Source organism: Strigops habroptila, chromosome 8, assembly GCF_004027225.2.
Source record: "Strigops habroptila isolate Jane chromosome 8, bStrHab1.2.pri, whole genome shotgun sequence".
Lineage (NCBI taxonomy): Eukaryota > Metazoa > Chordata > Aves > Psittaciformes > Psittacidae > Strigops > Strigops habroptila.
In genome coordinates, this window is record NC_044284.2 from 37307328 (window position 1) to 37439625 (window position 132298).

At 46.8% G+C, this 132298-nt stretch overlaps 2 protein-coding genes across 5 annotated transcripts; both read right to left on the reverse strand.

Moving 5' to 3' along the window:
* Positions 1-1701: 1701 nt before the first annotated feature.
* P3H2 (prolyl 3-hydroxylase 2) lies at positions 1702-74805 on the reverse strand. 4 transcript variants are annotated; one of them, XM_030495734.1, is made up of 15 exons: positions 73818-74805; positions 17788-17934; positions 16728-16917; positions 13831-13962; positions 12534-12676; positions 11080-11169; positions 10568-10608; positions 9991-10085; positions 7199-7326; positions 6510-6605; positions 6272-6422; positions 5623-5740; positions 5023-5098; positions 3989-4129; positions 1702-2913 (listed from the first exon to the last, which is right to left on the reverse strand). In XM_030495734.1, exons 1-15 carry the CDS (start codon positions 74268-74270, stop codon positions 2821-2823), a joined length of 2094 nt encoding a protein of 697 aa, XP_030351594.1. In that variant the 5' UTR covers positions 74271-74805; the 3' UTR covers positions 1702-2820. The 4 variants fall into 4 exon arrangements, 1 of the variants encoding a protein (XP_030351594.1); XR_003992811.1 differs by having other exon boundaries at positions 2766-2913; positions 5623-5966; XR_003992809.1 differs by having other exon boundaries at positions 2774-2913; positions 3989-4373.
* A 40595-nt stretch (positions 74806-115400) lies between these two features.
* CLDN1 (claudin 1) lies at positions 115401-127517 on the reverse strand. The gene is made up of 5 exons (XM_030495294.1): positions 127145-127517; positions 126689-126915; positions 118452-118616; positions 117908-117992; positions 115401-117414 (listed from the first exon to the last, which is right to left on the reverse strand). Exons 2-5 carry the CDS (start codon positions 126909-126911, stop codon positions 117252-117254), a joined length of 636 nt encoding a protein of 211 aa, XP_030351154.1. The 5' UTR covers positions 126912-126915; positions 127145-127517; the 3' UTR covers positions 115401-117251.
* Between the last annotated feature and the right edge of the window lie 4781 nt (positions 127518-132298).

The window sequence follows — 132298 nt, forward strand, 5'->3', positions numbered from 1 at the left end:
TGGGCTCCTCCAGCCCCCAGCAACCCCTATCAGCAGCCTTGTGCAAGGGATGACCAAACTTGGCTTGGGCCCACATGAATGTCAAAACAAAAACAAAGCTCCTTGCTAGTAAAGATCCCCTGGCATTGAGTAACACTGTGCAGGGCTTTGCTTCCAGAGCAAGGGCTGCACACAAGCACACGCGTGCACACACACAGAACCACTTCAGTTGTTGCTTTAATTACTTTTTAATTCTATTCTGTTTCCTTTATGAGTTGTTTTCTTTTTTTTTTCTCACTGACTGTCATAACTCAACCCTGCTAATCCCACTCTGCATGTATTATTAGTATTAGGAGGGGTACAACAAAGTTAACAAGGAACTGAGATACGGTTCAAGCATCTCCATCTCCTATTGCCAGTGATACAACTGGGGCATACATAGCAAAATGGCCAACACCCAATTAGGTTGTGACTCCCTTCAGCGGCCAAGCCTTGGCTAGAGGAGCTCGAAGCTGGCCTAGGAGCCATGAAGCTTGCTCTGAAATGCACATCAGCTTTATTTTTAGTGGTGTGACTTCAGGCACTGCCTCCATGGGGAGCTGCTTCACGTTGGGACTTTGGGAAGCAACAATTACCAGACTGGCAGGGCAAGAGAGGAATAACCAACATGAACCAATGTAGCAGGAAGCAAAAATGTTAGTGCACCAGGTTGTCCCTGGGGCGTATTTGACCAAGGAGGAGTGTATATATTCAGTATTATTGTCAGCTTGCTTTCTTTTTCCAGGGATGTGGATGCCCTGCAGGCAGTCAGGATATGACCCTGACAGATCTGGCAGATACCAGGCCCCTACATCAAATATAAGAGTTAAAATACATTTCTCAGCGGTCAAGCCACCTTGGTGGCAACCCATCCCATTCAGATACAAAAGAGACCCAAGAGCCTAGATTATATTTTGGTGCATGTCCCAGAGAGCTCTGCAACTTGCTTTTGTGAGGCTACAGTGTGCCAGTAAAATTGGCAACCACCTCTGCTGTTGCAGCAAAAACACAAATCCACTTCTGAGCTAGACTTTGCCAGAGCAGAGAGCTGTAAAAACAAACAAACAGGAAAACTGCCTTTGACTCTCTGCATTCCTGTTTCCTGGCTTCAGCCTGGCATGGACCACCATCAGGTCTCGGTGGCAGAGCCGTGCAGTGAGTGGCATGGCCCAGGCAGCCCAGAATTTTTCCCCTTCTTAGGCATACAGGGGTCATGTTTGCAATTGAGTCCTGAAATGTTGCATCCTTCTGGGGCTTATTTCCTTCTTGGCCACCAGTTTAAGCACCTTGTCTGGTGCAAGGCACCGTTCTCTACCAAAGCTGTTGTTTCACCAGAAGCCAGCTGGCATCCCATTTCGATCCCCAGCCTACTCCACACCCCAGCAGCACACAGGGGCTGCAACACCCTCCTCCTGCTCTCCAAATTACCTGAAGCATGCCAATGGTACCTAAGTTAATAGGTAACTGGATACAGATCAAAGGAGATCGACAGGCAGCCAAGTGCACACACACGACTTTGTTTAATCCTTTCCAGGGCCCCCCCCCATTCCTATTCCAGAAGGGGGGACCTGCTTTAGTGCCTGGGCCAGGAAACCTCAAAGGGAGAGACATCATCATGAGATAAACCACATACACCCTGGTCTCTCCTTCTAATATTTGGCTAAAGAAAGACAAAGACAGGCCCAGACATCATGTTTAGTTTATTTCCTCTGGATTTAGACACAGCTCTGGCTAACCACCACAGCAGCAAAACAACTACGACAGGCATCCCCTCTCGGCAGAGGACCAGCTGCTGGGATCCCTGCAGCCTCCGGGCAGGGGCTGCACCCTGCTGTTTGGAGGGGCAGCTCTGCAGGATGCACTTGGGCAGACAAAGGTTGTAAGGGGATGGATGGCAGCACAAACTCACACTGAATGTGCAGCATGTAGGAATCGAACCTTGGATGCAATAGCATGGTGCAGGTGGAGGTACAATGTAATGTGTTTCAGCTCTCCAGCTGTCCTCTGCTTCTTCCCCCCAGCCTTCCTCTGGCTGTCTTGAAAAGGGGAGTTTCTTTCATGCATCCCAGGCTATTAGCAAGAGAAGGGAGTGAACACAAGCAACAGACCCTATTCCACCAGAGTCAGCTGCAAGTCAAACCCCTTCATGCTTGTGCACAGCTCATGCCCCTGCCCAAGAGATGCTTTCTGGAAGCTCTGCTCAGAATTAATACCAAACACCAGCTTTGCATGGCTACAGAGAGATATGCATTTTGCTAGGACTTAGGTTTTCCTTTGGTTTTTTTCCCTAAAAAGAGTATTTCAAATGGTGAAGGGCTCCAAGATGGAAAGGATAGCCATAATTAACTTGTGCTCCAGTTTCCCCTGTAGCAGCACTGCCCAGATCTTCAGCCAGCACTTAGCAGGGGCAGGAAGGCTAGTCCGTTAGCACACCTGAGACATTTCTCTAGCAGAAGCTAAAGAGAAGCAGCTATTTCTGATTGAGGAAGGAAAAAACAAACAAACAAACAAACAAACAAAAAAAAAGAGGTTCTCCAAAGGGATACAGTGGGGCTGAATAAATCCTGAGAAATGCTAGAGAAGAACAGGGAACGCTGGAGGCAGTCAGCCCCAGCAGGAGATGCTGGCACAGGAATGAGGGGTCCCAGCAGGAGCTGTGCTAAACACAGAAGAGGCACTCCTGAAACTCCACAATCATATTAACCTGTTAATTTATACAGCGTCTCTGTACAAAAATAGAAAGGTTCTAATAAGATTAACAATATTAAATAAATATTTAATAGAAAAAGTCTTTGGCCTAGTTCATAGCTCATCCTTTGGGTTGATGTTCATTTCACTAGGTCCTAGATGCTCCTGGTCCAACATCGCAATCACTTCATCTGCCTGGATTCGCTCCTGCGAGAGAGGAATAAACCACAGCAGCAATGTTTCAGTGCCTGCTCTCAGCTTATTCAGCACTGCTCAGCCTGCTGAGAGGACCCACAGCAAGCAGTTCATCCAAGGACCAGCTGTGTAGTTGAGAGGGCAGGGGGCAGCCTGGGACTTGAGCTGGGGATTTGCTGGGCAAAATTAATCAGATCACTTTGCACCTCAATATCCAATCCCCTTCTCCCTCCAGAGGCTGCAGTGGCTGAGGGAAGAGCTGATATACTGCAGTTCCCTTATCACACTTCACTGGCAGCCATTGCCACAGTGTACCCTCCTCCTGTCCACTCTGCTTGAGTGGATTTCCAGCTCCCTGGGCAAGGCTGATCTCAGTATACATGCACAAGGCATAGAGGAATTTCAGCTTGCGCCAAAAAGTAGAGAGACAGTAAAGTGCATGTCTGACAATAAGGTTCTCTCGAAACCTCACAGCCCACCTGCATCACAAGGCAAAGGCACAAGGGTTTTGCTCTCTCCCTGCATTTAGTTTTGCTTCGTCTTTATCTTCTATTTTTATACACCAGAATTGCTATCAAAGAGAGACAGGGGCTGGTACAGCAGGCTTTTAAACCAGAATCTGGAGGTTGCCTGGCGCAAGGCGTCACAGCCCAGATCTTCCAAGGCATGTGGGTGCCCAGAGCCATGGAATTCAGGCTGCCTAACTGCCCTTGAAGACCTAGCAGCAGCCGTCACTCTGGCCTCTGAGCTGTGGATGGGTGTGGAAGACTTCCCCGTTCATCAAGTTATTGCCACTAGGTGTCAGAAACTGCCAGCCCAGCCCTACACAGAGCCCTCCTGCACTCCACTCAGCACGCCAGCCCAGCCCTGCACCCCACGGACTCAGGGTGATGGGTGCCCAAGAGCACGGCCAGCAAGGAAAACCATTCGGGTCCTGGGCCACCAGCTCATGTCCCCATAGTGCAGTGGATGGGAATGCTGCTGCAGGGGGTGTGATGAGCTGGGACTAGAGGCTGAAGATAGCCCCGGTTCCTTTGGGATGCTGGGTACCCCCCAACTCCCCTTACATCATGATGGAGGGACTCACCAACTCCCTGTAAAGTGGGTCCAAGGTGAACCATAGAGCCACAGCACACCGCTGGCCTTTGGTAACTGCCTTCACCCCATGGGGGTTCTCACCACCTGATGAGAAGCTGATCATTCGCCCACACTTGGGCTTGATGGAGGCCTGTGGGAAAACAAGCAATACTGGGGTGGCAAGGAGCAGCATAGCTGCACACTCTGGCCATGTCTGGGCTTGCAGTGGTCCAGGGTCTGAGACCTTACTGGGCATCTCTTTGCATCACCCCAGGACTCAGTGGGTTGCTGGTGGGGTAAATAGGGAGGTGTGAGGCTTGGTCCTACTGCACAGACATCATGCAGAAAGGAGATGATAGTAGCATGGAGTCCTTGCAAAGCCTGCAGGTGACCACCTACAGCAAAATAGAACCATGGCATAAGTCCAGGGAGGTTCAGGCTAACCGTGGCAAGGGCAGTGAAACACCACTTTTTTCCCTCTGCTGAATCCAGAAGAATTAACCTGCAGGACCTCAGGGGCAGAAGTGCACCCAAATCAACTCTTAGGCGTAGGGAGATGCAATCTACCCTCCAGCATCTACTGGATTCCAGATCCACAGCATCGTGCCCAGACCCTCTATCTAACCATGGAGCGGGGTGCCTCCTACACAGAAGTGGGAGCTCATGCCTGAGCCCTATCCTCCTCAGGAACTGATGTCCACCACCGTGAACCCCTCTGGAGCAAGAGACCAGGGCCAGTCACTGCGTATGTATGAAGGCATCACTTCATGTTTGGCCACGAGCTGGGGTGGGAGCTCAGCAGTCCTCTGGGCAGGGACAACCATCAGCCACCCCTGTGCCTGTGCAGGGGTGGTGCAAGCCCCTGATCTGCAGGTTTCCTGCTCGGGCAGCCTCTGGGAAGGCAAGAGAAGGTCTGTGTACCTCTGCTAGCAGGATTCTGTATAGACTCTTTGCCAGGTAGGAGCCACAGGCTGCCCAGGAAAGCCCAGAGCTCTCCAGCTTGGACTACCAAGGAACAGCATTTGGCCCACAGCACTGACTTACCGTCACAGTTTTGGCATCCATCTCGGTGAAAATGAACTCGCCTCCTTCGAAATCTGCATTCATGTACAGGAGGGCACTGGGGAAGGAAGTGGGGGACCCCTGTGAGGGGAGCAGCAGGGAGGGCTCAAGACTGACCCCCATCTCTGGGGCAGATCCCACATTGCTCCACCAAGTCATGTGGGAGGGGCTGCCAAAGAGGTGGAGGTCCCACTGTGGAGCTGGTTGGGGCTACCCAGGCTACCTCCATTTTGGAGCCATAGCTGAGAAGCATCAGATCTCACCCTGGCTAGGGAACAATTCCCACAATATCCCCTAGGTCCCACCAGCTCCCACCCTCCCTTTTTGCACCAAAAACAACTGACAGAGACATAGTCCTATGAGCCACAGCTGAGATCTCCCAACCCTAAAATATCACACAGCTGTTACAGTTAAACTCTGGCTTGAAGCTTACCCATGATGCTTGCTGCCACCAGAAACCACCTGCTGGATCTTACTTCCGCCATGGCTGGGATGTACCAGCTTTATGTCTGTGAAGCAAGATGCCCTACCTTGGGGAAGGTCCCTGGGTGCCCTTGGGAGCAGCTCCCCATTCCTTCCTACCTGTAGTCCCGAAAGGTGTAGGCAGGAGGCTCTTTCCAACACTCATTGGCCTCAGGGTCCAAGAGACAGTTGTCAGCATGGATGGGGTGGCTCAGGTCATTCCTCCTCTCCTGCTGGCCTAGGCAGGTCCATGTGGAGGAAGGGGGAAGGAGAAGGGGTGGATGAAATGGAAATGTCATGCTCTGTGGGGTCTGTCATGAGGTGGGAGCCTGCCCCAACCCCACTCTGGGTGGTGTTCACAAGTGAGAAGAGGAGAGGAAAGGCTGGAGAGAAAAAGCAGCATCTGAGGACTCAGATCTGCACAGCTCTGCTTGTTCCTTACTGCAGGGAAATGAGATTGAGAGCTGGGGGTCGGGTGGAGGGGAGAAGGGATGATGAGAGGAGGCAAGAGAAGAGGGAGGAGAAAAGAGGAAGAGTTGGAGATATGAAAAACAAGAGACATCCCAGAAATGAGCTGCTTTGGGACAGCAGTGCCCACCCTTTGCTGCTACAGGGACAGTGACTTTGCCCAACCCTCAGCCACGAGTTTAAGCACCACGCAAAACAGAGCTACTCTCAGGGTTGGGCCCCCACTTGTAAACCCCTGTAGAGAGCTGACCCCCGCCAGTCCCCCCAGCCCTGCCCCGCCGCTAGTACCCCGAGCCCTCACCAGAGAGAGCAGTGCGGCACACCAGGTGGGTGTAGGAGAAGTAGAGCGTGGAGTTGAGCATGAAGTAGGACTCGACAATCCTGCGAGCCTTCTCGCTGATGTCGTAGAAGAGCCGGGCACTCTTCAGTGGCACGCGGCCCTCGTAGCCATACTGGGCAAGGAGAAAGAGTGAGAGAGGGTCAACACCATGCACTGGCTGGGAGGGAAGGCATGGGAGAGCAGGAGGAGGGAGCTGTACCTTGAGGGCTTTGAGGACGGTGGCTCCTTCAAATCTCTCGTTTGGGGTGTGGGGGGAGGTTTTGCCCCTGTAACCATCTCCAGCCAACATGATCCCCTGAAAGACATGACCACGGGTGAGGGGTGAACTGGTTCCCCAGAAGAGGAGGAGCTGAAATGGAAGCATCTGGCACCCTCTTCCCCAAATACCCAAGGCTGCATTCATCAGGACAGGATGAGTTAGGTGGTAAGGCACTGCAGTTATCCATGAACATGGTCCATTCTGAGATGCTGGAAAACCCACCTCCCTACTAGGGATGTTCAGGCACCCTCAGTCCCTTCCCAGGCTCAGCTAATGATGAATGAGAAGGGTCAACCAGGTTTGTGGATGGGCATCCTTTGGGGTTGTATATCACATGGGTCAGAGAGCTATTTCTGCACAGGGTCTGTCTTGCAGTGTATTTCTAAGAATGGCACAAAGATGGAGAAGTGGCTCCCATGCACTCACATGGGTGTGTTACGGGGACAAGCACCTGACTGCTCTCCACAGGCACCCTGGCATCAGTTGCAACACTAAAAAGTGAGGCGTGAACTTGGATCCTTTCAGTGGCTGATCACACATTCAGCTCTCACAAGTCAGATGCTGGGGAGAGCATCAGACGGTCAGCCCAGGTGACAGTCATATCCCCCCTATGGACATCGCCTACTCACACTGGCCACCCTGTGAAGTTCTCGGCACTGCTCCTCTGAGATCACATTATCCAGTAGTACTCGCTGGGTACCATTCAGCTGCTGCGAGTTGTAGACAAACTTCACATCGCTATATAGAAGTGGACCCCCTGATGGAAAGAGAGACACAAAGCGACTCTCCTGAACATGCCCTGGCCTCGTTGACATCTTGTACTGTGGCTGAGGGCCAGCTGAAGTCACCTGGGTGTGCTGCCAGGGAAAGAAATTCACAGCAGAGAGCAGAGTCTGGCCTCACATCAGCAACAGAAGAAACAGAAGCAATGGAAACACGCGGAGATGAAATCAATCTGCTGCAAGAGCATCAGCATTTTCCACTTTCCCATTAGCTTCCTTGCAAACGCAAGTACCACAGCCTAAAAGTGCCAAAACCTGATGGGACACGACGAGAGACACGAACATCAGCTAACTTGGCTCTCCTGCCCAGCAGCCAACATCAGCGGAGGCCATAAGTTTCCATTGCATTTGTGCTGTGTGGATCTTGCCAGCTTGGCATGCAAAGCCACTTTCTGCAATTGTCATCAGTGGGTTTTTTGTCTTTTGCACACATATAAAACCTAGTGTGGTGCTGAGCTTGCAGCAAGTATCGCTTGCTCTCCACCAAAAAGGGGGCTGGGAACTGGCGAGCTGGAGGACCCTGAGGACAATCTTCCTCTGCAAAGGAGCTGCCATGGCAAGGAGAAGACAGAGTTTTACCCAAAGTTTTGATCCATCCCTGTAAAATTTGCCTGATCAGAAAAACATGGTGAGGACACTAAATCACCACCTTATAAAGCCTCTGCCCCTGATCTTCTTGAAGAAAGAGAATTAAAGAGGTGGCCACAATAAAAACCTAAACCAGATGTTTCTTCAGGAGGAAGGTGAAATGCATCTAAATTATGGGAAAAATTATCTCTTGTCACAGAACCACAATAAAACAGAGGAAACAGAGTCACAGATCTCCCCTCACCATGTGGCACAAGGAAACTTCTCTGTTACGCTGCTTTTATAATTACTACTTTCCCTATCTGTTGAAGCATACTGTGTGGTTTTGGAAGGTCTCCTTGGCCTATGGAGGACACATAACCCTGAGGGCAGAGTCCCGCCACTAGCCCACGACTTTATGTTTGAAGAGTTAGGTTTCCTCATGTTCACTTTGCTGTTCTTGTTGCTCGATAATAGCATTTATTACAAATGCAGCTGGATCAGAAGCAGGACTCTGAAATCCAGACTCCTGGCACACTCCAACCCAGGCCGAGGTTTCCAGCTCAGATGTTGCTCTTCCCCAGCCGTAGGCACATGAGGGATGAACCTGGAAGGCATCACTCACCACTTCCCCAGCTCCTTCTGTTCCTCCCAGGGAACTAGCGGGGGCTGCCCTGTGCCATGAACACTGAACCCTTGTCCCGCACCGGCAGCATGCTCCTGGCTGCCTTCCACACCCCCACTGCCTCTGAGCACCAGCAGAGAGACCTATTTCCTGTGTGTATGCTCTGCGAAAAACACCACAAAGATACCGGAGAATTCTTTGCACTTTTGGGAGTGAAGGAATTGGTGAAAAGGAGGAAGGGGAGGAAAGAGAGAAGTACAGGAGTATAAAATTAAAACGGACTTTTCTTTTTCTCTTTTGGCCTTTTCTCTTCTTTTTCCAAGTGAAAAGAGAGAAAGAAAAAAAGACAACAGAGAAAGGAAGCAGCTGGATGGACAAAAATACCATCCTCTTTTTGAATGGTTTCAATTTTCTTTGTAAACTTGAAAACATTCTGCAACTAAACCAGAATAAAAGCATAGAGAGAAGAAAAAACAGAGAAAGACACATTCTGAAATTATTTCATTATGGAAGGCAAATAGGCCAACAAATGTAACGCAACCAGCTCTTGGCTTCAGCAAGCTCTTCAGGATCCTCCTGTGATATTTGCCTATTTTATGTATGGCTAAAGAAGGGATGACAATACTTTGACCCATGACACTGAGCAGCTGGAGACAACTTGGGCCATGGAAAGCTGTTAAATTCCCCAAAAAGCACCAGCATCCATTGCATTATAGGGAGATTTAATTGCCTGCTGCTATGGAGCTGACCCACTAGAGACACAGAACACCTCCTGGCTGGAGACCCGTTGTTTTGCAGCAAGAAGCATGCTTTGGTATTTGGCTACAATATAATTTTTCAAAACTGTTATGGGGGAAATCTTGTCTTTAGTAGATGTTATGGTATTTTCTGTGACTCCCGAAAATGTGCTGAAATCAGTTGAAATGCCTGCCAACAAGCCTTAAAACCAAGTGATCTGATGTACCCAAGACATCACAAGCCAGTCTGCAAACAGAAATGGTTGCTAATATGGTGTGATCCAGCACATTTAGCAAAGCATCAGGACCAGACTTCCCAAAACCTAATGCCTCCAGCATCCATCCTTCTGCAGCCTGGACAAGAGGGAGCATTTTAATCTTAGGAGCACCTAGGGGAAAGAATACCATTTGCTGGTGCCACTTTCCCCATGGTGAGAAGGACCCAGCCTCTCAGCTCCACATCTCAGCGCTCTGTAATAAGTGGCTGAGCAGGTGGGAAAAGCAAGTCCAAGAGCAGAGCCATGCTGGTGGGACCCACAGACCCAGAAATGCTGTGGCAGCATTGGAGACTTCTCTGTGTCTTAAACAAAATTTCAACCCTCTCAGATAGAATTAGCCCTCATTGCTCAGCAGCCAACCTTTGCAGTCTGAGGTCTCTAGCAATAGGAAAATAACTTCTGATTTTGTTGAAATATATTCATCAGACTTACCCTCCTTCAACTCTCTATCTGGTTTTGGCATGGGTTTCTTTGCCAGGAATAGCCGAGGCCCATCCTCTGGTTCACTGCTAATACTTGATGGGACACTGAGGAACAAGAGAAAAGAAGAACATCATGACTTTGGCCACAGGTCTCCAGTTCTGGGAACTGCATTGTTTTGGACCCTTTGGAAACCAATACATTAAAAAACTGGACAAATTGGTACTTTGTACAAATGTCACAACCATGCAAGTAGAAGTTCTCATGCTGTCCGTGACAAACAGTGTTTTTCTGGTAATGAGAACAACAGTTTCCACCACCAAAGCAGAGACACCAACAAACATGAACAGCACAACTTGCCTCATTGACCAAGTTCACTCTAGACTGGTTTTGAGGCATTCAGCTGAAATAAAGTGCTTGTGGAAAATTTGTAATGGTAAGGTGCAAAGGGCCCTAATTCAACCATGATGGTGTGCTGGGGTGGATGGGCAGCACCCCCTGAGTGGCAGGCTTGTTCCCTGCCATGGGGACATCCCAACTGCGGGGACTGGTGAAGCCACTGGCTTAGCTGGGGCAAGTGGTGGCTCACCTGTGCTCATCCTGGCGGGCGCCGTACCTGTTCCAGTAGTTCTGTGGGAAAAGAGAGAGGTCATGCTTCTTAAATTAATGCTCCGGCCAAAGCCAGGGAGCTACCTGCTCTGCCTTGCACCCAGGGACATCAGCCAGCCTCTCTGGTATGGATCCGTCCCACACAACTTTGGGCAATTACCTGGGGTCACCAAATTGAAAACGCAACCCCAACCCAACCTGGAATCATATGACAAGTACAGAGGGAACCCGGCTTGCCCAGCCTTCTCTGTCCTGCCCAACCACCATGACAGTGGCTGAGAGCTAGACTAGGCTGCGTCTGCGTTTTCTTCACCCTGGGAATGGCTGCCTTCCTTGCTTTGCCATCAACATTTTCCCATAGGGAACAAACCAGGCCAAAATCCAGCTCCTGAGTCACCTACATGGGACTCGCTTTATAGGAGACGGGAGCGGAAGCTGGTCCTGTAGTGGTGAATCCCTAAAGGTCCTCGCCATAGCAGACCCAGGCATTACCGGCTCTGTGTAGGTGTATCCGAGGCCGGCCGCAGCCACCTGCAAAAGGTGAGATTCCAGCTTATGGCGCCTCAGCAGTGTTTTTGCTTCCTGAAAAGAAAAGGAAAAGGGGAGTAGTTGCTCGAGCAGCTTTCACAAGACACAGGCAATACACCTCTACTTCAAGAGGGGTTTGTTTTTCATGCGACACTGCAGACTCCAGGGGGTAAGGGATGCTTGGGTCATGCTTTTTGAGCAACCCCAGACACAGAGCTGAGCCACTCACTACATTACACAAGTGGAGGTGTTCAGCAACTCATTTGGGAAGCCTGAATCCCCAAAAGACATGGTAGAGCAGGGACTCTGGTTGGGCTGTGCCTTGGTTCCCCACCTGCGATGCAGAGCCCACAGAGCAACCCACAGAGCCTGGCAGTGGGTGGGCTGCAGCATCGCAGCCTGGGATGCACTCAGGGTGCTCAGATGGGGACCACAAAGCACAGCCAACTGGAAAGTGTCCATCAGAGGGCTTCTTTTCTGAATTAAATATTTCTAAACCAAACACTGAGATTTCTCCAAGAAAATCACTTTGCAAAGCAAAAATCAGATTTTTTTTTTTTTTTTACAGAAAATTTCAGAACACTGAAAAGAATGATGTTTTTCTTCAGTTTAGGTTTTTTCCTAGATTCACTTTGTGAGAAAAAACAATAACTGTTCTAGTTTTCTTCTTTATCATTTTCCTTTTTAGTGTTTTACCAAATTCCTGGAAGTCAAGGAATTCCCAAGGGAATGGAAAATCCAATTCCTCCCTATCCTCTGCTTATGGCACAAGGGGAACGAGCCTCCTCAGGACTGTGATGGAATGGGAAGAACTTCTCCTCTTCTGTATTGTGAGAGAAGCAGCCCCAGGGCCACAGATAAAGGCTGCCTGGACCAAAGAAGCCTGCCCCGCTGGGTGACTGAACGCATACTGTTTGGTTATTTGACCCCAGCCTAACCCTGTGATAGCAAAGCTACTTCCCAGAAAGCAGGCCGAGTGCTGAACTCCAACCTCAGTGACTTGAGAGTAACATTGACATCCTGGCCTCCCCTTGGGAAAATATTTCTCATCCCTCTCTTAACAAGGGTTACCCTCTGCTCAGCGCTTCATTGCATTCCTCCTCTGCGTCTCCCCTGGAGCACTGAACGAGAGGAGGGTTTATGTTGCTGAGGCATTTGGCCATCACCCTCTCTGCCCTTGCTTGGGCTTTGCTAAGCTGAAGTCCCGGTTTAAAGAAGATCCAGCCCTCCAGTTTCTCCCCTCCACCAGTGACTCTGAACTCACATCCTGACAATTAGCATTGCCAGCTAGTCCAGCATCTCCACATCTCTTTTCAAAGTGGTCCCCACTGTGGGAAAGCTGCCATGCTGCTTTTATTTCCAACTGAAGCTTTTGTTAAAGATTCCCACCTAGGCTCCTAGGTGACACTCACTCTCACCTTTCTGGGTTTCACGGTGTCAGGATCCATTGTACCTTCCAAAAGACCCTCATAATAACTTGCATTCTCCAAGACATCTTCATCGTCCGGGTGGAAGAGGATGTAGGACTTGGCACACTCCAGGGCTTTTACGTAGTCACCAACTGGGAGGCAACACAATAGTTATCGAGGGGGGCAGAGGAGGGCACAGCCCTGCCAGCATGCTGGGGGCTCAGGGCAGAGCTGAGGAGGGGAGCTGCAGAGAGGGAGGGCACAGCTTGAGCTCTCCGTCAGCTGAAGGGTGAGCCCTGTGCTTTAGAAGGATCTTTTGACTCAACTTTGTCTGAACTGCTCCATTTCACCAGCAGGGAAACAGAGGCACAGAGACATGACTTCTCTGTGGTCATGCAGAGGTCAGATGGGACCCAAATTGGATCCAATTGGATGGGCAGAGTATGGATGCTGTCCAGCAGCAAACTGTCTCTCTTCTGTGCAGCATCTTTCAGAACTCTGGGGCAGTTTACGCACCACATTAAACTCTAACTGGGCAGAGGAATAAAAAAGCCTGTACACCATGCACAAAATGCTTCTGACTTATCCAGCTTTCTTCCCATTGCATTGATGAATGAAGAAGCTTTGTTTGAGTAGCAATTCTGACCCCCACCCATTCTGCCCTTTTCAGGAAAGAGCTCTTAGCACAAGCCTGAGATAGCAAAATTCTGCCTAGATTTTCTTTTATGTAACAGAGCATAATAAAATACCATACAGGACCACACAACTGGCAGTATATTATAGCACTGCCAACTCCTGATATTTTGCAATGTAGCCAACTCCTGCAGCTTTACCGTGAATCTTAAAATATTTGGTAATAAGCAAAAATTGGCATCTTGGAATAAGCTTGCCCTAACTTGTGTATCTATTAATATATTAATCTAGGAAATGCATCAATTGGTTTCAGAAAATGTGAAACATATAAATCCCCTGAACTTTAATGTCAAAAGGCAAATGAAACAACCCTAGAAAAGCATTATTTATTTAAAGAATAAGAATGTTTAAGTTAAAGGTTGGACTTTTAAAACCTGACTGGTGACTTTAAACACTTTTACAGAAATGCTTAATTGCATTTCAGTCAACCTGACATTTGAAGAGAAAATTTCCAATGTCCTTTCCTTACTGACTTTTTCAGACCATGCCACTGCATCACAGTAGTACGAACATCATGTGGAAATATCCTGATTTCCCCATAAAACACTTTGAACTTATATAAAATGTAACAAAACTCTGCAAGAGCTATGAGGAACAGAAAGACAGCCTTTACCTCTGTAATAGGCAAACTGCAAGTAGTCATAATGGAGGGGAAGGAAATTTTCAATGGGAGAGATTCGGCCAGAACGTGTGGCGAGTTCTCGAACGCAGTCATGTTTGCAGGCCAGGACTTGCATGTAGTGATCTGTCAAGAAAAGGGGGAGAAAACAAACTGAACTGAGAAGGATGGTGGAGGTGCTGAGATGAGGATAGGCAGAGGTTAAATATCCCTGACTGAAGGACGTGCCATTCGCACTGCTCTGGTCCAGCTGGTGACTGCACACTTAGCGAAAGAGCGCAGGCTCTTTCCCGAAGCCAATGGAGAGTTGCAGTCACGCTTTTGCCCCCCTTGAGAAATGCCTTTCTCCTTCTGTCAACTGTAGAGGGAGCTTGAGCATCTCTTGTGTGTGCCGGGAGCTGCTGCTTCAGCCCTGGAAAGTTGGATGGGAGCAAGGACATGCAGGTGGCAGGTAGCTCTTCAACCCCAAGAGCCAAACCAAAGGTGACGACACCCACAGAGCAAGCAGAGACGTGAAGACAGGGTGGCCACATGTGCTGCCACCTGAAAGCCATCTCCACACTCCCTTTCTTCAGCTCATCTTTAATCCACTCCTTTCTGCAGCAAGAAAGCTCCTAAGGGCACAGGGCGGTTTAGATGAGAGGCATCGGTGCAGCTTCTCAAGCATGGCAAAGCAAGGCACCTGCACGGCAAGTCTGAAAGGTCTAAGGTGTAAATACTGGCAGCAAAATCCCCCTGTTTGCTGCTTCTCAAAGATGAGATATCTCCCAGGGAAACACAAGCATGTGGTAAACATCAGCCATTAGCAAAGTTTCTTAATTAGTGGGAGTCCACAATATAGGCATTGTATCAGCTGTACAATTTCAAAGCCAATGCTGACATCTGATTCCAGTTTGGAGCCTTTGCTGCAATGTACTTACAAATCGACTTGACTTGTTCTGCCTCTATACACCATTAAAAACCTTAAGAAACAAACATAGGCTTAAAAAAAACCGAAGTGTGCTCAGCTACCAAAGCATTCCTCAGAGCAGCCAAAAAAACAGCCTGAGGAATTTGCAATGAAATCAAGTGGAAACTCAAAACAGTCCCCATTTGCTCTGGGCAGGTAGTCTGAGTAGTTATCTGATTTCCCATACACATCCAGGGTATTACACTAAGAAAAGCAAGAAGGAAAAGGACATAAATAATGTTGTTGTAATTTAAACCTATTTAAGCATCCTAGACCTGAAATAATCTATCACTGAGAAGCACTGCTTTTTCTTGGTACTGTCAAGGTGCCCTAGAAACTGGCTATATAGACTGGAATCAATTCACTGAAATGCATCTGTCCCTAGGGTGGAGAGGTGAAAGTGTTCAACCCCACAGAGCAGCACAGCAAATCAGCTTGGGATTGAAAAGATAAATTAGTTTTAAAGAGACTTAAACTCTCTTTTCTTGTTGTATTAGTGTTCCTACTCCCTGCTGAAACATCTGGGTCTGAGCACCCTGGACCCAGGGGTAAAGTCTGGATTATGCTGTCCTGTAAGGAACCACTTAATTGCTTATGTATCTTATTTACCTCTGTGCGCCCTCACTTCCCTGCTTCATTGGGAGCCTTCATGGCCCTGGGGTTGGAGTTGTTATCTGGCCAAATGAAGCCACAGCACTTGCAGGGACTAACTGGCTTGTTCTCACTCCCAAGTGATGTGCTTGGTTGACAATCACCACACCATGACTACATCTGCACTCCAGCACAGAAATATCTTCTCCGCTCACTGGAGCCGCATTTGACCTTTACAGCACAGAAGCATTTTAACAGAGACCAAAACCTGTTTGATGAACAGCAGCTTTCAGTGAGAAGGAAGGTAGGTTTTCTTTGCCACTAAAGGCTGATCTCTTGGAGGACTTGATATGGCACCTGATGTCCTGGTTACAGCTTTAAAAGCAGGCACGACCAGCTGCCAGATACACTGGTACAAGATCAGCCCTTACAACACTTATGATACTTTCTGCATGGGTAAATAAGCCCAACAAAGGCAGCTTCCCATCCAGTATGTTGGTGGTTTCTCATCTTGGTCGTTTCAATTAGATTTCCTGTCTTGACACAAGCAAAAATCAGGCAAAACTGAAAAACAGTTTGCAAACAAATGAAGCATTTTCCACACAAGAAGGAAAACTCCAGAGCTTGATGTAACTCCAAGGCCATGAGCAGATAAATAGGATTCCTGTCACCAAACAAACCTTAATTTATTGCTCTTCTTTCCCTTACGACTAATTAAATGTAATCTTGTTTCTACTGTGAATGAACTGTTTTAATCCCCTCTGGCTCAGAGCCACACATGCAAATCTGAAGATTACATAGCAATGTTCAATTCTCTCCGGAGAATTCAGTCAAGATCATAATTAGATGGGCCTCCACTAATGACAAATCCATGCTTTTGGATAGGGAGGAAATCTATGTTCTGAGTTTTTTTGGCAACTTTCCTGGCCATCTGGAGTACAGCCAAGAGGACTCTGCTGCTCTCTTCATATGCACTGAAAAACAGAGAAAATAAAAACAGAGTCCAGCAATATCTAGATTTCAGTGAGGTATGTGAGACTGTGTCTAGGGGAAACCAAGGCAATTTATGTTAAAGCACCTATACTTCCAGCTCTTATGGAGAGCTGCAAATGCTCCACACATTTGGAAATGCAATTTTTCTAGCCCAGCTTCTATTCAGGACCAAAATGAGATGTTCTAGTTCCCTGTCCTCTGGATTTACATTTTCTGGTTTTCCAAGTGCCTCCTGCAGCATTACTTACTAGCAGCAGTAATGGAAGGGAAGACACTAAACCGAATCTAGCCAAAGGCCCAAACTCAAAAATATTTCAGGGCCAAGGGTGAGAACACTAAAGATTAAAAAAGATCTCACCTGCAATAGCTTCATAGAGGCCAGCCTTATATTCCAGGTATTCATGCTCCTCAAATCTCTGTGGTCCCTCGCACATGAGCTGGCAATCTTCATCCTCAGAGTAGTACCCTTTCAATGCACGCTCCAAGAAGTCAATGGCCAGCTCGTACTCCTCCTTGTCGTAGTGCTTTACCCCAGCACTGTAGTCCTCCTGCAAAGTAGGTAGGCAGAAGACAAGACCATGAGTGGGCTATGCTGCTTGGACCACAGCATCCTGGCCTTGTAAACTGCAAGTGCTCCTCAAAAGAAGGTACAAGCAGGCAGGGACAGAACAATCTATCCAGGTACCTACTAGATGTAAGCAGTTGTACCAGACCATGTTTAAGCCATCAATGGACTTTTGGCCCAGTGGAACCTTGTTAACCTGCCTAAATGCTCTTCTGAACTCCTACATACTTAAGGAAACCTCAGTGCCACCGCTGGATTATGTATTATTTGAAAAAACATTTCTTTGTTTTTACCCTCCTACCCAACAACTACACTGAATGCCAAGGTAAAAGACTGCTCTTGACCCAGGCACATCTCTTAGAATAGCCCCTAATAAGCACCTCCATTAATTACACCAAAAGAGCCACTCCTGCTTCCTCGTGTCTTGAGAAATCAGAAAGTTTGGGGTGGCCCTGGCATTTTTGCTCGGCTTTCACTCTGGGGAGGTAGAAATAGTTGCCACTTTACTGCCTGCCACCCTGCACCCTCACCAGCACAGCCACATACATGTACCCTCCCCAGGTGAGAAAACCCAGCTCAAAAGAGCCACAGCCATGGATCACCCCAGAGTTCCCTGAAGAGAGGGATCAGGCTGGGGACGTAGCCATCAAACAAAGAACAGTGTGCCTTGAAAAAGCAGGAGCTGGCTTGCCTTAAGAGAGAGCACTGAAAGGGAGAGTTTGTTTTGCTGTATTGTAATATGGACCTTGGTAAGAATCTCTCCATTCAAAGATGATGCTCTCTTAGCCTCCTGAATCTCCTCTCTCCAGACTGCCTGGCACTTAACCCAGGCACCTTGTTAGCTCAGGCTCACCATGTGCTGCTTGGCCTCCCAGTCAATCAAGCTGACCTTCCCTGCTGTAGTCTTGTAGTTCTCAATGTCCTGCTGTATCTCCATGTGCTCAGGGTTTGCCATGAAGAAAGTATGAGCTGCATTTGCTGCCTCCTCCAGCTTGTTCAGCTGTAACAAGATAAAAAAGACCAAGTGAATTTGTGATGTAGGACAGTGAACACAGCAGTTTATACCGCACTCTCTGACACCTATATCTCTGACACCCTTTTGACACCACTGGGCAATGATGGGATAATCCAGGAAAACCTGAATGCAGAAGCTAAAGAAAACAGCTGAAATGAGAGGAAAGCCCAGTACAAGGGAAATGGGAAGAGCTGGAGTTCCCAAGAATCAGACAGGTCACTTATCTGTCTGCAATCTAGTCTATCGGTGATGGGGTCCAGCCTATTTTCCAACTGCATATCCTGTGAACACAGCTACTCCAACCCCCTGCATCAGTCCCAGGTGGAGAGATGCTCTCATGAGGAGAGAAGGGGAAAGCAGCTGCTGAAACTGCCCTCTTTGCAAGCTTTGTAGGCTGTGCTATGTCCAGGCTAAGGGCTTCTGCTTGTAAATAGGGAATTGGGACCATTATTAACCTCAGTTGTGTACAGCTGGAAAAGGCCAGACTCTGACGACAGTGGCAGAGATATAAAGAGGAGTTTATCTTGGAATACCGAGTTACTTTGGATTTAGAGATTCAGAACTGAGACAGAATCAGTTTCACCCCGGAGAGATCCTCATAGACAGAAATGCTAGTGCTAAACACCCACAGCAGCTGCTGGGAGCTCAGGTAGCAGGACAGATGTTCAGGTGAAACATCTGCATGACTTAGCAGGAGAGAGAGGGGCCACTTCCATGAGTAGTGCACTTGCTCCCGAAAGAAAGCCACCATCACTGGCTACCAGCAAGGTGCAAAGTCAGGCCCCTGGGATAGGTCTGCAGTCTGAGCAGGCTCACCGAAGCTTGTTAGCCAGGATCAGGCTAATGCTAGCCTCGGCAAGGCTATGTCCAAGTACTCCTTGATAGCAAAGTTTACCCTGAACCCTGTGCCACTACTTCTAGGCTCCTCCTGAGGCACCAGAGCCAGCGAGCTTAGGCATACCTATACTATGCTGCTGTCATGGTACAGCAGCTCACACGCAGAAATCTGCACATGTACCCACCAGACAACCCAAATGGCAAAATGACGAGAACTGAAAAGAGACCTGCAGAGAAGCATGAGCTTCACACCCCATTAAGCTATGCCTGGAACTGGGCAGAGAGGCCAGGTGAGGTGAAGTGAGGCCATGGCTGCCCTCAAGACCCTGCTCATTCCCAGGAGACAACAGGAACTTCTTTGTGGCTCTTTAACACTGGATTAATACTTGCATGCACTTAATGAACATCAGCTATAGCTTGCCTTTCAGCCAAGCCATGAGAAACACCCAAAACCTTTTTCAGTGAGCCCCCATAAACTGTCCAGTACTCTGCATTTCTCTGGGGCTAAGAGAGGGCATACAAACACTCATCACCAGCCAGGCATATAGTAACTAGTTTCACCTCTGACCTATATTTATCTTTAGAGATGTGGTTGAACTGCCAATTGTCTGAGCAGCCACCTCATCAGCAGGTTGCTTGTTACCTCTGCAGAAGTGTTTGCAACCATCTTTAAATTAAAATACACATCCAATGACACATTAACTCCTGTTGAACCAAGTGGGATTAGCATCTAGGTGAAATCAGAGGGCTTTCTCCTTGAGGGATGCCCCTGCAGATATATATATCCTATGGCAATTTTGCATGAGCGGCTTATGAAAGCTTTGTGGCAAAGTGCTAAGGGAAAAAATGCAAACGATTTACTCAAGGCACTTGGCTGCAGTAACAGCATGGCAAAAACTTTTTTATGTTGAACATTGCTCTGAGCAGGAACAACTGGAGTGGGGCAAGAGTAACAGGTTTGATGTGGCTGGACAAAGGAGAGTCCCCCTGAAAGACTCACGGCAACACCAAATCACTCAGCAAATCTGCTCTATTTGGAAAGTGGAGCTGTCTGCCAGTGTTAATAAAATACCCCAGTTATTTAACTGGCAGAATTATGCCTCCTCTCCTACTGCACGTAAAGCTTAGCAAGACTCCGGAAAATACAGGGTGAAGACGTGCATTATTTTTGTGAGGTAACCTTCTCTAAGGGCAGCATCGAGGATGTGTGTGTGTTTTGGCTGCGAAGGAAGGAGCCGATGCCTTTTGAATCTCCACTCTTAAACAAAATTTCCAAGGCAAATATTAAAAAATTATTGTAATGGGTTTCCTTTGGCTTTTCCTCAAAACAAGGTGGAATTAGAAAGTGCAGCAAGCTGCTGAAAACAACTTTTTTCATTAAAAAAAGATATTGATGTCACCGGTTGCGAGCCCAGCTTAAAGGAGAGGGAAGCAGGAAAGATGCAGAGCACATCAGGACATCCACTGAGCCTCCTGGCACGCAGTGTATCTCCCAGAGAAGTGCTCAGCGCTTTCATCTGGGCTGTTTAGATTAGGACAAGAGCAAACACAGTCTGCAGAACAAACAAGGGGGATACCATGAGTCAAACTGGTGGCAACTGGAGACATCATGGCTGTTGGAAATCACTGGCTGAGCTTGACAGGGATGCCTGGGTGATTCTGATTAGGGAGACACTGAATGGGACCAGACACACAAATATTACCAGGGGATTTGTGCAATTGGCACTTTTATATCAGATGAGCCATTCTGCACACGCTCTCACATTACTTGCTGGGGCATGGGGACGTTTTGAAATCAGGTGCCTGGATACTTGAAGACCTTCTGGAGGAAAAGCCCAGCCACTGCTGCATGGCCAGACCCACTCCAGCACAGTCAAAATCACTTGTGTGGTTCCCTGAAAGGCAAGGGCAGAGCTGGCCAAGGAAGCACGCATGAATACCCCCAAAATGAAGATGAAAGCTCTGGTCAGACAGCATCTCAGCCCGCTCCCCAGATCTGCCCTTTGAACACCAAAGCACCGCTGTGCTGCAATGCTCACAGAAACGCAAAAAATTTGCCTTGTGTAAACTTCAGAAGTTTTTCAGGATTAGCTCTGTGCTGACAACGCATGCAGGGAAGCCAGCTTTTACTGCAAAAACAACATCGATTCCAGTCCTTCTCTTGGAGTTTTCCTAAGGACACCACTCTTCAGAATAACCCCCCAGCTTCCCAAGCAAGCAAAATGACTGTAAGAAATTTTTTATTCAGGTCAACACAAAAAAAACCCCCAAACCTCTTCAATGTGGAATTTCTTTTTTTTTTTTTTTTTTTAAGAGACATTCCTATTCAGAAACATATATCCCATTCTGAAAAAGCTCACCTCAACATAATCCCATCCTGAAAAAGCTCATCACAGCTGGACAGCATCTGATACAGGACAAAGGATGGACCAGAGCATCTCACAATGGGAATTTTCAGGTCATACTGAGTATAAGTGGGACTGTCACTGCAGCTGGTAATTAGAGAGATTGAGATGGGGCAAGAGGTTTGTTGGAGACACATGAGCTGCTGACCTGATCCAGAGGACTTCTATTAAGCCACTATTTGAGATGCTCAGGAGAACTGCATTCTTCGATGCCACATCACAGATGTCTACTCACAGGCAGTATCCTGCCTGTGCAGACTTAAAAGGGACCAAACGCATCTCAGCAAGGGACTGATCCCTTGAGACACAAGCTGCAATTGTCTGTCGTGGGATGTTCTTTTTCCCTTTGGTTCTAGCTCCTTTTCAGAAAGTTGTCCAAAACTTTCACAGATCCTAGGATGGGCTTAGATCTTCCTGAATAATGTCCACTCCTGCGAGATAGATAGGAAGAGTCTGATTTCTAGACACAACAGAAAATTTCTTTCCCACCCTTTAAAAAAAGCTCATGCTGTCTATAGTCCTGCTGGCTCTTCACAGCAGAGATGACCTTTGAGGGTTGCTAAGTGGACTCAAAGCAGAACATTCCACCTCAACACTTTTCAATTTGTCGTGTCCCATATTTGCCTTAAAAACATTCAAGTAACACAAAGAAACCAACAGCTGCTAAGTTTGGGGGAGTTTTTAAGTGGATGTGTGTATACAAAAGCAAATTCCTAACTGGTAAGACACATTCAGAGTCAAGCACTGACATTAATTATGAAACACTCTGGGGAAACTTCTGCCAAAACACTCTGAATTCACAAGGAGCAGGATATTTTGGTGTTTAAAGGTCTGGGCTGGGACTCAGGACACCTGGACTCAGTTCCTGGCCCTGTCACAATCTCACTGTGCAGTCATTGGAAAAAACATTTTGTTTTCTTTGTGCCTGATTTTCCATTGTTTTAAATGAGTAACAATAAAAATAAAAGCATTTTTTCCTACAGGGCAATCATTTTGTTTATTTAGATGGCAAGCAATTCGGGGATCATAAGTATATGCAAGCACATAACACAAGGGGATTTTGATGTTTGTACAACCACTGCTGAATGAAAATCTGCTAGGAGAAAATGACAACTGTAAAATCACAACTTTAGTATGTGCTCTAAGGTCTATTTGTTCACCCCACTGAAATGAAATCGCTGGGTTATAGCTGCAGCTTTACACCAAACCCTGTGTATTTCAGCTAGAGAGGACACACAAAATCAACACCAGCACTGAGAGAACCCCAGGAACACCGCGTCCATTTTAATCTTACCATGACGATGGCTAGAGACAAGAAGGGCAAAACACAACACATCAGTGTTCACCCCAATCCTGGGTTTTCATGCTGAAATTTTTTTTTTTTCCCTCTCATTCAAATGGTACGAGTATTTCATTTCACAGAAAAAGAGGACAATTATTTTAAGCAGCAAAACCTCAGATTAAGGAATTTCAGCAAATTGCAAATGCTCGGTTCATTCCCATCTGGGACAGTGCTGGCCTGGACTTCAATGTGACTGCAACTTCCAACCTGCACTAGTGGCTTAGATTAGGAAGGCTGTTTTAAGTGGAACATTAGACAGAACCAAACAGAGGCTGGGGAAAGGACCTTGAATGAACATCTTGAACATCACCATGCAATTGATGCCAATTGATAACCATTGAAAAAATCCTTTATGGAGCTTTCATGGGCTGCATGATGGAACATGTAATACAGTGTTAACAGTCCCTTAATAGCTCACTGTCAGAGCTATTAAGAATGTAGCCAGAATATCCACAGGTACTGAGGTGCTCCCAGCTCACCTTGAAGTTTTCTTGGCAAGAACAAGGATAAAAGAAGTGCAAAAGTCAGAGCATTTTAGAGAGAAAGTAACCAAAGCAGTACTGATTCTGGCCACCTGAGACAAGGGGTCACAGAGCATGATACAACAAAGACCTCAGACTATTTTTCACAATGAATTCCCATTTCATTGAACTATTATGAGACATTGGCAACTGTCATGCATTCTGTGCGACTGTTATAATCCAACCTGTTTCTACATTAAGGTATCTTCAGCATGTAAGACATAGTTTGAATAAAAACTTCTTTTTCGGAAGGGGAATAGAAGAAAGGTTAACACACTGGAAAATGTATCAGATTCCTCAAAACCCCAGCACTTCTTGCCACGCCAAGACTGGACCTACCTGCACAGTTAATTGCTGAGTGCATGAGCTTGGCATGGAGATTGTGAGAAAAAAATTCAGACTATTTGGCTGACCTAGAAACCAGAGTCTCAAACAACTGTTCAATGGTTTGCTGAACAGATACTGTTTTTTTAAACTTTTCCATAGGTCCACTGCTGCTGTGCTGTATCAGAGGTTTACTGCACTATGCTCGGCAGAGGAGGGACACTCTGAGTTGATAAGGAGAGATAACAAGGAAAATAAAAGGCTCAGTGTCACAAAAGATTAATCTCATTGTGTCTATGCATAGCTTACTGCCGGGGCGAGTAGAAGCAAGTACCAATGAGATGGTTATAAATAGCATGTGACCTCCTCTCAACTATTTTATTATTGCAATTAGAGAAAGAAGAAAGTTTCCAGAGAAGTTTTCCCTCTGCTGTTGGGATTGCACATTTGCCAAAAGGTGCTTGAGCTGTCTGCCACCCACAACAGCAACCACTGGCCCTGCAAAGCACTAAAATCAGAGAGAAAGGCAAGCATATGGCCAAAAAGAGCCTTACTCAAGCGTAGGGAATGGATACCAAGTGACAAAGATGTGAAGCAGCCTTTGAGCTCATTAGCACACCATCCCCTGCTCTCCAAAGAGTTTAGTAGTTTCTTGTCTTCCAACTCAAGATCAATATGGTTGGACCCTGTCCTTGCTGCTACTGCGACAGGGAGCAATCGTGGTGCCTTCCTGGAGGCTCCTCATGGATCTTTACAGAGGTCTTCTCTGTTTCCACAATGCAGGCAGCCTCCCTTCAATGTGCTTTGGACACTTCCTCTCAGACCACCCCAGTGTGCCCTGCTGCTCACCAGTCACTCTGGAGGACCCAAATCCAAAACAGAACAAATTTGGAGAATTAGTACAGGGAAAACTTTTCATCAGAAAGGAAACTTAGGAAGGGTTTGGGTTTTTTTGTTATTCCAACAAGCAATTTTTCAGTACAAACACATGCAGAATGGTAGGTATTTGGTCAAAAGAGCTGACTAAACACTGAATTAGTCTCTGGAAAGTGGCAGATAATTAGAAATTTAAAACCCAACTAAACAAACCACTTGAGTATTCTTCACGAAACAAATTTTTTCAATTAACCAAGGACAGAAATCAGACTTCCTAACAAATCTCTCACTTGAGCCATGCTGACAGTGTTTTATGTAAGTGTACACATGTATGTGCTGAGCAGACTGACTACAACACCCCACCCCACTCGGCCTGAAAAGGCCATTTTGCATTGAGAAAGCACATTAGATTGAGACACTTCCTTCCTTCCCTCTCCAACATGCTTCTCGTAAACTGTTCCCAAACAGGTAAGAACGAAGATTTTCACACGTTTCTGGCTGTGCGTTGTATGCTTCAGTGCATACATGATCTAACAAATACCGCACAAGGAGCAGGGCATTACTCACAGCAAGTGACTTGCAAAACCACTTCCCAGCAGGAAAGACCCTTCCCACATAAATCTGAAACACACTGATTCATCTGCAGAGCAAGCAGTGGGAAATATGTTTGTGTTTACTGAACCTTCAATCTGACTGATTGTGAAAACACTGAGAGAGATTTTGTCCTGTGTAAGCACTCAGTTCTACCATACTCAAATGACAGCCAAGTTGCATGTGAAACAGTATTTTCAGACAAGTAAAAATTCCTAGAATATGCAGTGTGGGCTCTCCTGGCAAAACCCAAACCCCTAGAACCGGGTTTTTAAAGGTTGGGCAAGAAACCTCTTATAGATGGGATTCTTCCCTCTGCGCCAGTAGATGACAGGCGAGATCACAGATAGGAGATGGCAGTACACAGATTTCAGCACACTACTCTGTACAAAAAAAGGTCACTTCTATCAGCTGGTAGCTGACCAGTTGTCTCCGTTCCTCCAGCTGCAAACATAAAACCATGCTGTCAACACACAATGGCCACGCCACAGTCAGTGGTGCAAAACACCCTGGACTATGGGCTCTGAGCAGCTCCTCCAAAAGCTGTGTCTGGATAGAAAGGGGCTCTTCCTTTATTTTTAAGGATGCCCCTATTTCTCTATTTTTAAGCGTAATTTGAAAGCGAAGTAAGAGCTTTCCTTATAATTTTCACTGGAAGAGGTGGAAAGTACTCAGTGCTCAGGAATCTGTGCAAACAGTTATCCATGAGGCTCCTACACCCCAGAATTTTCCTTGATCAGGTAATTAGAGATGAGCCAGTGGCCTTTGGAAGTGAGTAGCATGGGAGAAGCAACACACTTTCAATCTAATGTCAACAAGCAGTGGTAGATACTAAAAGATGTGGGGTATAAAGCCAGCCAGGATTTCCAGAGTAGGGGTTTTCTCGTGCATGTCCTTCCTCCTGTTGTTATAGAATCCCTGTGGCAGCCCCAGCCATTGCACACCTGGGATTAGCCCATGCATTTTAGCCTAATGAAATCGAGCAGCTGGGAACAAGCAGTATGTGACTATCCCCTCCTCACAGACCACCAGCAAGAGTCCCATGCTTCAATCTCATTTAAGTTAAAACTGATCGAATGCTTTCAGGGGAAAACCAGAACAAACCAAACTTAGCAGGCAGTTAAAAGGGCTGCAGGGTGCATCAAGTAAGCCTGAGTCATAGGAAGAAGCAGACAGGGCATGCTCTCCAGCAGCAGAGGTGCCACGGGAACATAACTATATTCTACATTTCCACAAAGTCTTCCAGCCCTAGGAAACTAAAGGCATTTGGTGTGAGCCAAAAACAAACTCATCTGTGATGAAATAACTGAAGCAAAGTGATGACACAGACATGGAATGGAGAACGCCTGGGAGAGGATCACTATTTTATAGTGTCTAAGATCCCAACACAAGTATAATCCACAACACAGAAACAAACTTAACAGTATTTATTCTAAGCAGGGTGAAGGCCAAAGCACGCTGCAGCACATCTCTACCAAAAGACTTGCTATCAGTAAAGCATTTCATTAAAGCAACAGTGACACACAACCTCCTCTTCCAATGAGGGGTTGAAAGTTATACTCTTGTGACTAAGTTGATTAACAAATACACAAGCAATGGTGAATAATCTGAGAGCTGTGCATGACAGGTTGATGCCATGCATGTGCCAACAAGAATAAGGCAAAGCAGCTTATTCTGACAAACTTCTGGATATTGGTACTTCTGCTGGGAAAGGATCGGTGGCATTTGTCCACTATGTTTGCAAGAATGCAGAAAGCATGTCAGAGGCTGGATCCAAAATTAGCAGAACTGTCACATGCTCTCTGTTTTCCAGATTCTGCATTTTTCCTGCTTTTATGCATCTTCCCTCTCTGAGATCCATAAAGCAGTATCTTTACAATTTAGGTAATTTTTTCTAGCATCCTGCCTCCCTGGACATTGCAACTAGTAACGCTGCACTGATTGATAACATCAGGCACTGAGTCAGACTCCTGAGGTGTCTCCACATTGGTATCACTATAGAAATAATTATTAAAACACTTCAGAAAAACCCAACAGAAAAATCAGAGACGAGCAGAAAATTCTTATGGCAGAAACTTTCCACCCTTTCCAAGGTTTAGCAATGGCTCAGCACCTTTTAAAAAAGTCAGACATGATGAGCTGTTGAATGCCCTTCAGGAGCCAAAATTTCCTGTGAAAATGCATATGTTTGTCTGCTGTTATTCAATATCATCCACACAGCTATGCGTGCCCCTAGAAAATGCCTTTCTGAGAGGACGCATAGATTATTCTTGACCATTCTGGAGCCAGGACTGCTGATAAAATGATACTCCTTTTTTGCAACCCTCTTCTGATGTAAATAGAATTTTGTCAAACGGCTTATCTAAGCCTTGTCCCAAGCCTGAAGACTGCCTCTCACTACTTTTACCCTGAGCAATAAAAAAGTCACCTCCTGAAGAAGGTACTGACTGACTGATAGTGATTATGGTCATTTTATCTCACTAACACCAGACCGTTTGTTTGAAAAGCAGAGTGCAGAGCCCTGAGGGTGGGCTGCAAACAGGACTGTGCTGTCTAAGAAAGAGGTTGTTATATCTCTTTGCCCTGAGCCGTGATGGGACAGCAAAGGGAGAAACAAACATGCCATAAATCCCAAGGAGAAAAGAGACTCATAGCATAATTATGCATCGTCCCTTCACCCAAAACCTTTGACAGTCTTGAAGTAAATGGCTTTAATTACGTTTTTTCCAGACACAATGTTTCTGGAATGCTTTTTCTAGGGCTCAAGTCATAAACTGATGGATCACAATTTGCAACAGCTGAATGCTTGGAAACCATCATGATGGTGATGGACATTAGGGCACCGCCGACCTGATTAGATAAATCACCAGATCACCATTCCAATTCAACAAGACTTAGCAAAGGCTAAAGCTCTACAGATCAGGCATGGGCTCTGCTCACCAAGAGAGGAACTGACCAACACCAAGAGGAAGCAAACTGAGCTTATGCCTTAGGTGACCTTGGAGAAAACTGCCCTCTTTGAAAAGAGGCTTTTGTGCTGATCTAGTAGATTCACTACTGGGCCAGCATGAAGGCACTGCATTGGAAGCGAAGCTTGTAGAGAAAGGGAGAAACTATAAGGAGGGAAGTGAAAATAATTCCGCAATATAATCTCAGCTGGTCTGGAAAGCAAAGTAAAGGTCTTGCAAGGGGCACTACCTTTCCCCCAGCAGTGGCCAGGGGTGGACACTTATGGGCAGAGCATAAGGACGTGGCAGGTACCCACTGACCTTCACACCCAGGGTATTGTCAGGGAAAGCAGCAGCTTACAGGCTTCCTGAATCAGTATTTGACTCCAGACCACTGTGCTTAAAAGCCAGTGACGGACCTATCCTCTGAGGTGTTGTGTAATCCTTTCTGGAACACATTTATGCAAGCTGCAATAAATAAGGGATTTAGGAGATTTTAAGACATCAGTATATTATTTTCCCCAGAGTAGATGCGTGGCTGAGAAAGACCTACCACTAGGCTGTGTTACAGTTTTCAGAAGATGAGGGGTTGCTGCAAGATACACCTGCAAACACATTTACACGCCTGGAAGGGAAGAGCCATTGCAACAGCAGTGCAAACTTCCTCAGGCTCCTCCAATGTTTGTTCATTACACTAAAACTCAAACCCATCTGAGTAAAACAGGGATGTAGGCTGCTGCTCGGGCTCTTGGTGCAGCTCCAGCATCTCCTGTGGAGTTATACCAGGGTGAATTTGGCTCATGCTTCAGTGAGCATGGCCACATACCACTTGGACAATTGCCTCCATACATGACACACACCACAAGTCTCAGCTGGATTTGCTGCTTCTGAAATGAAAACATTTTGCTCACTTTCCCCAGCCATAGCTTGGTAATCATTACTAAACACTTATCAACTAGACGGCCTTCATTTCCTGAGAGCCTGGACCTAATTACACCAGGAAACACTCCGCTTTTTCTTCAGACTCTGAGAAATGTTGGTTTCTGAGCCCTCCTCCTACAAAGTCAAACTTCACTCTGATTAGTAGCGGGTAGGGCCAGGGGGAGGAATGCAGCTAAATCTCAAAAGGCAAACTGCAGTGATTATTCACAGAGATGCTCTGGCTTCACCCTACATCGTTAATAATAACAATAAAATGTCACATCTCCCCTCCATCCTTCATTAGTCTTAGCTGAGCCCTGCAAGGCCCCTGCAAAGAGGTATCACTTTCCCCAGCTTGCAGGTAAGGAGTCCAATGTTTCACGGCAAATCAGAACCAGATCTCTGGGTTGCCGGCTCCTAACACCATTCCTCGAAGGAGTGAAACAAGCTCCCGCAGCTCCATTTCTTTATCAGGACATTCGATACAGTGGTGGGATGAAGCAGTCTTTGCCAAATGTGCTGCACACGGAACAGCACTTTCAAAACCCTCCTTTGTGCCACAAGGCCAGCTGGGATGTTGAGCTACAATTGCACGCTTGTAATAGAGCTCAGAATATCGCCATCAAATCAAAATGCTGGTTAATTAGTGTATGAAAAAAGCCCTACAAATGCACAGTAATGGAGCTTTAATGGCAGTAACGCCAAATCGCAAGATCTGCTGTCGCATCAGTTTTACCCTGTGAGCTGCTCAGCCTGTCCCGGTGGGCAGCCAAGCAGCAGCTGTGGTGCCACATCTTATGGGAGCAATCTACAGCAAACCTACTTGGGCAAGAAAGGTGATGAAGACTCGTGCTAGGGGGTTGTGCTTCCTCTGACTGTGGTTTCCAGACAGTCTTCTTATTCCTATCATCCTTGCTTGTGAAAGTGCCTACAGAAAGGAAGAGCAGAACTGTGGCCCTCCTAGTGCTGCAGTTTACCCTTTGCATGAGTTGGTGAAATGGCATGAGTGGGATGTGTCAGCTCCCAGTTTGGCCAGTGCACGTGTGTCCAAGGGGTGACCCAGGAAGAAGTGGGCACATGTCTCTCCAAGAGAGAGACCAAGAGATGTGCTCTCTGCAAAGGGCTTATCAGCAGCACGTCCCACATTTTTCGCTCTGGGTTGCTTTCTTACAGATGTGTGTACCTTTACTTTTCTTCCTCCTCCAGCCAAAAGCTGGAAATAAGACACAAACCTAGTACCCTGGACAAAAGCAGTCCATGAACTGGAATCCTGGGAACTAGTATAATCCAGAAGGGAGGCCAAAGCATTAGAGCAAACACTTCCCACTGATCACTCCAGCATTGACCAAGCACCAAACTGGAAGCACCAAACACTCTGAATGAAACAGAGCTGAGGTTTTTTCTACCGCCATCCTCCCTGGCCTCCATCACAAACACACTGCCAGCGATCCAGTGTGGGGGAAGATGTTCAGTCCTTGGGCAGGAAGGCTTCTAAGCCCCAGCACCGTGTCCCCCACAGACTGCTGCTCAGGCACACGGACATCTGCAACAGCTGTTTGAAGAACATGACTTTAGAGAAGAGACTTGTGTTCATTGCTGGAACAAGCACAGAGACAAAATAGACCAATATCTACCTCTGAACAGATAAATGCTTCGTCTGCACAGATTTCTGTACTGAAGGCAGTTATGGATAGAGCCAGGCTAGATGCTAGGTACAACCTGAACAAACATATAATGTTTAGCTCTAACTTCTGACACCCTCATGGCCCTATTTGCTGGAAACCCTGTAGCGACATACTCCTCCACAGCCTTCTTCACGTCAGGGGCTTAAAAGCATCCATGGTGGTGCATGATCTTCACTGCTCTCCTATCCAAGTTCTGGCTCCTCAGTTTCTCAGCTGTCAGCAGCATCAGGAGACAACATCTTGAAGGATGCATGTGTCACTTGTAGTCACTACACAGGTGTTTATTCCATTAGTGCTTGCTTTGGTCTGCCTGCCTGAGGTGGATGGGGAAAGCAGCTGCTTGGTGCAGGTCCAGCAAAGGATGCCTCTGGAGAGGCAGCCCTGCCTGCAACTGTGGGATGAACAGCAGCACAAAGCCTGCGGGGAGTCGGACACGAATAGCACGCAGCGGCATACACGGGCAGTGGTGTCTCCCACACGGATGCTGGCAGGGATCCCCCCCCAAGCACAGGCTATTACTCACATTCTGCATCCTGGCTGCCAGCTGCAGCCCCACCACTGATGTCACCCTGGCAGGCTGAGAAACACTACCCCGCTGTCTGGGGCAAAACTATTTTCTAGTATGCAAAAATGAGAAGCTGTCTGCCCTCACTGAGGACACGTCTGAAGTCATGCTCTTGCCAGAAGCCAGTGTTTTCTGAGCACTTCCAAGGGGAGTCTGGTTTTCTACTTCTAATTCTTGGCTCTGGTTCTGACTTACTGGGAATTCTTCTACCAGCCACTACATATCTCCATGACTCAGTTTCCCTGTTAAACAGGAGCACACACGTTTTGGCCGTGGCTGCTGGGAAGCTGAATGACAGCATTTAAATGATATTTCAGGGCTAAGACACCACAAGATTTTTCTGTTGATCTTAAAATGATGCATCAGTCTCCTGTAAGAGCTTCCGCAATCCTTCTAAGTGGCTCTTTGTCACTGTTCCCATTCACACCTGGTTCCTCTTTGAAAGGCAAATACTATAAAAGGCTGTTTATAGAGACCAGGATATGGAAAGGAGAAGTCAAATAGGGCCAGGCTCACTACGGCTTTGCTGCCCTGAGCTGCAGCCAGGGAGGGGTGGCTTCCCGCTCTCCCCGTGATCCATGGGGAACAGCAGCCTGTCTGTCCGAGGAGCCTCCGATGTGGGTGGGTGTCTCCTGCCCCTTCCCAATGAAACGTTTTATCTCCAGTGGAAACAGCTAAGACGGAAAAGGCGGATGATGGCAAGATTAAGTAAGAGAATTAGGAAAATAGCCAGTGTCCCTAATTAATCATGCTTGGACAGTGAGGGTTTTATGTGCACAAAGACTTCACTTAAATTCTTTTTTCATTTATCCACAAGAAAAATAACGTGGTGGCTGAAGAAATTGCCAGATGTTGATTCACCCTTGCTTTCTGCAAATGTTTCAATTTTGTTGAAAACCCAATTTGCAAGCTCAGGAACCCCCAGAATTTTTTTTTTTTTTTTTTTTTTTTTTTTAGAAAATAAAACCTGGAAGCAGCTGCAATGACAGCACATGACGTGGATGAAGGCAGAGGAACTCTGCCATGTAACAGACTTCATGCTGCTAAGTTCACCCTGGCCTGGAGCAGCAGAACTGAACCAGTCACTCTCTCCCTGTCTGTTACCACAGATTCATAGAATCAACTAGGTTGGAAAAGACCTTTAAGATCACCAAGTCCAACCATTATCCCAGGACTGCCAAGACCACCACTAAACCATGTCACTGAGGGCCTCATCTACGCAGTGTTTGAACACTTCCAAGGATGGTGATTCCACTACTTTCCTGGGAGCCTGTTCTAATGCCTGATTACCCTCTCTGTGAAGAAATCTTTCCTAATATCCAGCCTAAACCACCCCTGCACAACTTGAAGCTGTTACCTCTTGTCATATCACTCTTATTATATCCGCTTCCTTTCAGGTAGTTGTAGAGAGCTATAAGGTCCACCCTGAGTCCTCTTTTCTCCAGACTAAACAACCCCAGTTCCCTCAGCTGTTCCTCATAAGGCTTATTCTCCAGATCCTCAAGTCCAGGTTTTCCCTGGCATGGAGAAGAGAATACATAAAGAAACAGATATGTCAATGCAGGTATTTTTAAAAGAAAACGTGTAACTATAATAAACTTTTTTGGTAAGGATCCTTATCATTATCTCGTTCCCAGAGGTCCTTTAACTTGCTAACACTGCAAGGGGCAGAGGCTGAAATAGAAGCCACAGAAAGCAGCGAGATAGCCAGGATGTAATGACATCCTATGGGACTCACCCCAAACACCTGAGTGGAAACCACAAGCCCTGAGAAATCCCATCAAAACCCATGAGAAGGATCTGAATTTTGCATCCCAGTCCAAAGACAGCATCTTCAGTACAGCAGTCCCTTAGAAACAGCTCAGGACTCATTCCAGTGTTAACTTTAGAAGACATCACTTAGGAAGTCATCTATAACTTCATATCTCATCTCTCATAGGATCCAAAGCACACTTGCTCAGCCTGAGTAATCCACAAAACCTAGAGCCTAACCAGTAGGTATGGCTTTCCCAAAAAAACCCCTAAACATGAGTTCTGTTTGCAGCGGGCAATGGCACACCACAGACCATGCAGCAAACGGTGGATTTCCCAGGTCCCACACACCACCACGCACCACTAACAACATCTCAGAACATACTATGCTGCGGAGTGCAGGAGCTGCACCACTGTCCAACATTTCTGTTCTGAACATAAATTTACAGCCAGCTATTGATGGATTAAATATGAGGAAGGAGGCCAAGTCACAAGTCTATTGTCTCATTTACTCACTTAGCCTCCTGGCATATGCACCTAACAATAATATCGCATTTAATTTTAGTTTTGTTAAAAAACCCAACAAAACAAACAAAAACCCCCAAAACAAACAAATAAAAACCCAAACAAACAAAAACCAACCAAGCAAACAAAAAACTTTGGACTTACTTTCCACAGTCCTTCTGTTTTATTTAGTGCACAGCAGCTGTTCAAGAAGCTGTTGGAAAAACAGTCATTTGCTCCCAGCCCAGACTACTGTTAAAAAGTAGAGCATACTTCTAAAACTAAAAAAAAAAAAGATGCTTTAAAAAATATAAATATGAAGAATGTTGGACCAATGTGTTTTGGTAGTTGCTGAGGCTAATTCAAAACATAAACCACTGCAGGTGTAACTTCACTGGAAACACGTGGCTTTCCATCCAAAATAAATCTGGGCCACACAATAAAATCTGCACAACCTAAAAGGTGACTTGGTTCACAAATGGAGGCAGGGGCAGGCCTGCATAGCTAGCACCAGTACTGCAGTCAGCCCTCTGGGTTATTATTTATAGATGTTTCCTATGACAACAGCATGCTCTTTGGGAGTGCCTCCCTGATGCAGGATGCTCCTGAGCCTCTCCCCATGCAGGGAAGCATGGCTCACCGAGCTGAAGCCACTCTGCAAGCCCATGAAGCAGGGAACAGGGAACAGGTCTCCTGGTTGCATTGCAAAGCCCAGCAAAGCATGGCACAGCAGGGCTCAGCCCGGAGCCTGTTTCGGGGTCCTAGGCTGTACCTGCAAGCCCTCAAGGCCTGCAGAGCACACACAGCTCACACTGCTGTGCTGCAGTATGGGCACATTCAGCAAACCATCCCAAGAATGACACAAATACAAAGAATAACTGGTTGCCAGTGACAGCAGCAGAAAGCTCTCTGGCTGCCAGACCACAAACAAGCTGGAGACATTTCCCTCCCTCATCCTACTTGACATGAGACCTGAGCCAAGCTCCTTCTTCAGCAGCTCTCCAAAGGATTTGCCATGAGACTGTCTGTACATCTGATTCCTGGTTGCACAGACCTGTCCTTGCACTGACGAGGTGAAAAGCCTGTGATTTATGGGGCACTGGTGGGAAAAGCACTATCTTGTGATAGGTCAGGAGGGTCAACACCAACCTCCAATTTTCCAGCAACCCTGGGCTAGATTTTCACCAGACCAACAACAGCAGTAGCAGCTTTCGACTCTTCTGCAAAAAAATAAGAGTTGCTTGGAGTGAAGCACCAGGAAGGGCCAAGCTTTTCAATAGCTGCAGACCTTAGTTTGCCCGGGCATATGGGCAGAGCAGGGTGGGCTTCTCACTGCAGCTCCTTGAGGCAGTACTAGGTTAATGGTTGAACTCAATGATCTTAAAGGTCTTTTCCAACCTAAATGATTCTATGGGTTGAGGGCTGCCCACCATGCCTGGACACCTCAAACCAGGGCTGCCGGGCAATTGCCATATCTCACTTGCATGCCATATCACACACTTTTCTCTTGTGCTGAACATGTCAGCTGGCTTGCAAGCACTTCTGGTCCCAGGCTATGCAGGGAAAGAGGGCAGATTTACATGCCCATTAACTGCAGAGAAGAAAAGTCCTCTTTATCAGCCCTACCATGGAGAAGTTGTTACTTACATATCTGGCGACAGCAGTCTAAAGAGGCAGCTCAGAGCAGGGCCCTCTGTGCCAGCTGGCCAATGCCGCCCCAAACTCCTCATCCTATGCCTGAGTTAACTGAAGGCTTTAATATGCCCTCAGCCTAGAGAGCTCATGAACGAGGTTAAAGGAAGGCGCCAGAGACCAAGTCTGGAAGAGGAGAACAGTGAGGATGAGAGGGATACAATAAAGCCTAGCTTTTGGAAAGCAGATGGGCCCAAATCATGCAAAAAGGCTTTATGATCCCTCAAGCAGGAAATTAGTGATGACACACTGTCATGTTGCTGTGTCAACAGCTGACACATCGCAGCAGGGTAATTTTAAGGACACACAAGTTATTTTAAAAGCTCTCTTCAAAACTGCAGAGCTGGGGCACAGGAGCTTCAAAAGCCATGCAGAGAAATGGCTCTGCAGAAGACCTGCTGCTGTGGGAGACCTCAGTCCCTCAGAACCAGCCTGTGTAGAGGAGCCACAGCCAGCCCTGCCATCCATGGAAGGCATCTGGGGCTCACCACACACAGCTACTGATACAAGACCAAAGCACCAGCCTTCTTTCCCTTTCCCTTTCCAAGAAAACAGTACTCTGACCCAAAATGTTGGGTCAAAGGGTTCATTGTTGTCTGACCAGCATATGCAATTCTTGAAGCTAGCCTGGAAGTCTTCAAGGTTGTAGACAAAGTTCTGCATGTCTCAAGCATGCTACCGTACTTGTGAGAGTCTCCTTTATCCTTAAGAGGGGCTTTTTGCTTGCTTTTAACATTATGCACCAGAAACAAAACATTCCTCCCTTCTGCTGCTCTCCCTCTTTCTTATCAGAAGCAGCCACTCGCATTTTCACTGACAAAATCACCAGGCTGTTTTTCAAAGGGTCTGCATATTTACTTTCTCTGCTTTTTTTCATCAGTAGGGTGCAGGAGCCAAATCCTTGAGGACTGACCTACAGGGTCCTGCCATGCTGGAAACCAGGAGGGATATCTCCAGGAAACCCTGGATTTCATAGCACTGCCAACTGGAACTGCATTTCTGCTCCCAGCAGCAGGTTCGGCACAAGGCACATACTCAGATATCAGCAGAAATAATAAAACTCATGTTTCCTATGAGCCTCGTGCAAAACCCATTCAGTCTCTAAGGAACATCTGCATTTACAATCTGGTCTCATTTTCTGGCCTATGATGTAAGATACAGCCTCCGTGTAAGATGCATCTCCCATGTGGTTTTGCTTTTCAGAATGATCCTGCCTTTGGGAGAAGTTTGCTGGAGTTACCAAGTGAGCATACACAACCCTCCCCCTGGAAAGCAGCATGTTAGGAAATGGCCTGGGCTTACACATCAGAGTAGGTGGTTTTGCTTGTTAACCTATTCATTTACTCACTCCAGCAAAGCCTCCCCCCTGCTCCAGGTTAATGCCTTCACACCCTGCAGCAAGTGGGCACACACGAGCATCGCCAGCAGATCTGCTCTGAACCAGCCGCAGCACTGCTGGCCAAAGCAGGAGGCAGGATCCTGGGCCATGGCCATGACTCACTCTCTTCACCCTGCCAAAGAAGTAGTTTTGGAGTGAGGAAGTGGCAGGGAGAAATTAGAAAGCTGGTGAAACCAAATGAAAGAAAATCCTCTTCAGCTCTCCTTGCTTGGGTCCAGCAGGGAAAAAGGGGAAAGAGTGTGCAAAGCATGAGAGGTGTCAGAACCAACGCTGAGATGCTCTCCGGCCAAGTGACCTTTTCTTCTACCAGAGTGTAACACCCTTTTCAGCTTTTCACCACCTGCTCTAGGGGAGCAATGACTGTCCACACTGCTGTTCAGCACACAGCATGCAAGCCAATGCACTGTATGGGCATATCAATACGATCTGTAGGGTGCTGTCAACCAAAGTAGCCCAAAAACAGATTCTCCAGGTTTGCCTATCCCTTTAAATCCACTCCCCAGGCCCTCTCGCAGTTTGGCAGATTAAATCTAGCTGTTTGTAACACACTGGCTCATAGCTAGCTGCTGCGCTAGCTGGGCCAGCGCTCCTGCTGCAGCATAGTCACAGATGCACAGAAGCAGATCAGGTGGCACTCAGCTGACAGGTCTCCTCCCCTTCAGCTCACATGTCTCCCTTCTTCACCACAGGGACACTCCCAAGAAAGACACATTTGCCTCTGAGCATCATCATAGACAGGCTGGGTTGCAGGGGTCCCTACACACCTTCTGACCTCTGTGGCCATGTGTTAACTCCACAGTTTACTTAGGCAGTTCTATCAAATCTGCAGATAGGGAGAGAGGAACTTTTTAAGGTTCCCCAGGAGAAATCCATGTTTCTCTTATTGTACTTTAAATGACCCTAACAAGACTCAACCACTTACCTGGCAAGAAGGGGTTGGAGGTACAGCAGACTGGTGTGAAGCACAGCCCATGAATACTTATGGAAGAAATCTGGAACTAGGACTACTGCCCTACCCATAAATCACACCGCTGTAAAGAAAGCTGGAGGCAGCATGATGACAGTTCAGGCTGGCACTAGACTTGTAAGATAATTTCTTGCTTTGTGTTGGTTTAAGGCAAATCCCGTTCTTATGGTCCCTCAAGGTTGATATCTGCTTAGGCAAATTAAACATATGATATGCTACTAATGAAGATGAGGAAAAAAATGAGTGCCATTGACTTTGACTTAAAACCATCACACTGACCCAAAAGACCACTGTGCTAGGATCCACACAGCCATGTCCACAAGCTCAGTGAGGACAGAGCTGAAAGCAGTGCCCATGGCTGCAGTAAGCACCAAGTATGATGCCAGCCCACAGCAGCATAACTGTGGTACGTACGCATGATGCCAGGACACATGCTGATAAGGGCTAGGAGCTCTTCCAGCAGGACTTGGCCACATCAGCTCAAGACCAGCAAGGACAGAGTGCAGAGCAAGCTCAGCCCTGGTCGGAGAAGCACTGCACCTCTTATGCTCCCAACATAAACCCAGATGTTACAACTCCAGCATTTGCCACTATGACTTCTAGCTTAACATGTAAAATAAACCACAACAATTAATTGCACCTCTTAGCATCAGCAGCCAGACTTTCCAGTGCAGAACCTCTCCTATTAATTCTCCCAGACGTCTTTTAAGGTAAAAAACTGTTCTTGGGACTGCTGGAAAATGGAAACAAGTCACTTGGGTTGAGACTGCAAGCTGAGGAAAAAGCAGGCTTGGCCATAGGAATCATAGAATAGTTAGGGTTGGAAATGCTCTTCAGATCATCTAGTTCCAACCCCCCTGCCATGGGCAGGGACACCTCACACTAGACCATGTCACCCAAGACTCCGTCCAACCTGGCCTTGAACACTGCCAGGGACAGAGCATTCACGACTTCCTTGGGCAACTCATTCCAGTGCTTCACCACCCTCACTGTAAAGAACTTCTTCCTTATATCTAACCTAAACTTCCCCTGTTTAAGTTTGAGCCCGTTACCCCGTTGTCCTACCACTACAGTCCCTAATGAAGAGTCCCTCTCCAGCATCCTTGTAGGCCCCCTTCAGATACTGGAAAGCTGCTATGAGGTCTCCGCACAGCTTCTCTTCTCCAGGCTGAACAGCCTCAACTTTCTCAGCTTGTCTTCATACAGGAGGTGCTCCAGACCCTGATCATCCTCGTGGCCCTCCTCTGGACTCGCTCCAACAGCTCCATGTCCTTTTTATGTTGAGGACACCCAAACCGTACACAATACTCCAAGTGAGGTCTCACGAGAGCAGAGTAGAGGGGCAGGATCACCTCCTTTGACCTGCTGGTCACGCTTCTTTTGATGCAGCCCAGGATGCAGTTGGCTTTCTGGGCTGCAAGCGCACACTGCCGGCTCATGTTAAGTCTCTCATGAACCAACACCCCCAAGTCCTTCTCTGCAGGGCTGCTCTGAATCTCTTCTCTGCCCAACCTGTAGCTGTGCCTGGGATTGCCCCAACACAGGTGTAGGACCTTGCACTTGGCTTGGTTAAACTTCATAAGGTTGGCATTGGCCCACCTCACAAGCGTGTCAAGGTCCCTCTGGATGGCATCCCTTCCCTCCAGCATATCAACCAAACCACACAGCTTGGTGTCATCGGCAAACTTGCTGAGGACGCACTCAATCCCACTGTCCATGTCACTGACAAAGATGTTGAACAAGATCAGTCCCAACACCGATCCCTGAGGGACACCACTCATTACTGTTTTCCAACTGGACGCTGAGCCGTTGACCACAACTCTTTGCATGCAGCTATCCAGCCAGTTCTTTATCCATTGAGTGGTCCATCTATCAAATTGATATCTCTCCAGTTTAGAGAGTGTGGGACAGTGTCGAACGCTTTGCACAAGTCCAGGTAGATGACGTCAACTGCTCTGCCCCTGTCCATCAGTTCTATAGCCCCATCATAGAAGGCCACCAACTTGGTCAGACAGGAGTTCCCCTTAGTGAAGCCATGTTGGCTGTCAGCAACCAGTCTGTTGTTTTTCATGTGCCTTAGCATGCTTCCCAGGAGAATCTGCTCCAAGATTTTGCCAGGCACAGAGGTGAGACTGACTGGTCTGTAGTTCCCTGGGACTTCCCTTTTCCTCTTCTTGAAAATGGGGGTTATATTTCCTTTTTTCCAGTTGTCAGGAACTTCACCCGACTGCCATGATTTTTCAAATATGGTGGACAGTGGCTTAGCAAATTCATTTGCCAGTTCCTTCAGGACCTGTGGATGGATTTCATCATTTCATGGACTTGTGCACATTCACACATTTGCCAGTGAAGACTGAGGCAAAGAAGTCATTAAGAACCTCAGCCTTCTCCAAATCCACGGTAGCCAGTTCTCCTGATAGCTTCCGGAGAGGGCTCACATTATCCCTAGTCTGTCTTTTGTTTGCCACATACCTATAAAAGCCCTTCCTGTTATCTTTCACATCTCTTGTCAGATTTAATTCTAAGTGGGACTTAGCTTTTTGAACCTGGTCCCTAGCTTCCCGGACAATATCCCTGTATTCTTCCCAGGCTGCCTGTCCTCGCTTCCACATTTTATAAGCTTCTTTTTTCCCCTGCAAGTTTCCTCAGCAGCTCCTTATCCATCCATGAAGGTCTCTTGGCCCTCCTGCCGCATTTCCTTCTAGTCTAGGGCTTTATCCCATGGAACCTTACTAAGCAGGCTCCTGAAGAGGCCAAAGTCTGCTCTCTTGAAGTCCAGGGCAGTGAGCTTGCTGCATGCTCTTCTCACTGTCCTGAGGACCTCGAACTCGACCATCTCATGATCGCTACAGCCAAGGTTGCCCTGGAGCGTCACATTCCCAACCATCTCCTCCCTGTTGGTGAGCATGAGGTCAAGCATGGCACCTCTTCTTGTTGGCTCCTCTATTATTTGCAAGAGGAAGTTGTCTGCCACACAGTTGAGGAACCGTCCCTCCTGGTGCCGCCCTCTGTGAGTCACTGCTCACATCGGTGGAGCTGCTGGCTCCTGGGCAGCTCAGGACTTGAGGCTCCCTCGGTGGCTCTTGCTGCTCAGAACTGAGGCTCCTGGATGCAGTGTTTCCCCTCGCTCCGGTGCTGAAGGCTCCTCTCTGGAGCTACTCACCTCAGCAAATGACTGTTAGTGGCCGACGATGACTGGTATAAATCTGCTGCCAGGGCCTGGACCTGCTCTGACATGATGGCCTAAGCAGACTCTTGCTTTTGGGATTCACAGTGATCACAGGATACACATCCCAGAGCAGCCACAAGCAAGTCAAACCTGACCCTTCTTCCTGCGCTTATGTTCCTGAGCCAGGATGCTTCTACAGGAAACCCATTATATCCAGTCCCACACACACACTTTGTCCAATAAACTTTACCAAGTATCAGCCTGTGGCTGAGATTTGATAGCCAGGGAGGTGACAGTTCAGAGCAAGGAGGATGACAAAGTCAGGCTCACTTTTTCCCACAGCCCTCCAAGCCGGGTAAGCAGGACAAGCATCAGGAAAGGGAGGAGGATGTTGTGCCACAGCCCTTGGGAAATCCCACTGCATGACTGCCCAGTCATGGTGGCTCAGCTCCCAGCCAGGCAGGACAGATGTTGTCACGGAAAGAAAGGGTCTGATTAGGACTTTCTACCATTAATTGTATCAAAACAGCATATTGCTTTCATTGGTAGTCAAGCAGAAAATGAAACGGTGCAAAAAGAAGAAGCCGCAGGTGAAGCAGACTGGAATAACATGGAGTCTGCAGGAACGACAGCCTTCAAGTGCCCTTAATACTCAAGTTTTTATTTTGCGCATTGGGAGGTCTGTGAGGTACAAGCTATCAACTCCTACTCACCACCCCATGAGAATCCTCCCACACTCCTGCCTTTGCACTCCTGGTAAATTGACAAGTATCTCCTCCGAGCTACAGCAAGCCCCTGGGAAACAGGAGTTGGATGGTCCTCTCGCCCACTCTGATGTGCTCGAGAAAGGACATCCTCACTTTCTGCCTCTGAGAGCTATTAAAGTGCACTTCCTTCAGTGCAAAGGGGAGCAAAAATGCTTTTGTCTGACATTTTGCCCTAATAATGAATTGTGGCTTAAGAGTTTGACCCATAGCTCAGCTCTTAAATCTAAACCTGCAGAGGACATCTCCTTGCTGCTACACAGAATGACAGCTTAGACTTTGCCGGAGTTCAGTGCCTTGGCTCTCCTGCGCTGGCTCCATCACACCCCACCTGCCCCACAGCCCAGAGCCTGGGCTCACTGGGGCAGGGGGGGTTTTGTGACATGCCTGTACACTGATTAACACTGACCTTTTCCGACTCCCTACTGCTATGGCAGCAAAAATAAATAAAGGCAGGAATACCAAAGAATTATTTGAAGCAACTTACTGGAACTCTCTAGAGTGTTCCTAAATTAGCTTTTATTTTTCCCTGCAGATCCTGTGTAAAACCCAAAGCACACAATGGGAGGGAAGCAGCATGCATGTGGGAGCACATACTAGCAGGTATCCTACAGTGGGGGATAAAAGCACTGTAAATCTTCAGGATGTTCCCAGGCTGCAGTTTCTTGAAAGCATTACAGCTATCATCTAAACACTCAAGCATGCTTATACACAGCAGCAGGCATGTTGTGACAGCATGCAAACTGTGTACAGTGTTTGTACAGACCTACATGCACTTATATATGATGCATATATCATAACAAGGGCAAACCATAAGGCTAGAGTCAAAGCTAGGTGGAAAGGAATAGTTTAGAGGTGGTGCAATGCACCTCAGCTTCAGGATTCAAAAAACTGGATAGAGTCCGAAGTATTTTTCCATTTTCCTGTCTGTGCTGAGTGCCTCCTCCCCTATCACTCTTAGCCCCAGGAAAGGCTGAATGTAAACTGTCTGCTAATTCATAGGAATAACAAACTGGGCTGCTGCAGGGCTTAGCACACTCCAGAGCTCAGCTGCCTTTCAACCCCAAACTAGCACCAACGGAACTCAAGAAATCAACTGGAAACTCTCAGGTTGTGAGGTTCAAACCTCAGCCTGCTCAGAGCTCTATTGAACCTGCCACCCAGTGACTGACACTGCCTGGGACGATGAGAGATGGCTCTTGCATGAGCATTGCAAATCTGCCAGCCTTTGCACGAAGGGGGCTACAAAGGGTTAAAGATAGGGACACTACACCCGGCTGTGGGTGAGCAGGATGATGGACTTGGCAAGCCACTGAGCTCTCCCCTTCTCTGGGATGCTAAGACCGCATGGCTTTTGCTGCTTTCAGTAGTCTGTGCAAAGAACAGATGCCTTTTCCATACACAAAACAAATTACTTCCTTGCTCTCAAGGAGACACTTCCCTCCCACACATCCATCTAATTGCTGTACATTTACAGCTCCTCAAGGGGAGGAAAAGACCCCCACTGTACCTCAGCTGCTTGGCACTTTCTTTCCGACAAGCAAGCAGCCCCTTTGCTGCTGGCCTGGCAGAGCGGGGTCCCCTGGGAGGTGAAGGCCAGCAATCGGGGCCAGGATTTGGGTCGAGCTGGCTGCTGGCAGCACTTCAGCTAGCTGTGCCAGAGAGAAGATAAATAAATAAAAAAATAGGGGGCTGGGGAGTCAATGTCATTAAGTATCTGACAGCTGGAAAATGTGAGCAGCCATTGTTTGTAGCCCCCCCACAGCTCCTTCCGCCAAGCAAGTCTGCTGAAAGCAGCAGTAATAAAACATAAAAGCCAAGACTGGAAGTATTGCCTTTCTGCCCTGCTGCTCCCACTGAAGGAACTGGACTGCTCTGAGCTCACCCCACCTCAGCTCGTGGACCCATGGCTTCCCTGCACCCCCCAAGTCTCCCCTGCCCTCATGCCCTCTTTGAGGCAGTGGCTCCAGGATTTGTGCCTGTGGAGGCCATGGCAGGAGCTTTCTCATCTTTCACCCACTCAGAGCAGCTGTGTTCCATCTTTGCACACAGCACTCATGTTGCTGCTGTCACAAAGGGGGTGAGCAAACTGCTTTGAGCAGGGCTTCTGTCCCCACTGAGCTGCTGCAGGGAGGGAAAGAGCAAACAGCAACACCCCACATCACCAAAACATCAAACACATTGCTACTGGCCCTTCTCCCAGCCCCACTGATGAAACGTGCTACAGAGCCTACGAGCTGCTGGCTGCCAGCTGAAACAAAACTGGTCCTCTGCAGCCTGAGAAATGACCCTTACACTGCTTCTTCAGTGTACATGAATGTTTTGGCATTAGCTTCATGAAAAGAGAAAGAAATCCAGAGTCACCCCCACTGTCAAACTGATCTAGTGTCAGCATGAGTAGAAGCATGGAGAATGCTACAGAGAGGAACCTAGTTCAGGGGAGAAGATCTGATGTTAAATTTTGGCTTTTTTCCTTTAAAGGTTGCAGAAGATTTTAATCAAAAAATCTTCACAGTCTTATTCTGAAAGTATGAAGCTCAGTCACTGAAACTATATCCCAATTCACCTCCCAAAACGATGGGCTAGTAAACCAAAGAATCAGTTCAAGGAGGTACTTTCAAGCAACTCAAGCTGCACAGATGGATGTCGTGGGACTCCTTTCCTAGATCGATGTAGCAGGCTTCAGGTTTGTATCTGATCACAGGCAGGTGCCAGGCTCCACTGTCACATCAGTCAAAGGACTGGAGGGAATTGCCACTGGTCCAGTTCAACCTACCCAAGACTTCAACAAGAAATGAAGAATTGCGTTCATAGTAGCATGAGAATTAAAACTGACCTGTGTTTATACCTAGATGCTCCCTTTTATATAGAATCATAGAATAGTTAGGGTTGGAAAGGACCTCAAGATCATCTAGTTCCAACTCCCCTGCCATGGGCAGGGACATCACACACTAAACCATGTCACCCAAGACTCCGTCCAACCTGGCCTTGAACACTGCCAGGGATGGAGCATTCACCACTTCTTCGGGAAGCCTGTTCCAGTGCCTCACCACCCCCACAGCAAAGAACTTCTTCCTTATATTTAACCTGAACTTCCCCTGTTTAAGTTTGAACCTGTATCTTGATTGGGTCCTTCTGCATCCCACATTGATAAACTCACAACCTACCTACAGTTTTTTCAATCCTCCCACATGCAGGCAAGTAGCAGTTGGTAAGCAGCACTTCCAGCTTTCCTTTTCTTGGTGGAAGTAAGCGGATTTGACTATTTTGTAATAACTAGCAGCTCAGAACAGAACCAAATCACATTGCCAGGGAAGGTATAACTATAGCTCCTTCTCTCTCACATCCCTGAAAACTCCTGTGGAAACATAGAGGACTTTGCATGGTGTGCAACTTCTGCATTACCAAAAGACATATTCCCTGACACATCCCAAAGGAGATGGCAGGTAAAGGGATGTTCAGCTTATGCTGAACCCACTGGCAGGGTACAGAAAGTACTGTTCTGTTTCAAAAAGTATCCTTAAAACACCTGTCAGCACATCCACCCTGCAAGGTTTCAAGCCAAACAGCGGTGTGAGTGATGATGTGATGGCCACCAGACACCCACTCCTGGCTGGTCACAGGGGAGGAATTATTTTTGGCCATAGAAGATTTTCCTCTGTCCTGCAGATCTGCTAACTGCTAGATTCTTGGAAAAGAACAGGGTGGGACTACGCCTCTCTCTTGTGCTCAGATGCAGGTGCAGACCCATTCTTGCATGCACCAAGGAACATGACTCTATTATAACCCTCTGATTTGAAAGCTCAGATATTGTTTAACTGGAATTGCAAAAAAAATGAGGTCAGGAAATAATTGAGAAGAAACCAAGACTTCTGACTTGGTCTTTTTCACCTCATTGTCTCTCTGTGACCTGGCAATGTCCTTTAGGAGTTTGGTGATCACGTTTCATAAGCAGTGTGGTGGAGTGATAACACATGCACAATGAGGTATCTCATTAGATCATTCATGTGGGTCAAAAATCCTGTGAAACACTGAATGACACCAATAACCCTTGATCTTAAGAACCCTTTGCTCAGCAACACCTCATTAGGTGGTACAACTGCAACAGATCTGCAGCAACAGCATGACACGTACACACCCCCACGTACATGCGATAGCAATAACTGAGATCCCACAGACATTAATTTTCTCACCACATCCCCTGCTGAGTCCCACACACTTCCGGAACAAACAGGAGGATACTGATCAAGGCAATTCTCAGGGGTATAAGCCACATTTTCCCTGGCATCTTCCTCACTGGATAGTTACTAACTCCAAAAAGAGCATCAGAGCACCTCATAGCAGCTTGTTTCAAAGCCTTTGTGCCTCCTTTCAGGCCAGCTGCCTTCCTCTGCCTTGCCTTTGTCCAACTGGGAAACACATTTAATTACATTCATTTATGTTCAAACAGACCTTCAGGAAAATAAGTGGATTAAAAGCTAGTCTGGAAAAAGAATTAAATCCTATTGCAGTGCAGCACAGCCTGTGTACTTGGGCTCCGATGTAATGCAGGCAATGGGAAGTCTCCTCTGCAAAAGGCATTGGGAATTTAATGCTACAGCACAGCCAGCGCTGCTACCTGCGATGCATTTAGCAGATGTCAGAGACCCACAGCCTCATCTGTCTACCTTTGATCTTATGTTCTAGTCCTTCCTTCCAAGCCTAAGCAACCATTTAACCACTGCAGAGGCTCACTACATTTCTGCAGAGGGATCTGAACTGCTGTCTGAACTCACAAGGGTAGGAGCTGTGCATATTCATCTTCAGGCAGCAAAACTGTACATGCACTCATTCATAACCTCACTCACCTCACTGTCATCCAAGACCCACATATGGATATTCTGCTTGAACACGGCCTTTCCATTGCAGCGGACAGTCAATGCTATAAATGAGTTGGCTGGGAGCTGGCTACTGAGTTTGAACATCAGCACCTTCCTGTCTGTACTTCCCACTGGTGAGCGTAGCCAGGTCAGCACTGCTCAGCCTCCAGCTTTCCAGGAGAGGACCCCTCCGCAGGCAGTGAAGAGACCAAGACTATGTAAACCTTTCCTATCTCTAGACCTCAAAGTCCAGAAGCACCAGCCAATATACCAATAATAATGAAAAAAAAATCCTACAAAAATAGAGCCAAAGAGTCAGAACGGTGAAGCACCAGGCATGCCCACCCCATGGGTGCAGAGACAGCTGACTGTACATAACACACAGAGACCCAGAAGCAGTGAGATTGCTCAGTCCAGAGATCAGGGCAATGCAGCTAGGACAAAATAAGCACATTTATAGGATGCTGTGCTGAAACAAGTGAAGTTCTGCCTGGAGTGTTTCTCAGCTGAGGGCAGAGCAGTACGCAAATGCAGCCATACTGTTTCCAGACCTGTGCAGGTAGCTCTGCTCCACGCTAACTTGCTGGCCCAGATGCTGGCTATCATAGGACAACCACTGTCCACATGTTCAGAGCAACCAGGGGGATAGCTAGAAACAAATCGCCAGGACTTGTTAAGCCCCACACCTTCCCTTCCAATCTATACCATACCAAGCTGCTGGCTCTCAGAGTTGGCTTTGCGTGGGGAAGAAAAGAATGGACAGGAGGAAGAAAAACTTGAAACAGCTTTTGCAGCCCAGTGAAAAAGTTCAGCACCATTTGTTAGACCACTAAGATGTGCACAAAACCACTTTGCTCCAGGCTTCCTCTAAGCTTTCACTCTCTCAGCATTGCTTGCCTCCCTTCCCTAGCACAGCAAGAATGCAGAGCCAGCATGCTCTTTCCTTTAATTAAGCAACAACAATTAGGCAACACATTTTTAAGCAGTTCTCTTGCAGTCGAGCTTGCTGTTCCTTGGGAAAAGACTGGCTTCAACATTAAACCAGCAGCTGTGTTCAAAGTGCCAAAACACTTTGTGAGGAAGAGGGAGCTTGATATGTAAACAACCTTGTCACTAATTACCCCAAGCCTTCCAGTGAATTGCCCTGGCTTCACTCCATTAGAGCCTCGACTTCCTCAGGGGCAGGGCAAGCAAGCAGGGATGCTGCAAGAAGCAGAGAGTTTTCTAATGGTTAAACCAGAGTGGGGAGACATAACAGGGAGAGCCTCACTGAATATTTAGTGTTGTACAAACCCAGCCACGAAAAGCCAGTTAATGGAGCGGTCCCTCTCAGCACTGGCTTGGAGAATTTACCCCTCTGTCCCACAGGCTCTGGACTGAGGCTTATTACAGCACAATGAATAGGAGAGAGGCTGTTTTTCTCTAGTCCTTTGGAGCTGAATTCAGAGATTGCTGCCCCCTCCTCAGAAACTCCTCAGTAGGGACCTAGCAGGTCAGGGGGAAGGGGAGGACTCCGTTGCCCTGGCAGGGAATTGCACCCAGTTTTCCTCCTCACTCCAGAGGGAAACCAGGGACTTCATGTGATCCACGTGATGCTGAAAACATATTCCAAAATCCCTGAGAAAAATGCTGAGCGACTCTCCCACAGACAGTGTTCAGCAGCTGCAAAGTAAGCAACGCCTGGAGAACAGTGTCCAAGGCACCATGGCTCCAGCTGTGATCCACTGGGAAGCAGCCGCATGCAACAGCAGCACTAGGATGGGTCCCCAGGCAGCACTGCCACTCTGTACTTCTTTTGCCTCCTGTCCATGCCTTTGGCTTCCACTGGGATGTAAATAGCTGTTCCTCCTCTGCTTCAATGAGGGTGAAGGTTGCCAAGGACACACAGTAAATCACACGCACATGCTCCACTTCTATCTCGACTCAATATTTACAAATTTCCAAAGTGCTAAACCTCTTCAAGCCATTCAGCTTCTGCTTTAATCTGTAATATCTATAGTACTTCTGCGATTTTCCTGCAGCTATCCTAAATTAACGAGAATAGGAAACTAGGCTTTATTTGTAACCCTAAAGGTCAGTCACATCATTTTGCTTCAACGTGCTGAACAGGCCAGAAGAAAACAAACATATGGAGTTTCCCAAAGGAAGATAAACGAAGAGCCCTGTCCCAAAGGAAAGCAAAAGCCCTAACCTAAGAAGTTATTTGAATACAGTTATTTGAATAACTATTCAAAATAGTTATTCCTATCTGTCTAGATAGTGGTAAAACATGCACTGCCTGGGTGCTAGCAAGATACCCCAAGCTATGTGGGTTTTCCCTATTATTTCCAAGAGGTGATAAAACTTTTTTTTTTTTTTTTGCTATTTTAGGAAAATAGCATCATAAACATTTTGTATTCAAGATTAAATGCAGTTTTGCAGATCTGAGGGAAGCCCCAGGACAGCACCAAGTGGCTTCTCCCCTGTCCAGCCCACAACACCTGTGTTATGCTGAAAGCACCGCTGTCAGGGCAGGAATCCCACCCCAGGGAATGAGGAGGGCTTTACAGCCTGAAATCACTGGAAACACCAAACAGCAAGTTCCAGATGATAAGTCACCTCACTGGATGTGAGGATGCCCTGGTTCCACCAATGTGGGCAACAGCATGCACTGCATGTCCTGAGCTCCACAAGTTGCCCCATCTGGTACCACCAGCATGAAGCACTGCCATGGAATCTTAGCTCCACGATGATGGCATGTAGAGTCCCAGCTATCCAGAGATGGGTGGGATGTGCCCTACCATGTGCATTTCAAGGATCCAGTACCAGTGAGGTGAAGGCAAAGCCACATCTCCACCTATGAGACTGGCTAATTCTGCCCTTGCTGCCCAACAGGCCATCGCACTCCAAGGGAGATATCAAAAGATAAGTGAAAATAAAATACAGTCACTGACAGTTCAGAGTTATGAGATTGGAGGACAAAGCATGTCAAAATGAGTAATAGTGGTCTGAGGGGACTGCACACAGATGGAAAGTTGAGTTTTCCTGCTTTTGCCAAGGCAGAAGAAAATCCAGCATCCCTTGGAAGTTTCCAGAAGAGTCTCTTTCTCTAACCATCCCCATTTCCATCTACATGTGACCAGTGGGGAGCAGTGGATGTGTGTCACCACTCACAGCCCATAACCAGCACCTACTCTTGTGTGCCAGACCCTGTACAGTCAGTCAGATCATAATCCCCACGTGCATTCCTCAGGCTTTTGATGCAAGATACGAAATCATGCTACAGGTGAAAGCAGACTATGGATTTAAATTACATGTTTGCAAACTGTGTTTTCTCTGCAGTCGAAAATAATCAAATATAAAGAAGCATCATGAAAGCTTCTCCAGGGACTTCACTTTCTAGCCAGTCTTCAACTGTCAAAGTAACATCCCTCATTTCTAATTTATGTACAGCTTCATTGCCTTTAATCGCACTTTTCCCCGAATCTGCAAACTCTCTTCTGCCTAAAGCACTAATTTCCATTACCTCAAGAGGTATCAAATTCCAAACCTTTGCTGCAGTTTCAGGTTTTCACACTCCAGTTACAGACACCTCATTAGCCTCCCCACATCTGGTCCAGGCTACAAGGTGTTTGTTCTGTGACACGCCAGAATCAGTCAACACGACTGTCTGATTACATACAGGCTCCAAAATGTCTCGTGTATAAAAAGAAGAAATTAAGCAGATGGCCTGTGGAGCACCGAGATTTGCAATTTTCTTCCTGGAAAACCTCTGGCAACCCCAGTTCCAAAAATAATACTAGGAATAGCCCTCCATGTGGGAAGGAAGCATCTTCTAAAAACCTTTGATCTCTGTGTTCCAGAGGAGGGAACTTACACATTAATTACAACATATTGCTGAATGGGGTTGCTATCTCACACCACAGGACAAGACCAAAGTGGGTATTTAAATCGTGGTGTCCAGCTTCTGACAGAAATTTACTGTGCATTTTTTTTTCCCCATGATCTTTTTCCAATTAACAAAATAGCAACATACCAGTTCAACTCCTCCATAATCCCTACTGTCATCTCTCCTCTAAATCACCACTTACCTCCTACTGAAATTTCTTTCCAACAGTTCTCACCCAGAATTTTATGCACATTTGTATCTGTGCTTTTTTAATATATATGTATTTTGAGACTTTGGAAATACAATGGATCTATCTATAGCTACAAGCCTCATTTTACAAGTGAGGCACAAAGACACAGTGGAGTGTGAGAACTTCAGTGGTTTACATCCAAGGGATAAATCCAGGTAGTCAACACTCCAGAATGACCTTGGAGTGTCCCAAAACTCTGCAGGATAAATGTCACAAACACACACACGTCTTCCTCCACCCAGGTTTCATTGCAATCCAGAAAGTACAGGAAAAACACTTTGCAGATTGGACTTCTTGCATGTACCCTCCTTTCCATGACTTGTCACCACTCTGAGAGGTCATCTATGGAGGACACTCATTCCTGCCCAAATCTTTACCTAATCAGCGTGAAGGGCCTTTGTCATCTAATCTCTCTTTGTGAGAACACTTCCTCATTTTGGAAACAGCATCTCCAGCTTATTACTCGCCCCTTTTCCTTGTACTCCAGCAGCAGCAAAGCCAAGTCTCCGGACACAGGAGCACATTGCAGAGCTCACGTCCTCTTACAGAATTGCCTCTGTCCATAGAGACTGCAAGCTAACAGCACTTGTTTGGATTCCTTTCCTGGATGAAACCTTGCTTGATGCATTTCATTTTCTCCACTTCTTCCACTTTCCTTTTGTAAGACGAAGCAGTATTTTTTCCTCTATATAAACTGAAATTGGGAGCATACAACCTTACTTTCAAGGTATTTCTAATTTTTGGCCCGTGCAGTCTCAGCATTACCCTGCCAAATCCTACTTGCTGCTTGGAAGACTGACAAAATATGATCAGCCATAAACAAATGAACTTTAACTCCACAACAAGAGAGAAGGGGAGGGGAGGGAGAGAAAGAGAGAGAAAAGGAGGAGAAGGGAGGGGAGAGCTAAAATTCTATACTTTTTAACTAGAACTCTAACTCTGGTAAAACCAAATGCAAACATTATGAAAAGGGTTTATGTAAAGCTGTTAGAAATCAATACTACAAGGAGGTAGATGTAGTAAGAGCAAATGTTATCAGACATCTGTCACTTTTGCTCTTTTGCAGTGGTGAAGGCTGATGACCCTGCTGCAGAGTGACAGCACACTTAGAGACTGGTCTGCTATCATCTACCAGCTGTTTATGGTAACTATGAAGCCAGGATGAGAGGAAGACAGATTATCAGCTCTCTTTGGAGTCAGAGATAACAGAGTGAGGGGGGAAAGGTGGCAAACACATCTCCAGTTTCCTAAAGAGAGCTCATTGAAGAGCTTTAGCCTGAAGGAGCACATACTCTGTGAGGTTTATTCACAGACATTATTGTAATAGAGACACATGGGTTTAGCTGTTTATTGATGTTTACCTCTGAAAAGGGATATAGGAAAGCAGAACATCAACTACCAAATTTGGATAGTTGGAATTTGGCATAACAATCTGAACTATATTAAGTTTCCATCCACTTGAGTACTACTTGGAGGAGATTCTTAACCACTGTTCTTGTATCCTGTGCTTCCAGTTTGTAAAACAAGTTAATTTACAAAGAATCTGAGTTACCTCAGAGGAGGAGAATGATGAGAGACTTCCTCTGTCTGGATCTGATAATTCATTACCTAGTGGATGGGAATTTGCTTCTATGGGTGACCACAGGCAATTCAGTGAAACACTAAGGAACTCATTGTCTTCAACACTAGTTGAAGCTTCCTGGTGCTGTGTAGCTGGCTCAGACCCCATCCTATAACCTTATGCCATTAACCAGTTCCCAGCAAGGCAGAAGGCTTCCTGAATGCCATCTGCTTTCACAGCAATACCTTGCAGCTCTATTCCTGCTCTCTAGACCCCTCCTTATGATTTCAGCAGTGTTTTCCAACCTGACTGTCAGACAGCAGCATCTAGCATTTCCCATATCTGCTGGCACAGCAGAGCACGTGCGGCCATTGCACTGCACACCATTAGGCAAGGGCTTAGCACCATGAACTCTCTTGCCCTGGGAACTGGAGAATCCCACTGCAACACTGAACAACAGGAAGTATTAAATCGGCATCTCCTCTGGAAAAATACTACAAGAAACCACCCACGGGACTCTTCCACTCTTGCTCTTTTGGCCCTGAATCCAGCTTCCTCAGCAAATTACCCATCTCAGACAGGAAACGCTGCCTTTGTCCATCCTATCACCTCTGAAACATCTGCTCATCTACACAGGCTGTCAGCATTCTCAAGAGGCATCATCTCCACTTGGTCTGTATCTGTGACAGGTCCCTCAGTAGGAAAGCCCTTTCCACAAGCACTCTCTTTCAGGAAAAAAAATACCTCTTTAGCCCTGCATAGTTTCGACCCAGCCTTGGACTTACAAACAGAGGATACACCTGCACGGCAAATAATCTGCAGAAATTTAAGTGCTAGAATAACTTGAAGAATGTGGGCTACTTTTGCAAACAGCATATCTCACAATAACATCAGTCTTAGCAGCCCCACTGCAGGACACGAGTGGCAAGAAATGCAAAGCCTGTGCTTTGGGAAAAGTGAACACAAGCTAAACAAGAGGCCAGCAGAGTTGGGATGGGGGCAGGAGGGAAGAGAGAAACAAAATGGCTCTAGAATTTCAGATCCAGGAGGGAGGGCTGAAAGTACTGGATTTTCTCAAGCTAAAATTGAAAAAAAAGGAGAGGGGTGCTGAAAACAGACTTCAAATGTATAAAAGGCTGATATATAAGTAGAAAGGTAATGGGGACCCAAAGTATACCCACTGGTTTAATTTGTAGTGTGCAAAAATGCTTATCTAGGTATCAGAAAAAAAATTCCCAACATCAAGGACATTTTGCTTTGGGAATTCAGGATTCTCTTTCTCAGGAGAATTTAAAAAACACATCTGATAAAAAACTTACCTAGTCCAAGCACTTGCTAAGAGATAGGTATATTGCAGGTATCTAAGTGCCTTCCAACATTCACACAAATCAGAATTACTTTCAATTTCTGAAAGACCTTGAACATTTCTAGTTTAGAAAATTTCCCAGGACACAGGATTCGCCCAAGTTCTTAATGAATCACCACAATTATGAATTGCCCTTAATATTGAAAATAAGCATCCTACTAATGCTCTGAACTCACCCAGTTCCAGCTCCCAGCAGACCCTGTTGCGGGTTTATCGTGTGGATCACAGAGCCTTCTCCTGGCATTTTGATTTTCCCACACTGCCCTGTGACCCCTCCAACCCACCAACCTCCCCATCCTGCCTCCTTCTTCCCACACACAAATACATATGCACATTATTAATATGGCACACAAGTCTGTATGTCAGTCATCTGCATGAAAGAACAATTTAAATAGCATCACTTAGACAGTGACACTGCCTCCTTTTTTTACTGGGTTGGGTTTTTTGGTTTGTTTTTTTTTTTTTTTTTTGGTTTTTTTTTTTTTTTTTTTTTTTTAATTTTTAGACTTCTGAAGGAGTTGTCTGAGTCACCAGTAAGTAAATACTGGCCCCTACAACGAGGGGCTGCAAGAGGCAGAAGGTGACTATTTCAGACCAAAGGCAGAGCATCATTACACTTTGAAGGGACAGTGGGTGTAAAACCTTTATGAAAGTTCAAAACCAACCAGACAAATTCATAGAGAGAAAATTCAGTGGAGGCTCTCACAAGTACAGTCACCAACCTCGGATCTAGGCTGCCCCACAGCCACCAGGTCTGGAGGCTGAGCAAGCGTTTGAGGCAAGCGTCACAACATTTTCCCTTTTCTTCTCTTTCCTTGAGTGCCCAGTGCTGGCCACTCTCAGGGCCCTTTATTCTAACTGGATACAGCTGCTCTTCTGTCAGTTGCTTAAAACCAAAAACAAACCTCCCCCTCCCACCATACCATTAATCATCTGTTTTCTAGTGCACACAATGTTACTGAGAATAACAGCAGCAATAAAAAAAGCCTGGGACAAATAGATTTTCTCACTAGAAAATCCAAATGTGGTTTCTGCAAAGCATGTCCATAGTCTGTTATTGCAAAGAGCTTCAAAGGAGAAGAACTGCAGGGAAGGGTTTATGACACATCTGGTATAGGGGTTGAGTTTATCTCCAAGGGATCTTAATTGAAACAGAAAATTCCCAATTAAGATTGGAATCCCTAACAACCTTCCCAGCACCCAAACAGGAAATTCCAGGTGGGAAACTGCTTCTCTTCCAAACCTGCCTTCTGAAACCAGAATTCAAAGGAACCCTGTTTGGCCAGGCAATGTGTCACCTCTGACTTCGTGCTGCTCTTTGGCACCCTACTGAACCCAATGGTACAGACCTGATTAAAAAGGAAGATGAAAATAAAGATGCTTGACTTTTGAAAACTCGGAGCATAAAATCAATCTGACATGCAAGATCAGAGCATCAGGCACAGCAGCCGCTTGTGCACCCCTGCCTCATTAGCCTTCTCCTCTGCTGGTACCTCAAGCTTCAGCCTAATTTACTGCTCTCTCCCAGCACGCCCATAGAGCCTCTGATTGTTTCCTCATGCTGGGACATTGCAGCTGAAGCATCTATTGCATGAGAAGCATCAACAAGTCACTTGATGAAATTCAGATGAGCACTTCACACCTTTTAGGATAAAAATAACCTAAGGAAACTGGGATTCATCCCAAAACACACTAGGCAACTCACATTAAACAGGGGATGATATACCTGTCTCATTTCCAAACCTTCACCTCCTCTTCTCCAGCAAGATAAATGGCAAAGAAAATAAACCAACACCCAAAAGTTTATTTTTTTTATGTAAGGATCCAGTTTCCATGAGACTAGTCTGCCTTGGCTGTGAGCTGGAAAATAAACCAGAGTCCTGCTCTTTCTCAAGGGCCAAAATGAAGAGGCTGTGTACAACCAAAAATGAAAAAGGCCATGACTCTCTACATTTTCCAGGCTCCATTCCAGGCTAGTTGCTTATAAATGAAGTTGTGAAAGAAGAATAGCAACTCTCTTCCCGGAAATTATCTCTCTGGGACAAAAGTCACAATATAGGCATTTTCTAGCATCTTCCCCATCTGCCTTTCAGAATCAGCACCACAGTAACTCCCCAGGCTAGCTAGCAAGGTTTCCCAACTCCAGGTGCCAAACAACCAACATCCTAGTCCAAAACATCACAGACAGAAAGTGTCCTGACTCCCCAAGGCTGAAGCAGGAAGGCGCTCAGCTTTCCAAGAGGCCAATGCCAACGTTTGCCTCTGGAACTTCACTGTTCGTGGCAGCTGTCAGTACTCAGAGCTTCTGAAAACTAACTTACTTGCTCTCCTACAGTACGAGACACCAAACTGCAGACTCCGGTTTTCAAAATGTTGTGATCAAAAGGCTCTCAGTGAGACTCAGTGGTCCATTCTGTGACTTTCCAGATAAAGCCGTGTTGGCATTTCTACTCTGACCTATTTAGTGTTGCTTTTGTTGACACAATACAAGTACAGCAATCCCCATATCCCAGTGAGGGGCTAAGAGTTGGGAGCAATTCCCAGAATCTGTACATCTCAAGTCTCAGGTGATGAGCTTCTGGAGCCGCAGGATCAACCATGCTTCCTGCATGGAAAAGATGTAAAAATCCAGGTCTTTCCTCTGCTCTTTCCCTGAAGGATGAATCAAGTCCCTTCATTCTATTTTTAGCTGAAACCACAATGAGCAACTGGGAGGTCTGCAAGGGTGGAAAAACCTGGGAAGTCTGATATACAGCCTACATCATCTCTGGGCTGCATCTGCTTGACTCAGCAAGCTGTGAGGGAGTAAGACTGACATCTGTGGTAACCGAGAGCCTCCTCCCCGCCTTGCAAAAATGTGCAGTTGTGGCACAGCCAGATTCTTAGCAAGCAGTGTATTCAGAGCTGAAATGGAGGTGAAATAAAAATACTTTCCTTATCTAGCAGATTACAGCAAGACTTTCTCAGTGGGGAGTGTGAAATGTCAGCTGTCTCAGGGAAGCAGCTCTAGCATCACAGCTTAATGATTTCACTGTCCTGTCTACTGCAGATCATGCTTGAAACAGCCACAGAGGTACCCGGTGGTACATCTGCATCCACTATAAGACATGGCAAACCTCTTCCTTGGAAATATTAAGGAAAGACCAAGAATTGTTTCCCCCTTACATCTCACTTGTGGGTTTAGTAAGGTCTAACCAGAAGCCCAGGGTGGAAACAAGTGGTTGTGCTGATGAACCAGACAGTATCTATCTGGCATGGGAAGGTGATCCAGAAGAAATGCAATATGAATTGCAGGCAGCAATTCACACCTTCTGCCCCACAACAGGTTTAAATCAAACATTCACAGCTTGCTAATGGAGAGATCATTCTTGTCTGCTTGCCAACACACACAGTTCAGCCTGATACCACAGTGCAGTGAAGCCTTCTTCCTTCTGCAGTTATCTGCAGTGAAAACTTGTAGAACAAAACCTCCCACCTGCACATGAGTTTGAACAGCTGTACATAAATGGCTGAAATTAATTTAAAAATTAAGAAAGAGGGATGGACTTCAGGTCATCAGACACAACCATGCTGTCCGGAACAGGGCCACAGTGCTGGCCCACTTGCCATTGCTACCCTTCTGTCATACATTGCTTTTTGGGTTAGTTTTGGGTTGGGTTTTTTGGGGGTTTTTTTCACATTTTCTATGGGAGGCAATTTACTGGGACTTTTTAGTAATCTAAACTGAATAGCAAGTCTAACAAGTCATGGTGTGATCTGTGGCAAAGCACATGATCAAACTCCAAGCCCCTTCGTATCTTTCCATTTTATTGGAGTGGTGGGTGTCTGATGCCCAGCAGATTCTGCCCACAGTCACAAACTGAGAGCAGCAAACTCTCATTCCTCCTTTTACCTTGTTGAAGTTGTACACTTTCAGTAATTTATCTACTACACCAGTGCAAGCACTGCAGGCTCTTCAAGATGAAAGTTCATCAACTCCAGAAGTCTGTATGCCTGTTACTGGCTCTGAGCATCCCATCTGCTTGCACAGAGCAGAACCACTGACTCTGTGCAGATTACACATGAAAAAATCATAAACTGGGGGGGGGGGGGGGGGGGAAGCCATTACTAGCATGAAAGAGAAAAGCTGTTAGATGGGCTTTGTGTGCTTATTTGCCCACCTAAGATAAGCTTCTTGCCTTGGACCCCCCATAGCACAGACAGAAGAAACAGCTTTTCTTTCTCCAGACCGAGAAGTCTTCTCATCTTTTATTCATACTCCAACAACTTTGTATAGGATGTGAGCAAATAACATCAATCATTTCTGTCTGATTGCTACCTTGCTGCTTAAGCAACAAATAACGTGATTAATGAAACTCTAGGGGAGAAAACAGAGGCTTTACTAAACATAAAACACCAGCTAAGCACTATGAACTTTTCTTACATTCCCTAAAAATGAAGAGCAGCTGCCTGGCACCAATTTCCCACAGCAGCAGTAACTTCAACGTTCAGAACAGCTCTTGATGCTTCTGAAAATTAGGTGTGATCTTGTGCCAAAGAAAATAATCCCTTAATTTTATAGGTGTCTGAATAAAAAATAAAAAAAATCCTGAAAATGAGTGTCTGGGGAGACACATCTTATGCATCACCTAGTGTCTAAAAAGGTGTTTTCCTTTTCCTCTCTTCAAGTGTTGGCAAGTAGAACTTCACTGGATTTAAACTGAGAGTTCAAGGAGTTGAAATAAAAAACCTGCTCCCTTGATGTTCAGTTGTTTGGGGTCGGGCCACTCAAAAAAGAATTTTAAAGAGGAGATTTTAAGCTCTCTACATAGCAGCGGCACACACTGTCAGTGTGTCCTGATGTGAAACCAGCCGGGACAATAAACTGAGAAAAAAATACTTTCTTTGCTCCTGGGTAACTCTTCTGGTCTACGTTACCAATAGCAGGAGGAGTCAGGTTGGAAGCAACCTTGATGGGGCTTAGTGGTGAACGCGGGAAGAGGACTCTTGTGCCAAAGAGGATATGTGCCATTCTGGGGAGGGCTGAAATCCCCCTGCCAGGAAACCTGTACCCAGGAGAAGGAGCAATAGAGAAATCTTGTGACTGCCCGTGCCACAGTGCCCTGCTAATCTAGCGGTGAATCACTGAAGCAACACATGAGCCTCTGGAACAACTTCTAGAGAGAAAGCAGGGAAAGCTCCCACCAGAGCATGACACGAAGCTCTGAAGTTATTTAAAGCATGGAAAATACCAAGAATGGCGCATGAAACAGCAGCTGTTTGGGCCCAGTCTTTTATAAGCTGCTCTAAAGAAAGCACTGAATATCCTACTTATGTTGAAAATTACACAGTTCATTTCCATATTTAGTGCAGAGTTGCACAGAGGTAGCTGGGGGACCGGACACATTCATGCTCCATCTTTAGCACAACTGCCACCCAGATCCATATGTGATTTGGGCCTCCTACCCTGTATTTAAACTACAATAAACTGTGCTCTGCATTCAAGGAAAAAAAAAAAAAAAAAATGAATCCAGACCTTTGTGGAGAAGGTTTCAGTGAAAAGGCTGGCTGCTTTTCTGTGGTTACTGAGGTAATGAAACTTCAACAGTGGCTTACACAATGTCAGAGTGGAAGAAATTCTAAGCATCTACTAGAAAGGTTTTAAGTTACTCAAAAGCCTTACTGATAGGATTTCAGAGGCAGCTACTCTATTCAGACACTAATGTGCAAGCGAACACGTCTTTCAAAACCACATGCGGCCAGCTATTCATACTCCCAGTCTTGTTCCCTACCATTCATAAGTAGGAGTGTGAAGCAGCAGGGCAAATAAAATAAATGACTTCATTCCTCCAGGGATATGAGCAAATGTGAACAAAGAAGCAAACATTTACAAATTCAGGATGCCATATTTTTGCCAAGTTTTCTTCCAGTGGGGAGCTCTGAAGAATTCAAGGAATACAGCTACTATCTTCTTTCCTAAAGCTCTGCATCTATGAGTGCACACCAGTGTGCATAAGCAAGCTCTGAGCTCTCCCAAATCCACAAGATGCCCTGCACAGGTCTGCAGAAGACATTCTAGAGCAGTCTAATATAATAACACTTGTATAATTGGATACAGTTTACAATCTTGGGTAAAGCAGATTTAGGGTACTGTACCACATGCCAGGTAAGCGTATGCCTTTTGCTAAAACAAAGGCTAAAAGCTCCTGGAAATCCTCACTTTGTAGTAGCAGGGGTATTTATGAACAGACTAAGATGCTCCCAATTGCTAACCTGGGAGCCACCAAAAGAACAATCAGCTCCATTGTGAATTTTCCTCTGTAACAATACATGTAGCTATAGCTCAGAAAAGAAATGTGTCTGTGCTTGCCACTGAAGACCAATGCCCCACAAAAGAAAGTTTATATTATAAATATGAAATCTTCTGGCAGGATCTACTTGGAAAAAAAATAATAATAATTCTCGACATGCTTCAGTGATGGGAAAACCTGATGCGCACTACCTGAGAGCAGCCCTGGTAAAGCCTCTCCAGCTACCTGGCCTGGAGGACCCGTCTCTACCGAGGAAGGACCAAATCCCCTGTGTGACAGCACCGACTGCCAAACAGCTGGCACACAGGCTTTACAGTGTGCCAGGGGTAGAAGGGAAGTTACACAGGCTTCAAAACTATGACACAAACAAGATACCTGACAAGTTGGAAGACAGCTGTTTGCTTTGCGCAGCATCGAGACCGTGTGAGATATTACCATCAGCTCCCTCTTTCAGCACAAACTCTTGTTTCAGTTTTCCACACAAAGATATTCAAATACAACCTTTTTTCAAGTTCCTCATTTCAAAACAAACTGAACCCATCACTACTCATTTTCCTCAAAACTTCTACGGGTGAGTGTCCCACAACAGGACAGCATCCACATGACCTTCTCTTCTGGTTTGGCACAGGAGTCTGCCAAGCACATTTGACAGCGTGACTTGTTTCCCCCAATTCCTCTGCCATTTCTGTTCCCTGCCCCGCTTTTCTCACTTACATTTCTCTTTTGACTCTCCCATGAGAGAAAGACAAACTGAAACATGCTCCACAGCTGAAATTACCGTTCACTCCATGGATTTGAAATTAAGCAGAATATCGACTTTCCAAAAACCTCTCAATGGATGTTGAAATAATAATTTTTTCCAGCAGTGATTTTATTTTTCTTTTAAAGCAGAGCAATCTGAAAACTAGACAAAGTCTTGCTGCAAAGGGAGAGTCACTCTCAGCAACTCTCCTCAAGCAGCACATCTGCAGGCAGGGTGAGCTGTCACTCCTGCTCAGCCTCATGGCTGATTGGGCTATGAAGATGGGTTTGACTCTCCTTGCAGTAGCTTGTGATGATTGTAGGGGTTTTGCTGATGAGGTTCAGCAGAAAGAAATATAGAGGTGTATTTCTCCAGGGGAATTTGTGGTGTGATGATGGGACAGGATTTATGGCATGGTGTGGTGATGTGACAGAGGGATGGGATTGGGTTCAGGACACTGAGGACCCCCACTTCACCTTCCATCTTCAGTCAGATGAGTCCGGCTCTGTGAAATGAAATCTCCTGCCCCTGGACAAGTCAGCTGGATTTCCAGATTCAGTCCAGGTCCCAAACAGAAAGTATATGTAAGTCAGGAACCACTCAAAAAACCCCCCTTGGGTCACATTTCCAGCAGTGATCCTATCAGGCTTTAAAGGCCAAAACAAGGAGAACCATTATTCTGCAGCTTGGTAATAATTTAGGGCTCCCACTCATCTGAGATGCCCAATTTCCCACAGATCCCACAGATGTCAGCAGGTTTTGAGGGCCCTTTAAACAGCAGCAGTAGCAGCTCAGGGAAGAAACATCTGGAATAAAATATACTGAAGGTCCCGAAGTCAAAAAGGTCTCTGCAAAGGTAATAAGGAATACCTAACCACAAATGTTTGCTGTATGGAGTCCTATGCTGCTGAACACAGACACTGTACTGCTCCCTGTGAAGGAGCTCTAAAGAAGGGTCATGTCGGAAGCTGACCTGTCCTGGACCCGCATGGCTGTCATGTATGTCTCCTCTTTCATATGTAGGACACTTGTGACTGTTCATACCACTGTATGACTGGTTTATGCTGAGAGGACAGTTAGCTTATGCTGAGAGGACAGATAGCTAATAAGCCAGGCAGCACTATTGAGCAAACCACTGCCATAATTAGGCTTTTCTCTTGCAGTACAGGACATCTTTAATTAATCTGCTACTGTTATGTGTGCGATTCCAGACTCGCAGTGCACAGACATCATGCAGTGCATCTGACACTCTCCAAACATGTGATGTCAGTTATGCCTTACAATGCCGTGTGCCTGGGTGTATAATTACTGCACATCAAACTCATTCCACAGATGGGCAAACTGGGGCACGGAGTGCTGGGCTGGACCAAAGCCAACCATTTGTGTCCTGCCTCACAAACTGTTGCTGGTGGCCACAGCAGCACTTGTCTGGGTCACACACTCCCAAATAAAGCACAGTTGGGACCATCAGGCGGTTGCTATGTATAAGCAGGAGGTCTGACAGATCGCCCCTAAGTGCTGTGCAGAATGAAAGCACACTGGATTCAAAATATACAGTTCAACACACAATGCAGTTGTGCTTTAGTAAGTCACCTAGCATTGACCTAAGCCATTAGAACTGATGTAAGTCCACAGCCAGTGGGAGCCAGGGGGGCAGCTCCCGCATGCAGGCAAAAGTGCTGCATGAAGCCTACCCCAGCCAGGTTTCAGCAGTAACCCAGATGAAGGCTACAGGCCAGGCATGGACATTACCTGGGAAAGGAGCTGTATGGTGAACAGGCTTAGCTGCCTCGAGCTGAATAACTGCCCAGTGAATGCACATACAGATAAAACAGGGCACAATTGTCTGCCACTGCAGCCAAGCAGAGGGGACTGCAGGATGTTCATACAGCTCAGAATCAGGCAGATCAGAGGCAAAACTTTATGGGTACTGCTGGAGATGACTGCCTGACATAAAGGGGGTGGGAACCTGAGGATGTCCTTTGCATCCTTTCAACACACAGAACATGCACGCAAATAACTACCAGCAGCTTGCAGCACAGCCTGGGCTGTACAGAAGGGACACGCAGCTGACAGCTGCTGAGTGGACAAACTGCTTCCTAAAGCAGCACACTGCTGTTTTATTTGCTATTTGCCTGCCTTATAAAAGGATCCAGGCTGAAACCAAGTTTTATTAGCATTACCCTAGTGAGCCAAGGTGTCTGGCTGGAGGAACAGACAAACCCGAACGGGCAGTCACAGTAAGCAAGTCTGTGGCTGACCCCAGAGCACCAACTCCAAAGAAGCAGCAAAGCTACCAGCATCTGGACACCAGGATGCAACGCTTATGGTAAAGGAAACAGAGTAAGGCTGCCAACCAAGGGATGAAGGGAACTACAAGCTGCCAAATGACATTAGTATTTAAAACAAAGGGAAAAGAAGTGACCAAACGCAAGAGCAATTCAACTCTTGCCACTCTCTCTGTTTGAGGAGGCTGTGTTGGGTGTTAGACATTGCAGTCTGCACTGATGCCAGCAATACTGGTGCTGGGGGCTGCATTTTGGTCCACGCACCCCCCAGCTGAGCCCATTCATAGGCAACCTAGGAGAGAGGCTTAACACCTTCTGCACCATGCCAACCAGCTTCATGGCAGCACACAGCTGTGTGAAATGGGTACCTTCCGCCTGTCCCAGGAATGGGAGAAGTCCCTGTGAGGCTGCAGACCAGCTTCTCCAGTAGCCCACAACAGGGATTTGCAGTCACTGCAACACCCTCAAATGCCTATGCACAGTGTGCTCTCTCTGCACCACAGTAATTCACAGCACAGGATGTACCAGCACCACTCGCTCAGGCTGCAGCAAATCCTGCCCCAACCTCCTGCTCTCAGCAGGAATGATCAGCAGGACTCAAGAACACCACCAAGCAATAAAAGCCTTTCCCAAAAGTGACGTGAGGCCCCCTCTTCCCTCACCCACCTCCAGAGATCAGTGCATCTCAGAACTCTTTAACAGCCTGCAAACACTTCCCCAGGACCGGTGCTGCCCACATGTCAGACAACTCCTGTCTGGTCTCAGCCCCTGTGACACAAACACCAGCATGGCAGGTAGGATGCTTTGCAACACGTCTGAAAGAAACACGGGTGAGGTGAACTCTCTCAAAATAAGGGGGTTTAACTCATTCTAGCTTCCTTAAAATAGAATGAGGTTTAACAGTCCTTAAAAAAGAGCAAACCCCTATCACCTACCTGCATATCTCCAAGATTATCCCTAAAAAGACTCTCAAGAACAAAATTTTTTGTTCAATGAAGCATCTCAGGAATACCAGTGCATTAAAAAAAAAAAATTAAAAAAAAAAAAAATCCACTTACTACACAGTTCTGTAAGTAAGAAAAACTGGCATAAGGCACAATGCATTTTCCTCCCCATCACTCAAATATTTTACTCAATTACAGATCCTTTGGATGAGGCTGGCAACCCTCGATGAGGAAGTATTTTCCAGCAGCAGCTCAGTGCAACATACCACAAGTCAATGCTCTTCCTTTCAGACTATTTCAGTGAAACTGCAGTTTCTCATCTGCTTCCAAAGAGACAGAGTAACTCAGGACTGAGTTACGGATGCCCCAGAATACATATGTAAGCCTTAGAACAGGCAGTACCTTGGCGAAAACCACTTTAAAAACAGAGCTTTCTAAGCAAGGCAACCAACAGACTCTGCTTCAGTTCCCGGGCAGTCACAGCAACACCTTCAGCAAATATTTTGAAGGACATTTTCCAAGTTCTTTCTCTCTGTACCACACTGATCTTTTCTGGGAAGGGATACGGCTGGCTCCATCTTCAAAAGAAGTTGCACCCACAGCCCTGGGTTATGAACTTCAGCAAATCTCACCATCACACCCTCGGGAGTCCTGCCCCATCCTCAAAGAGCTGTGGGTTCAGACAGTGCCCTACCTGCAATACTCTCACACAGGATTTGTCCACCCTTTGTTTTGCAGAAGGCTCTGCACCCTTTGCAGGCAGAAGGCTCTCCAGGTTCAAGTGCTCCTGCCTCTGACCTTGACAAGACACAGCACAGTCTCAGGCTCATCCTTCTTCGGGCACACAATGTGAGATCAAGGCCATCACTGCAGCAGGTTTGGAAAAAACATGGTGAAAAGCAACATGCTGGTGCTTTAACAGCCATTTTGTGATTTTTCTTCCCCCCCCCCCCCCTTTTTTTTTTTTGTGTGCGTTTGTTTGGTGTAGGGGGTTGAGGGGAGGTTTTGGTTTTTTGGTTTTGGGGGTTTTTTGTTTGTTGGTTGGTTGTTTTTTGGGAGGTTTTTTGTTTCAATTCAACTACAGAATCCACGTGTGCTGGGAGGGAGAGAAGCATGTGCAAGACACAGGGTAGCTTTGCACTGACGTGATGGAGAGGACCTGCTAAAGGGTCTCCATGCAAAGGAAGGAGTGATGCCGCCTGGCAAGACATGCAGGTCAGCGAGCAGCCACATTAGCGTCAATTGCCATTTATTGCAGCTACAGCTACTCTCGATGGCCATGTTGTGTCCAACCCCACTTACACAGCCATACACTGAGGTATCCATACAACACGACAGACAGCTCAGACATTCATGTGCCTGGGGATGACTGCACACAGACTGGTATTGCCCTGAAGAAACACAGTGATGGAAGAGAGCACCATGTGCTGCTGCGGGGAGCCAACAGCATCCCCAAAACATGCTTCTGATCTGCTACCAAATTATAACTCCATAACCCAAGGACACAGCTTGCTATAGAGAAAAAAAGAATTTTTAGAGGCACAAACTGTCTGGCTTTGGACCTAAACCTCAGTTTTCAAGCAATGAATGCATCTCCCATAGGAGCCCCTGTCATTCAGCATGTTCAGGGAAACCATTCACAAACCTGCTGTTGGTGCTTTAGAGTGAAACTCTTGGGACACAGGTACATTTTGGTGGTGCAAAGTTCATTTCTGACAACATCATTTCATTTTCTTCTCCTTCAAGGGTTTTCTGCCACCTCCCAGATGTTCCCCCCAATCTTAATAAAACCTTAGTGCTACAAAGACAGAAATTTCTCCTCCCTGTGGCTACTCCACATTTAAAACCTCCTGGCTGCCCTGCAACCCTGGTGCCAATGACATTCTCCCAACCAGCCCATCTGCAAATTCTACCCGAGAACCAGCACCAGGGCAGGGAGCAGATGGAGGTGGCAGCTGCCACCAGCCCACTTCTCCACAGCCAGTCTGTCACCTCTGTGCTGCGGAGGAACACATTCCTCAGCACAACAGCATGGTCGGCATGCTGTCCCACACCCTATCAGCTTTCCATCTCAGCAGGAGCACAGACTCAGCCTTTCATCCAAGAAAGAACGTGGGGTTTCTCTTTTTTTTTTTGGGTGAACAAGAAGCTACAAGTGAGTATTTGGCCTTCACAACTGATGGGCTGCAGCCAAACTCTGCCATATGTTCCAGCTAATACATGTGGGCTTGGCTTCTCATCCAAGAAAGGAGAAAAAAAGGACATTTATGAGCCGGGATTCAGCAGGAGTATGTGGGAAGGAAGGGGTGTGAGGGGATGCTATTTTTGTTGCTGTAATTATTTGGTGGCCAAATCCCTGACCCTTGACGTCAGCTCTGGAGGGTCTGTTTAACTGACCAGTTGTCATGGAAAGAAGGACTGGTTGGGAGGTACAGGCTAATGAGGAACAGCTCTTTGCTGCCTGAACCCACCCACAGGCAGACCCCCTGCCTCCGTTAGTCATCACCAGCTCACAGCCAAGAAATAAAAATGTCAATACCTTATTGCCGATACATTGGCTGGAAACAAAAGCATCCAGGGAACTTTGCGCCCTCCTTCCTGCCATCAGTTACTGTTAAAAAGCACAGGCCAAACCCTGATCTCAGTTTCCCCAGCGTAAAGGCAAAGAAACTCCACGGCCCCCAGCTGGGTCACTCTGGGTTCACATCGACTTATCCAAACTCAGCCTGGCCTCGGTCCAGACTACACACATGGAAATATGCCATGTGCAGAGTACAGGGGTCCCTACTCCTCGGGAACAAACCCAATCACAATGACTAATTCATACCACCTCCAAAGGAAAAACAAAGATAAATAACCCTTGATTCCCTTGCTCCAGATGTCAAGCACTGCCTTGAGCCCAGAGCCCTGCTAGCAAGGCTCCTGCAAGGCTCAGGAGGTTGGCAGCAAACGGCTCAGTTACTAACATGATGGTTTGTCATTACTGCTCATGCCATCCATGATGAAATCACTAGTTGTACAAGGAAATGGGAATAATCCTTGTTGAAACCTCAGGCATGGCTAGTGAGTACTGGGCATTAGTTTGCTTAGCAGAGCTAAACTGCACTGCTCTTTCACATGCAGTTCATTATCAACTGCCATTAGTTATTACTGTAGCCAAGGACAACAAAAGGACTCGGCAGATGCCAGAGCAGAGCTCACTCGGATGTATGGATGAAATTAAACAGGCAGTGCAAAAAGCCGTTTAACAAATCCCAGCGTAATGCAGCACATAGGGCAGTTCAGCAGCAAGGCTTTGCCAAGGAGCAGCCAGTGGAGGAAGCCAGTGTGAGACAAGTGAAGAGCAAGGTGCAAAAAAACCCACGGGAAACTAAGGAGATAAAAGAACAGGGAAGGGACAGGTTCCTGGGTTACAGCAACGAATCAGGAATCTGTTCTCCAAAGCCAATGGGCTCTCCTGCACTACTGATGCCCAGTTTTGCTCAAGGTGGGATGTTAACCTAGCTCAGGAGCCGGGATGCCTTTAAATCAAGACCTCAAAAGACCCAGTGAAACCATGTGAGTCACGCCACTGCCTTCACCATCATGCAGGGCATGCCAAGAAACAAGGAGGAATCTAGGCTTACCTTTCATTCTCTAAAAGACTGACAAATTTTGCAGGCTGTGACTTGCCACCAGTATATTTTGGAGCCCTGGCATGATTGCATAGCTATGAGGTGAGAAAGAGGAACTTGGCAAGACAGAAAAAAGTAGCCCTGGCCATCAAATGCTGATTCCTAGCTTGTATGAAATGAGCTTAGTGAGTCTAAGACCAGTTAGCGCTGTTTGTGTCCTGATCTGCAGTGCTGCTGAGCACAGCTGTGCTAATTTACTATCAATTGAAACGATGTAGAAATCTGCAGACACAATAGTTTTTTGGATTTGCTCTATTAAAAGAAAACCAAAATTGTAAAAAAAAAAAAAAAAAAAAAGGAAAAAAAAGAAAAAGAAAACCCACACAGCAGGAAGTTACTACAACCATCTAGTGTAAGGTGTAAGTTTTAGTACAGCAACCTCCTGAAGCCAAGGCCAAAAAAGTCAAGACCACATCTCTTGTGAAGACAGAAAATGTCCACTGTTATTCTTGGTTTCAACTGCCAGCTCATCTTCAGGACAAAAATATGTGCCTAGTTCATATTTGCTACTGTCAGTATTGAACCACTGGGTCACCTGTTTCCCCCTCTGATAATACTTTTAACCCAAAATCAAACATCTCCGAAACATCTCATTGAAGTGGGCAGCAAGAACAGGGGCAGAGGCAGTTGGGTCAGTGTCCCTGACCCAACCATCAAGACTCAGAGTTTTCCATCCTATAAACTGAGTTTATTTTTGTCTACATGATTTTAACTTTGAGCACTAACATTTACCCTCTGGTGAGGATCAGGAATGCTCTCTCAGAAAATCTAAATAAAGAAATGTTCCAAGACCTTAGCTCTGAGATCTATCTATTTATCCAGTATTTGAGTAATACCAATTCTCAAGATTAAAGATAAACAAATACCATTAGTAGTAATAATCTAAATAATAAAGATTATCTGATAGTTCTACTACAGGTCTTTGTCTGGGATGTGTCATATAAATCCTACAAAAGCAAGACCAGCTGACCAGGCAGACCTCAGGACAGGTGGTGGCTGTGGTGAGAAATAACCTCAGTAGGCTGCTCCCACAAAGACTTTTAAGTAGCGGGATTTTGCACGTTACTCTGTTGTTACTACCCATGAAACACTGTAAGTGAAATCACCACCTTTCCCTCATAGGCTGCAGTTCACTCCACGACAGGACCCTATTATCTGCTTAAGCCCATGCAGCACTGCAGCATGAAGGAAAACAGAACAAAACATTCATGGAAAATATCAGTGAAATAAACCAAATTCCCAGAGCAACTACATTGGTGTGAATCCAGAGTTACTCCGTGACCCCTAGGTATCTAGGGACACATCCAGATGTCTGTCAAGGAGACAAAAGACTCTGGCCAGTGCAAAAGCACAGAGACGGGCAGCAGTGAGTAGTTACTCGAGGTGGAAAGAATTCAGAAGATGTCCTAACAATCATCCCGAGGCTTGCTACAGGCACTCAGAAACAGACATGCAAGTGTGGTGCTAAGGCTCACGTAAGCACAGAACGGTGTGCTTCTGTGTTCAAGTGAGCTGGCAGAAGACAGAACGATCGGTCTGGAGTGGTTAGAGGTTTTACATGCATAAGTCTCCTCCCTTGAGCTTGCATTCTCATAAATAGGGAGTTTTCAAAGGCAGAACTGGAGTAGGGCGATAATCTGTATCACAAAGTTTCTGGGGTTTGGGTTCCCACTTTGTTTCTTTTTTTTTTTTTTATTTTCCTCCTATAGTCTTTTATCAAACCAGTATTGTGTCTGTGTTGCATTTCAGAAATCTTGGTGCCCTGTGGGCAGGACAGCACAGCGAGACCCAAGGACACGCTCCCAGCAGTGCCTCCGGCGCTGCCCCATCATACCTAGCGTGGAAGACCCAGCAGAGAAGACAGCAGTACAAAGCCAAAGTCCTCCCCAGACAAGACCACTAGAAAGATTAAGCTGCTCGTATAAAGTTTGTGTGACCAGCAAAAGATTATTTTTTTTTAAAGGACAAATCAATAGTCTTTCCTACAACACAGAAAACCTAAACATTATTGTTTTATGCTTGCAATACCTGAAATCATGTTGATAATAGAACTGAAGCACATCTCTGACACAGCAAGGCAGAACTCAAGAAAACAACAGAAAAAGCCAGATATAGTCACACTCTTGCACCTTTTGGTCCACCTACAATCTGACATCACTGAGAGAGGAGCAATGCCTTACGTGCTGGAGACTTGTTTTATTTATTGTTTTAAACCCAACCATAGACTAAAATGCTTTTCCTCATCTAGATCCAAAGCTGGTGGTTACAGACCACATATGTACGATTCCTGCTGTGCTTCACCAATGTACAATGGGACACACAGGCAAGTGGGAAAATGAGACCATTGCAAGTCAACATCTACAAAATGGGAGCAAGTGCTCAGTAACATCACACCCATGTACAAAGAAAGTGAAAATGGGCTATAGCAATCAATCCATCAAACGGGGCAGGGGATGCTGTGGCTGGGAACAAGACGAGGCGAGGGAAAGAGACCTTGAGGGAAGGGTTAGTAGGGTACAAAAGAGGCAAGACCTGGTTTTGTAATTGATACAGTGATTAACTTTTCCAGATTACTTGTTATTTTTGGACCAAGATTACTTTCAGGGGTCTGAACGGGGACTGGAAGTGATGTTCTGCCAACAAGATTGGTGGCAAACCATCCGCAGCAAGCCCCAGCACAGCTACCGAGTCTAGAAAACCCTCAAAAAAAACGGGGGTTAGAAACATCATGGCCTGCAGGCCAGGTTATATCAGAAAGAAGATGACTAAGGCAGCAAAGTGAGGCTGATGTGATTAACAAAATATTTAAGAGAGTGAAGAGATTCCCCACCACCACCTGCCGAGCCTAGAAGGTGTTTCAATGACAAAGGCCAACCAGGCAGCACACAGGAGAGAACCTCCAGCACAAGGCGAACTGCCTTCTGCCCATGGGACATGACATCAGAAACCCACTGAAGGACCTTTTCTTTGTGGGCTGGAGAGCCCACTACATGCACTACAAGAGTTAAATCACATGTTCTCATCACCTTATCTGTTTCCATATCTTTTCAAAATCCATCTCATTCTAACTGCCTCAGCTAGCTGTACCAAATATATTTCTAAATTGCCTGGAAACATTAGCTATCCTAGGAAAAGGAGTTGTCTTCCTACTTACAGGACATACGTGGAAGCTGCAAAGACTTTCAAGCACATTTGGACTTGGGCTGCTTGTTCAATACAATTTGCCTAGTCTCTGTAGAGACTGCAGTCAACCTCAGAGGTCTGATCCAGAGCCCAAAGTCCATAGAAACCTTCAGCTGAATCTACAAGCTGTCCCAGTCCTGCAGTGCACCAGTCTCCCCTCACATCATGCTGGAGTCACCAAAAACACTCAGATCACATCAGTGAAACAGAAGAGTGGTCTTCATAAGACCACTGTTTCTATTTAAGAAAAGTACAGAGAAAGAAATTAGGAAATAATTCAGGGAACTGGTAGGATTACACGGATTTAAAGGCATGTTCCTATAGAGGGATGCCATTGGTATTTCACTTAATCACATCATCACCTCCCTGCCCCTTTGTGCTCCATGCAGGAGTGTCTCGATCATCTCAGAAGCAGGAGCAACACAGATGCTGCTATGGTCCAGCAGACAGCAAAGAAAGTCCCAAACCTCCAATTGTAACACTAGTTTTCTACCAGTTCACTGCAGAGATTAATTCACAACTAAGTCAGGCTGTGCTGGTGCTTGCTTTGCAGTGAGAGACCAGCGGCAGCAGGAGACCTCAGCCTGCTCCCAGGGCTCATGGAGTGGCTCTGCTGCCTCAAAGCAGCAGAGATACACACAGTGCTGGCCAATATTTGGCCTGTGCATCTATCCAGCATGACTAAAAGCCTTTGCTTTTCATACCCCACCAGAGTGTTGCAAGGATTAGCTCATGTATATTCAGCACCATTTTTCAAAGCACTGCACAAGAGCCAAACCTTTCGATTTTTTTAATCTGCTCCTTGTTCTGTCACTGCCTCCTGGAGGGATGTGTTTCTCCCCTCCTGAGAAACAAACAAGCACGAGGTCAGCAGGAGTGGGAGGTGGGAAGCACATTCCAGGCTGCTCCTCCTCTCTCAAACCACAAATGCCACCAAACCTTGCCCTCTGTCCAGCCCTGCCGGCACCTTGCACAACTGCTCAGCATCCCCGCCTCCCCATGGAGCCTGGAGAGGGCCGGACAGGATACGCAGCAGGGTGTTAAACCTCATCTCGTTTCCTTTTTGGTTTCAAGGGGCAAAACAGGGGGGTCAAACGGCCACCCCCGGAGCCATACACACCCACAGCAAGGTAGGGGGGCTCCACACAAGCCCTGCTTTGAGGCTCCACTTCTCAGACAAAGCACCAAGCAGATGCTGCAGCCCAGGTCTTCCTGAAGGGTGCATGTGCCAGTGCATCCCAGCCCTATGGGAACATGCCAAAGCCTTGGCATTCAGCCTTGGCAGAATGGTTCACATCTGAGTGTATGTAACTGCTAGACATTAGACCTCGTGTTTTGCACAAGTGCAGGCAAATCCAACGTGGGGTATTTTCTTCTGCACACAGACTTGTTGAGCCAGATCAAAAGACCAATGCTAGGAACACAGTTCATGTACTGGCAGCAGCAAGAGGAGGATGTGGACAAACCACAACTGGTTGCTCTGCAGAACAAAGCCAATCAAAGTGCTGCTTACAAAACCCAAAAGCATCAGAAAGGGTTAAAGAAAAAGGTATTAAAACCACAAACAGCTCTACTCAAAGAGTATCTTCTCTTGACTACAGTGTCCAAATCCCAGGCACCAATGCAGATAGCAAGAACATCCGCTACTTCATCAGAAAGCAGCAAAATCAAAGTGTTAGCAGGAATATAAAATCTCCAGATGTTGCAAAACCAAATTAAAATGAGTCACATATAAGAAAAAAGACTGTTTTCAGCACAGCGCTTTGATAACTTTACAAGGCATTTTTAAATGAGGAAAATAAACCCCTCAGACCTAATAGAAACAGAAATGGAAGAACAGACCATACCTCAAAATCATCTGCATTTTGGTATATTGATTTTACTGAAATGCGAAAGAAAAACCCATACCATAATTTCAAGGTTTTTTTATGATCTTGACATGAGCAAACCTTCATGACTCTGGGGAAGGCTTTGAATTCAGGAGAAGAAATCACTTCATTTTTTAGCATGACACATTTAGTGTCACTTCCCACAGATGGCACACGTGTGTACACAGATGTGGCATTACATAGAGCATCTTTCAGGGAAAGGACTGCAGGAAAACTCTGCCAGCTTCACTGGGATCACATACAAGCCAAATTATAGTCCCAGTTCACTCCAGGATGTCTTTCAGGAACTATGCAGCACATGGGCACCAGAGTTTAAGCCAATACAGCTCTGGTCCCTGACTTGTAAAAATAACATTAAGGCGATGGCAGAAAAGGAAGTACAGAAAAAAACAACATCACTGCGACTTTCCAAAAGGTTTTAAAATGCAGCAGCTAATGATTTGCCTCCTTGATCTGCTGCTGTGTAGGCACTGCACCACAGGCACTGGCACTGCCTAGGACAGATGTTTCCTTCTCCAACTAGAAATGGATTTCAGCATAATCACCCTCCCCATGCTCCACTGGGCAGGTCTTCACCTACTAAGCTGCCTATAACAACTAAAAGGGTATGAATGTGCTCAAATAAAGCAGAAATCCAGAGGGAAATGTTCCAGAAAGGTTTTAAACATCCAGCTTGGCATGAAGTAAAATTCCCACAGTAGCTGTCCTTACTAGTCATGAACAGGAAGTCTTACTACAGGTAGCTGGCTTGACAGAGCACAAAATCTTGAACAAAAAGAAAAATACCATTAACCATCCTGGTGTGAGGTGATTGTTGTTGTTGGGGTTTCTGATTCTTTTTGGCAAGGAAGTTGAATGAATAACACCATTTTCCTCAGGGAAGGTAACAGCTACAAGGCAGAAGTCACTGGGATAAAAGGATGATACTCAAGTTGTCAGTGGCTGCTGACTACTGGCTATACAGTGTTATGCAAAGCATTTCATATCACACAACAGGATAAGGACCACCAGATCTCAGCAGCAGAGATTCTAGACCTCTCAGCTTCGTGCACACTCCCAGCTCCTGGAACAGAGCATCAGTTGAGTTTGTCTGAAAGGGAACCTCTGGCAGAAGGCATTGGGGTGTTACTGAGGGGCTTCTGGAGGCCTTCAGAAAACTGAAGGCAGATCATTCTCCGAATTATACTGTTAAGCTAAAAGACAAACAAAGCCATCCCTCCCCAAAACAAAAAAATAAACTAGGAAAATTCTTCACTGTCAGGGTGGTAAGACACTGGCATAGGTTGCTCAGAGAATCTGTGGCTGCCCTATCCCTGGCAGTCTTCAGGGCCAGGTTGAATGGGGCTTTAAGCAACTTGGTCTAGTGGAATGTGTCTCTGCCTGTGGCAGGGAGGTTGGAGCTGGATCAGTTTTAAGGTCCCTTCCAACCCAAACCATTCTGTGATTCTATGAAAAGCACAGGTAAGCCATGGCAGGGCAGAATCCGAGTTGTCATCTGGGATGCTCTGTTCTGGGAACAGACCATGACCACTGAATGGAAGAGAGGACCAGACCTGGGCAGCTTGAGAGAGATGGAAGGGGAGCACCACACCCGGGATGCTTTGGAAGGATGGAGGAGCGGATAACTTCTGGAAGGAGGTCAGGAGGTACGGTGCGGGGAACAGCCCTGCCGGGGGGGCGGGCGGTGCCTACCTGGATGTAGGCGCGCTGCAGGTAGCTGTAGGGCACCCTGCGCTGGAAGTCGGCGCGCACCTCCTCGGCGGCGCGGTGGCGGGAGGCGGCTCCCAGGCGCGGTTCCTCGCAGCGCCGTACGCAGCCGGCGCGCCGCAGCACCGAGCCGAAGAAGGACAGGTCTCCGCCCGCACCCGGTCCCGGCGCCACCAACCGCACCTGCCCGCGGCAGAGCCGCCGGCATCGCAACCGCACATCCCGCAGCAACCGCCGGCTGCGCAGCGCCCGCTCCAGGCACCGCGCCGCGCCCGAGAAGTCTCCACTGTAGTACGCCTCCACGCCGGTGGCGTACAGCGCGTCGAAGGGCTCCAGCGGGCCGCCTTCCCCCATGCACCCGCCGCCGGCCCGGCACTCCGCCGGCAACAGCAGCGGCAGCAGCAGCAGGGCCCCCCAGGGCCGGCTCCCGGATGCCATGCCCGCCGCACCGGCGGGCCGTGCGATGGGGACCGGGGATCCGGTGCTACGACGGGTGCGGGCACCGTGTAGCGGGGCTTGGTGCGGTAGGGTCCGGAGGCGGGCTGCAACCGGGGGCGGGGCAGTAGGGTCCGGGGGTCCGCACAGTGGAGTCCGCCGCGGTGGGGTCCGTGCAACGGGAGCCGGACACCGTACAATGAATCACGGTGCGAAAGTGTCCGGGCGTCCGCACAGTGGGAACGGGGCACCGTGCAACTGTCCTCGGTGCAGCGGGGTCCGGGGTCCGAGCGCGGGGCTCCGCTGCGGCTCTGCCTATGCGGTGGCGGGGCCGCGGCCCGGCTCCATGCACGCCCGGCCCTGTGCCGCCCTCCCGCGCTGCCGGCACCTCTTAAAGGGCCCCGCGCCATCAGCCCGGCCCGGCCCGCCCCGCCCCGCCCGCGCCACCGCCCCGGCCCCGGCCCTCCCCGCGGCGAGCGGTGGCGCAGGGCGGGCGCCGCTCGGAGCATCCCCGCTGCCCGGCTCGCCCGCGGAGCAGGGCTTTTTAAATGACGTCGTGAAATTTACATAGCCCCGCCGTGATTTAAATGGCAGCAAAAGCCTTTCCTCCCTCTTTTCCCTTCCGTGCCCCACACCTCCTCCTGCTTCCCCACGTCCCCCTGGCTGGCGTCGTTATTAGCAAGATGCTTTATTTGTCCCCCTCTGGGGACAGCCAGTTGCTGTTGCTCGGAGCCATTTTTCATTGGGTTCTCCACCCTTACCTCGCTTGTCCCGGCAGCATCCCGCCGCTGGGAATCCTGCAAATAAATCATCTGGGATGGGCACGGTGAGTGGCTGGTGAAGCTTTTTCAGCTTCCAGCAGTGTGCTTGTCTCACTTGCTCCAAGTTTTCTTCCTCCAGTGCTGCAAAGCGTTGTCCTGCAAAAATGTTACTTTTTTTTTTTTTTTCTTTTTTTGCATGAATTTTAAGGCCTTCTTGTGACATTTGGCAATGCAGCCTAGTGACACATGAAAAAAACATCTTAGTTGGCATTTCAAATAACCTCAGTGTTGAACACCTGTCTGCAAGAAGGTTTTCTTTCATATTGATATGGTTAATTTGGCTGAAATCAGCTGTTCCTGTGTGAGAAGGAATGGGCAGATCCTGAATCCCATTAGATGTTTTACTGTAAGCTGTTCTGGGCTCAAAGACTTCAAATCCTGTGCATACAGCACTGCGCTCAGTAAAGTCTCTCACAAGGGATTGTGGCCTTATTTCAGACATTTCATGAATATCTCTACAGATGCTGGCTATCTTTCCATAGACTAAAATAGCTGCAAATGGGAGATGCTTGAAATCCATTTGGTCCAGGTTTTATTATTGTGTTAAGCTAGATGTTCCTCATGGTCATGCCAGGCTTTCCTCTCTGCATCTCTAGTGGCTTTGATCAAATTGTGCCTTGTTTGTACTGCTGTGCCCAGGATCAAAACAGGGCCCAATGCCCTTTCTTTGAGCAAGTGACCAGATTATGGAGTCTGGTTTACAATGGTTTAACATAAGGGAAGGGTTTTTTCCACATGGCTAGAGATTTACTAGAGTTCTTGGTGAAGAGCTTTCCCATCTGGCAAATATTTCATAACAATATTCCCCATTGCTTTCTTGTAAATTGGCACAAAATATTTTAAAGGTTTGGGTATCCCTCCATCCTTCTGCCCTGCCAGACTGGTGTGCTGGGGAACACAACACCCTGCAAGGAGGTCTCCAGCAGGAGAGGTATGCGCTGTAATCACTTGCCCATGCAATATGAGTTCTCAGATCCAGATAAAGCATTTTGCAAGGGAAGGGTTATCAGCACTCTGGGGAAACAGAGGCGACATTATAAGGGGCCTACTTCAGTCTTCTCAAGGGTCACAGACATGCCACTGGTGACTGCACAAGTTTAAAGTGGGAGTCAGCTCTGCCCCAAATCACAGAGATAAAGCATCTGGCTCCTTGGGAGCACTTTCTGAAGGATGCACCTCAAATGATCTATTTGCAGAAGTGCTGTATGTAATTTTATATTGCTTCCAAGTCAGCAACATCTCTGTGCGTGCAGTGATGTTGCTTTCCAGCTCCAAGAAAGCTGGAAAGGCCCTGAACAGGAAGGAATGCAGAAAGTACTTCTGGAGAGAGAATGAAGTCAAACAAAACATTTTATTTTAGCTTGCTGCATTGTCTGATCCAGATGTTTCTGAAGTCCTTTTTGAAACAGTACAGGAAACGTTCTTAGTTCTGACACTCTGCAGCCCAATTCTGCTACACCTCCTCTAGAATCTTCTCTACAGGCACCCACTAGGACCAGAGTTCAACTACCCCCACTTTCTAGTCCTCCTGCCTAGGGTCATGCTTGCTTTGTTCACAGAGTTTGTGCTTTCTCTCCCTTTGATGCTTCATTGCTACCTAATTGCAGCAAAGAGCTCAAAACTGGTTGGCATTTACAAGGCACTCAATCCAGGCTATCTCTGGGACATTCAGTGCACTTGGTTGAACAACCACCCTTATTTTTATACTGCTGCTCACTGCCTAAATGAAAAGGCAGCAACTAGATGGAAAGAAGTTTGCTGGTCCCCTGTCTGGGGGTCTTATTCTTGCAGAAGATCTGAACCATTACAACCCAGCAATACAGTTGCTAGAGCCAGCAGCATCATACGCACAGTGGGCTTGCCTTCTTGGAGCTGGAAAGGAGCTCGGTTTAGAAGCCTTGCACATATAAAGGCAGGATTTCACCCAACAGAGCAATTGCTAGTTTAGGATGTTACAACTCTGAATCAGGCCCCAAGATGCCTGAGATATCCCTCATGCCTGTAATGAAAGGAATAATTCTAAAAATGTAACAACTCAGCCCGTGTTCAGATGTTGATCCTGGCCTCCATGCAGTTGTTTTGAAAGACCTTTTCCTATGTAAATAGATTCATCTGAAGCTTTTTTTTCCTTGAGGAAAACTCTGATATATGGGTCAAACCACTGATGATTTGGCAACAAGATAAGAGCAAATTTTAGAATGCCTTTCAAAATGGCTTTTCAGCATGCACTTCACAAGCAGACTTCAGTTTCAAACCCTCTCTGTTTCATTTGTAGACTTGCCTGTGTACTTAATTCATGGACAAACTTTGTAATTCCCAAATCAAACACAGGTGACCTCTTGAGCCATGTACTTATTGAGAGAGTTTTGAATCAGATGGAAAAGTACAACACACCCTAACTGAAGGGCTTTGGTCTTTGCCTCATGTACCAACGAGCAAGTATATTGAATGCATCAAAACCATTACCAAAGTATTTAATCATAGAATAGTTTGGGTTGGAAGGGACCTTCAAAGGTCATCTAGTCCAACCCCCAATGATTTAGACCCAATCCAGACCTGAATTCTGTAGAATGCCTCCATCTACCCAACACCTTTTCTATTCAAGAAGGTATGGGAGAGATTGTGAATGTCAGTAGATGTTAGGAAATTAATACCAAGCAATAATAATCATGCACCACATTTTCGGGATTCTCCTTACAGGAAAAATCCATCGTCAGAGTCACATAGAACTAGTCTAGGTTTGGAGGGAGAGGGAGGGGAAGGATGAGTGACCAAGGAGAATTTTCTCTGTAAATTATTGTTCTTGTTATAGCAAGATGTAGCACATTGCAACAGAGCAGGATATGGATGGAGAGAATACAAAGTACATGCTGGGGATGCCACTGCATCAGCTACAGGTTCTACATGTTGTTTCTTTGCTGCCGAATTACAAATCTGCGTCCCCACAGCTGTTCCACTGTACTTTTGAGCCTGTCTCTGATGCATTGCTCCACTGCGTCGCTGATAACTTGAGGTCAGCACAGGTAAGCTGAAGGTCTGTAATTTTTCTTCCTAAACCTTTTCACTTTTACTTCCTTCTATCAATATTTCTCTAGGCTCAGGACCTGGGAGCAGCTGACTCTTATAATTTTCTTCCAAACAGCCATCTGACCTGTGATCAAATGCTGTATGTTATCTTCATGAACTACAGTCACAAGAACCCAAGATGTCCTCTGTCCTAGCAGACCTCTACACTGACATTTCCCCAAATCATGTCCATCTCATATCTTGCTGATGACAGCCTCTTTTTTTTTATGACTTCCTCTGACATCTGCAGAGACATTACCTCTGCAGATGGACAAAATGACTGCCAGCAAATCTTTGCTTACAATGCTGCTCTTGTGTATCCTTCCTCAACACGCTGTCAAGGTTATCTCATATCCTTCTTTGCAGCATCCAGTAAAGTTGCCTTGGCCCAAGCTTGTGCACACCTCTCTCTGCTACACTCCATATTAATACCACCTTTGACAGCTCATTCTTTTCTTTGTCCTGGTCTGGCCTGACTCTCTGCTTCAATTCATGGGACTTATCCTATCTCTGCCTTTTTGGACAAGACTTCGTGCTCTAGAATTTGCCATCACTTCTGTACCACAGCGCAAACCAAAACTAACTCCCCAAATCCATCTCTGCAGTGATCCCTCCATTGTGCCTCTCAAGGCTTTGGACATGTGCTCTAGTTTTCAAGTGCTCAGTGATACACAGAAACCCCTGTGCTGGATCTGTTATAAAAACCTTAATATAAGAGCACAGACAAGTACAACACAAGGCTTGCTGTTGGCACTCAGCAGAGAAATACAATCACATAAATCACATAAGCAGAAGATCCTTGTGTCTTCCCATGCGTAGGCAACAGTATAACCTTATTAAATTCCAAGTGCCTGTACACTTTGCTTACTCAGAAACTTGGACTCTACTGCCGCTATAAATTAAAAACCAATAAAAATAAAGTTCAAAAAGTACAAAACACACAACCACAGGCACACTGGTGTTTTGGAGGGGTTGGCCACATGCCTGTGTCTTTCAGCTTTGATTTAAAATACCTCCATGAGCTATATTATTTAGGATGACAACAATTAATAACACTTGGGAATTATTATATTGTGCTCTGCATAGCACTTTTCCTACACTGACAGCACAAAAAGTTTTACATATCTAGAGAGACTTGCTGTTATGAAGAGGAAGGTACCTAAAAATGATATAAACTGAGAAAATTTAATCACAGACTCAAATAACAGTTATTTTCAACGCATAGTCCAGAGTCAAGGAGATGTGTGAATGGTTTCATTGTGTAACAGTCTGAACTTCAGATGTAAGCTGTGGCAGTTTCAGTTTCAGAGGGTGAACAGGGTCCAATTCATGACTGCTGTAATTGGACCAAAGTTGGTGACATTGCTAAAATGATGGGTCAAGTGTAGAGTATGTGCACGCACAGCCAGCGTCTGGCTATAGCTCTAGGAGGTCTAGGTTCACTATTCACATAGTGAATGGATGGGGGTAGACAGGCTAGGTGAAGTGGTCTGCTTGAGTAAGGTTTGAAGGACATGAAATTTATCTTGGAGGGGTAGAGCCACAGGTGACACTTCTCTCCAACATAACTATGGTACCCTGTGATGGTGTGTGAAGGGAAAAGAAAGAGAGGGGATGGTGGAGACATGCCACACATAGCAAACTTCCTCTTCTGTCCAAAGTGAGGTGGTTGGTGGAGATAAGAGTGTGTGGATGGCTTCTGTGTAGCTGGCATGGATGTTTGAGGACTCACCACCTCTCCAGGGAAGATCTCCTTATGAAAACCATGACAGTGAAAACCTCTGGAGTAAACATCTGGTGGATTTGATCCCAGGTTTCCTTGTGCTGGCAGCTCTGCTGCCTGCAACAGGGCTGTTCATGCTGAAAGTGTGAGGGCTGAGCTTCTGTAGAGCAACATGGGAGAAAGCGAGATGTGGGGATCGAAGTGGAACAATAGGGGAAATACTCAAGGGCCCCTCAAAAGCTATCTATCTGAAGTAGTTTATATCTTCTAGCGGAAGTGTCAAATAAATGCCCATTAAAATCAATACAATTAGCCCCAAATCCAGTATGGCCATATTTTCCTCTGCATGACCTCAAGCTTGTTTTTCGTATGCATTAACTCATAATTTGGGCATTTATTATTTTTGTCATTCCCTTCATCAGTTCTCGTCTGGTCTCAAAATACCATTCAGCACTTAGAAAACATTTAAAAATAAGATTATGTGAAAGCCACGGGGCTGCTGAGCCAGCTCAGGGAGATGCTACAACCCACCACAAAATGTAAATTGCAAACAGCAAGGTTTCCTCGACAGACCTTTCTCCCCATGCTGCCCAGCAGTGAGAGACTGGATTTCCAAGAGTAAATATTTCCTTTCCCTACAGAGCCCTCCACATAAGCCAGATCCTGACTTATTGTGGGAAGAAAAAAGGAAATGTCAGGCAGGGGGAAGAGGCCCACTAGAAGGGCAACCCAATGGGAGAGAATGGAGAGTTGTCGCAAGGGGAAACCCAACGTCCTGCCCGTGAAATCAGAGGAGGGGAGAGAGCTGCAGGGGAAACCCAAGAGCCAGAAAAAGTCCACTGAGGAAATTAAAAACAAATTTGGCAATGGTAGGACACGCACCGCAGAGAGGAGCTCTCTGGAAGAAGCATGGTGATAACCAGGAGCGCTTTCTTTCCCCGGCAGGACCACGGCAAACACCAGCAGCTCTTGCCTCTGGTGGCACAGCAGAGGCAGCATTGGGCTCACATATTGCCAGTCTGTCCCAATTTTAATTTTTATGATTCAGTGAAAAAGCAGGAGGCTGAGAGGCTATAAAAGACATTGAGCTCACTTCTTTCACAAGTATCGGGTTCCTTGTGGCTCCCCTTTCACAGTCCATCTTTCTTGTACATTAATGTGGTTCTGACTAATCTGGTCAAGAGATATAAATCAACACCTACAGTCCAATCAGCTGCAACACAAGGGAATCTGGAAGAAATGGTGTGCAGTTAAGTATGAATCAGTGTAGCTCCCTGATCTCCTCAAAGACCTGCCCTGGTTAAAAGTCAAAAATCCTCATGAGAGTGAAGCAATGTTGGGGCACTGTGCATGCAGAGACAGAGGGCCAGAGGTGTTTAAAACTACATTCCAAAGTGCATTTGGCTAAATAATTTTTACCGCAAGGTTCTACGTTTATATGGCAGTAGTTTTCATGCTGGAGAATCCTAAAATGCTCTGCTAACGCTATACACATAAAACTCACTTCACTACAACTGCTAGGCAGACAGGTTGCCAGCACACTTCTTCCCACTCAGATGTGGGAAGGGAATAACCAACCCAGGACATCTCAGCAAAATCCTATCTTAAGGGAAGTTACTCCTTAATTAAATCCTTACTTAAGGGAAAGGAAGCAGAACTTGAATTCTTAACATTTTGTGTAATACACAGACCTCTGGGTGTCCTGGTCTCTCCTCACAGATGTAGTTCTGGAGGTGGAGCACTGAAGGCAACTATGTGGCCCTGGAGCAAATGAGATGAAGCACGAAGACCTCAGAGTTGCGCTGGAGCATGCAACGGATCAAGCACAGATTCACCTGGGAATGGGTCCATAGCAGCTACTCTGCATTGCTTGGTACCAGCTTGGTAATAAGCGGCAGTGGAGGCACCTCCTGGCTCCCAAACCATGAGAAACTTCCCGACACTTGATCAGCCCCAACCGAGAAGCCTGACTGAAAGGAATCTGGAGGCTGAGGGCCTGTGGCCAGCCAAGGCATGCAAGAGATGGCACCATCATTCCTCCTTTCGTCCCATGCTTTGTACCTGTATCAGTAACTGGGGAAAGCTGGATGCTGCACAGGTGCTACGCAGAGCTCCTCCTGCTGGAGGAAGTTCTGGGAGGGCTGGAAGGGGTGAGTGGAGGAAGAAGACTGGAATAGATGGCTGAATAACACCATTATTTGCAGAGCTGCTGCAGGCCAGTGGAAAACATTCAGTTTGGGAACAATTCTGCCAACCCAAGCAATGACATGTTCCCTCGTTCTCTTTTTTTTTTCATTCTCTTCCTCCATGGCTTATTTTTAGGCTTTTATAAAGCTGAAGTAAAGCTGGACAAATTCCCCTGTAGCAGCATATTTGCTCTGGTTTCACAGTGGTCTAAACTGCAGAAAAAATGGGTGTCAAAACCATGGGATATGGTGGAGCAGTAGTGTAAGAATACAGAGGGACTCCAAGACAAGAGGGACTTGCTCAAGATCAACACTGAAACCTGTGAGATCAGTATCCGCTGTGAGCTCCCCTGTGTCACCCTCTCCTTCTGTTCAATGGGATGCCAGGTGCACCCGGTGGTGGCACTGCAGAGGGTGACCGTAACATCAGCTGGGGAGCACATGGCAAGAGCAGCAAATCCAGATGGTGATAATAAAGTGGAGAGGAGCAAATATCCTGTCTCATTGAAGTCTTCCCTATAATGAGAGAAATTGCAGAAGAGAAACACTGCTGAAGAATGGGAAGGGAAATTGCCTCTGTTCCCTGTGGTGTAGTGCTCTGTGAAAGCTGATGTTGGTGTGATTAGCATTTGTTTCTCCAAGGGGAGAAAGAGAAGGCTTCACAGGGAGCAGATTCCCAACACCCAGGCAGGGAAGCAAGCAGCCTGAAATCACTCAGGACCAAAGAACCAGCTCTTCTGACTCTCCTCTCTGACACCTGACATGGGGACACCCTTTGGTAGGTCAGGCACCGAAGGCGAGCACCCCAGCTGAGACGGTGTCACTAGCAGTGGCTGGTGAAGGCTGTTCACTACAGCTTTAGCAGTTTCTCCAGGGCCTTTTTTGGCTGCAGATGGACTTGGAATGAGGGGGAGTGGGTCTCAGCCTTACTGTAATCACTAAAAATAGACCCTAGTGTGCATTGCTCCCTCTCTCCTAGATTGCATTACCTCTGGGACTTGTCCAAAAAAATATTTAAGAGAGTAGCCAAGAGGAGATCTCTGAATACGGTAGCAAGGACTCTGTTTTCCTTAATTTTCTAGTTTCTGTAATATAGCTTTTAGTGAAAAATAAGTAAGCCACAGACAGTGCTGCTTTTGTATCTGCTCCTTGCATTGAAGGTTTCAGCTGTTAGAAATTAGAGTGCGGTTACTTCTTTGACCCCTGTAATTTCTGCGGAGAACAGTGATCTGGTCTCACAAGCATCCCCCTGGCCAAGCCTTCAGGACTAGGAGTGAAATTTGCTCAGTATGCCAGGCCAAGGGTGCTGTTTGAAGTATATGCTCAGAGAAAGAGAGCTAAAAGCTTCAGCAACCTTTTGCTGCATTAATCCATCATACTCTGACAAGCGGATGGCTCAAATAGACTGGATCCTTTATGAAAGGAGGAGGGAGGATTCTCATGAGAAGCAGGATTTTAATGGCAAAAGAGATATGTGAAAGCTTTAATCTTTGTGCCAGGGTGTGTTTCTGTTTAAGGAGATTCTGACCTTATCTGTCAGGAAGGGTTGCTGTGAACCTGGCTCTGCAACTGGCCAGACTGTATATTTATTTCTTTAGAACAGCCTCCATTGTTCCAAGTCAGGAGGGTCACTCTGAGCAGCCGCTGCTGAAGAGGCTGGCAGGCGCTCCAAAGCAAAGGTCAGCAGAGCATTTCCAAGCAGGGTGTAGGGCATTTCCAAGGGATTAGCAGCTGGTTACGTGGAGATGCAGTCTTAGAAAGCATCTCAGAAGGTCCTTGGCTGCAGCTGGATGCTACACAAACAGCCCTGGAGAGTGTTTCCCCACTTGCTCCAGGCAGGCTTTTGAAGATCAAGACTCAAATTGAGGCAAAACACATGACAGCACACTTCTGAGGGAAACAGGGCTCCTACTTCCATGCTAGCACCAGTCTCCATGGGACATAAGTGCTTACTGTGACATCGGTAGACACCAAAATCTTCCTTTGCCGCTATGGTAGAAGCAGGCAAAGCAAAAAGAGGCCACTCTGAACGCTCAGGAATATCCTCAGCCCTTGGACAGAGGTGGCAGATGAGCCATTAAGAGGGAAGAAGGCAGCAGAGACTCCAAAATTTTCTGAATGCCAGTGTAGGAAATGCCACCAAATGCTTGAGCCCCACAGCAGAGTGGGTAAAGAGGCAAATCATTACATCGGATGGGATCCTTCAGTACTTCACACAACCAGGCAAGGCTCTAAAAGTGATAGAGCCCAAATAGAAAAGAAATCAGGGATGATGGAGTATGTGATCAAACCTATGTCCCTCTGGAAGTGTGAATGAGTAGTCAGTTTGCTGTTTTGCAGACAGCAACATAACTTGGGAAAAATTATGCTGATACGTTACAGGATTTTCGAACACATCTTGTGCTAATTTTCCAGACTTTTGGGAAAAGCAGAGCGTATGGGGGATTTTATACCTAGTTAATTTTATGGAGTGCATTGAGTAGGGTGGATTTGGTTTTTGAACTAGACATCATTTCAAACATTGCTTTGTGTCTCTTCATTGGGGACGCAGGGTACCGTTTTATTGCCTTGTGTAAATTGCTTGTTGTTTTATTGAAGCATAAAAACACTTGGCAAGGTTACAGTGCCCCATTATCTTTCAATTGGGTGGGCAATAATTCCTTAAACAAACACATAACCTTATTAAGCTTTCAAATATCTAGAAATCAAAACAACTTAAGAACAGGGACATCCAATATGCTGTGGGTAACGAAGAAATGAATGTGCTTTTTAACTACTGAACACAATTAAATCTGGAAAACCACCTTGAAAGCTAAATAAAAGTAAGTCTGCTGTTAGCAACGTTTCCTTGGTTTTCTTTCTGCTTCCATCTCTGCTCAGAAGCATGCTACGTTGCTAATACCTGACTGGTGCTGACCAAATCCCAAGGAACTGTTGATATTCTACTTCAAGGTAACTTTACAGATATTAAACAGCAAGGAGAGATGGCAAAGGAAAGGCTGGCAGAGTTTCTTGTGTTTGATCAGCCCTTGGAGAGCATTGTGTGCCAGTGCTGGACTCTGTGCTGAGGCTGTTGCTGGTGCCTCTTTGTACGCACACAGAACTGAGACCAAGTCAACAGCTAACCCCCTTCTGCAGCATTTGTGTTTTGTGAAAGCTGACCTCATCTCAGACAAACCTCAGCACATTCATCACCAGGAATTTGTGAGTCATCCCTGGGAAACTTCTCCCTCTGTACTAACCATATGAGCAAAACAGCTCACACTGCATTGGCCAGAGTTTGGCTGCCAGGTGGGGCTTCAGGCTGCCCTGAAAGCATCTTGTGGATTAGGATCCTGCGTATCAGTGGTGCGGGGTGGGGCAGAGCTCACAGATTTTTCTTCAACCCCTCTCTCCCTAAAGAGCGGCATCCTGGTAGAGATGCAAGCGTCAGTCCCTAGGCCAGGTGAGATGGCTCACCTACAGTACAGCAACTAGAAACAGAGCCTAAGAAGAGAACATGGCAAAATCTAGCTGTGCTGACAGTGCTGAGGGTTGTCGTTGACAGCAGGGTCAGTGCCAGCAGGCCTGTGGTCTCAGTGAGTCACAGTCAACTCCCCAGCTGCTTAAAAACTGTGACCACCTTTGGCTCCTGTCCTCAACACAGCATATCTCCAGCCAGAGGTTACATGGGAGCAAAGAAGCCTGTTCTGAGTGTCACTCCCCAGAAATGAAGGGTCAATAGAATCTACCATGAGCCCGGTGCCCTAGCTGCGCTGATTTTTCAAGCTCACGCTGGACAGGTTGACACAGACAAAGGTCTGTGACCCTCTTCCTCCCTCATAAATTGTGGCAGGTCCCTGCAGGGCATTAACCATGGTTTGCAGAGGCCCCAGAGCCCCCCTGCTCTAAGAATTGAAGATGTAGATGAGACTGAAGGAGCTATGTTACATAGGTATGCTTTTAAAGCATACTTCAACTCCAGGACAAACTGAGCATTAGATTGACAGGAAGAGATGAACAAGCAACTAGAGCACCCAAGGCAAAATAACACTGCCCATGTTACGTTGGGGGGTTATCAAATCACACAGCACATCAGCTGGTGATAGATTTTCCCTAATTGGTACTGTATCCATTACACACAGACTTTCTGCTTCCACAAGAAGAAACACTGTTTGCTAAAGGAACCCAAGGGAGGTGTTTGGTTTTCCAGAGGGGCTTCATCTAGCATGTTTATTTTAAGAGAAACCCTTCAATATTTGGATCCAACCCCATGGGCATCTGCAGAGAGGCCCTGCTCAGTCAGATGTCTTCCCCAAATTTAGCATTTAGGAGAAAGGAAGCTAATTTATGCTCCCAGATGGGAGGATGGTGTGGAAGGAGTTCGGGCAGCTGGAGGAAATGGCAGTAAAGGCATTAGGAATTCTCATAAATCATCTGTGAGTGTTTGGATGCTTCATTATATGCTTATGCCAACATGCTTACTTTCTGGGCCAAACATCACTGATTTTGTTGGAGTTTCCCCAATGAGGCTTGGCCAGGAGAAAATGGGACCTTTTTTCCTTAACTATGTGTCCACTTTTTAATCACAAAACATCACAGCAATTCATTCTTCCCTACACTACACCCTCAGGTTTGCACGCACGCCATTTCTGTGTGAATAGAGTGAGCTTCTGTGCTCAAGAAAGCATTACTTGAGGATTGCATGTGTCCAGCCTTAAAGCTATGTCAAGGCTGAGTTGTTCTGCTCTGAACAGAGTAGCGTTAAATGCAGAAATGGGCTGCATTAGCCCCAAATACAAGGGAAATCTGCTACTGGTGTCAGAAGTGCTTCGTCTCTCTATAGCAGTTTGGCTATGGAGACTTCTGCTGCACTTAGCACAGCAAAACTAAAGACTGAGATGTTTCAGTGACATTCAGCAATCTGACAGTCAGACAATAAATCCTTGCATTTGGGAGCTGAGATACTGCTTCTCCTCACGTCAAAGGGGAAGTCCCTGGGCAGGCATCCAAGAATACAGACTGCCCTCATCTACCCCCCTGCCTCCAGCCATCCTATTTGCCTTATATGTGTCCTACTTGATTTTTTCTTCTCCTCTATCCAAACAGCTAGGAGATAAAAGATCAGAGTGTCTCTCCCCTAAACATATTTTGAGCCCTATTTTTACCTTGTATCAGTGCTACCAGTTTATTTCAAAGAGATTTCTGCTGATTTCCAGCGCAGTCTGCGAAGCACAGAGCCAAAGTCAGGTCCCTGGAGCGGCCAATTCTCCCTGAAGGGCTGAGAGTTGGTAAGAGATGACCAGTGCTGCCCAGTACCAAATGATCTCACACAGTGACAGGTGCATGTGAGAAAATTCAGACAGAAATCCCTGGACATATGTGATATTTCAGTGACTGTCAGGTTAAATATAGTAATCCTGCTACCACACGACAAGAACCAGCCAGCTATGTTGGTATACAAGCTGGTCTAAATGTTAGATACATGGTCTCATCATAATATTAGGAAGCAACATAACCTATTATATATATAGGAATTTCTAGAATGTGTATGTATTATGGCAGCACTCAGAACTTGTACAAAGTGCTGTACAGATGCAGAATAAAAAACAACCGGTCCCTTGTCTCAGGATCTTGCAACATAAAAACAGAAAGCAGCTAGATACAGAGAAAAGTAGATAAAAAAAGAATGCCTTGTGACACCTAAAAAAACCCCACCATCATTCATTTTATCTACTCACCACATTGATCGGCACGCATCTCCTTGTATCTGCAGTCAAGTCTAGTTTCACAGGACAACTGCCAGCTGGTGAAAGCGGGTACTCTGGTTGAGAGCATTGTGTAGGGAACTGGCCTCAGGGTGCTATTTAAAATCATAGACTAGGGACACAACTTTTTTGTAATACTTGTAGGATGAGACCTAACTTAGTACAGCCATCAGATGTCAAGTCTTAAATAAGCGATTTTCCACAGGGTTTTGCCACAAAAGGAAACAAAGGTCTTCCAGACTCTCTAAGGACAAATAAAGCTGCTGCAATAGCCTGATTAATTAGTGGCTGCTACCTGAAAGCTGCTGCTCACAGCAGCTGTGCTACACCTGCTGTGATTTGGCAGTATGGCAAGAGCTGGGAAGAGGAAGATCATGGTTCTATGGAAAAGTCTGCTACATGCATCTGGGACAGATCTGGCAGACGGAGAGCACAGACTCAGGGCCAGGTCTCTGCATGAGCCTCTTACCTCTCTGGAGCCATGTTCCCAGGACTCCGGTAATGTTTGAGCTGCACTTTGAAGGCTAGAGGTGCTACATATGCGCTAAATGCTGTTTCTAATTGAAGCTAATAGGTGTGATATTGCCTGCGTTTGTGCCAAAAAAGCATAGGGGTTTGCATGACTTCCACACTAACCTATAAATAAGACTAGGGTCTTCGGGAGTTTGACGTGAACTGCCTGTGGAGAAGGTGGCTGAAGGGTTTGCCATTCAGAGTCATGGGTTCATAATAAAAAACCAGCCACGGGAAACTTCCTCCTTCCTATCACACCACTCAGCCACAACTTATGAAAAAGGTGCCAGCCTCCAGCTGCCCTCCATCCCCTTGGTTCCAACCTGGCACCTTGGAGTGGGGGGAGAGAAATGAACCCACAGTGAGTTATAGAGTTTAAGTGGTTCTGACATTTGTCTAGTGTACCAGAAAGCTGAAGAGATGAGCCTGACTAGGTTTCTGAAAGAGCCATAGGACCTTAAGAGATCCACAGGATTAATGAAAGCCCAACAGAAGTCAATGAGCAAGGGATACTCAAGGCAAATCACAAATAAATGGCTTTGTCAAGTCATGCAAGGAAGTTCTCGGTTCCTAAATTGGCTAAGCAAAATAAAGGACAATTCTTCTCCATCACACATTAATCCAAAAGCCTGGGAGTAATTTATTATGAAAATAAGCTTAATGTTGTGTAAAGGTAGCTTCTTTGTGGGTAAGACCTGGTCAGGATTCTCACGAGGAAAGGAGAAACAGAATGGAGACCCCACTTTGCAGGCACTCACCTAGAGTGGATTTTTTAGCTGAATATAGTAATAGAAGAATAATGGGGTTTATACATCTCCAAACAAGCAAATAAATATTCTTGGGAGGCATAAGCAGAAAGTATTGACTGTGTATATGCACCGAATTAAGAAAAAAAGGAAAATCTTACGAGAATGTGAGAGTTGTACCGCCAAGCACTCTAATATTAGGGGGTATCAGAGCTAAGGCTGCTTTATTTTGCTTCCTGCTTTACCGTTGAGATGAATGCACTACAGGAGGCCACCAGGGCATATTGTTCATTACTCTCCTTCCCTCCTTTCCCCTCAGCATCATGGTTTGCTCAGACCATAGAGTAGATGTTCATGTCCTATGAAATAATTCTGTGTTTTGTATTCTCCTCATTCTTCAACATACAGCTTCAGGTCTTATTCAGTGCAAGTGTATAAAAACTGCTCTGAGGACACAACTCCACGTTAAGCTGTTCTCAGATTGACTTCTGCTGTCCCTAAATGCTGTTCTGCCATTCATCAATTTCTTTGCACAAGAAAGAAATACTATTAGCTCCATGTTAGCTGTATAAAATTAATCCACACAAATCAAAGGTGAAACATGAAACTTTGGTGTGTCTTCTGAGACACCAATATGCTGATTTTTCAGCGTATAACACATTTAATGTACCTAGGACACAATTTCTATTGACATCAGCCGCATCAGTGAGCATCCACAAGCACCATCATTCTGAGCAAGTTCTACGAGAAGGTTTTCAGGCACCTGTAACTCGGCCAATTTGGGGAAAGCAGAAAACCTTCCACTGAAGGTAGGCATGTTCTGCCAAGCCTTCAAGGTTGGGCAGCACTTTGTTTTCTCAACAAACCAGAGACAAGAATGATCAAAACTACATATGTGTCCCAAATCTTAGCCACAGAGAATAGGACAATTATAGCTGAAACTTTCCAAAACCATGGAAATGCCTGAGGTGGATGAGCCACATGGAAACCTTTTCAGTTCAGAGTTTTTGACAGAGTTGCAGAGGAAGGTCTTCTGCTGGGAAGTGCTGCCCAGAAGGACAGGTGGGCACCCAGCCCATGCTCTGTGCCTATTATGCCTATAGCAGCAATACTGCTGAAGGATGGAGTCCTGCATCATGGCCAAGCTCTGGCACCCCTCCCAAACCAGATGTCCCCACACTGCTGCCCCTTGCTGAGACGGAGCCCTTATGAGTGTGACTAAACCTCACTAAAAGCAGCATGTGTAGGAAGTGGCAGTGGAGGCCCTGTACAGCCTATGTATTCTTCTCCTCTGATACTGAACAGAAGCTCAGATTATTTTCAATATCAACAACTATCTACTGGTCTGGGAGGGACTCTGCAGGATTGAGGCACAAACTTTGTTGTCACAGCATCCAGCCCCTGCTCCAGTGAATAATGAAAGAGCAACTGCTGGAAAAAAGGAGAAAAAATGCAGCATAGCGGAGACTGGTGTGTAACATGCTGAGCTGGGGCCACTGCTCCTGGCAGGGGCTGTGCTAGGGTGGCCCAGTGCCCAGCTACTGTATGATGGGAAATGCACAAAAGATTGTGCTGGACTGAGGCCTTGGTGTGGATTTAGGGGGGATGTAGGACTGGACATGCCATTTCCCCCTGAACTGTAAAACAGCTTCTGACTACTTTTGCTTATTTGAAATAGCAAGTGTTTGAGTGCTGGGAAATAGGTCACATAGCATCATTATGCCTAGTTAAACAGTCATGGTGGTTTTTAATTAAACTCATAATTCTTTTTGATTGCCTACTCCAGGCTTTTGTGCAACATCACCAGACACTAATAGACAAGTGTGAGATGGGATGTAAAGAGCTCTGAGATCCCTGTGGCTATCCTATAATTATCACTGCTATGGTACCTTTTACAGCCAGGTAAACTGCCACTAAATCATTTGCGCAGCAGATGTTGGCCATTCTGACTGCAAGTAGGTGCATTTGCCATCATGTTTAATCTTCTCTAATGAAATCTGAAGGATGATGGCTCCAGAGCAAGGGTAATAAGCTGTTAGGAGTCCTACTTGGGCTGTCCTTGCTCTGGCTTGCCTAGAAGTATGGAGAATAGACAGCAAAAATTAAACTGGTGGGAAGGTATGTGTATGAGTCTCAGATCCATTGATGGCACTTGAGTCCAGAAAGAGCACAGTTTCCTGCACAGTATGTGTCTTCGTTACCCAGGGTCAACACTGGGTTGGGTGGGCCCATCTCATGATTCACTCAGTCATGGCTTTACTGCTGGGGCTGCCCTCAAGCAGCCAGGTTGGTTATTATTCCCTAAGCAAGAGGAGCTGCTGGATGGCGCAAGATTGAAGCAATCAGGCTCATTTTGCAGAGCAAACACTTGACTCCTTCCTGATGGTCTTGCACAATGTTCCCATGGAGGTCCCCGAGGACAACCATCTCAGGACATCATGAGCAGAGAGGACTGGAGATAGCTCTTCTCCTTCCCCATCCTGGATGGACTAAAAGTAATCTAACTAATGTCCAGGAATAATGGGGTTCACGGCACCACTTTCTGAAAGAAGCCTGTTTGATGCATGGTACATTTGGGGTTGTGGAAAAAATTATGAAGTGTGCTGTGCTTGACAGCTTTTTCCAGGAGGCCTTTGGGTCAATTTTCTTCCAACAGTCTGCATTCAGTTATAGCTCGGAATATGTGATCTCATGGTGTTTGTATTTATACCGCTCACAAAACCATTTTTACAGCATCGGTATCTATAGGTTATTGTGAGGCACCAAGTGAAGTCATTGTAAGGTCACTCACAGGATACTGCCTCCTACATGGAGCACATCAGTTTGGCTGCAAGATAGCTACAGCTGAAGTTACTTTCTGTGACTATGAACTGAGGAAACACTAGCAAGGGATATTAAAGTGATGAAATAACACAATATAAAGGGAAAATACATTTCAGGAAAAACACCCCCCTGGCTAGAGCCAGTTATAAGGATTTGATAAAGGAAGGGGGCTTCTCCATCACCTGTTCCCAAGTTAGGAAAACATGCAGTTCCCTAAGCAACAAGCTCAAAGGGCTGTTTCTTTCATGACTTCTTCAAAGAGCCTCTCATGTCTCATAAATGAACAACGTTTCCATACTGAGACACTTCTGTATCTAGCCCAAGATTCCTAAGCTCTCCTGGGAATATCCCCCTCTCCCCCATCACACAAGTGACACCCTTGTTACCTTTCATTGTAACAGGAGGAAGCAAATTGACCTCATGCCACACAAGAGGCTTGGCTCTTGCATGGAGGGCTCTTCTTCCCTCTTCTCAACCCATTTTCAGAGGGGAAAAAAGTAACCTCCTTCTTGGAGGAAGAGAAAGCATGGCATAACAGACCAGAAGAAGAAAAGGTGCAGCAAAAGTTTGAATCTCAGCCTTTGACTCTGAGGTTGCAGCATTCCCTGCGTAACTGAGGGGGAGACACAGCCTCTGTAAGTCCAATGTATGAGCTGGGGCATGGAAACATCCATGATGTGGGAAAGAAGCACCCCACGGGCAGTGTGGAGCTCCTGAAAATCTGAATCTCAAAGGTCCTCTTGAAATGAGCTCTGCTGCATACACAGTTGCATGAGCCCAAGGAGTGGGACTTGGACCTTGTGTCACTGCAGTGGGATAAACACGGGCCTTTTGGGGAGCTTGGCTCATTTGCCAGGTAAGCTCTTTGCTCAGAAACAGCAGCATGTCTGACCTGGGCTGCATGTTCCTGTAACAAACTGGGGTTCAGAAACACCCTGATTTCCAAACTGGTCAGTGCCCTAAGGTGACTCACAGTGCCCTGACTGCCCAAAGCTTTTAAGAAAAAAAAAAACAAAAAACAAACTTCCCTTTTTTTTTCTCCTCATTTTCCTGTATTAGGGACTTTTTTTTTCCCCCATGAAAGACACCCAGTGATAGTGACAGTGATAATACAACCATTTCTGGAGCTCATGACTGCTGATTATTTTATGCAATGGAAACTCCTCCTTTACTCATTAAGAGAGTCGAATTTATTCTGTCAAATAGCTCAGAGGCATTCCAGCACCCACTGGAATGCGGTGGTAGCTTTCCCACTGACTTCAGTGGTCACAAAATATTCCCAAGACTGGAAACCCCAAATTACCTGCATCTGTTCTGCACATTTCTAAAGCTTTCCAACTACTAACAAGACCATCATGCTGCACGAATAAGTACATCTATGTGAAACATTAGCGAGATTGTGTGTCTTGGTCTAAGTCCTGGTCTACTCCAGTTGATTGGAAAACTGCCATAAATAAATCAGGATTTGGCCTCAAGTGTGCTGAAAACTAAGGCCAGGTTCTTCAGCATGCTGCATGCGCAAGAAGCAGCCCTTGGCTTGGGGTGCATGGGAGGGTATTATTCAATATTATGATTTCTACAGCTGCCCAGAGAGCTTGAATGCTTCCCACCCACCTTGTCCTCAACTTCTTGGCTATGATGGGTGCAGGGGGGAGAAGATACAGCACCCTGTAAACTGAAGCAGTGAGGGTGGCTTGCCTTCTTTCCTTGGAACGGGAAGTAGGACAAGAAGGAAAGTATACGAGTGTTATAGAAGGAGTATAGGAATATATAGGGAGTATCTGGGGACTTGCTGGAGGACATGGAGGGTAGCAAGCAAGCAAGAGGTCTGTATTGCAGAAGAAATTTGGGATGCAGTGAGATGCAGTGATAGTGGAGGGAACGGCAGGAGAATGAACCACCGGAGAGAAGATATGGTCCCCCTGGTTTTTCTCTTTCCTAACTCCTGCCTCAGGTCCTTGTCTCAGGACCCTGCTGTCCTCCCCCTGGTTCTTTCTCTGGGGCTGGAGTGCTATGGAGTATTGCTGAAAACCGATGCCAGAGCAGAGGAGGGACTAAGATGGTCAACAGGAAGGTGTGAGGTTCATGCTGGGTGCAGACAAACTCAGGGAGACAAAGAAAAACAGGCAGGAGAAGAGCATGAGGGAGACCTCCCCACTCCTAGGTGTGGGAGTGCTTAAATTCTCCTGGGAGAATTTAAGGCTTTAAAATACAAGATAAAAAAAATACCAGCCCATGGTAAGAAGTCCCACCCTTTCTTTTCCTATGCACTCGTCCCACACAGCACTGCCCCATCCTGCCAGAGTGCTAACATGTCCAGGAGACATTCTGCTGCTTCCTGCACCCCCCACTCTCTGGTATCTCATCCAGTCCTACAGAAATGCAGCAATGCCCCAACATTGAATTCATTTCCTCTTGGATGAGTAAGATGACACCTGGGAAGCATTTCACTTTAATAGGGAAATATAAAAAGGAAAATTAAATTGATAGAAGGATAAGGATTAAGTTCACATAATTCTTGTGTAACAGAGATAGAAGTTGTTGTATAAGGCAAACAAAATCCAGGGAAAAGGGGAGCGGTAGCACAGGAGAGGCAGAGAGGGTCCAAGTTGTCCTATTTTGATGTCTGAAGTTATAGCTGGCAGCCTCTTGAAAAGGCCAGTCAGCATTTTGGGGACAAAGCCGCCTGGCTGTATGGAGGAGGCAGAAAACTTTGAGAACAAAGTCATCCCTTTTCTTGACAAGTGTCTGCTCACAGGGATTAGCAGGGTACAATGCCTCCCTTCTGGTTCACTCCCTGGCCTTTCATTCCCTGCAAGGCGGGTAAGCAGCCACCCCTGCATTCACGCAGGGGAGAAAGGGGCAGTGCTAGGAAGGTCAGAACCAGCTGGCTCATAGACGAATTCCTCTCTCCTTCCTCCGCATGGTCACTCAGCTAGAGGCTGGGTAACAAACACCGGCACCCAGCGGAACAAAGACCGGCTGTAAGCAACACACGCAGGGTTGTTTGGGATACGGTTGACTTTTGGGACTCTGGGCGTCTTGTAGCTGAGGGCACAGGAATCTGCATGGCAGGATTTGGGGCTGAGAGAGCCCGGTAACCCGAGCTATAGCTTGGGCTCCCCTCGCCGTGATCCATCCTTGCTGCGGCAGCGCTGTAGGGAAGCGATGCCAGGGTCACACCACCATCTGCTGGCCTGTCCTCGCCGCACAGCCGCGGCAGCCCGGCTCAGTCTCCGAGGCTGCCCGAGGCACCCTCCGGGCTCCGCGGCAGTGCCAAGATAGCAGCGCTACCGGCTCTACAGAGCTGACCCAAGGCCGGTAAGCAGATCCACATCACTGGGGTTTCTCAGAGACAGAGACCCTCTTTATCCTGCTAGCTTTCCCAGCTGTGTGCAACAGCAGTTTTCCCGTCGCATAGTATCTTCCTAATCGCCCTCTTCTAGTTTTGAAGCAATCAAGGCACGTTCTGCTACAGGCTGCACTGTTTGGACTTACCATTTGTGAAAGTGAAAGTGGATTGATGCTACCTATGTGCTTCTTCCCAGCTTACTTCATATGGAAAGCTTGCAAACCTGCAGGTCAAGCCAGGCCGAGAGCAGCCCAGATGTGCCAAGACAGGGACCAGGCTTGGTCCAGGGGCCTGAAATCTCCTGTGTTCGTCTCTGCGTCAGACAAATGAGCTGATGAAAGAACCATGCTTGACTGCTAAGAAAAAAAAAAATAAAAATAAATGAACAGAATCACGGCAGCTTATTTCACACAGACTGGTCACATCAGCCCTGACAAGGTCATATACACAAAAGGTTGCAAAACCTCTCCTGGGAGTCCTAATGAGAGTCATCTACTTTAAGTTCTCAAATGAAGTGAACATTGTTTGCCTGCGTGGAAGGCAGTAACATTAACATTGCGTTTCAGATATCTACAGCACTTTGCAGGGATTAACTAGTTAATCCCCATAACAGCTTTAAGCAACTTTTGCTGAGGCATCATTATCCCCCATTTTATATATGGCAGGTGGTGAGATTTCTCCAAGCCTATAATTCAGAGCCAGCAGTTCCCAGACTCCGGGCTGGTGCATGCAGACTCCATGGATGGATGAGCAAGGGCTGTGCATGTAGACACAAAAAACAGGGTGCAAAGTGCTCATCTGGCTGACAGGAGGGACCATGCTCATGTTCTCTTAGGATAATGGGATCAATACACATTCCATGAGCAACCCAGCCTGAATACTTTGCTTCAAACAGGGCTAGAAGCCTGATGGACTGACCATTTCTGGCTCATTCTGTCAGCTTTCTTTTCATGTACCAAGGAAAACTGTCAAGTTAAAAACCTTGAAGGCTAGTGCTCCTGTTTATCTTGTAAGCTTGTACAACAGCAGCAGACGCCACAAAGTCTTACTTGACAGTGAGTCAGCCCTGAGCTGAGGAGCCTCTTTCTTCCTAGGCAGTTTTCCAGAGTCTGCTTCAGTATCTTAGCATTCTCACCTGCGGAGAATTTGCTGAGCTCTGCCCTCAGACATCTCAGAGCAGGTGCCTTTCACAAAGCACAGCAAACAGGGCATGAATTGCATATGTAAGCCCCACATTAAGTTTTGTAGGATTGCTGTTAACAAGCTTCCATTGCTGTTATTAATAATGCAAGACCAGAAGGCACCTCCTCAGTCATGGTAGCTCCTGAGACACCAATTTTAGTTGGAGATGAGAGTGTTTAAGGCCTTCTGAAACCTTATATCCTCTCCTTGTAAAGTGCTAATCTGAGCATCCCATATCCTCTCCTTGCAGAGTGCTAATCCGAACATCCACCATCTGAGCCAATGCAGTAACCCTATGGCTGTGGTTTCAAAGATATACAAGAACCACCATCATAACTGTTGCAGCCACCACAGGAGCAACGGGATAGTCCGTGGATGATGTGGGCCCTCTGGAAAAGAGAGACTGCCAGGGTGCAGAGGGACCAGCCACAGCCCTGTGTGAAGCTGGGAGCAGGATGCCACAGGCCCCTGCATGTCCTGAAGAGCACATAGTGAGGAAGGACACCAGGATGATGAAATGTTGTTACAGGCTTGGGCTTAACTGCTGCTGGACTTTGCACCAAGGCCAAATAATACACCTTCCTGCCTCCACCAGAGTCAGCTGCATGTGGCAGGGGGTAACATGGGCAGATGGGGACAGACACTGCACACTCCTTAGACCACCTTTCCCTGGACTTGCTGCCCAAGGCTTTGGGGTTCTGTTCTCCAGAGAAACCCAGCAGCAAGCAGAAAAACTGCTGGAGAGTTTAAAAATATGGATGTCAGCAAATGGTTCACATCACACTGGGAGCCCGTGTCCCATCAGGGACGGGAGCTGAGGATATCACCACCCACCCACCCTCTCCTCGTAGCTAGACGATGAATTTCTCCTCAGTGTCCTATGAAATCCTGTCTTGAGGGAAGATCTGAAGGAGGATAAGAAGGATCTTGCAGACTGGTTCAAAGAGTTTGGAGGGCAAAGCGTGAGAATGCACGGCGTGGTGGGGCTGACAGCGGGACAGCCGGGAGGAGCGGCACCCCGGTGTCGCAACCGAGGGCAGGAACCTGACAGAAAGGGCCGGGCGGCAACGGGCTGTGCAAAGCCGGCAAGACCAATGTAACCTGGTTGGAAACCCAGGCTCCGGGGAGCCGAGCTCTGTGCAGGCACAGCCTGGGTGAGCACCTGCAGATGGAGCTGCGAGAACAGCGGAGCAGCAGCCAGCATCTCCTACCTGCAAAGAACGGCTGGGCCATTGGGTGAGGTGAGGCAGGCGGCAAGGCAGCGGTGGAGGGGAGCACATTGACCCTCACCTGGCCACACACTTTGGCACGGAAAGGCCGGGGCTCAGCAGGCTGGGAAACAGCCTTTATGTTTGGAGGAATCTGGTGACTCTCTGCAACCAGTTTCTAGGTTGCAGAGGGCAAGAAGTCCCAGAAGTGGCGTGAAAAAAAAAGCCCTGCCAACAGCAGAAGTACCCATATCAACAGCCACTAATCCAAATCAGGCCATTTGCTTAGGAAACAGGCTGAAATTTGCATTCTATGCAGTTTAAGACAGGGAGCAGTACTACCACCACACGGAACTGTAGAGGTAGGCTTCACCTTGCCAGGCATATATATTCAATACTCACTGACCCAAAAAGACTGATCCTGTCCCCAGGGTCTGGCCACAGGTGTTCCTGCTAGAACCTCCTCATACTTCTGTCTCTTTCTGCAAAAACTCCTTCCCAAAGCATAAAAAAGTTATCAAAGGAAAAACCTAAATGCCACATACTGCCATGAAATGCTCTGCAAAGTTTTCCAGTTTTGTGGAAAAGAGCTACCAGGCGCCTTCTTCCCACAAAGCCTCCCCGGGAGCAGTGGCTCGGACAGCGCCACCCGGCCCCCTGCAGCCGTACCACAGGAAGGACGCAGGAGTACCTGCATATTTCCCCTTCCAGCTCCACGTCCTTTCCCGGTGCAAAGGCAGTCGTCACGCCCTGGGGTGCTCCAGCAGCCTGTCTGGAGCAGTGCAGTTCTCCGGCGGCTCGGCTGGCTGCACTCTCAGCTCTGATTTGGAAGCAAGAGAAGTGAAAGTGCTTGAAGCAGAAACTCATCTCGGAGCCGTCAAGGAGCAGCAGGTTCCTGCGTTCTTGGTAAAGAAAAAAGCCAAAACAACATAAAACCCCACACCAGTAAGCGAGCAGACCTGACGGCGGTGTGAGCAGAAGTGGGGGATGTTAGCTATCTATCAATCTGGGGAGGGGAGGGTAACATCAGGGTGATACAGTCCCTGCAGAAGGCTCTCTGCTGGGTGGTAAAACATTTGGTCTCTCTAAGCCATTGCACCCAGAAAATAGCCCATCCCTCTGCCCCCCTCCCTGGTTGGGCATCCGCCCCATTTCACCTGAAAAAAGTCTCATTTTCTTGCTGTTGTTTGGTGTGAGAGCAGCCAGGAAGGGTGGGAGTATGCAAAGAGATGGTCAGCTGGCAAGAGAGAAATGCTCTGTGATCAGAGCACATTCAGAGCCTGGCTCATTTCCCTGCAGCCCCCGAGCCCATCTCCCTGCTAGCAGCAGGAGGATCCTGCCCCCCCCAGTGAGATGCGAGCCCAACCCATGGGTCCATTTCCCAGGTTCAGCTGCTCTGAAATGACCCCACTCCCTGGGAGTGGGCTGCAGGATCCAACTATCTGGGAGGCCAAACAAGGAACACGTTTCTTGGCAAAGGAGAAAAGGCCCCCTTAACGCAAGTGACCCACCTGACCCCCACTGCAAACAGCTATAAATCCTCCAGCTTCCCCACCACAGCATTCCCGGGTGTTCCCTCTCTCACTGGAGCTGGGCCTGGCTCTGCAAAGCATGTCAGTGCTGGATGGCCTTGGAAGGTAAGTATGCAGCTGGCTGACTTACTTATCAGATGGTTTTTCTGGCTGAGAACTGAGCTGACTTTAACCAGTGCATAGTTGCCGGGCACAAGTTAGCTTTTTGGCTTTGCTGGGCTCCCTGCAGGACTGGTTCACCTGGACCCTGTTATCCAGGTTCGTCAAGGCTCAGTGTGGTCCCTGCCAGGAGCCCCAGGGCGGTAAGCCTGGCACCGGGCATTCTCATCCCACTGGCATCAGGCTGGATTCGCTTGGTGTCTGCACATGCCGAGTTAGCAGTGAGCAGTGTGTTTCCACCAGGCACAGAAGGATGAGGCATCAGGGCTGGCTCCTGCAAGTCTTTAGAGAAGGGTTAACTTGATAGAGATTAGTTGAATCTCTGTCTCTCTCTTCAGAGCCTCTCCCACCTCTGCTCATTTGTGACAGAAAGCTGGCTAACTGTCTGCCACATTTTCTTTCCTCTGCTGGCTCTTCCCCCAGCTCCAGCCCATAAGCCCAGTGAGGCTAATCTCAGTCTCCATATTCCCCCTACACCAGCCTCTCCTCCTCAGCCAAGCCTCCAAGCACTCCCCCTTCCAAATCTCCCCTTCTGTACAGTATGTCCTGCCTCCTCCCTTCCAGGATCACACATACACACCCCTGTCCCTGCAACTCCTCCCCATCCCAAGTCCTGTGTTGCTGATTTAGTTGTCTCTCAAAATAAGCCTGTCGGGGAGGTGTATCTTCTCCACACGTAGTGGAAAGCCCTCTGGCGGGACTGTTACTTTAGCTCCCTGCCACACAACGTCACAGTTTTGGTTAGCCTGGGGCAAGAGAAAGCCTATGGGTGCCGCTGCCAGAGATCAGAGGGGTCCAGGAGCTCCTGAGCACTCCGCCTGTGATTTATCGTAGTTCATGCGTGCTCAATACCCTAGAAACCTGATGTTTTACATAAGTGGCTGTTAATTGTCACCATCACGGGGCTTACCCATAGTGATGACACATGAATCACACCTGGTGCAGATTTCAGCTCCTCCTCTGGCAGAAAGGAGAAATTAAATGCACACTGAGATCGTGTGGATAAAGGCGACCAGGTGCCAAGGGATCACCTGTGAGGGAAGCAGGGTGCTGGTTTGGGGGTGCTGTCTTGCATTGCTGCTTCTGTCCCAACCCAGCACTCACAGCACAAGCTGCCAGCAGGGAGGTAGCAGCGTTCTGCCTGGGTCTCGGTCTCAGGGGTCATCAGGCGAGGCCAGGAGTGGTGGTGCGGTGGGACAGGCAGGGCAGTGGTGGCAAAGCCTGGCAAGGACAGTTTCCAGGCAGAAGGGACACGACCCTTGTGGTGCTCAGGCAATGTCAAGCAGGTCGGGTGAATCATTCCTTCCTTCCAGTTTCTCCCCATCGATTATGAAAGGAGCCGAGATGGCTGCCGCAGATACCGGTGTCTGTTCCACACACACCCCCCCCACCACCAGCTGCCCTGTACTCGGCTCCTTAGTGGCAGTCATGCACAGGATGACCCATCACCCTACAGTGACACACCATAGAGGCACGGGCCACTCAGGATGTGCAGCCCTTCGGACAGAGACCCAGCATCTCAAAGATGTTTTTAAGAGGTTTCTGGCACTTCGATTAAGCAAGATCACTACCTGCACAGAGTAGTTTGCAGTGCAAACAGCATAGAAGGACTCCTTCCTCTGGAGCTCCTGCTCTGGGGAGCCAAAACCTGTTAAACCTCACCAAACATCCACCAGCACCTTTCTCTCCCTCCCCCAGTCCTTAAGACTTGCCTGCCCATGCCTAGCAGTGTCCCACCCAACTTTCTGAGATTCAACAATATTATCCTTGGGAGTGTTAAACTCTAATACATAAGAGAGTCACACATAGTTAACCTAAATAACAAGCTCTGGGCTTCCAAGAGATACTTCCTCCCCAGCCCAGCTACCCAAGATGTGAGTGCCTCTGAGTGATCACGCCAGGTAGCATCAGGATATTTGCCATTATCTCCAAACCTTTCTATTAAACCATCTTCTGGGGCTGCAATGGTTCATCATGGTCCTGTATTGTGGGAATATTGCAACCAGCGATTTATACTCTGTCATCCTTGGGCAGTGCCTACATTCAAGCCGGAGCACCCTCAGATATCATCCCCAATTGAATTTTTTTCTTTCTTGCTCCAAAAGCCATCAGTTTCCACCGGCAGAATATCCCCCTGGTTTTAGGCAAGACCTAAATTCTGTGCTAAGAATTACTATTTAGATGGTGCCAGCTCCACACTTCAGTCAGGAATGTCCTTTTTTCCTTTTTTTTTTTTTTTTTTATAATTTCAGCAATGTTGTAAGTAAATTCACTGTGGAACGACAGTGGGAATGGAAACCCTCAGAGCTGAGGGCTGTGACATTACAGGTACGGTAATTCCAAACTGATCCTCCTTTGTGCTGATAACAGGGCTGACTATTGTTTTCCTGAAGTCCACATGTCCGAAAACACCGCAGGCGTAGATAATTGCAGCGAGCATGTGCTTTTGAATCTGTTTCTAAAACATGCCTGGGATTTAAGCTTTTTTAAAATCGTGACCCTGATTCTGCTTTTTTCAAGCTCAAAAGCAAAAATTCCTTTGGCTCAAAATGAAGAAGGGTATAGCTCTTAAATACAACTTATAAAGGAGCAAATGTGTTGCTGTTTTTAATTCCTTGTGATGAAAGAACAAAGCCTGAAAGCTTTCAGCATTTACCCAGTTTCTTTCTTTTTTTCTTATTTTTTCCTCCCTTTGATTTGATTTCGTTTTTTAGCTGTAGAAAGACAGATCTTATCTGAAGTGACTGGACAATTTGAAACTCTCCCACTTTCTTCGCTATTTCACTCTGATGATGATGCGCATTTAGTTTAAGCTTTGTCTTAGGCTATAGCATAGGGTTTTCTGTTAGCTTTTGGCTGGGCACTTAGCACGCGATTGCCACCTTTCATCCTTTCATGTTGTGCCACTGGGCATCTGAGACTGCAAACTTCATACAGCTAAAGAAAGAAAACAAATGAGAGGTAGCGTAATGAGCAGGATGCTTCCATAGGCTATTTTCTGGTGAAAACCAAAGTACCTTTCAGCCTCTCCGTTATCCAAGGTAGGAGAGGTTTGGGGACTCTTCACTTGGGCTCTGAACCTTCATTTTACTTTTGCTGGATGTGAGCTGTTGCTGTGCACTCCCTTCATCATCAATACCCCAGCAAAGCACATGACGCACAACGGAAAACAGGGGAAAAATCCTGAATAAATCGCTCTCCAGTAAAATATTTTCAGGACAGGACACAAGAAAGGAAAAACAGATAAAAGTTTCCTGTGTCACTCTTCCCCACCTCCTCTTACACACAAAAAGATTTTAGCCTGGCCATGGTATGACAGTTACGTTATCACAGGGCTGGCTCAGCTGGGATAAATGTGAAGTTGTAAACATGTTGTTACTTGGGGCCTAATTCCCCTTGGTGTAACAGGGCTGCACGGCTGATGTTTGTGTCATGCATCCGTTGGCTCTTCGTGTCCCAGCTTAGAGGGATTATAATTACATCTCACCTTACTGATCTTTTTGGCTTGCCTGCCTTGAATTGCTTCCACAGACCTGCTCGACTTGTTTGGCTGCTGCTTATTATTCAGCACAAGCCCCCACCCACTGCCCTTTCATGTACATTCATGTTTGTGTCTAAAAGGCACAAAGGGACATTTTTTGAGGGGGAAGGTGATGAGCGTTGGCTGCTGACTGGACCCCCAGCTCCCTGGCTCTGGGGGCCATTCATGGGGCAGGGGTGAGCCATGTGCTTGCTTCAGCACACAGGGCAAGGACAAAACAGTGGCTGCCTCAGAGTGAGTCACTACATTTCAAAATATGGAAAATGTAATGAGATGCTTCCTGAAACTTGAGTTTTGCTCCTGCAAAGCACAGGAACAAATGCAAAGCAGAATAAAGCAAGCAGCCAAGGCGAGGGTGTAGGTACACACTCTACCAGCAATGGAGCTTGGTTCCTTCCTGCTCTCCCTCCTGGTAACTTCAAAGTGGGTATTGCACAGGCAGGTGAAGGCAGCATTGATGGAAACAACTTCTCCAGGTCGGGTGAACCTCTGTTCTCTCCAATGATGGCAGCTCCTACCTCATGTGGAAAAAATTGGTCTTACACTGGCCCTTTGAGCAACAGGGCTCTGACATTAGCAGTGAGAATTCCCTTGCTGAACACAGGGCGGCTTTTTTCTCTAGGCTTCATCCTACCTGTTGCAAAAGGACTTTCTACGTGTAGAGGAACATGCTAAGAGTTAATAATGATGCAGGAGATTTCAGACTGCTCTGATTCAGGACAGAGAAATGGCTGCGCAGCTCCACAAGCAGCAATGAAATGGAGGAGGATTTTTGCAGGAGGTCTCTTGCTACCTTAGACTTTGCATTTTGCTGTTGCCCTTTAGACAATGACTAAAGCAGCAGTTAAGCTTGCACTTAAATCCATAAATGCTAGAGTGACACCTTTATCAAGTCTTATTCACTCGAGTCTGAAATCACACCATTATTTAAGAGGTGCTCCTCAGTAAAGTCAAATGGGAGAGTTGGGCTGAGTCAGGCAACGAGACTACTGATTGACTGGTCTCAGATGGGAATGGGCCATGCTCCTAGGCCATAGTTCCTCACTCAGGGGTATCCATGTACCCAGTAGGATTCCAGGCTTTCACCAAACTGTGCCAAGGTGCCCAAGAGCTGAGCTCCTGCAAAGGAGCAGCTCAAGCTGAACACCCTAAAGAAGAACTCACAGGCATTTCCCCAGCCTCTGCCCCAGGCTTGCTCAAAGCTGAAAATAGGGCCAGCTTGAGCAAGGTCAGCCTGTGCAGGTGCTGGCGGTTGGGATGTCCACATGAGAGGTGGAAGGTTTAGTTCATGTTCCTCCTCTGGTCAGTCTGGATGCTGTAAGCATCCTCCCAAGGGAGTGCCCTAACCTTGGACTGCTGGGTGGCTCTCTGTCCTCCACACCACTCAAGGTGTGCCTGGGTATGAAAACACTCACCAAGAAAGATGGGACTCAGAGAAGACTCCTGTGCTTCTGGCGAGTTAACCACCACTCTGGACATCTGAGTCACACAGTACTTGTACTCAAAGGCTTGGCTTCAGCAGGTGTGATCCCTCCATTCCCACTCCCCATGCAGTGCTGCTGGGCCAACATCCCAGGAAAAGGCTCCGTGGTTTCTCTTTGGGTGGCTGGGTACAGATGTACAAGGGGAGTGGGGATCATTAAGGTTTCATCAGACTTCTAAGACGCTGGCATTGGAGCAAGCCTGAGCATGACTGAGCGAGGCAGTTGGGACAACAAATTCCAGGGGCGGAGAAACTGCACCAGAACAAAGGAAGTTTGTCTGAGGACAGAAACACAAAGGAAAGTCCTCCTCGTTGTAGCTCTAAGAAAGAGATTAAACTGTTTCTAAAGTTAGTTAACGCTCCCTACCTCCCAGCCATCCCTCATTTGTCACCCAAATTATGTTGAGTCCTGAGGCAGCATCTACATTTATTAAACTGAGTTATTTGCATCCAAAAAGAGTTGTTAAAAAAGAAGGTTCAGGCAATGCTACCGATCTTGTTCACCCGACCTGCTTTCAGATTATGGTAGGACTTTAGATTTTATTTACATTGTTCTGGCATCTGATTCTGGTGGAGTTATAACTACCTCGCCACAGTGCAAATGAACTGATAACCACATCTATTGATGCAAAGAATACACTTCGAAGAGTGGTGCCATCAAGGAGCTGTAGAGAGGCACATGCGGGAAGCCTTCCTCCACCTGCACTCTGTGGCAGGTGCTGTGACCAGGCAGCACACCCTGCCTCCTCCCTCCCCACTGAAACTGCTTCTGACCTTAACGGAAACCAGGAGGGTCATTTTGGATGACTCACAGCATTGAATATTATGTTGGGAAATGAGCCGTTTAGATGAGTAAATTGCTTTCATTTTCTGGTGTGACTGTCATGTTGGATGGGGATCAGGGAGGCAAAGGGTGGTTTGTTTATCCAAAAGGAGAAAGGGCTTAGTTGAAGTTTTGGTGGCTGATGAAAGTCCAGAGTTGGTAGCCAAGGATTGCCTCAGGCCACTTCCAGATCTGAAAATTTGATGGCATTTCCAAACAGTAAGAGTCTGGAGAGATTGGGATCATTTCTGATTTGAACTGACGTGAGCACCCAGATGAAGCAGGGGCTCACAACTAGTTTTGTCAGAAGCTTGTCAACCACATTTAGGACATTTTAGCTCCAGACCTCAAGAGCTTTATTTGATGAGCTGCAGTTGGGAGTTTCTATTCTCAGAACCAAGGGAGACCCTTTCCTAATGGGGTGCAATATACCCCTTTCTGCTCTAGTATAAGGAAAGGTAAATATGTTACATCTTTGATCTGCTGCTTGCTTAATTCAATCTAGATAAAAGCTGTCTCTAGCTTACTACTGTTTACTGAATGGTAGCTATGGACAAGATCTTTGCTAGGTTGAATACAGACCACAACCAGATGAGAAAAGGGATATGATGACAAAAGTAGCTGTAATAGCAGGATAAAAGGAAAACCTCTTCCCTTCCTGTGTTGTTACAACAAACAAATGGACTTAGCTTTTTCCCAGTGGGAACTCCATATAAAAATAAGAGAATTTGCCCCACAAATGGCAGCAGTCCCAAGCTTTCATTACTATTATGATGCGTCTGGAAGCCTTTTTCAAGCAGATACTGTGATTGTCTAACATGCCAGAATTTGCCCTTGCAAAGGCAATCCAGTGTGTGTATGTCACCCATGTGTGTGCACACACTCACACAAACACACTTTTACTTCTGCAGGTCCTAATCAGAACAGATACCCATTCTCCGCTCTACTGAGTAATTAAACTTCGTGCTGCTGGAAGGCTCCCTGTGTTGGGCTGTGCTATGTTACACTGCCACACATGCACAGCATTTCCAAACGACAGAATTATCCTGAGAGACTAACATCACCAGTCAGCTTAAAATTTGACTGATCATCTGTAACAGAATCTCGCTAACTGGTTTTCGCAGATGAGTAAGAACAGATACTGCTGGGGTTTTTAATTGCTACCATCAAGCTTAATTGGATGTTCAAGCTGAATGAGTGTAAGTATACAGAGGCGGGTGTGGGAATGTGTCCCAGATTGCACCCACCACATTCTTCTGGTCTTCTCTGGAAGGAGATACCATCATTTTAGTAACCATCCTTAGACTTCCCACAGGTTTTGGGCTGGATGGAGCCCAGAGCCTCCCTTCCCCACCTGCCGTGGACAACCAGAGATAACATGTGGGAAGCTGACACTGCTCCCACCCCAGTCCTCTGGTTTGTGCACACAGCAGCCTCCACAAACAGAATGAAATCCACATGAGAAACATCCACCAGGAAAAAAGAAATCTCTGACATGGAAGAGACTGCACTGCCCAGGGGACTAGGAGGAGCACAGGGAGGAAGAGAGCTGGTGCTGAATTTGTGGTGTTAGGAGACCCATGTGTCATGCTTGTGGGGAGGGACACCTTCTCCCATCCCACACTGGGCATTACAGCACATCCAGCAGCAAGTGCACCAGTGATCTTAGCAAGTATGTGTGGCCACCTATCCAGAGAAAAAAACCACTGCTATATACACTGAACAGAAACAGCCTTTTGTAGGAAATTGCCTCAATTGCTCTCAAGAGGAAAAGGCACGACTCTGAGAGGAACATTTTGGGTCTTGATTAGCTGCATTGTGTGTTGTTTTGCAGATGAATTCTAGGGGCAGAAAGAAGAGTGTTTATTTAACTTTTATCGGCATTCTGAACTTCTTTCAGTTCTGAATAAAAGTAAAAACTGAAAGTATCTCCCATGGAAAATGGCGGTGGTTGTAATCACTGCTTTTAGCTCCAATTTGTCCAGGAGGTGTGAATCAAAATTACCCCTGTCACAGGGAAGCCCCAAACAAGCCTTTCTCTAAATCTTTTTGTGGAAACACTTACACTTGTGCTTTACTTGCACGTCTCCCCTCTGACAGGAAGGGAGCAGAGCATGCCCTGCACTTCATGTGTCATCTGTAGCTATTCTGTAAGAAATACGTAACTGACAAAAACAGGGATGGGATTGTGGTCAGCCTCAGGACCCTCTGTGCTTTGTTTGTCTTATCATTTCTATAGGTATCGTTCTTTAAAATCAGTAGGAACAGCTGAGTTGCATCCCAAAGGGAAGTCCAATGCTGCCATTCCCAGTGCAGGCTCAGGGACACTGAATGCAATACTGCCTGCTTCACCAGAACTTTTATTGTGCTTTGGTCATGCATGAACAAAGTGATTTAAGTGTATATGTTTGGTTCTGTCCCACCCTTAATACGTTATATATTTTTTCGAGCTTTGAGATGTTTGTACAGCACCTGGCACAGCTAAACTGAAGGCATTCCTCAGAGGGGCTGGGACCAATGCCATCTATATAATACTGGAAGAATTGGGGTTAGCAGCACACTGATGGAAACCTCTGCCAGTTCACATGCAGTGTATCACTGCCGCTTTCACACAGCATGGATTACATTATCCAGGTGAATAATAGGAGGAAAGGGAGGGCTAACTTCTAAAAGCCAAGACATAGATAAGCAAGTTTGCCAATATTATGAGGGGGTAAGCTGGTTTAGAGCAGTTACTTTACGAATCAGCTTGAATCCTCTCCAAAACCCTTGTGGTTTTGGGTCCAAGCAGACAAAGCAATGCAATCCTTCAAGTGTTCTCAGTATTGACACACACTGCTGAGCTCTGTGTATGCCAAGATAAAAAGAGGCAGCCTCCACTGGTCCATTATTCAGTGCTAGACAACTTGATTATGGTGGTAACAATCTACACTTTTGCAATATTGACATTGTGGTCTATGGTAACAAACAAGTTATAAAAGGCCTGCCACATTTTTAAGTGCTGCTATGGCTGTGACTAATGGTTTTAACTCAGTCTGAAACATCTGATCTGTCTTCTTTGGAAGAAGGTTCATGAAAAGTGCAATTCTGTAAAAGAAGTTTTCATCTGCTCCTAACCTGGGTCATGATGTCATCACCTTTCAAAGCTGGCCTGAGCCTGTTCTGGGGAAAAATTATAAGGAAATTCCTACTAAAGTATGGTCTTGTGGTGATAAGAGCTGCACTGTATCAGGACTAGTTCATGCCTTCAGCCAAATTAGGTGTGTGCAAGAAAGCTTGGTCATTTTTCTGCAGCATCAAACACCAGAAAGACTTACTTGCTCCAGTTTCTGAGAATTTCTGCAGAAAGCCTGGGAGCTTTGCTGGCCTGCCGTGCCTGAGGCTCGCCAGAGACAAAAGCATGGCCCTACCCCACTGCTTTGCATTTCTCCCCTGCCCCTGAGCTGAAGGGTCTCAGCCCTGCTCCCTGGTTTCTGCTGGTCTGACCACGTGTGTGACAAACCTGGCTCAGCTCAGCGTGCTCGAGATGGCAAAAAAGAGGCAAGAATTCATGGCCAGCAAGGATGGAATAAAGATGCTTTTCCAGGCCAGCTTGAGGACAAAGTGGTCCACCTTTGGACCACAGGTCCCTGTGCCTGGACCCAGAGCCAAATAACTCATCGCAGCTGGCCAGTCCCAAACCAACACATACAGAGCTCCCCAAGTGCATGGTGGACTTGTGAAGGAGGAGAAGGAAAGTTAAAGCACCAGCACAGTTGGAAGGAGACTCAAGTTCAAAGCCTCATGGATCTGTAGGCACTTCCCCTGATTTCACGGATTTAAGCTTTAGGGCTATACTTTGCTTGCTTCCCATCTGTAAGCAGAATGAACACACTGTTCTAAACCACTAGGCTGCTCTGAGGATAATGAAGAATTTAGGTGTGCAGATAAAACTGTAAAGAGCCATGTAAGTCCCATGGAGATAAATACTTGCCCTGGAGTTAGCTTGAATTTGTAACAAGTATTTTCTTTATCTGCAAGGCTTAGACCTGCAGACTTACCCTTAAACACAAAGCAGACAGCCTGGAGCAGTCCCATGAGCTCAAGTGCTGCATAGGTGTAAACAATTATTAATAACAAATCTACTAGGCAAACTGGAAGGCATGTTTGAGCTGTAGCAATGTTGTATCCCAAAGCAGAACCAGATCATAGAGCGGTAGATTATTCGCTTTCAGTGCAAGTCTGTCTGTCCAGTGTCTCTGCAGGGTGCATCACCCTGCAACCCCAGTCTGTACCTTGAGATCATTCATGTTATTTCTGTTAGCATTATTGGTACTAACAACATCCTCACCATCACTGTCTGAACTCAAAAAGCAGCAGTCTGGGGAAGGGTTGCAGACAGGGAGTGGAGCTTTGGTTTTGACACTGTCATCAATGATCTGGGGTCAGTTCAAAAGCTTTAGGGAAACATTGCTTGATCCAGTGCTTACACTTTGAGCCTAAGTGACCTGGACATTAGTTCTTTATGAAGAGTGAGCGTTACTGCAGCAGATCCTACGTGGCTCTGGAGTGTTCAGTTCCACTTTGTGGAAGCCCTGACAGCTCAGTCCCAGCTGAGCTGCTGCACCGTTATTTTCACAAAGATGGTCCAGCCACAGCCCAGTGTGGTGGTGTTTTTCATGTCGATGGAACACACCGCCGTTCCAATGTGAGTGAACATGTTAACATCAACAGAGCCTTTTGCCCAAGCTAAACATATTACAGCATCAGCAAATTACAGGGCACTGTAAATTAGACTCCCTCTTGTGCAGACTCTGCTTGCTGGGCCAAGGCCACATCCCTCCCTTAAGGAAGGCAGCAGCGGAGCATTTCATTACTCCTCGGTTTCCCCTGCTCCTTGCACAGGGCTGTGTGCTTGGGCATGGGCACATTTCTGCTTATGCTCCCCAAGCATTCATCCTATGCATACTCCCCAGAGGATGCTTTTGTAATGTCACACTATGCTAGTGGCTAGTAACCCCCCACAAAAGAGAAAACCAAGTCTGGGTCTGTGGTAGGGTATTTTTACCCATTAAAAAAATGTCTTCCCCTTTCTGAGCACCTGAAGTCAGAAAAGATTCCAACAACTCCCCAAAGCACCTGCATTGAAATCCTGGAGTCAGGTAAACAATCAAACATGGCTCACTAACAGATGTGTTTTGGTCAATGTGTTTTTACCAGACCTTTTCTAGAGAACTGCAAAGTGTGGAGAAATGCTATTGGAGGTCTGGGAAAAACAATGATGAAAATGAATTGTTGAGCTGTTTTCACTGGAAAAACAACAAATGCAACCCACACTCTCCCATCCCCCTTACCACAGCTGGCAGCTTTGCTTGCAGGAGTAACCCAGGGCCACCAGCTCTAGCTCCGACTGCATGTGGCAGAGCTCTGCCAGCTCTAGTGCCAAGACTATGCCACGCTCACCTCAGTGCAGCCACCCCTCCAGGAGCTGCATTTAAGAAGAAAGGCCCTTAAAAAGGCAGCAAAAGAGGAGCACAGACAGGTAAATGATTATTTACAGCTGCTGCGCGGGGAGTGTTACACAAGGGGAGGGTGGAGCGCGTTCCACTGCCCTTCCACAGCTTGTGGACAGAAAAGCCTATCACTGCTGTGATGTTTCTACTCCCCCAAGATGGAGTTAATAGTGTTTACCTTGTAAACGAATTCTATTTCTTGCCTTTTTTCCCTTGGTTGAGCTTGTTTTCACAGCTCCCTTGCTGCTCTCCTGCTGGGGGAGCTGGCTCTGAAGGCAGCCAGGAGTGTGGGGTTGGGAGTACCAGCATCCCACCCTCCCACCTGCTGAATGTTGCTGTGTGGTTCCCAAATTAAAAATCAAAGCCTTTGGCTGCAGTGGGAGGTGTATCCATGGCAGGGGAGAACACTGGTACTAGCACTGAGCAGTTCTCACATAGCTCGGTCTTTCCTGCAAGCCAGGGAAGTAGGAAAGCTTGGCATTAGCTAGTCCATATTGTTCTCCCCTCCCTGCCTTCTGCAGGATAGAGCCCTTGCCACCTTTTTTCTGTTTGTATGCTTGTTTGGTTTCTTTTTTCAGTAAAAGCCACCTGCAAACTATAGGGCATTGGCAAAGGCTGTCCTTGTATCCCTTAGTCTGTTGGCAATGCAGATGGAGGTCCTTAAATGTGATGAGATGGTTTGTTCTCAGCCCTGATGTGAAAATGCAGCTCTTACATCAGTCACATCCTTCACCTTCCTGGACAAGAGCCAGTGATGTACTTTTGCAGGTACGATATTTTATGATGTGGTAAGTGAAGTACAAAAATATAATGGTAAGAATGGGGGCTTGTGCAATGTTCCAGAATGTGCTACCAGCTCATCTAACCCAGCCCAGCTGTACTGGTCAGGAACAGCTTAGTGTGGTCGGATGGACCTGGTGATGCAAGGACTTTGGAAACATCATTCCTCAAGGAGGAGGGAGGACCTGGACAACTGTAGAGAAGGGCAGGAGGGGATCAGAACCCACTTTCAGAGTAAGGCAAAACCCAAACACACAGAAAAACCTTAATATGGGAAACTCAACATCAAATTTCAGGTTTCTGACATGAAACCTACTCCTGGGCCTGGCTGATGAACCAGACAGGAACACAGGGCAGTTTCTGTTCCTTGAAGCAAACCAGGTGAATGGGTTGGCTGCATGGGTTGCCCAGCGCTCAGCCCCCAGCCTGAACAGGACCAACCAGCTGGTGGCTGCTGCAGCCCCTGTAGCAGCAAAGCAGAAGCACCTACTGGTTCCCATGGCTGGGGGCTCCTGCTGTCTGCAGCAGGTCTCTCTAAGAAATGTAGACCCTAGAAACACCAAGTCCCTGATGCAGTATGCTAGGAATCCAGGCAGGGCTTTTCTGGAAAAGCTGTAGGAGTTGGGATGTTTTCCAATTGAGCACATGAGGCTCAACAAAGGAGTGTTTTTCTCTTTCTGCTCAGCGATGCAGATGCCATAGCATGCAGGACTTCTGCAGGAACTACAGCAATGTGCTGGAGAAGAGCAAGCTTCTTGTCACAAGCTGGACTTCTAGAAGCAGGGAAACAGCAACCAGGCAAATTGAAGAACCAGTGGGATTGGATAAATGAAGGGTCTGATGACAGAGATAACGAGGAAATCCTTGCAATGCTGTTTGTATTGCAATCAAAAGGCCAGTTTGGAAAGTTCAGGTCAGTTGCCCGGTTGGATTCAGAGCCCTGGCTGAAACGTGGTTATTGTGAGTCTGTGGCTGGTGAGGTAAACTGCATCACCCTCTGAAAAATGAGTGCCCCCGGACCAGTGCAATCGTATTCCTCTGGGACCTCTGCAGAGTCCAGGTCATGCTTTGCCTAGAAAAGTTGGACCAGATGATCCTTGAGGTCCCTTCCAACCTGATATTCTATGGTTCTGTGATTTGACTGCAGCTCTGCCATAACACAAAGAACTGACTCTGCAGGATGCCTTTTCAGGTAGACACAGATATAAGACCCTGGAAGATGCTTCTACTGTTGGCATCTTTTAGATGTCCTTTGTTAAAACACTGAGACACTTTTACATTGTCAATTCACTGCCTGCTCCAGCTATCCCATATGTCTCCATGCTCAGGACGAAGGCTCAAGCTCTTTCAGTCTGGTTACTCATCTAGATTTGTAAATCTGCTACGTTTGAGCAACTTTAGGAAGTTACTGGCATTTCTAAGTGCTGCATTAACCTCTTTCCGTCAGCAATGCCATAATTTCTGCTTCTGCTTTATGTTAAAAAGATTCTGAGTTTGTATGAATGTTTCACAAATATTTCTTGTCAACAGCTCTATTGGTTATTTCTGAGATCTCCATTATCAGAATTTTCAGTGCTTTAATACACTTTTAAGTGCTCAAAGCAGTACAGAAAACAAAGGCAAATTTATTCTAAGAAGCTTGTGTAAATCAGACACTGTATCTGATAAAGGATTAGCATAGACAGTTTCTTAAAATTACTGAGGTGGAGAAACCAAGAAATCCAAGAAGCTGATACTATTCCAAAACCATCTTGAGCTAACTCCTTTGAAATATTTAAGTAATACAAATGAGCATGTAATTCCCACTGACTGAAGTTTTCTGCATATTATACTATGCTGACTCCATGTAAATAATAAATATGGTGTGGAAGAAGACGCCAAGAAACAAAGTTCCCGTTGTCTGTACAAACACCATTATTTCATTGCAAGATGGCTTTAGCAGCAGGAATGTCAGTCATATGCAGGGACTGAAATCCAGTGGGAAACCCCCAACTTTCAACCCATGTTACGCCTTTTCTATGCAACCTATAACAGAGAGAACCAAAGGGCTGTAGAAAATATGGCCAAGTGTATTGTAGAAAGACAAGGGGGGAAAAGGGTTGGAAAACTCTCCCAAGCAGGGTCGGGGTCAACTCATGAGACAGGAGACCTCCAAGAGATACTGCACCTTGTCAGTGGTGCAGGTGCAGTGGCAAGGTGCAGTACTTGTTGCAGGTACTGGACAGGAAATCAGATCATGAGCCATAACATTATATTTACCCCTAAACTTCACCACTGGCTTTCTAGTCAGCCTGCCAGCAATCCACAAGCCCTATCCAAGTGAAAGTTTGGCTATGAATTTTGTCAAATTAAACATATAGCAAACAAACAAGCTAGCCTCTGGCTTCTTCCTCTGTGCCCATCACAAACAGAGATGTGTATCTCCTGCAACGGCCTATTTTTGCCAGCAGCTGAGAAGTTCTACTGACCATTTTATAGGTGAGATTGCATTCTTTTCTTCTTCTTCTGCCCAGGAAACTTCAGAGTGGAACTTGCAAAAGTCCTTGGAGAAGGAGTGAGCATGAAAACATGGGAAAAAATTAATCTCAGTGGAAATCCTTGACTAATTGACAGGTTGGAATAAAAATGACCATAGACCCGAATCTATGCCAGGCAACCAGTCTGCTCCAGGCACTACAAGCTTACTCAGCCAGCTGCATGCCTGGATGTTTTGCTCTGCCAGCTTTACAAGGCCTAATTAGTTCTATTCCTTTTGTTTGTAATTACAAAAGCAAACAGCCCTTGGAGAGCAAGGGAATAGAGGAGGCAGCTCCTTGACTGAGCTTAAGAGAATGTTTTAAATAAAGTTTGCCTCTCATCACATGTACTTGAAAATATGAAAGAGATGAACAAAAGAGCCCTGGTGAATGGAAAAAGGTTTCCAGGCAAGTTAGAAGCAAGGGGCGTAGAGCCTTGGTACCCTAGGGAGTTATCAGTGCAGGTTAGAAGAAACCACTCCCAGTTGGAACCATTTTCTACCTAGCCTACAAAAATGGTACACCAAATGGTTGCACCCATTGTCACACCTGGGAGAAACACAATATCCTCCTAAAGGGGCTTTAGAACAAGATGGATCTTCCCACAGCCCATCTCTTCATGATCTGGCTAATCCAGAAATCATAGAATCATGAAACAGAAATCCAGAAATTATAGAATCAGAAACAACTAGGATGGAAAAGACCTTTAAGATCATCAAGTCCAACCATAATCCCAGGACTGCCAAGTCCACCACTAAACCATGTCACTAAGGGCCTTATCTACACAGTTTTTGGACTCTTCCGGGGACAGTGATTACACCACTGCCCTGGGCAGCCTGTTCCAATGCCTGACTATGCTTTCAGTGAAGAAATTTTCCTTAATATCCTGTCTAAATCTCCCCTGGCACAGCTTGAGGCCTTGCACATAAGGCTTTGAGACACAGATATATCTCTTTCTGGTCTGGAGGCAGAGCACCTCATGTGGGTAGCCAATCCTGTACATAACCCTACACTCGACAAAGCTACAGACAGCAAAGCACTGCTGAAACACAGAGCACTTCTCCCAGGAGTTCCTTGGCTCCACACCCCATCCCTTCCCCATTCCTGCAGCTCCCACTCCCCTGCGAAGGAGTCGTCTGCCATCCCCCTACCCCTTCCTGCTCCACCCAGGGTGCAGCCTGCTTGCGACGAGGAGCAGACCTTCAGGTTCCTGGGCTGCAATCATAGCAGATTACTGGGTAAGTTTCTGCCAGAGGCCACAACCTCCTGACTCACTGCAGATCTGTCCCCACCTAAGTCTGCTGTAGATACACACAGCTAAACAAGCTCCATCCTGGCAGGCAGGCTCCCAAAAGCCCAAGCCCCACTCTTCTCTTCCATGCACACTGTCCAAATTCTGCTCAAAACCAAGAAATTAAGTAATACAGTCTGATTTTCCTTAAAAAAAAAAAAAAGTTCATTTATTGAAATTGTTTAAACACTTTATACAAGTTCCCAACACAAGCGTCTGCTCCCTGGCTCAGGGTTAATGCAAATACAAAAGCACAGACTTCAGCAGCTCTTTAATGTGACCTGAACTGCCACCTTTTAAGATGAGGTCTTATGAGGCAGCTGCTGTGCACCGGCAATTCCCCATGAAGAAGTGGAAGCCACATGACCCAGCTCCAAGTACAGGCCAACATCAACTCAAGCCTGAAGCAAATGCTCTGGTTGATTTCTTTTAGTAACTTTATGTTGCAGAGAGTCAGGTCAAACAGAGGTACAAGGCCTATACAAACCACCAATGCTATGGTTATACATAGCTCAGCCCCAGAGGCTCTCCCTGGCTACAGAAAGAAATAAAGAGATCTGATGTCTCTGAACACATATACAGTTATAAACCCTAGTCAGAAACAACCAGTTTCCTTCTATAGGAAAAGCAAGGTAGAGCTTTGGAGAACTAGTACCATCCTTCTAGGCATTTAAGACTTAACTCCAGACAGCCTTAGCCAGTGTTAGTCAAACACTAAGTGACTAACTGGGGAAGGGGTGGGAACTTTTGATGAGCTTTTTTTTTTTTCTTTTTTTTTTTTTTTTTTTTTTTTTTAATATACAACTTAATACGCAAGGATGGCTTTATCTTTAAAATGCTAGTTTCTTCCTCTTTGGTGAGCTTGGATTACTATAAAATGCCATAACCTTTGGGTCAGTTTCCTTGGAATTTGCCTTCATATAATCACTGAACATGTTTACAAGAAAAAAGACAGGATCAAATGGCAGCATGTGAGGTATCCTTGGGGAAACATCAGGGAGCAGCAGTGCATTCTGTTTGGTTTAACACATTTAGCTGCATAAGGCAAACAGAGATCAGTAAACTAAGCCCAAATGAGAAAGACTCAAGGAAAGAGGAGAGTGTTTGTTAAAGGTGGTCTGTAACACAAAGGGGATAAAGCTTCAAGCTCAGTTAGGTACTGGGATGGTAACATGGAAAAACAATCACCTGCAACACCCAGTGTCTAACGAACAGCAGCAACAGCCTCATCAGAGACACCCAGTGAAAACAGAAGGCAATCATTTTTCTCGAGCTGTTCCCAGCACCAGGGAAACCTGCAGCTGCTTTGGGAGTCTGCTAACCTGTGTAGTTGCCACCTTACACTGCATCCTCTGCTGGACAACAGCATGTGCATGGACAGTTACAGATTCCAATGTAAGTCACAATAATTGTCTGACCCTTTGTCATTCCAATCTGCACAGAAAGTAGGGTGCTGAAGATGATGCTAATAAGAGTACAAGAGCACTTTTGATCTCTTCAAACATTCCTACATGTAAAGTCTTTTCCCCAAAATTACATTTCCCCTTAAGCTATTGCTTTCATCACTTGGTATGTTATATAATGTTCCTTTACTTTCTACACACCACACTGGGCTCTAACTTGATGGGATATGGGACTGAATTGTTACCATCTAATTAAAAAAAACAAAAACAAAAACAAAACACAACTAAAAAAAGCACCAACATCCATCTAAAAAAACAGTATCATTTTCCCTTTTGCTCCCAAATACTAAACTTAACCCAAGCTTGGAGGTTTCATCTTTCCAGTGGCGATACCTATTAAGCTAGGCTAGCCTTCCTCCATGGGCTGGGAGAGAAAGGAGAAGTTATGTCCAGTAGCAAAGAGGATTATAAAAATATACACATTTTTGGGAAAAGAGGAAGGCAGAACCTAGAGTCTGAACTCTGCTCAGGACAGTGGCATTGTAGTGTCCTCTCCAAAATGCTTTCACTAGCAGTGCTGGTGACTCCTTTGTTTCATTATACGTAATCCTTCCCTGTGGAGGGGGCATTTTTTGGATAGCCTCGGGAGGGTGGATATGAAGTTTCTCTCCGTGGACAGGAACAGCAGAGGAAGGCCCCCCCCAGCATGGCCAGAGAAGCAGCTGCCCAGCCAATGAAGAGAGCTGATCCAAACTCAAATCTGAGGGAGAAAGAAGAAAGTGAATACAAGTAATACCTCTGAATTACAGTGTTAGCCTGTTTACACAAAGCAGAAGGAAGCTGAAATTGGGATGGAAGTGGCTTCCTGCCAGGCAGCTCTTTGGAGCATCCTGAGACTCTGCTGACCCTCAAAGCCCAGAGCTTTCCACACCGGGTTAAGCCCAGTCTTTTAGGTCACCCTGGACAGCTGCAGAAAGGCCAAGCTCTGTGCAAACCAGGCCTTAAGAATTTAGTGGAGGAAAATCACAGAAGTCACATCAGTTTGGTCTCTGGCAGTGATGCTACCTTAAAACAAAGCCAAGACTCAAGAGCCACATGGATGATGAGACCCAATCCGAATGCTCTTTTCTGCACAGTTTGAAGCCAACCCAGCTAGCTCAGGAAAGTCTCGTTTTGAGCTACTACTAATCAAAACTAAACCTCATGAGCATTTGACATGCTGTATTATAGTGTTATATCAAATGAATCAGTACCTGGTGTTGACAGGGGTGAAAGGATCATAAAAGGCTCGAGCCACTCTGTTGCCATACCATGATGTGGCCACCAGTGCTGCCAAACCTACATGTGAAAGGAACACAATGTCATGACTCAAGAAAAAAACAATCAACAAAATCACTGCACAAATAAGTGTTTTGCAGAACTAGCATCTGGAGTGATGCTGAGTTGCTGCTACCCTGGTAAGTTCTGAGCTGTTATTAAGAAAGGATTTGATGTCACGTACAGTTACACTGCACCAAAAGCAGGACTGCTGACAGCCTTTCACTGACACAGCGTGTACAGGTCAAACTCAGCTCTGCTAAGTAAGAGTTGGAAGGCATGCAGTCCATATAGAAAGTATAGTGCTAGTGCCAAGAGACTTTGGCAGCTGCCGTGCCAAAGTCAACTAAGGGATTCCCAGCCCAAAATGCTCTTGAAGCAGTGACAGTAAGCCCTCCCCCATCTTCTCACATCCTATGCAGGATAAACACTGTTTACAAGTGTCACATATAATGCTAAAAACATCTGTACATTACCAACCTGCAATGATGAAGATCACCCCACCAAAGACAGCCATCCGCATCTTCTTCACCTGGTCATCTTCCATGCACTTCATGCATTTCATGCCAGTCACAGAAACAAACACAGCAACAAGGCCCAGGAGTATTGCAGCCACCATCAAAGCCCGAGTGGCCTGCAGACTGCCTAGAAGACATTAGTATTTGAGTTACCACAAAGAAAACTCACGATACAAATAGAAATTCAAATTACTGAGCTCAGTAATCATGTGTCAAAATACTGTTCCCTGTTACACAAGATAAAGCCAAACAAGACATTCCTTTTTTAGCTTTAAGCTTCCAGAGACTGTCATGCATTGGGATCAGAGGAATCTCAGCCTCTTCTAAAATGCACTGCAAACAAGGGCATGCAGCTTTTTGCAGGAAATGACCTGGGAATTGCCCTTGGACATCTTTTGTTCCTTGATCATTTGAATCCCAATTGGAAGGACATATTTGTTTATCAAAAGAAGCATTCAGATTTAGGTTCTTCCTTGACAAAGCATTTAGGCACATGTTTTAATATGAATAGCACCATACATATGAATGTTCCCACAGCAGACAGCAAGGCCTCTTTATCACTTAACACTTCCAAAACACCTTTCATACAAATACCTGCTGATTTAGTTAATTTTTCTGCTAAACGCTCAGTTTGTGTTACAAAAATTCAACCACAACAGGAAAAAATATTTTCCCAGCCAAGTAAACAATAGTTTGTTGGGGGTTTTTTGTCCATCCCCCCTTAAAATATTTAGCTTATTAAAGATATGCCAATGTCTTATGAGCCTCTTGTGCTTCTGAAGAACTGGAGGATGGGGTGATGCCTCCCATAGGTTAGGGTTGCATTTGTCTGGGTTCTGAGCAGACAGACTCAATGTACTTTATTCCTTTATCCAAGATCTAGTTTTATATTGACTCATCTAAAGATATAGACACACTAACACTATGTATCTGAGCTACTGAATTCGTATTTTCTTTATACCAAAGGAGAAATAAAATAATGATATAAATCAAGTTGTTACAAAAAAGTAAAATAGAAGTGAAAGAAGAGCCTGAGTGTTACTGCTTGGCAATTCAAGTTTCTTTGAACAGCATGTATTAATATACAGTCCTGTTAAAGATCTGGGAACAAATAGGGCTGGTCAATCAAAGGAACAGACTCCCAGGAACATGCAATAACCCAGGCAAAATTGTCCCCTGACACAAAAGGTTATCTAGCAGTGACACATGTATAGTTTTAGCAAAGCATCACCAGAATATATCCCCAAGTCTGGAGCTCACCGCTCAGCACAGACTGCATTCTGCAGGAGCTCTGCAAAGCCCTTCAAAGCTTGGACAACTGCAGCTGCAAGATTTAAACCTACAGAGCACTGCAAACTCATCAGTCAGCACTGGCTATGGTGAACTCATGGGAGCCTGTGCTACAACAGTAGGCCCTTTGGCTTTACCTGAAACACAGACAGCACTTCAAATCCAATACTGGCCAGGAGGGTAGTGCAGCCACACACCTATCCTCACAGCAGCTTCACAACACTTTGCCCCACAGCACTTCTTGTGCAGGAAAATTCTTGTAACCCACACCAACAACAGCCTGTCCGGCTCTAGTTCTGCTGCAAAACAGACCTGGATCTACCTCGACACACACAACCTTGTTGTTCTGTAAATAGATTATGAAACCAGTTAAAAACAATACAATAAAAAGGCAATATTCAGAGCAATAGGAAGTGACACGCTTTCTTAAGAGTCTTGGCTTTCTTGGGAAAAATCCCAGTCAGCTTGCCTAATGTCATCTCTCACTCCCTTCAAAGGGGAAAGGTGACACACCTCTGCACCACCCAGGAGTTAATCAAAACACATCTGCTGCACTGATCACAGAAATTCACTTACAAAGCCATTTATCACTTTAGCATAAATCACATCAGCAGTATCCAACACATTTTTAATAGATTTATCTCCAGTGTCAGAGATTACACTCGAAATAATTTCTACCAAAGTTACACCAATTTTCAGGAAGGTTCAGCTGACAGGTTACCACCCAGGCAACCAATTCAGATGCAGTTAAGGCTAAATTGTGCATTACAGCAGCAGCTCTGGAGAGGCCAGTGGCTGAACACTAGTTCATACTTTGCGTGGGAAAGGTAGAGGTACCAAATCTGTTTCATCAAGTCTACAGCAAAGGTCAGCTTAAACTTGCTTCAGAAAAAAAAAAAAGTTTATTAGAAGAGGGTTTTGAAACACTTCTTTCATGAAGCTGAAAATAGGAACTGTTATCTGAAACAACTAGAAAACTCTCTATAATGGCGGGAAGAGACCTCTCACCTTCAAACATGGTACTATGGGACAAACACAGGAAGATGCTTGAAAGTTTCTGTGACCTCAAAATACCTAGCTATGAAATCTGCTAAAATCTCAAGATGTACAAGTATTAACTGGATGCATGCCATAGCAGCTTTGCAGAAGCAGCTGAACAAAAAGCAGCATTGTGAGCATTTCCCAGGGCTGCCCACTTTCAGCAGCAGATCCTGAAGAGACATCTCCTGGTGTCCTCACCCTCCCTTACACATGGCTCCATAGCATGAAGACAGAAGCATTTAGGAAGATTGCAGTAGGACAAAAACACAAACCCAGGTTGGAGCACTTGTAGAGCAGACTGTCCCTTTATCACAATAAGTTTTACTGTGACATGGTTGTGTTAGCCAACCATCCTCCCTCCACCCAGCGTGGCTACCCATAGCAGACAGCGCTTTTGTCTTCCACCACTTTTGCAATGTGTGCAGTACATTGACTGTGGTTAATCACCATACTAGCTATTAGTTATTATGTACACATTAACAACCACCTTGTCAATGGAAGCTGCACATCCAGAGGCTGAGAAAACTAGTTTAATAATAGTTCTGTTGTTCACATGGGCCTTCCCAGGTGCTTTAAAAATCCCAAATGATATGATACCATCTTAACCTGCTAAACAGGACTGGCTACCAACAACAAATAGAAGTACTCCATAGCAATTCAAGTTTGCGTCTATCATATTAGAGAGAAACAGGATTTCCCCTACACTCCTTGCTGCTGCAACTGTCTCAGGAGCTCTTTGGGAAAAGAAAAGGAAAGTCCTGTACAAGGTGACAGGCCAAGACAAACTGGCCTGGCATCCAACAACAGCTGTCACACGGCAACAGTATTTTGTCAATATAAAACCCACTACCGGCTCGGAAGCCAGACCTTTTTATTGCTGGTTAGTAGTGAGAGACCTGGCCTGAAAAGCCTGTAGCAAGAAAGCAGCAAGTACTGAAGAATAGAGGCTTGAAACTACTGACAATGGTTAACAACAAATGTGAATTCTGGAAGCATAAAATACTGTGTAAGTCCACAAAATTGACAGAGTAGCTCACATCCGTTTCACATAATGAAGCCCACTTTTTTTTTTTTTTTTAACATGCTAACGAACAGTTCTGATTTAGTGGGTTTGGACACAAACTACACAATACAGCTTATCTGAAGCCTACATAAGACTTTTTTCCTTCCTACAACTATTATTACCTGACACAGAAGTAATTGCTGGCAACTGCTTAGTTATATATATAAAAAAAAGACTTCACCAGCATACGTTTGAGGTTATTTTTCTGTCATCACATTGCCTTATTTATTCTATGTCATCTACATTATAGAAAAGCTGCTGGGAAAGTGCCATGGGATTTTGTAATGCCTGTTCGTAATGCAAAATTGCTGTAATGGCTCTGCGTGCAGATTATTTTCTGATAGGGATGTTCACTGACTGCCTTGTTTGTATTTAAATTATGGACTTTTCATTCCCTTCCCATGGGCCTCCATACAACCAAGCGATGACAGCATACAGGTGAAACAGATGCTGTGCAGCTCCCTCTAATCGCTGCAAGGGAAGTTGCCCAGGAGTTACAAGCACCCCTGTAGTGTAGGAAGCATGATACACTGCCCACCTCCAAGAGAAGTCAGCAGCCTTACCACTGGGGTTTCATTAAAGCTGTATCTTCTGGGAGGAGTGGGATCCAAGATCCTGCTGTTCTGCCCTGCCAGCATGGGAAGGTTACTTTTGTGCAGCAGGCATGGGAATGAAGCAAGCAGTAACAGCTTTAGAGGTAGCCAGCAAACATCTCTTCCACCTTGCTGTCATTCTGGCTGGACCCAAAAACCTCCAATAGCTTGGAGGCTTTCAATCCGTTTACCAGACCCTGCATACCCATCACCATTAGATCTTAAGACTCTGGACCCCTTCAAAGCATCTCCCAAGTCTAGAAGGCTCGGATTCCTCTGTACAGCAGGACATGGATTCAGACAGGGTCATGTTTCTTGCCAAGGTGGGAAGGCTGGGAAGTCCTCACTGCATGCTCCAGTGCAAGAGAGGCAAGTTCAATAGGTGACAGTGGCCTTGTACTCTGCCTACCCCAAAGTAAATAAGGTTCAATGCCCTCAGGCAGTCACTCAAACAGCAGAGGAAGCTTGCTGGCAAGACACACACAGAGTACCACCATTTCTTGATTCTTGGTCAGGAGATACCTGTGTAGCCTGTTTTCCCATAAAACCTGGAAATTTCCTTGCTAGAAGATTTAGTAACATATAGTAACAGTAGCTACTAGACTGCTCAGAAGCTGGTTGTAGAGCAATAAAACCAGTGGATTGCAACACATTCCCATACCTTCTTGCAGACACAACACACCACCACACAGGAACAGCCTTGGTGGCATTCCATGTAACCCTCTACCTTCTGAAAGAGCAGCACATGTGAAACTTTCATCACTTGATCATAATTTTTCATGAGGAAGGAACAGAGATTGAGAAACAAGGGAGCAAATTAACCCTTACCCACATGAAGGCACAGATACCAGCAGGTTCTAACTGCTTACTCCACATGTAAAGATGGAGAGGTGACAAACTATTTGAACACATTTGTCCCTCATGCTAGCTTTGTCCCTCTCTGGGCCACCCTCCCAACTCCCCCACCATCACAACAGAGCAGCATTAACCTGAGGATGAATTCTTTCTTCCCACCACCCCTTCCCCAGCTCATGGAACAAGCTCAGCTGGGGGTGGCAAATATGTAGGAGGGAAGATTTCACATTTCAGTGATGCTGTTTGACCCAGAGGGCATCAAAACCCTTATTTTCTGTGCTAGGGCACAAAGGCCTATTGTGGATGTACTACATTTGGTGATGAAGTGGTAGATGAGTCTCAGCTTGTCTCAAGCACAAAACCTCTCCCAGCAAACCCAAACAGGATGATGAGTATCTTAAGCTAAAACAGCCTAGACAAGACCCAGAATAACCTCTGCTCTGAACAGAAGAGTGTGGGTATATAGGGCTTAAAGCTTCCAGAAACAGGTACCAGGAGCCCTTCTCCCTCCTGTCTGAGACCATCTCTCCTGAGACCCTGGAGGAGCACAAAGCTGAGCTAAGCTCCATGGATGATGCTGGAGGGCTACAAGAACAATGCTGAGGCTATGTAACAAAGCCTTGTTGCAAAGGTGGCTTTTGTTGCCTCTATGTCTGCGTGTGGCCACGCACTGCTTTTCATGTAAGCCAGCAAAACACAGCTTTTCTATTGCCTGAATAGGAGCACTGACATAAGCCCTCAGCTGAACGCAGCTGCGGGACAAGTGCCAGCATGGGTGCACTCCAGCAGTGTGGCCACACGGGAAGCTGGAGGGCCCTCAGTTGGCTAACAGTGCTCACCAGCTTGTGCCAACCCCATCTCTGATATGCAACATCAGTTCAAGCAGCCAAACATTGACACATCTAGAGGAACGGCAATAGCGACCAGATACCCAACAGCTTGCTGTCAAAGCTTCCCAGCATTCCCACAACCATGAATTATTGTAGGTGTGAGGAGGCTCAGTCCTTTCTACAGGGACAAAGTAATTACAGATTTGAGCCTCTCCCAATCAACACGAGTCTTTCACATGTGGCTCAGAGCACTAAGGGCATGTGAAGCTCTGGCAAGAAAGTGTGTCCAGGCAGAAGCTTTCCTGCCCACATCGCTGTACCACCTTTACCATGACATAAGTTAATGCAGTAAAGGTGCTCTTACTGCACAGCTGCAGGTGTCCCAGGGTGTGGACACTGAATTGGGTATAAGTGGGGGTTTTTTTCACACCTCCACCCAAGACGGCACTGCTGGTCCGTGTCCAAGCCTGTGTGGCTGTAAGACTTTGAAAGACCAGGCAGGGAAAACAGGATAAGGTGTATGTCCCCAGGCATGATCGGCTTTCAAGCGGGAAAGGCGCACCTTAAGCAAGCCGCGGTACCGAAAGAGCAAGGAGTCCTTCAGCTGGGAGTCCTCACCGACTCCCAACGAGAAAAAAAGCCCTTGCGGTTTCTGTATTTCTTGATCTTCGCGGGAACTTTCAGGCAAGTGTGCCTTGCAAGGCGTGGGGCTCCAGCAAGAGCACAAAAGGCCACCAATAGCTCAGCCTAGGTCCCTGGCACCTCACTCCCCCGTAGCCCTGGAAAAGAAGAAGAGCCCTCTTTGTTTGCAGGACAAAGGTAAGGGGAGCAGCTGGTTTTCAGCGCTCAGCCATGAATGGGCCAGGTCTGGAGGGCCTGGGGCAGGTTTTTAGGAGTCCGTTCAAGCCAGGCTCCGCATCTGATTCTATAGGCAGGTCTCATTTACAGCACAATGGGCTGCAGCCATACAGCCCCTGAGGCAAGTTCACCTTTCGCAACCCATCCAGGGGGTGGCTGGAGATTCCTCAGCCCTGCTGGCATCTTTGCCCCCCCACCCCCAGTGCGAGATAAGAGGCTTGAAGCTCAGCTTATACATAATTACTACTCAAACCACCCCGGACCGTGTGCTTAGCCCAGCCCTGATTACCTACAGCCCTACACCCTGTTAGTGCTAAGTGGGTGCAACGCACTCCTGAAGGGAGTAATTTGCACCTCTGCCAGCTGCAGGGCCTACGGGTGTTCGGGACAAGGGAGCAGGAGTGACTGATGTGGGTTGGCAATGAAGGTGGGGACCGGGGTGTCCGTCTGCGCTGCGTGATACACAGGAAAGTTTGGGGGCAATCTGACTCGGGGATACTCCCCATGGTCCTCGGTTTATGTGAAACTCCCTGCTCACTCCTTTGGGAAAGAGAAGGTGACCGAGGCAGCAATTATTATTTTATTAATTAGGGAGGGAGAAGGATGAAGGTGTTCTAGGGCTCGGGATGAGGGAAGGGATATTGAGAAAGGATGATTTTATTATTTTTTTAACCCCGTTGGGTGTGAGCGTTGTTATATGCCCCCGTGCTCTAGAAACTGCCCTCACCTGGGCTCCAGCTCAGCGTGACCGCCCCAAGTGACACCCCAGCAAGCCAGGCCACAGTTCTTGCGTGCATGAGATGGTTTCGCCGTCCCAGGACGGGTTAAGAGATCTAGAGATTACCTTGATGTAGTGGCCTGCCTAAAAGCTACAGGCAGCGCTACCTGGGCTGGAGTCCAGCGCACCTGCCAGCCCTTTGCTTAAAAGCCTCACGGGAGTAGCAGCGACTTTCCCAGAGAACAAAAAACCAAAACAGTCAAACACAAAAACGATCCGTGCTCGAAAGGACCACTTCAGAACCGTTGAACTTCGCCTCTAGCCGAACCACGTTCTGTATCAAGTTCTGTAGCCAAAAGCTCTTGTTCGCAAGCACGGCGCTTTCCTGAACATGCGTGTTGGATCCGACCCTTCCACTCCCGGGATGTTTTTTGCGGGGACGGGCAGGGGACTGCGGGACGGCTCCGGCTCCCTCCCCCGTCAGCGCCCCCCTCCCTGCCCGGGGAGGCAGTCCTGCCGCGGGGTGCGCTTCAGTAGAGCCCCGGCTGCCCCAAAGGACAGTCGCTGGGGAGTCACCCTCGGCCCTGGCAGGGAGAGACACCGCGGGAACCCCAAGAGACACGCATCCAAGCCGCGGCAGGATGAGGAACAAAAAGATGAGTGACCCCGAGCCCTGCACCTTCAACCCCAAAGGGACAAGCGGCGTGGTTCCAAGGGGACAGAGACCTCGCGACCCGACAGCGACGGCACACCCGGCGGGACGGGTACTGTTGCAGGGACACACACACACGACAGGACTAGCACCCCCAGCCCTTCAGCCCGAGCCCCGGCACGACTGGCACCGGCATAGGGGTAGTGACCCTCAACCCCGACCGGAGAGGCACCGGGGCGGAGGGGCTGGCCCCGGCGGGATGGGCACCCCAACATACGCACTTCCCAGCCCCGACTTACTTTCCAGTTTGAGCAGCGAGTCGTAGACCTTGCACTGGATCTGCCCCGTGCTCTGCATGGCGCACGACATCCACAGCCCCTCGTAGAGTGCCTGGGCCGTGACGATGTTGTCCCCCGCGTAGGATGCCATCTTCCACTGGGGCATGGCGGTGCTGATGATGATGCCGATCCAGCCCAGGAAGGCCAGCACGAAGCCCAGGAGCTGCAGTCCCCCGCTGGCCATGGCTGCGCGGGGCGGGGAGGGGACGGGTAGCTGCGAGGGGAAGCGGGACAGCGCACCCAGCTGCGCACACCGCACTGCCGCCCGCGCGCCGCTCCGCGCATCTTTTAAACCCGCGCAAAGCGCGCCCCCTGGCGGCCGCGCGGCCCGCCCCGCCCCACGGGGTTTTCCGCGGCCTCGCGCACCCACCAACCTTCCTCCGCAGGGAAGCCGGCAGACGCACCCAACCCTTCCTCCCCAACGGGGAGGGACCCCCCCTCCTTCAAGGCTTCGCCCCGACCCACAGCCCCTGGGGCTCGCCCTGCCCTTCGCTGCCTCTGGAGAAGCGGCCGGTGGGGCTGTACCTCCTGTCCCCATGGGGCGTGCCAGCGGTGCTTTGGCACCTCCAAACGTGCCCTGGTTGTGCTCTCCTGGGTCTCCCCCGCCCCATCTAGAGCTGGGGGGCCTGATAGCAGGAACTCACACTAACCTTCCCTGGGTCATCCTGCCTGTCACTGTGCTTTACCAGTCGGGGTTATCAAATTCCCTTCCCAGTGAAGACCCCCTCCCTCGCCGAATGGCCCTCTGGACTGGCAGGGTGTAGGTTGGGCTGTCCCGCTGGTAGCTGGGTGACCCGCCTTCCCCTGGCCAGAGCCATCACTGCAAAGCAAGGGCAAGGGGCATTTCCCACCTGGCAGACTCGCCGGGCACACAGCACACGTGGGAACACACTGCTCCACAGGAAGCAATAGAGAAGTCGTGAAAATTATCAGTACTATGATTTTAAAGAGCTTTCAGAGAGGCAGCTGAGCAAACACTCATCATCCATGTACAAATGCTGCCAGGACCCTAAATCCAAACTTTTGAATGTACCATTTTAATAACGACTGTGTGCTGTACATCTTTGCATTACCAGGTCTCTCTGAAAAGAGACATTTCGATATTTGAATGCCTCAGTGATTTGCTAAGGTTTATTGAAAAAGGAGATTACAGACAAGGAAGAAGTGTCCTCTTTCCTGGGCGTGTATTTGCCCAGTTACTATAGTTTCCCTTTCTCCTGCGTGAATATTTGAATATTGACATATCCAGACTCAGAATAGCAGAGTGAGGTACTACTGTCTCCTTTAGAGGGGATGGAGAGCACACGGCATGGTCTGGGTGGTGCCTCCTGCCTTCATGACAGGCTGGATGGAGGGGACGTTCAGCCTGGACCTGCTGTAATCCCAGGCTCTGAGATAAACAGGTGATAATTACTGATAAACGTCCTGCTGGAGGTAGGGATGGGGCTGTATTGTTTTGACACGGTGGTTTGCTGCGTTCTGATGATTTAGGAGATTTTGCTGGAGCTGCTTCCTGAGATTTGCAAACAGACAAACAAACAAGACTCGTGATTACCTGACCGGTCCTGCGCAATGCCGGGGGTCAAAGGGGAGAAAAGCAACTGCAATCTCGCCACACTGGGCAGAGACAAAGCAAGGCTGGTTTGCTCTGAAAACACTTGCTGCTGCCGTTTCCCCACATCCGGGCAGCAGCGCTGGTGACGAAATCCATCCTAGTTACCTGGTAGCAAACTTTCTCAGCCATGTCCTTTTTCACTTTTGAATGTATTAGGGAGCTGTGAATCTGCAGCTGAAGAAATGGTGTTTTCCTAGGTCTCTGTGGACCCCAGTTTTATAGCTTTGGGAGTGAAGAAGAGGAAAGCAGCAAAGTTTTCTTTGGCAGTACAGAGACAAGAAAGCATATGCATCTCTCTGCATGTTCATCAAGAACTCCAATACAGGGAGTAGAGAAACCAGCATGGTGCTCGCTGTTGGAGCTAATCCTTGGGAGGAACAGTTCCTTGCCTGATGAAGAGGCAGGGCAGAAACCAACGGAAACTTGAAGAGAGCAGGGTTAGGAGTGTCTGGATTTGATCATTGATGTCTGGGTAGTCATATCAGCTTGATAACGTCCATCTACAAAGGAATGTGTAGTGTTCCCAGGTGCTTCGGAGTGCTGAACTGACTCACCCCTCCCCTGAAACTCCTGCCACCTCTCAGACAGATCAGACAGCTCCTCACTGACTCCTGCAGAGAGAGGTCAGCTCTGGACAGGGGTACAAGTTCCAAAGAAACTTTTAACAAGTTTAGATCCTTTGGCTACAGGCTCAGAGCAGCCAGGAGGGGGAACAGAGCCATTTTGTGTGGGAAGGACTTGGGTTTCTACTGAACCTTCTAGGAAAGTACACGGAGGAGTCCTCCGTGGCAATGATCCGACTGCACTTGCACTGGGAGGGACATCAAAGGTGGTCTTGAGGAGATGCATGTAGCAGGCATGTAGGCATGTGATGTATGATGTAGCCATGCTGCAGCTCTTGGAAGGACTGCAATCCATGCCTACCTGTAGTTGGGAAAAGTGGGCTTAGGTTGTGTCCTGGTGGCACCTTTGGGCCAATTTGTGCCCAATCTATCCATAGTGTGAGCCTGACTGCTTAGACATGCAGTAGGACACCACGTGTCCTCAGTTTCTTCCCCTTCCATAGAGCGAAGATTGAAGAAAGCCTTATTCTGTGAGGGGGCTGTAGGGTTACAGTCTACAGCTGCCAAGAGGTGGGTGCTGTGTTCCTGAGGGGCTGTACAGCTGTCCCATTGCCCCTCTGTCCCTGATGGGTGCTGCACTGGGCAGTCTTCCTAGGTAAATGCACAACAGAGCAGCCTTGGCTCAAACAAAGCTGATGAAAGGCAATATTGAGATACACTCATGTGCTCTTGGACCTCCCATAGGCCATGTAGTCTGCAGCACAGGCTCTTCTTCCCTGTGCCTCTGTGCACTCTTTATAGGCACAAGTTCTGGACCTGCATCTTGCTTTGAAGACGAGTTGCTCATGTCTGACCCCTGAACACCTCTGACAACCTGTGTAAACACCTCGTGCGCAGAGTCCCAGCTTCATGACCGCTCAGCTTATATCTTGTTTTCCAGGGACAATATGAAAGTGATACATATTAGTCATTTCATGAAAGATTTTGAAACCCAGCAACTCTTTCTGTGGACATCACAAGGAATTTGCAGAGCAAGATGAACACTGAAACTCTGCATTTCCCCATCATCACTCATCAGTGTTCTCAGTCCTCTGGAATTTGTGGAGAATTTTACAGCATCCCTAAGAGCATCGAGTCTCCTCTTCTGGACTTTCTTCCTTTCTTTGAGACAGGAAATATTTCTTTATTTTAGGTGATTTTCTGCACTTGTTCAATTGGGCAAAATAAGCCATCTTTTTACTCAATCATCACTGCCTTTCCTCCTCTGACTAAGATTCTTTTTTCACTGGAAGTCCCAAATATTTTCACCTATTTTTCTACCTGACTTTTGGGGAAATGCCATTCCTTCAGCTCATTAATCTCAGCTGAAAGACCTCGGTTTATCCAAGATGTTGCAATCTCCTCTGTATTCTCCAAGCTAAAGGTACTGACAGTCCTTAGTGAGTGGCCTGTTCTTAAGTAAACATGTGAGTCTTCATGTTTTGCCCTTTACAAAAGCAGGATCAAGTGAGAACAGGCATGTATATAGACAGTTACTGAAATCAAACTGGGGTGGTTTAGTCTGCAGATAGACTCCTCTAATTATTCAAAGAGATTGTCCTCATGTGCAACAGTCCTTGCTGCACTGAGCAAATGCTTAACACCTTGGTCATATCGCTCCTTTGGGTGTCGTTAGTCAGACAAGCAGCCTCACCTCTGTACTCGACAGGGATTTGTGCTCTGTGAGTAGTAGACGATACCTGTCTCCTTTTCTGGCAAAAACAAGCATTAATACTTGCCAGGACTTGCAGGTGAGCAGCCTGGTTTCCTCTTCTCTCAGATGTTTCTTGAGGAAAGTTTCACTGTGCGATGCTTGTGTTTGGAGATCACAGAGCCATATGTGATCCTATGCCCTGGTGTCCCCTAAAGCTGGCCCCCAGGCTGCCCTGAATTAATCCTTGAGCTAAAGCTGATGTATTAAGGGGAAACATCTAATTCTGATATAAGTTATTGTAAGTATGGGCAGGTGCACAGAGCAGGCATAGCTTCATGATCCAGATTTCAGAGTGAAGATAGAACCTCCGCATCTGGACCAGAAAATGGGAATGGCCAGACAGTATCAACCCAGTCTGCTGTTTCTGGTGGAGCCCGTTGTAGAGCACATAGTGAAGTTACCCCCAAATGTGTTACAGCCCACCCTGATCCATGTCTGAACATGTCCTGAGCCAGTGCCAAGTACATTTAACTTTCACTTTGCTCACTCGATTTTTCCTCCATAAATTCAGCTGTTTGTTTTTAAACTTCTGGCACCTGCAATATCCTGCAGCAGGGAGTTTTGCAGGTTTACTCTGTGTTTCATAGGAAAGTACAAGATCTTGCTTCTTTGGAACCCTAGGACTTGCTGTTTTATTTGGTGTCTTCAGGGTTTTGGGGGAAAAGGGCAGGCTGGTGGGATCATATGCATTTAGCTCTGGTTTACATTGTCTAGAAAAAACTTAAAATGACTTTGTTGTTTATCTGCAGGCTGCTTTTTCTTCTCTCTCTCCCACTTACTCCCCCATCCATCCAAGAGAAACACCCCTGTCGAACCTTAGCTCCAAGCACTGTTTTGTAGGCAGCACCCACATGTCAGGAGGATCTAAGACGGCTGCAAATCTTCCCTGGGATTAGTCAGGATTTTGTCCAACCCAGCCTGCAGTGAGGAGCAGACGTTGTATTTGACTGTGGTAGCTGCTGAAGCAGCCAAAGATCACAGCTTGCAGGGCTGCAGAGCACAGGAGCACAAAGAAAGTTTAACCCTTCATCAGCTGTTCACTATTGCAGGACTGCCATTCAGTACAAAGTTTTAAAAAGACTGTTGGAGAAGACCTCCTCCAAAGACTCTTATTTCCTAAAAGGGAACAGGATAGTGAATAACACCAAAATCAGAGCTTTTCCCTGCACAGCCAAATTGAAATCTCCATTTTCAGGAAGAAAGCTCCGATTTGGAATTTAAATTTATGGTTGATGGAGGCAGCATCAGTTAGAGGGACTGGCTGGTGTTGTTTGATACTGACTACACACAGGGAATATATGGTGAAAATTGGGTTTCAAATGGGCCGTATGAATTATTCCTTCTTAAATGTTGGGGGTCTGAAACACCATTAACCTCTCTGTGTTTGGTCAGCAGACATGACCTGGAATTCCTAAGCTGTTGGAGATAAACCAAGCTAATAATCAACCCTCTTCTTGCAGTCCTTCAAACATTCATGTTTCCTCACCGTCTATAATAAAGCTACAGTTTTGGGAATAGTTTCACTCTACTCTTCACATGATGGATTTCATCTGGCTGTAGTTAAAATGTGCATGTATGTAACACACTGAAGTTGTATGAGGCTGGAGGCTGGCTGAACTCCTGGCTTCTCCTCCAAACCA

Coding starts and splice junctions, on each gene's coding strand:
- P3H2 (XM_030495734.1), bottom strand. CDS start 74,270: ATGGCATCCGGGAGCCGGCCCTGGGGGGCCCTGCTGCTGCTGCCGCTG. Junction 12,677..13,830: donor GCAGTTTGCCTATTACAGAG/GTAAAGGCTGTC, acceptor GTTGCCTCCCAG/TTGGTGACTACGTAAAAGCC. Junction 6,606..7,198: donor AACTTCACAGGGTGGCCAGT/GTGAGTAGGCGA, acceptor CATGTCTTTCAG/GGGATCATGTTGGCTGGAGA.
- CLDN1 (XM_030495294.1), bottom strand. CDS start 126,911: ATGGCCAGCGGGGGACTGCAGCTCCTGGGCTTCGTGCTGGCCTTCCTG. Junction 118,617..126,688: donor CTCGCTGCTCAAACTGGAAA/GTAAGTCGGGGC, acceptor AATGTCTTCTAG/GCAGTCTGCAGGCCACTCGG. Junction 117,415..117,907: donor TTCACCCCTGTCAACACCAG/GTACTGATTCAT, acceptor TTTCTCCCTCAG/ATTTGAGTTTGGATCAGCTC.